The sequence below is a fragment of the Xenopus tropicalis genome, chromosome 10, assembly GCF_000004195.4.
Source record: "Xenopus tropicalis strain Nigerian chromosome 10, UCB_Xtro_10.0, whole genome shotgun sequence".
Lineage (NCBI taxonomy): Eukaryota > Metazoa > Chordata > Amphibia > Anura > Pipidae > Xenopus > Xenopus tropicalis.
The window spans coordinates 17589491-17704024 of record NC_030686.2 but is presented as its reverse complement, the minus strand read 5'-3'; the positions used below and the strand labels follow the sequence as shown (position 1 = coordinate 17704024).

The following is a 114534-nucleotide window of genomic DNA, read 5'->3' as shown; positions in this document are numbered from 1 at the left end:
GCTAGCACCAGGCTTAGGCTTGGGGTTTCCTATGGAGAAAGTGCTTTAGTTTTAGAGGGAGATTCATTTCTAGAACTGTATTTACTGCAGAAATAAATGGGCTTAACCCGTATGACCCCCTGTGACTGCCAGGCAGAAAGATGGAGCAGCTATTTATTGTCTCTCCAACTGGTTGGACCAGAGCCACACGATGCTGTGACTCTATAATGGGCTTAATAGCTGGATTGGCCAGTGTGAACATGAATGACTCCCAGGAATGAATTATAATGCATCTCAGTTTCCAGACCCTTGCTACAGGATGGGGAACCACTGGAAACCACAGGTGCCATGTAAAAGGGGTAGTTCACCTTTAAATAAACATTAAGTATAATGTAGACTTTAATATTTAGAGACCATTTGCAATTGGTATTCAATTTCTTAGGTTTTTTTTTTTTCCCGCCATTCTCCAGTTAAGGTATTTTAGCAGCTATCTAGCTGGTAGGGTCTTATATACCCTAGCAACCAGGCAGTAGTTTGAATGAGAAAGTGGAATATGAATAGGAGAGGGTCAGAAAAAGGAAGATAAGTTATAAAAATGAACAATAAAAAAAGAATAAAGACCAATTAAAACATTGCTAGGAATAGGACATACTATAATATGCTAAAAGTTTACAGAATGGTGAACCGCCCCTTTAAAGGAAAACTATACCCCCAAACAATGTAGGTCTCTAGAAAGATATATTGCATAAACAAGCTCATATGTAAAACCCTGCTTCATCTGATTAAACCATTTTCATAAAAATATACTTTTTTTAGCAGTAGGTGCCATTGGGTACTCCTAAATAGAAAATTGCCATTTTAAGAATTAAGGGCCGCCCCCTGGGATCATAGGATTCACAGTGCACACAAACAAGCCAAGGCACACATACATGCTAGGCCACATCAGCCAATAAAGGAACAGTGTTCTTCCTTTTGCTTCCACACTACTTCCTGTTACAGTTAAAGCTGCATTATTTCCTGTCAGCTGATCTCTGAGGGAGCACACAGCCCATGACTAAATGGCGGCTCAAGGGAAAGGATGTAAAAGGGAAATATTTACTGATATTTATATTCCAGTTTGCTGAGATTCTTGAATAGGTCACTTAAAATAATATAAACTGTCTGTTGGATAAGTATTCCTTCTGTGGGTATAGTTTTCCTTTAAAGGGAGCCTAAAGCTGGCCATACACGCACCGATAATATTGTAGGAAACCCCGTTTTGTACGATATTCGGTGCGTGTATAGCAAGTCGGCGAGACGGCTGATATCTCAGGAAGCTGCTGATATCGGTCGACTCGCCGATCGGCCAGGTTAAAAGATTTTGATTGGGCGCCATAGAAGGCGCCTGAGCAAAATCTGCCTTCAGGGCTGAATCAGCAGAAGGAGGTAGAAATCCGATTGTTTCTACCTCCTTATCTGCCGTTTCAGCCCTGAATGGTGTGTGGCCGATTGTACGATCGAGCGATGGTCGCACGAAAGATCGGAAATCGCCACATGTGTGGCCACCTTAACAGTGCTAGTTTGTATTAAAGCATTTTGGTGCTGATAACAGAAAAACAAAGAGGCCTAAAGATACATTCCTATTCCAAGGAAGGAAACATGATTACCTGAGGGCCACAGGGATTATCCCTTCAGATGAGGGCAACTTGCTCAGTGTTTGTGCTGAAGCAGGAATGAGCTTTAGCCTCAATTTAGCTGAACCCCCTCTGGGATGAAATGTAATGGCAACTGATCCCCAACATCATTGCCCAACCTCACTAATGCTCTTGTTGAGATGGCAAATCACACCAGCAGTGTTGTGGGTACCTTCCAAGAAAAGCAACAAAGAGAACAACTTCATTTGAATCCCCTGAGTTTGGGAATTAGATGGCAGGTGTCCCAATGCTTTTGCCCAAAGACTTGCCTACAGTAACACCTAAAGCAAATGAATCCCAAAGCCAATGCTGAGGGCACATGTGTAATTGCTTGCCCAGTTCCTGGCAGGCTGATCCATCACTGAATGAAAGGATAATAACGTGGGATGAGACAGGACATGTGTAGGTGCCCAGCTGGCTATCAGTCCCACAATGTACCAGTAGCCAGGCTAACTGCACCAACTAGATGGAATGTAGAAAGGTGAGAGGTAGGTATTTTATTGTACAAGTTCCTTCTTTTCTGCTCACTTCTAGTAAATACCCGCTGGCTATAGATTATGGCTTTCATTCAAATTATTTGTGTTTGTCTCACCTTTTTTTCTCATGTGACTTCCCTGTGGTGCCTAGAGTGGATTTTCCCAGCCCATGTGTATTCAGTACATATTTAAACAAAAATATGTTTTACAGCAGATTTCCCACACATATTACTTCCCGGTGTTCTAAAATCCAACGAGGTGAAGTCTTTAGGGAATTTCCTGATTAATGAGAACTTTCATTGAAATCTTTTGTATCAGGCTAACAATAAAAGCCAAGTTGTTTATGTAGATTTAAGCATAAGACTTGCATTACCCTGATATAACACAAAGTAATAAAGGGTAAATACTTTATACACTGTACATACAGTTGTGGGTGTTATTTCCAAAATGTCTCTATAAATGTAACTGCTGGAAAATAAGTTTAAAGCTGAAAAACAGGTTTCCACCTTGTTTTTCTATTTAAGGGGAACTTTTGCAAAAATCAACTATTGGTTCATTTAATGGAAATAAGAAACTTGCTCTTTACTATCCTCTCCCAGAAATCTGTCTCTCAACTTGCACATTTTGATTGGCAGTTAGGTCTGATATATTATTATATTATTTTTGGGAGGGGTCCCTTTGCCTAAAAGACTTATTACAGGTAACTGTTCAAAATAACAGACCCCAATGCAGATTCGGTCTCCCTACATGCAGGACTTGTGTTGGAGTTATTTTATAACAGTTACCACTAATATATTATCTATGCAAAGGGACCCCCACACACAAGCTGTTAGTTTTCTGACACTGGGCTCAGTATTGTATTCCTAAATGCCTAGGCACCTAGTTGCAGGGACAGTAAAGCAGGTCAGACTGGGCTGGCACTGGCCCACTGTGAGCTAGGACATTGGGTGCTCCTCCATCTTCCCTGATCACAGCTGCAAGTAAGAGGGTATGATGTAAACATCAGAGGGGAGGAGTAGGCAGGCAGCAAGATCTGTAACTGTGGGGGCCCCTAAGGTGACAACCCTGGTGGTCCCAACACACCCCAGTCCAACTTGTAGCAAAGCAACCCCAAAAAAATCTGCAAACCTCCTCTATGTTTAACTGTAGGGATGTTGTACTTTTCTCTGGAAGCTTAATTTCTTGTAAACAAAGATATTTTGTGCTTTACCAAAACAGCTCCAGTTTTGTCTCATCTGCCCACAGGATATTCTCCCAGAAGTATTTTGGATCATTCAGGTGTGTTTTGGCAAACTTGTGTTGGGATTTCTTGTGGTTTTCTGCCAGTAGGTGGGTCTTCCTGGGTCCCCTACCACAGAGCATCCTTTCATTGAGTTGGCAATGGATGGTGCAAGTTAAAGCTGTTCTACCCTTAGTCTGAAGAGTGACTTGACTCACCATAATTTGGTAAATCCTTCTCTACAATCACTGATCCATTTTTCCCTTGTGCCCATGCCCAGGGAGATTGGTTACAGTGCCATAGGCCTCAGACTTCTTAAGGAACATTAAGGTCTCTAAGGACTTGTAGCTTTGAGATTGTCCATGATTTCTTTCCATGTTCCATCTCACAGTCCTTTGCTTGTCCTTCTCTTCTCCATGTTGAGGGAGGAGCACAAACTGGGGGAATGGGTGCATCTTATATTGCAGGCACTCATGGCAGGTGAGTTTGCTTACAAACCAAAAGAAAATCACCTGCTTGAAACCCAACTAGAAGGTGCCACTAATTTTGCTGAAATTATTTTAGGATTTCCATGTGAAATAAGACAAGATTCAGTAGTTTTTTTCCCCACTGGACTGGTGCACATTTGAAAAAGTGCAATGGTTGCCATATTTTTGGCCATGGCTGTAAGTGATGGTTGTTTTGACTATATTTCTATAAATAATCCCTAAAACGTGATATGAGATTGCGCCAGAGAACTTCCTGTCTCACTACCTGACAAGGCTATTTACTAAACATTACATACATGCATCATCCTGCTGCAGAGAAGTCCAGCAAACACTTTCAAACCCAACCCAGAAATCAGCACTTCCCTGGGTAGGGGCTGTGTAACCCAAACGCCCTTACCGTTGAGAAGCCTCCATTATGGGTGACTTGGTGAGGCTGCTCGGTCTGCACAGCACATATAGTTATATTATTATAGTACGGTTCCTTTCCGCCCCCCAAAAACACACAGGCAGGTTGGCTGGACTGATGGGAATGATGTATAATTTCTGTACAGCGCTGTGGTATATGTCAGCACTATATATATAGCAGATAATAATTAATGCAGATCCAGAGATGAAATGTTAAAACCATTTGCTATTGACCTATTATACATGGATTGTACATGTTGTCCATGTCTATACAGGGTCGGACTGGGATATACAGAGCCCACTGGGGCTGTCACTCCAGAGGCCCCCACACCCACACAGTGACCCTACCCTTTCCTCCGAGTGTGCATATCTCATACTTAACTAGGCACGATCGGAGAATGGAGGTCACCAGGGAAGCACCAGTGGGGATCAGGTCTGGGTCAGGGGGGCCCAAGAGTGCCAGGGCTCACCGGGTGTCCCACAGGCCCAATCTGACCCTGTGTCTATATTATAAGTTGTCTCTATGTTTTGAAATGTAGTCTATTTAGTCAATTGTTATAGAGCCCTTTAATTAATTTGGCTGTATTGGGCACTTGTACCATACCTACTGGCAGAGCATATTAAAGAATCTTACCATACTAGACTATATATAGATATCAAAAAATATTGCCCTTTTACATCTTTTCCCTTGATCCACCATTTAGTGGTGGTCTGTGTGCTCCCTCAGAGATCACATGACAAGTAGTGTGGAAGCAAAATGGCAGAATATATTTGTATAGAGACCTACATGATACAGGGGTATAGTTTTCCTTTAACCCATGATTGTCTCCTCAACAATGAGCAGCAGTGCATTGTTTGGATAACAGTTTTTAGTCATTTAGGGTGTGACCCAAAAAGGGACCAATTCATGGCTGTTTTATTTTGACTGAAACACTGCCTAGGGGGCCTCAGCCTATCGACTCTGATATACATGCTATCACGTTATGAGTGCTCCTTTATCTATGAACATTTGGCACTTGTTTTATCTTCATCACGCTTGAACTTTTATTTCACAAAGACAAATCCTGTAACGCATTCATCCAGTACTTGGACAAAGGTGCGCCTGTTCCGCCTACTAGCAGTGCCAGTATTTGCAGAGATTAGGAGAAGTCATGTCGGTTACATGAAATACTCGCTTACCTAAAGTATATAGGGCAGCTAAGTTCATGTCGGCTGCCCTTGCAAAATACAAAATTGATGGTGAAATCTTAAAGGAACAGTAACACAAAAAAATGAAAGAGCTTTAAAGTAATAAAAATATAATGCACTGTTGCCCTGCACTGGTAAAACTGGTGTGTTTGCTACAGTAACACTACTATAATTTATATAATAAGCTGCTGTGTAGCCACGGGGGCAGCCATTTACGCTGGAAAAAAGGAGAAAAGGCACAGGTTACATAGCAGATAAAAGATAAGTTCTGTAGAATACACTAGTGTTTTATCTGTTATCTGCTATGTGCCTGTGCCTTTTCTCCTTAGAATGGCTGCCTCCATGGCTACATAGCAGCTTATTTATATAAATTATAGTAGACTTTCTGAAGTAAACACACAACTTTAACCAGTGCGGGGCAGCAGCACATTATATTTTAGTTACTTTTATACACTTTCATTTTTTGGTGTTACTGTTCCTTTAAACTCTTTCACTGTATACAATTGTACTGTGATTCATCAGGGGATAATGATCCACTGTTTTGAGGGAAACTGCTTTATATAAAATGGCGGCTTGGATCCTTTATCTATAAATGTTTAGAAAACATACTGATGCCCAGGCACATGGCTACATAAACAGGGAGTCTCCATGGCAGGGGTTATTTTGTCTGTTTTTAGATGCCATTTCTTATAACCTTTACAGAGAGATACCATAAAACTATGGCAGCATAGGGATTCCCCTGTACTAAGCACAATTCAGCAGGAACAGCCCCCTAGGTTTGCTCATAGCCTGTACAGAGAGATACCATAAAACTATGGTAGCATAGGTATCCCCCTGTACTAAGCACTATTCAGCAGGAACAGCCCCCTAAGTTTGCTCATAGCCTGTACAGAGAGATACCATAAAACTATGGCAGCATAGGGATTCCCCTGTACTAAGCACAATTCAGCAGGAACAGCCCCCTAAGTTTGCTCATAGCCTGTACAGAGAGATACCATAAAACTATGGCAGCATAGGGATTCCCCTGTACTAAGCACTATTCAGCAGGAACAGCCCCCTAAGTTTGCTCATAGCCTTTACAGAGAGATACCATAAAACTATGGTAGCATAGGTATCCCCCTGTACTAAGCACAATTCAGCAGGAACAGCCCCCTAAGTTTGCTCATAGCCTGTACAGAGAGATACCATAAAACTATGGTAGCATAGGTATCCCCCTGTACTAAGCACAATTCAGCAGGAACAGCCCCCTAAGTTTGCTCATAGCCTGTACAGAGAGATACCATAAAACTATGGCAGCATAGGTATTCCCCTGTACTAAGCACAATTCAGCAGGAACAGCCCCCTAAGTTTTCTCTTAGCCTGTACAGAGAGATACCATAAAACTATGGTAGCATAGGTATCCCCCTGTACTAAGCACAATTCAGCAGGAACAGCCCCCTAAGTTTGCTCATAGCCTGTACAGAGAGATACCATAAAACTATGGCAGCATAGGGATTCCCCTGTACTAAGCACAATTCAGCAGGAACAGCCCCCTAAGTTTTCTCTTAGCCCGTGAAGCACTGGTCCTTTAAGCCTCTCTTCTTGCCTCTCTTCTTTATGGTTTTGTGTGCCAAAGTCATTTTTTAGGAAATGTGCCAGTAGCTTTTGCTTTATGGAGACTTTGTGTGACTGGGTCTTTGGCTGAAAGGAGGTCTCTTGCTGCAAGCCCTGTGCTTGCCTTACTGTCACATTTAGCACAGGATATCACACACAGTACAATCGGTTGCACAGTTTAGCACATCCTCCCCTAAATACTTGTCACTTTACAGACTTTCAGTACTCAGGGTTGGTTCCCCATCCACCCCCTACTCAACTCAGCATCTATTCTCTCCGCTCCTCATATTCAGCTTAATTCTCTATCTACCCTCAATGTGCAGTAAGGTTCCAATAGCCCCACTATAAGATTACCCAGAATCCTCTAAAGGTAAAATGATCATAATACTAAACAATTATGGAACATCACAGTGCTAATGCCTGGAGCCCCCCCTCTCCGCACCACCCTAGTGCTAGTGCTTGTGCACCCCCAAATACCCATACACTTTCCTTAAGGCAAATGACAGCTTTTTTCTCCCTACAGTGCACCATAAGCCTTAAAGCAACCCCTTGCCAATTACAGAATGTGTTCTGACTTTACTGATCATTATAATAAGGGTGCCCCCATGTCTCTGGGGTGCTCCACCCTAATGCAGAGACTCAGTAACCCCAAGCCAATGTTCTGATGCTCTTAGGGTTCATCTGGTCACTGTTCAGCTTTGGGTTATGTATCAGTATGGCAGCTCACATTTGTTACTAGATGCACATTTGCAATTAATATTTATTAACCTATATTCATATATTTCACTTTTCCTTAAACTGCCAGGGCACAGCTCTAACTAAAGTACAGTCTATAAAATAAACAACTCAGTGTTTGGTGCTTCTGGTCCTTTAAAATCTCCTAGGGAGCATAGCAAGGGTTAAGGCAGAAGGTACAGTATAGCAAGTGTCTAGGGCTACTGCAGCTGTTTCCTGAAAAAAGGTAGGTGTGGCTGATGGGAGTGGGAGGAGTCAGGCTTCTGCTGAATCTGTGACATTCATTAGAGCACAGATGCTCAGCGTGCTGCCTACCCAGTTCCATGCACATCCCCGCAGAGAGAGAGAGCAGCCGGGCAGCGGGCAAGGCAAGCCCTCATTCTGGGCACTCTCTGGCATGAGGTAAATATACACAGAACTGGATCAGGCTCCCCAGGATTTGCTTGGTGTGTATTGCACCTCACAGCTTACGCCTACACTACAGACCCAAAATACTCCAGGACCAGCAACCCTGCTCCAGCTGGAATCAAGCTGCATCCCTGATGAAATCCTGTGGCCACCAGACTTGCCCTCAGGTTGGTCATCATCAGATCCATACCAGATCAGGACCAGCTGCTGGGTCAGTAGACGCTATCATCATCACAACCATTTATAACCTCCAAACCAAGACAAATAAATGATCCTTCATCACAATTTTGACTGAACGCAAGCTCAAGGCCTAGTTTTGTCATCAGAACCAGTTATCAGCCATACCTCGGAAAGGAGTTGCCAACATCACCAACCACCTATAAACTGGACTGGTTCATAGCACACACTCATCATTAGAACCAGTTTCTGTTAGAACCAGGTGTACCCCCAAAGCCAGGATACATTCATTGCCATAACTGGGTCATAATACATTTTACTTTCCAGAATCACTGCAGCTCTGAACCCAAATCTAAACTCAGTGTAGATAGAAGATACTGTCTTCATTAAATTCTATACAGACGCTTGGACCCAACAGTTGCCATATTTAGTCCAGTTGGACAGAACCAGCCTTGCTTTGAACTCATCCTGGGCAGAACTCATTGAGTTCATCTGACATTGGTGATCTGATGCGAATAAACAGAATCTGAAGGCAATAGAATAATCTGCTTTGAATAAACAGGACCGGGTCTGGGTACAATTCTGGGGCAAGAAACATAAGACATCCCCAGTACTGATTACAGACCCATATTGCAGCACCTTGGACAGGAGCGGAACACACAAAGGTAAGAGCCATAAGCAATGAAGGGGGAGGGCAATGTTGTGAATAACAGAGAGCAGCAGGGAGAGGATCTCATGCCATTGTATTGATTGGGCCAGATATCAACTCACACTTCCATACAAAGCATCCCCCCAGGCCATACAAACCCACCCCCTCCCCATATGACTGCATTATAATTGGGTTTCAGGAATCCTGACATGTCATAGGATCAGTGTTAATGGGAAGAAAGAACAATAGATTCCCTTCTTCTCTCAAGGGTAATTATCTGCCATCCTTACTGAGAAAAGCCGAGCTGCAAGGTAATCACAGCCTTATTACAATGGATCTGTGTGTCCGGGTCATGTCTGTCTGTCTGTCTGTCTGTCTGTGTCACAGTCCTTCACATCTGTACATTGTCACTGTATCCTGTTTATTTGCCTATGGCTAATTCCTTGGCTATTGGCCTTTCCTTACTATAACAGATTTATTGCTATAAATTATTTTTTAGCAGGTTTAAGGTATGGGGATTTAAATTACAGAAAGCTCCCTTATCCAGAAAGCCCAAGGTCCTGAGCAATCTGGATAATAGGTCCCATACCTGTATTTCCTGTGCAGTGAGTAAATAATAACCATGCTGATTATTATCCTCCCAGACATCACCATTCCCCACCATGCATTATGGTACAGTGCTCACATCTCTCCAGGGGTTCCATTATTATTCTAGAACCATATAAAGACTAGAATGGAACCGGCGTGATCTTTGTTTCAGCTCCCTTTTGCTGAGGCAGGAGCTTACTTAATTAATATAGGACTGAAACTGGGCCAAGCCATTGCAGGAACATGACACTTTTCTGGCTCTTTTTGGGCTTGATATTTAAGATGCATCTGCCTTTTTATGGATCTGTTTCTGGGGCCTTGTTCCAAGCTGTTCTCCAAGGTCCTAGTTCCTGTGCAGTTCTGATTTAGAGCTGTTCTGAGCTGCGGTAGGCCATTTTCTATATTCTCCTGCAGTATACAGGCACAGATTCAAAATAGGCCTGGGCATTTAAAGGATACAGGGGCCCAAACAGCCCCCCACCAGCCCAATAAATAGTGATTTTCTATGGCATCTTACAGCAGCCCCTCTAGCAGTTGCCAGAAACCACAGATTGCCAGTCCAGGCCTGGCAGTATCTTTACCATTCTAGCTGTATTCCTCATTATATACAATATTTATATTTAGTATATTTGTTTGGTTATACTGCTATATTCTACAGGAAGCATACAGCTAACCTACAGTAACTCGGTTATTTGCAGGCAATATCAGACAGAATGAGGCAATATCTGGCATGTACACATCCAAGTTGCTCTATCACCACAGTAGCACATAGTTCTAGTCCTCCAAAACACAGCTCCCCTGGTGGTAACTGACTGACAACCAACATGGCAGCTCCTACTCTGGAAATACAGGCAGGAAAATATGGGACATTCTGTGCACGCAGTTCACAGATGAATACAAATCAGCTCCCTACCATAAATCATTCCCCAACACCCCCTCTAACAATGCCCCTTCCCCCCATTAGCTAGGGTCTGTAGGACCCTTTTGCAGAGCTGACCTTATTGACAGCAGGGCCTGTTATTTCCCATCTTGCTGCCCAGCTCTTATTGATTTACAAATCCCAGCATGCATTAAAGCCTCTCTTGTTGGTGACAGCGGGAATAGCTGTATAACAACATCTGGAGGTTGCAGATTTCCTTAACAGCATCTTGCCTTACAATGCACACTCTCCCAAAGTCACAAGTTCTTCTCCTGACACCATTTTGCCTTTACACAGACATATCATAAGAACCCCATAAAACTGAGATTCCATAGGCGCAGGCTGGCAGTCGTCTTTATTAGTGATAATGATTAATGTACCACATCTATTTCCATGCTTCTAATGAGCTCTGACTCATTTACTTTCTAATTAACCCAAATGCAGGCCAGTGACAGGCTCACAAGGTAAGGCCAACCCAAACCGGAATGTTAACTGATTCATACTCCTTTGCATTCCCTTCCATTATAATGAGGCCGTTCTATATGGAGAGGCACAGACTATGCTCAGCAGGCTCACAGAATGTCACATTCTGTATCTAGGCATATTGATCTTAATATGTGGGTAGAACTATGAACATATGGACAGACAGGTTAAAGGGACATTCATCTTGGCAGGTATGAATTTAACAGAATGTTTGGGCTGAGTAAAACAAGGTTAACCACTGGGGGGCACTGTTTCTTTATTCAGCTCAAAAGGAAAGTGTAACAGTGAGAAGGAGTAGGGAAGGGAGTAAAGATATAAGGGTTAAGAAGAGACGGAGGTAAATACAGAATAGGGGAATTAGCCAAGTGTGGCTCATAGGGATTAAGCTAAAAGGGGGAGTGTGCAGAGCGTGGCACATGGAGGGACACCAAAAGTGTATGAGTATGAGTGTAGCAGGCAGAAAGGTATAGATGAAAAGAATGGCACCTTAATGTAGAAAAGACTGGAGACTAGAATGGCTCGTGGGAGGGTAAGTAATAAAGAATGGCAGGCGGTTAAGCTGTTAATGAGGGCATGGGTAGAAAATGAAGTAAATGGGGGAGAAATATACCCACAGTAAAAGTATGGGAGGGAAAAGAATGGCACCAGGGGGAAGGAATGGTGGCACAGAAAGAGAATAGAATTGGATGGTTTCCCTATGTTGCCAAAACACCTAGGTGCAGACTCCCAAATGACAGATTTTAAAGTAAAAAATGTTAGTAAATTTGGCCCAATCTGCATAGTAACATAGTAAGTTAGGTTGAAAAAAGATGTACGTCCATCACCTTCAACCATAATGCCTATATACAGTATAACCTGCCTAACCTCTAGTTAATCCAGAGGAAGGCAAAAAACCCCATATGAAGCCTCTCTAATTTGCCGCAGAGGCGAAAAAATTCCTTCCTGACTCCAAGATGGCAATCGGACCAGTCCCTGTAAGTTACAGATTGCAGATCGTTACACAATGGACTAATTACCCTTCACCTCTGCTCCAGTTTTAGCTCAGTCTGGGCCTATCTGGTTGTACTGTAGCAGGACAGGACTTGTGTAAGACCAGATGGATGCTCTCTGTAGAGGAACCAGAGCTCACTAGTCTTGTAATTGCCTCCCTTAGTTCATGTTATATGGAACAGAATAAAATACAATATAGAGCAGAGGTTTCCAAGTTTTGGCACCACTCCCAGGACCCAGCAGTGGATAGTGGGAGGCTGGCCAATTAGGGTGAGATTGTGGCATGGATGATTAGGAACTATCCCAGGATAACTGATGGGAAATGTATATATATATAAGTGGTATAGTTACCATTACTTGTCATTTGTACAATCCTGTCCAATAGGAAGAATTTAACTATAATTTTTTTCGTACCCAGGTTCATCATCGGGATTCCCAGGGTCTGGAATGACACCCAGCAGCCTTCTTACTTTGTAAGCATTTCTCAGCGCTTGAAGAGTTCAGCTCTAAAATCAGAACCCTAGCAACCATGGGGACTGTCCTTTCCCTGTCTCCTAGCTACCGCAAGGCAGGGCTATTTGATGGAGGTTCAACAAGCGTCGGCCACTACACGGCTGTCCAGAATAGCAAGAACGGAAAATCTCTAAAGAGGCACTCTATTATTTCTGTTTTGCCATGGAAGCGACTTGTTGCCGTCTCGTCCAAGAAAAGGCAACCCAAAAAGGGTCAAGCCAACGGCAGCTACCAGAACAACATTACCCACCTTAACAGTGAGAACCTTAAGAAGTCCATTTCATGCGCTAACCTATCTAGCTTTACTCAGGACACAAAAGACTCTCTTAGCAAAGGTGTTGGGGCTTCAATTACTAAGGCAGCTGGACAGCAGATCCATGCTTCTCCAAAACGTGTAGTAGTGCAAGCCTCCACCAGTGAACTGCTGAGATGTCTTGGCGAATTCCTCTGTCGAAGGTGTTACAAACTCAAACATCTGTCACCCACAGAACCTGTGCTGTGGCTTCGAAGTGTGGACAGATCTCTTCTGCTCCAAGGGTGGCAGGACCAAGGTTTCATCACCCCAGCCAATATTGTTTTCCTTTACATGCTATGCCGAGACACCATCTCTTCGGAGCTGAACACTGAGCAGGACCTACAGGCCGCATTGTTGACCTGTGTTTATCTGTCCTATTCCTACATGGGTAATGAAATATCCTACCCTTTAAAGCCCTTTCTTGTAGAGAATTCCAAGGAAGACTTTTGGGACCGTTGCCTCTCCATCATTACAATGATGAGTGCCAAAATGTTGAGAATCAATGCTGACCCCCAGTATTTCACTCAGATCTTTGCCGACCTTAAGAGCGAAGGTGCGCAAGAGGATAAAAAACGACTCTTGATAGGGCTAGACCGATGAATGGAAGCAAGCGAAGGGGCAATAGGACTCAGTGGGACACCATGTTGTGTGCTGAGATATTGAAGAGCATGCATTGCACACCATTGTTTGGAGAAAGTGATAGGGTTTGGGGATCCAGCAGGTACTGTTTTACTGACTCACATGTTTTGCAGGTCAGTGGTTTATAACACTGTTTTGCTCGGTGGGTGTGTCTGGACAGTGGTTGAACTGGATTCCCAAAATGCTTTCCTATTGGCTAAGTGTTCTGTTTTCATTTAGCGCTGTCGATTGTTTTGCACAAATAGTACTGTCCAAACAACTGAGCCAATTTCTAGGTCATTCATGCACTGCCTCGGTGCTTTAGCGATGCACTTTGAGCTCCCTGTTTAGTTGGGACTCTGGTCCCAGTCAGGGAAATGGTGGCTAACACTAATCTGTAAGAACCCAACCCCACTAAGCACCTGGCTGAAACCCACAATTAACCTTTGTAATTAGATCTGTTCTTTCATGTGCATCATTTTTAACCTTCGGGCAAGGCTGGCAGACTCCCATTTACAAGTTTCTGGGGTGTTCTACTGTAGAGTGGGTTCGATCATTTGTTGGATCAGCAAGTGGGTTGGATCATTCATCCGTTGATAAATCCTCCGTCTATAAGCAATAATGTAATAAACTGATGCCCGCTGCCCAACTGCCTGGACTACAACTACCAGCAGACAACATTCAATGGTTGTCACTGGAACTCTGGGTATTGTAGTCTAGCACCGGCCCTCCAGATGTTGCTTCACCGACATTCCACATGTAAGAAAACATACAAAATGAGTTTTTCCGTAAAGGGGAACTCCACACACAACTTTTTGAAAAGCAAACATTGCAATATAAATCAATTAAAATATATGATTGAAACAGTTACCTAAACCTAGCCCCCTGTTCCCCTGATCTGCCCGACTACTCAAAAAGAAATGTAACAGTAGTTGACTGCTCTCAGCCTGCATCCTCCAGATCCCACAATTCCCTGCACACGTGATGTCACTAAGGAAAGTAACACTGTAATCACAGTGCAATGCATTGTGGATTATGTAGTTCCTGCATGCTGCCTGTATGCAGTGGAGAAGTTGTTACAATTTGTAACATCAATGTTTTAGCCCCTCCTCCCCTGCCAGGATTTCAAATGATGCAGAAAGGGCAGAATTGTTTTGCAGCTGGATTTCAGCATATAAAAATGGTATTTATTCATACTTTTTTAAGGAACAGATTGCAGTGATAGGTATATTAGGTGTTTCTGTGTTGTGTGGGGCTCTTGAACAAATTTGGCTCAGAAGCTGGAGTTCCCCTTAAAAAAATTTAAAAGCCTCCAACCCCATTCAGTTTTCAACATTGGCCACCAATGGGTCAACAGAATTAAATGTGAATTATTTGGGGGGGCACTGTTTTTATCAAGGGCTTATTTTCACTACAGACCGGTCTCATTGCAAATGAACCATGCATCAACTGGTGCTGTTGGGTCAGAATCTGTAATGTACATGGGTTAACATGGAACTTGTATTCGACTTCAGTATTAGTCGGTTAATGGAAGTGACACTTGATCACTTCTCATGGTTTGTCCCATTGTAATTTGACCGGTGCCTGCAGTGTGTGACCCAGCCCTAGGAGAACAGCTGCCTGCAGTGTTTGAAGTGGCGCCCAGGCTTCTTGGTGCCATCTGCCTGAACTCAGGGACTAGCATGAAGTGAGGGAGAGCCGGACACCCTATGCTTAGAACAGGACAATTTCTATTGGGGAAAACATAGGTATCGGGGTTCTAGCATCCAATCCATGTGCCATTAGTTCCTGTCATTTTGTTTACCAATGCTGTTTAACCATTTGGCTGCTTGTAGGGAAAACACATGGCACAGGGAAATGTGCGGCTAAAGGGTTAATATCAGCATGCAAGAGGAAATTTCTCTTTGTTTTTATTCTATGTGCAGTATTAGAACAAATGACTGTATTATTATTAGTTATTATTATTAGTTTTTGTGTAAGTGTTTTTGGACTGAAATGTTGTGATCTGGGTGTTTGCTCGGTGTGTGCGGGGTGGAGCTCTGTGCATTCATTATGGGAGAAGGTCAGGGGATGAGGATGGTGCAGGGGTTGTTTTGCAACTAAGCAAATCTATCCCCCGACATTCCCACTTTGGGTGGGCAATATTGTGCCAATGCTGAAGGGGATAGGAAAAGTTAGAGTAAGGACCACATCAATGAGCCAAGGCGGTCCCCAATCTGATAAATAATCAAGCCTGTCCAATCTACATCTGGCCAGATATTGGTCAGGGTGGCCCCCATACACGGGCAGATAAGTCAATCTTAAGGACCCCAATCAGCAGCTGAAATCTGCCCATGTATGGCCACCTTTACACGCCAATGTAGGTGGCCCAAACATCATTACAGATTTGAAAAGGCCTCCCCACTAAGGGTGAAGACACATGGAGCTACTAGCAGCTACTTGTCACGGCTACAGGAATAGACAATGCTGATCATTTACTGATAATCGTCTCTACGTTTGTTTTACCAGAGGAAATTCTCAGTATTGTCCATGGCAGGTATTTTCTGGCATTTAGCTGTTACAAGTAGCTGCTAATAAGTAGCTCTGTGTGTCTTCACCCTAAAACCCTTGCCTGTCTATCCATCAGCCATCTTGCTCTTATCTAACATAGGGAGATAAACTTTCAGTTTTAGGTTGCTGCTATGTTTTATGTCACCAGAAATCATATCATGAACAAATCTACACACAGCAGGAAAGAATTTCATTGGATGATCCTCTTGTATTTGCTGTGCTAATAACCCTAGGGAGCCAGGCAAATTATGTATGTTGCTGTAGCTACAGTTCCCATCATGCTTTAACCCCTAATACTATGTTGTAACATGCCAAGACAGAGAATGGTAAACCATAATGTCCCCTTTTCATCTTTGCCAAGAGCCGAACCCTTTGAGGAAAATAGAGTTAAACTGACCTTCAGACTGCCAGGGTCGGACTAGCCTACCAGGGTGCCGGGGATTGTCCTGGTGGGCCACAACTCTCTTATTTCACCCATAAAGCCACATCACCTAATATCATTTAGTACATTTCATGAGTTTTTTTTTTATTATTGTAGAGGTTGGTAGGTTGTGTTATTGGAAGCATGTGTGTTAGCATATTCCAAGGAACAGGTAATATTTATTAATATATCTGCTGTTTAATAAATGCACAGAGCCAAACCCTGGGCCACAATCTGCATGCTATCTAGCAGGAACCCATGTGTTATAAGTGCCAGGTGCCTGTACTGGTAGCACCACCCAGGTCCCATGAAGACACATTAGTTAAATACATGTTGTGTGTTTATGTGTGAGCGTGTTTGAGTCACATGATAAGCAGAGAGGGTCATGGATAATAAGAAAATATCCATTCCATGTTGTATCTCTGTCCCCTTTTATTTATATTTGTACAGTGAAGATGAAAATAAAGAAACTGTGTGTGATCAGCTGTGCCTTGTGCTTGGTGTGTAGCAGTTTCAGGTAGAGTTGCCACCTTTTTGTGATGCATCATGGAGGTGGGGAAATAGGTGAAAGGAGTGGGGAAATGGGCAGGGCATAGGTGGGATGATCCTTATAAGGGCTGTGACACACGGGGAGATTACTCGCCATGCGATGTAAATAGCTGGTGGGATAGCATATGCGGCACCGCGATTTGCCGAAGTCGCAGAAGTTGCTTTGAGAGGAAACTTCTGTGTTTTTGGCAAATCGCGGTGCTGCGTATGCCATCCAGTGGGATGGCATTTCAGGGAGATTAGTCGCCTGCAACAAGGGAGATTTGTCGCACGTCGACTAATCTCCCTGAGTGCCATTGCCCTAAATGGGGAATCCGGAGGTGGGAGAGGGTCAGGGAAGGGAGGGATTTATTTATAAATTGGTGGCTGGGCAAGGAAATGGGTGGACTGGGTGGGGAAATGGGTGGGGCAATCCTTATCAGAGGGAAGGCAGGGATTTATAGGCCCTAGCTGAGGTTTTACCAGCTGGACCACTCAAATACTGGCCAGGTGGCAACCTGGGTTTCATGTGAAACTGCATTCTCTGGGCGCTGTGCAAGGAAATGGGTGGGGCAATCCTTATCAGAGGGAAGGCAGGGATTTATAGGCCCTAGCTGAGGTTTTACCAGCTGGACCACTCAAATACTGGCCAGGTGGCAACCTGGGTTTCATGTGAAACTGCATTCTCTGGGAATAGATCCCTGCAGCGCTGTGCAGCCTGCAGCTGTTGTTCTACTACATTTCTCTAAATCTCCCGGCTGACATTCATCATCTATCATCATTAAAATGATTTCTCTCAAAAGACCACAGGATTCCACGGCTACAATCTCCAATATTTTTATTACTCTGTGTGACAGTTTCTTTACTTAAAAGCTTCTAAATGAAGACAGTGGTAGGTAGGAATTTGTGTACAGTCCTTTCGAAGGCTGAAAAAAAGATTTACAGGGGAGCCAGTCCCCCGCGCCATTCAATCAAGCAAGCCTGGAAAGCATGGATTTGGCGAGCTGCTAAGCGTTGTGCTGAGATAAAGGAATGTTAATTGGCTGGAACACTGAGCGTGAAACCTGAACGGTTCTTGGTGAACTGAGGCTGAGACTGGTTGATCTTGGCTTCCACTGTAATTGAGCAGGACCGGCCATGCTGTCTGCACTGGATTGGGTGGGATACTGTCACCTGCAGGGGCCTCCTCTCACTGCAAGGACAGAAAAGGTTATACATAATGATCAGCTTATAACGACCCTGCTCCCATGTAACCCTTTTATATCAGCTCATATTCAGTGGCCTAAGTAGTGAAAGCAGACCTCCCCATGACAGCCCCCCTACGATCCCATTCCCAAAGCCCACTCCTGAACCTACATCATATACATATAACCCTCCTTATAACTACTGCTCCATATAACCCTCCCTATAAATCCTCCTATTGCTCCATATAAACATCCCTATAACTCCTCCTACTGCTCCATATAAGCCTTCCTATAACTCCTCTTATTGCTCCATATAAACATCACTATAACTCCTCTTACTGCTCCATATAACCCTCCCTATAACTCCTCCTATTGCTCCATATAAGCCTTCCTATAACTCCTCCTATTGCTCCATATAAACATCCCTATAACTCCTCCTACTGCTCCATATAACCCTCCCTATAACTCCTCCTATTGCTCCATGTAACCATCCCTATAACTCCTCCTATTGCTCTATATAACCCTCCCTATAACTCCTCCTATTGCTCTATATAAAAGTAGTTTGGCATTACATTTTATTTTGGGGTTTGCACCCCCTATACCGGTACATTCTGCTCAAAACTCCAGCTATGGCTTATTTGTGACCATATAAGTGCTATATAGAGAGAAGGGCTTTGTTACACAGAATCTGCCCATTAAAATCAACCAAGTATCCTGCACTGAAGCTTCTTCTCCATTGAAAGACTCTTGCCCCAGACTCCCACAGCAATGACTAAGGATTAGTAATAAATGTGCTGGTTCAGCCCAACTCTGTACCAGTCCTGTTGCAATGTCCCTTGTTACTGGCTAGGATATTGTACACACTGAGAGGAATGGGTAGGGTGGTGTAGCAAGTCAGTAGCAAGTCTGTACAAGACTTACTGGCTCTAATTCTATAGAATTATCCATCAGAATAAAAGGAAATGTACTAATATACATATTTATATATAGATTGCACAAGCTTTGTCTCTCCAATTGGTGCTGTACTAATAGCTCCCAGCATCCCAAGGGGATAAATATAAAGTCAGCAGGCCCAGCAATTGCTGGAGGGCCCAGGAGTTACAAAGGGACCTGGGGCACTAACTAATAGTTGGTTTCAATATGTATGAAACATCTCTGTTTAGGGGACCCTAAAATTATATTGCGAAAGAGATCAGTAGCTTTTACTTACACTGCTGCAGCATTCACTGGCAGCAATAGGCAACTGAGAATGCTGGGAACTATAGTACAACTGTTGGACAGCACTGCTTTATAATATATACTGTAAGTGTATACAGAAAGTGGCCCTGCCACCTTAGAGTCCCTATAGAAAACCAGACAACATCCTATTCACAGAATTCTGTCATCCATTAATGTGTTTGTATAATGTCATAATTTCATCATCACCCATCATTGCATTGCTGGCTACAGCACAGACAATATAAAACAGTAATGGATGGTTGGAAAGAAAGAGATCTATTAGAGATCTTCAGGCAGAGACCCAGGAGCATTTATGTGGATTTAGTAGGTTATAGAGATTCACATAAGGGGTCTCCTAGCAGTAGATTAGCACCATTATTTAGGATAGGGCTATTCAACAGGAGTGGCTCCCAAGTTTTTGTGTGACATCACCATTTTAACCAGTAACATATTGCACAATCTGCCCAAAGATGGGCATCGAATCAGTATAAAAAAACAAGACTGGTGTTTTAAAGAACGAGTGAATCATTGATGGAGTCAGAGAAAGACAAGAGTGTAAAATCAGGAATGACAGGCTAGCATTCTAGGAATTGCAGCGGGTACATGCAAGTGGGTACATGCCAGCAGAAACTGCCCCAGGCACAGTGTTACTCAGAGAGGAGCAGTGGAGTCCATGGCAAGAGGGGAAAGAGACAGATGCAGCGATGTGCTGGGAAAATTTAACAGTCCCTGTTTGTCTCAGATCCAAGAATGCTTCCATCATGGATCTATTCAGATGCTGATGATGTCGTCATAGCAACCTTCAACCCCCCTTTTGTCCCCTCTAATGAAAAGAGATGTAAATCTAATAGACTCTGGAAGAAAAGACTAGCAATGTACAAGGGTTTCTTGTGTGAATGAAAATAACGTGCGCACATGCATGTAAGGAAGGAAGGCTATGCCAAAAGCACGGGAGAGAGGGATGAAGCAGAGGGGAATGGGATTTTATGCATTAGAAGAGAGAGCAAGCGGCTGCATCAGGCGAGACGGAGAGAGGATGCACTTAGCAGACATCATTATGCTTTCTCTTTCATTTCTTCCTGTGCCCAGGGATTTGCCCTACACACCTGGGCCTGTCACTCACACTGTGAAACTGACAAGAAACAATATAAAATGATATCATTCAGAGAGATACACGTGAAAGTAAAACGTGTGGGAAAGGCCATGTAGACTGCTAGAATTGCTCATAGGAGTAATAACTATTAATGGGCAACTCCCAGCAGCCTCAAACTAGGTGCCCTTTTTTAATTTCAGAGACACAGTTTTACTCCAAGAAGAGCCTCCTGCAGGCCAGCAGTCCACATGAGGCTACCAAATAGCCAATCACGGCCCTTATTTGGCACCACCAAAGAAAATTTTTCAAGCTTGTGTGGCTCACCAATGAGTAAAAAAGGTTGGGGGTCCCTGTTCTATGGCATGCGATTACAAACTGTGGGGTTGGCCTTGCAAGGGGGCTTGAGGCAATGAATGAGGGTGGGGCAGACTATGTTTTTTGGATGTTCCTTGAAGCAAATGAGAGTATTGTGACTGTACAGGCATCCAAAGGCCTCTGATCCACCCCTACCAGATTCCACTGGTGCAGCCATTTTTTCTCTGCACGGATCTGTACCCCTGTACTCTTCAATGGGCCTATAGGGGAACTATGGAATATTGTGGCCCTTACTTGTGTGCTATATTAGTAAAAATATACATACATACACTACTACAATAGCTTTACTACAGGTTATATTATAGGATAGTTGCTGGAGGAGTGAAGTATAGACAAGTCTAATGGACACCAGGTGGTCAAAGCCATTTATGCTCCACCAACGACACTCTCACCTTTTGAAATGGTTTGCCAGGACTCCAACCAGCTCCCCTATCCGGCTTTCGCAAGGGGGTTGCCCAGAACATCCCAGGCACACAATGAGGTCTTTGTTATCTTTGGTGTGGAAGACGACCAGTTGATCCTTCCCACTGGTCACACTAATGCCAGACACCTAGAGACAGCACAGAAATAAAATGTTCAATTAACAATCCTATGGTAAGTGCTTGATTGGTGGTAACATGGTTAAAAGTCAGTCACTTGGTGACTTTAATATTTATATAGTGTACTTATTTCATATATGTTTATTATAAATTGGTTCTGGAAGGCACCTTATCAGTTCCAAATCTAGGCAGGAAGTATGAGGCAGTCAGTTCTGACATAGCAGCCTTCCTTAAGCCAATCAAATCACTTACTGTGAGCTTTCAGGTGACATAGATTAAATTAACTTTTAGCATAATGTAGACGTTGATATTCCGGGACCATTTGCAATTGGTCTTCATTTTTTATTTATGTTGTTTTAGTTATTTAGGTTTTTGTTCAGCAGCTTTCCGCCTTGGTGTTTCAGCAGCTATCTGGTTGCTAGGTTTTTCCCTAGCAACCAGACAATAGCTTAAAATAGAGTCAGGAATATAAATAGGATGGGCCTGCATAGAATGATAAGGGACAAAAAGTAACAATAACAATATTGTAGCCTCACCAAGCAACAGTCTTTTGGCAGCTGGGGTCAGTGACCCTGATTTGAAAGCTGGGAAGAGGCAGAAGACAAAGTCAAATAACTAAAAAAGTATAAAAAATAAATAATGAATATCCATTGCAAAGTTGCTAGGAATACTAAAAGTTAACTTAAAGGTGAACCACTGCTTTAAAGGGATTCCTGCTGGCAGTTAGAGGATTAAATGAGTTGTTCTGAATACAGACTGCTATCCTGCTATCCCCCTTGCACCCCCTTCCTAGCACACTGTTACATAGGCCACACTGGAGCAGCTGTGGGTGCAGGCAACTCTGCCCAAGGCAGGCATTACATACAGAGCTCTCTTGCACCCTACCCACTGCAGTGAACTCACCTAAGTGTAACAGGCATGCAAGCGTTTGTATTTTAGGGAAGATGGCTATCCAATCAATTTTTAATATGATGCAGACAACTGTGTAGTGTATGAAGTTACTAGGATCCCACTGACCCTGGCAACCAGGCAGCGGTTGGAATAGCAGACTGGAAGCAGTCTAGGAATGGTTGCCAGGGATATATGATCTTAGCAATTAGATGAAGAAAGGCAAATAATTAAATCAAGACCAACTGCTAATTGTCTCAGACCATTAGTATTAATGTCATGTCTACTTTAAGCTTGTATGGGAGGCTAAAGCATGTTGGGGATGTAGTCCAGCAATATCTACGGGCCTTAATAGTAAATAAAATAATTGTAAATGGTATCCACTTCCACTTTGCTCCTCATTACTGTATGTAGGGCAGAGAGGGCAATTTCCTCCATAATTCTTTTATTTCTGCTGTTATGTTAAGGAGAAACCGTATGGCACCCCCTGGTGCTTCTCTAGCCCACCAGCTTGGCACCCAACATATATAAAAATCATAGAATACATGCATGTGTATTTGGGTAGGGAGGGGGCGAGTTCTTTTCCATGCCCTCACAAGGTGAGAGAGTGTACAAGAGATTTTTACATGAAAATGAGAATAAATCTGCATGGAATAAGGAGAAAGGGCAAGTAAGAGGACGAGGAGGGGAAGAGAAAGTAGAACTGGGGGGGTAGAAGAAACAGAAGGTGAAGGGAACAGGGGGGAGGATAATCTCAGCAAAAAGCTGAATGAAGCCAGAGCTGGACCAAGCATCGACTGATCCTGTCTCCATGGAGATCCCCATGGAAACACCTCCCCCCCACCGACGTGGGCTCTCACAGAGATGAGATGCTCTTTCAGGCAGAGATATTGAATGCAGTTGTGCCTAACGCAACAAAACAAAGCTCTCTCTTTCTGCCGCATTCTCCACCATCTTCCCTTCCTTTGTATTTCATTTATATTTATAGCACTGATAACTGCTGGCTTGCATGGTCAGATATTCCCTATCGCTCACCTCTCTCTAACCCTATCCTATCCACCCCTATTTTCATCCTTGCGGTTGTCTCACCTTTCTTCTCCAAACCCATTTCTCTCACCCCCTTCCTTTTCCTCACTATACTGGCACTTTAACCTTGATTCTCCTTTTGTCCTTTTTTCCTTAATTAATTTCCACCTTCAGCAGCCATATTTGCTCCCATAATTCCCTGGCACTGCTCCAGTCTGTAATACTTGCCCCTCCCCTATTCATTCTTCTTTGTTTCCCTCCATGATGGATGCTCTCCCATTAATGTATATACGTCAAAAACACCCATCACCTAGAAATATTTATGCAGTTTAATTCCCTTGAGTGCTCCTCTACATGGATTAATTTGTTCTATTACAAGAGATTGCCCAGGAACACTGTGTCCATTCAGCCTGAATGTTCCATGTACGCTATTGATTATCAGCCCAGGCACTCACCCAGGGTAAGGAACTCCACATCTATATATAGTGTATTGTTAAACTGCACTCTGTCCTTACTGGGAGGATATATAGATAAAGAGCAGCAAGATGGCGGCACCCAGAATGACAATATGAAATGCTCTACCATACAAGGCAGGACTTCTGTTCCAAAGAAACTTATTTTACAGATAAGACTATCTCTATTTTTTTGGCCTATTCCTGCAGCTGTAGTGCAGACACACAAAGCTTTTTTCATTCCTTCTGCTCACTGCTCAATACCAGACCAAACCCTCCTGCAGCTGTAGGGCAGACAGACAAGTCTTTTGTGTTCCTCCTGCAGCCTTGCTAAATAAAAGTAAATAGGAAGGCAGGGCACAAAGTGCAGAAAATTTACTTTTTTATACACTGTTTTTTTTTATTTTGCTCTCTGCACCTTGGATTCCAGCCTAAATTGCCATATGGCTCACTCCATTTCACAGTACAGAGACCTGCGGCTGCCCCCATGAATACAGTCCTGCCTTTATTCAGTAGCACTGTATTCATGAAGGGTGGGAAAGGGAAGGTACAGAGGCATCCTCCCTTCCACTCTATAAGACATGGCACACACAGCCATAACACATAACACAGGTGATTGACACCCAACAGGCACTGTGAGAGATACAGTGTAATCAGACTGACAGTTTTTACACTGCTAATATCATATAAGTGTAAGAGGAACACCCAATGTTGGTCATTCTAGGCAAGGGTCAGGCAGGGCAGCAAAAGCTTATTATACAGGCAGCATCTCCTGATGTTTCTCTGCTCAGTTCCATCACTCCTGTCATATTGATCAGGATTACAAGGTGATCAGTGGGAATTAGTGAAAATATCATCAAAGTTAAATATAAATCTTCTGACACCTTCTGACTTAATTAATTAGTTTCACTTCTTCAATTAAACCCTATTTATGTTAAAAGCAAAGCCATCACTGCTAAGGTGATAGATTGCTTTAAATCAAAGCAAGGTTCCAGACATTATTGTTCAGTTCGGTTTATTCATTATAGGCACATGACAAACTGCCTTCATTTCCTGGCATCCCATCAAGGTCTTTAAAAGGACAATACCTTTGCATGTGTTTAGTGAAACATGTTAGCAGGGGATACTGTATACAGGCAGTGTAATAACTGGAAGCTGCCATGCTGCTTGCTGTTACCAGAAAATATGATCCCTGCCTGACCTTCCACAACTGGGGTTAAAGGAGGCTTTGGATGAATGGATACATGGTGGGATAAAGTGAAAGTGGCCTCCCTGAAGGGATGCCTGCTGGATGCCAGTTGTTATCATATACTGACCATCATATACTGATGGTATCCTTCCATACCTAATATATCTGGGCTACCAAGCAGAACCATTGGCATAGTTAGTTAGTAGAGTTTCCTTACATAGGTTCCCAGCAAAGTGGACAAAATGCCAGTAAACGTTTTGTGTGGCTTCACCCTACAATGGGAAGCTGAATAAGAAGGCCAGTAGATATGAAAGAAAACACAGAAACATCTGGAAAGCAGACCTTTAGTCACTTGTGTCACATTAGGAGACTTTCCCATGGCAATTATTGAAAGGATGAACATAGGTTTTGCTGTTTATGTTACACAAGTAGAGGACTGAGCATTGTGTGTTTGTGTTCCTTTTGCTGTGCTCGTTGTGCAATTTTAAGACAACAAACAAAAAGAAATATCCACATCTAAAAGGCTGTGTAAATGGCGCGTAACCACACAACCCAAAGCTTTACAGAAAGTTTACCTTGACAGACCCTCGGGGGCCATTTTGTATTACTTTCCAATCACTATTTAATCTATCTGTGCATAACTTTCCAATAGATGATCCATGGGGCCCTCCAGCCGGTCCAATGATTTTGCTGACTTCTTTCTCGGATATCATTATCTTATCATCTGCTATGATGGCATTACCTTAACTTCTGCCACCCAATCATATGGAATGTTGGACTACTGGCAGCTACACAGAAACATCTAGAATGCAGAACTTTAGTCACTTGTGTCACATAAGGAGACTTTCCCATAGCAATTAATTCCCCTCTGTAAGACATGGCACACAGCCTTAACACAGGTGATTGATACCCAACAGGCACTGTGAAAGATACAGTCTAATCAGACTGACGTGGATCCACATTGGCATAGGAAGTACCTAACTGCAACATTCTAGCAGCCTTCTTTCTGTTCTGTCCTGTTCCAACCTATATCCCACCATTCCAACGAGCAACCAATGTATTGCCCATAATATAATATTAAACTGTGCATATCTGTATTACTTACATTATAAAGTGGAGTGCTGGTCATTACTTTGTACGCCTTCCCAGGATCCATCTTGTATAAATGCCGGTCAGTGATAAAGATGGCACGATCTTCTACCTTGTTAAACCTGTTGACCTACAATTAATAAGAGATACATGTCAACACAGTAGTCTTCTCTGGACACCGGTAGCAGCACATCACCACACCTTGATGTGTATGGATAATAATGCACCCCAGGCAAGCTGCATAGAGAATATAAATTCAGTATGGAGTCTTGTACCCTGGTAAAACATGGTGGATGTTTTACCCTCTCCTACGCGTTTGTACCTTGCGCACATGGCAGGAGAACAGTGCCTGCATGAATTTGTCCTTTCTCTGGAGCTCACTCGACCGGGACACAAACAGGTCAGAATCACGTCCATTCTCTTGATTCTGTAAGGAGAACAGACTTGTAAGGGTGATGTAGGTAAGATATCATGCCTCATGTACAAATGAGTCTGGTCATTACAGAACAATATAAACCTGATGGTCTGCATTTTGTACTTGCTAAATATAGAAGAGAAAAGGTAAGGGGTGAGTTTCATACCCCTTAGTGATTATGGATAAAGCATACAATAGTCAAGAAGGGAAAGGCTAAGGTCAAGCTGAAATGGGACATTAATCATGTGACTTTACATTTCTGACTAATGCAGAAAAATAATTCTGTCTGTATTCTAGTGACAGATCCACCCTGATGCCACTCTTACTCACAAAACAAAAAATGTAATAAAACAACACAAATACAAAAGTATTGTGGAAATGATACCTATATTGACTAACTGCAAGCTTAACTCAGGCTGTATTTTGCCTGATGAAGGGGCCTTAGAGCTCTGAAAGTTTGCAGTGAATTTCTATTGTTAGCCAATATAGGTATCATATCTACAATACTTTTGTATTTGTGTTTTTTTATCACTCTTACTCACCAAAGCCAAGTAGCTTCCTTCCCAGCATCTCTGAAGACCCATATCCACTCTGTGTCCTTTAAGGTTCTCAAAGGCAGCGACTTTAGCCCGGACCTTAGGGATTTCAGCAGGAGGCAAGCTTCTGATTATCTGGTATCCTCTCCACCTGAAAAGAAATAGCACTATCAGACCCAGCATATGCTATCTTGGTGCCTTCTAAAACCTACTCTCATACTGTCCAGCTGCAAGCCACTCTGTACCTGTTGTAAATGTGCTGTAGAGCCTCCTGGAAGCGCCGCAGCACTTTGGGTGGAGTGGGCCATTTTACGTGTTTCCCATAGTCTCGGCTGTTCTTTACTCCATTGAACCTGTGCATGACCTCACGGAGGTAGGATTTCACCTTGTAGCGTCTGTAGTAGCGTAGGATTGTGAGACCTGCCCGAATTCTCTTACACCGGCGGCGTGCAAGAGTCCCCCTCCATAGCTAGTAACATTAAGGAAACATTAAATGCTGCTACTGACAGGACCAAATTATTCATATTAATACATGTGTGTTTTTATTCAAACATGGAAGCTGCCATGTTGCTTGCTTAGCGGTAGAATAGATGCAGAGCTCAAATAGTTCCTACTTTTTTTTTTTAGAAACATAAATACAAAGCTATCTCCCATTTTTAGTGAAAATTATGCCATTACAGCAGCAACACTGACCACTTGGGCTTACAATAAACAACCTACTATACTAAAAGGATGTATATATGAATAAAGCTCCTTAACCTTCACCGCTGCCCTGGTGTCCGATTGAGTGCGTGCCACATGGTGCTTTGATCACAATAAACAACACCCACATTTTTGCTTTTTTTAAACCAACGAGCTGAAACCCTTCCATGTAACTGAGCATTTATTTGTGACATTTAGCCTCCATTCACTCCTTTGTAATGATGTATAATTACAGGTTACAGGAATTGCCTGAGTTTCGTCCTTACCAACCTGCGTCAGTGTGAGGCTCCGGATGCACTTATAAGTGGGTAGGGGATGCGGGTGATTTGAAAGTGAAACCAACCAAATATAATTCATTATTTTTTGTTTTCTTTATTGAATACACAAATATTGTATCTTGGTATAATTCATGTTCTGAATTCTAATATTTGGCCACTAGAAGTCAGTATAAGTACATGTCCATATATCGATGGGCACAAGGTGCTAACATTTGTCTGAAGAAGGGGCTAATAGAAGCCCCAACATTGCTGCTCTCTGTCAGTTACAGAGTTTAAATGCAAGGCTTTACAGGCATTGTAACTGATCTAGGTGTTATCTATTGCTACAAGTGATCCTTGTTCAGTGCAGCCACAGGAGACAGAGATAATGGATTCAAATGTAAGAAGGGACTTATTATGAGGAATATAAAGAATGTTCAGCCTTTTCGTCAACTGTCTCACCTTTTGCAGAAAAAGGATGATTCTAATAAGCATCTCACTGCGCCTCTCCTCTAGGAAAAATAATGTACGCGGTGTGCGGATGAAGATCTTGGTTTTCCCATATGCTGCATCATGGTTTAGGCCGCAGTCTACCATGAACCTCTCCACGGCTATACGGTCTGAAGGCAGGCTGTGGTTAGGCCAGGTCAGTGATGATATTAACTTGTACCTGGGTAAAGTGGGAACAACATCTCGATGAACACAATTTGCTCGTCCCTTAGCTAGACATTACCTTGTACAAAAGGGCTTTGCATATTGTGGATAGTGATGCTGAGAGCAATGTTAGGCACAAGAAAAACAAAATAGCTTTCTCACCTGTGGAGGAACTTCTCGTACACTTGGCGATATGCAAATCCAGCTCTTCGGACCCTGACGTTCTCTAGCAAACCCAGGTATTCCACTTGGTGCTTACACCTCACCTCATCAAATAGAGCAGGAGACTTTTTTTCATTGGGTTTAATACAGCGAACGTAGTATGGTTCCTGAAACAGCAAAACATGGCAGTAAGGTGCATTTCCCTCCAGTGTTATCTGGATGATGTCAACACACACACAAACTTTTCATGATGATGTCAGAAGTCGTACCTTGGATGCAAGGTTATCTACCAGAGCAATCATGGAGTTTTTGAAGAGCGTGGCTGCCGTAAGTGGTCGCTTTGTGACCTCCGTAATGCTAAGTTTTCCTTCTGGCCACATGGCCTTTAGAACTGCATTGGAGCTGAGGAATGAAAAATAATAAAAGGAAAGAGGTGTTTAGTTTTCTGCTAATGTTTTACATTTTTGAGGACCTCTAAGCTTAGCAACGCAACAGCAGCCCAGAGCCCACTGAGCTTGTGCAGAGTTACTGACACTCAAAAAATGACCTAACAAGATGGGAAGCTGCTGTGCACAACACTACACGCCTGGATCATACCTACTATAGGGCTGCTGAATATCCAGGCTGCTACAGTAAGTTCATATGTTAGGGTTGGCCATTGGCCTTATTAATTCAACAGGTTTCATTTATTTACTACCATTCCTTCTTACCTGTTAAACATCAGTCTCTTGAAATCCTGGAAGAGTGTGTCCTTGTTCTTATCAATAAATCCCACCACAGAGTAACTGTTACAAAAGAGGGGGAAGAGAGGTACTGACTGTCATAATGGGTCCAACCTTAATACGCCCAGTTAAAAAAAAACCCTTTAGCAGCGGGATTCGAGCATTGAAAAAACAACATCTATCATAATGCCCCGACAGACTGCCTCAACAGAGTGACAGAAGCTCCCATTCTTACGTATTAATGAAAATAAGGATTGTTCCAGGCTTACTGTACGTTATGTGCTCATACTTGAAAGCATAAAACATAAACCTTACTTTTATGTACAGTACATTTTCTCTAACCTTATACTATAGATTTAGGATAATACCTAGAATATAGATTTAGGATAAAGCTTTAAAGGGCACAGCACACATAACTTACACCACATCTCCAGCATAATGACGGATCCGGAAGTCTCGGTTATACTCCAGCGCTTTATCTGTGGCACAGACCTGCAAGATGCAAACACAGAGGAATGAGACTGTTAGGAGGGGGCAGTGTGCATGATCCAATAACAGTATACAGGCATAGGATCTATTATGCAGAAAGTTTGCGACCTGGGTGTTTCTGTAATTTGGATCCCCATCCCTTAAGTCTGCTAAAAATTATATTAAATAAATCCAATAGGATTGTTTTACCACCAATATGGATTCATGCAGCTTAGATAGGATCAATTACAACTAACTGCTTTACTATTACAGAGAAAAAGGAAATATTTTTTAAGAAACAGAATTATATGTGTAAAATGGACTCTATGGGAGATGGCCTTCCTGTAATTCAGAGCTTTCCGGATAAAGGATTTTCGAATAAGTGATGATCATATACCTGTACAATACAATACCATCAGAGCACAGGAATCTATTCTCCCAGTGGTATTGTACATGTACCATGTGGAGCCACACAAATAGACATATACACGACCCAGCAATGCTTAGGCCAAAACCTTTTTACACTTAGTAATTTTTAAAAAAAGTCAGACTTCTGTGCTGTATCCTAACTACAACAAGAATGGTTGCTTAAGCAACCTGGCAGCCATTTTGTTTCTATAAACCATATCGATTACCCTATCCCCTTTCTGCACCAAATGAATCTTAAATTGTATACTATTAGCTGCTTTCACTTTGCCTGAAGAGAAATCACCTGAAATAAAAAATACAGTAAATTTGAGTCTTCACAAGACCACTGTCTATGAACAGTTGTCATGTCTTTGTGTGGAGACTATAAAATTACAATTATTTTACATGAATGGCTTTCACTGGGGGCTTTTATCAGGCACTTTACTTAAAAATTCATGTTTTTTGAAGTCCTGGGCCCACTTCGGATAACGGACAAATAGACAGAGCAGCCACATAGATCAGACACAGTGCAGCGAGCGTTTCCAGGCGACATGAAGCCTTGAGTGGTTGGTAACAGGCCAACAATGTTCAGACAGCCTAGATCAGGTGACACCCCAAACCTGCTTCTATTGGCTAGACATGACATCACTTACTGAACAAGGGTTTGCCTCATCCATGGGCACACAAAGAGGCCAAAGGTATGAAAAGGCAATTAGACACACACGCTCGTGCTGTTCACGTTTACCTCTCCTCTATGCCATCTAAGAAGCCAAACTAAAATTCACTTAGTAAAGAGGCCAACTAGGAAGCATTAAAAAAAAAAAATACACAATACTGTGTTTAGTAAGTAACTATGCCTCTCTGAAAGGACCATTTTAATTAACTTGTAAATGGAAAATTATTGGCAATGTGCACAGTCTAGGCTGGCTTTGGTGCCCTCTGCTGGAAACAGCCACACTAGACAAAACACTAGCATGTGTGGCATCATCATTTAGTTATATAGAGCCAGCGAGTTACGCAGCTTGTCACATTTATTTATAACAAACAGGGGTCTTACGATAAGTTAATGACAGGGTAAAAATAGGATCAGAAGTCCCAGCTCACAAGAGCTTACAACCTAAAGAACTCTCATACCTTCCTGCTTGAGTAATGCGCGTGTTTTCCAAGTTGTTTGTCCAGAGCTTCAAGGAACATGTTGTCCGTCACCTTCCCAACGTTCATACAAGCATCATCCAGCAAAGCAATAATCCCTCGGTGCTGCTGTTCCACCAAGTCCACAATGATCTGGTTATCAAAATAGTCTATCTATGGAGACAAGGGGATGCAGAGTAAAGGCCAGGGCAGTTAAGCAGTTTTGAATTAGTTACTGTATTAGTGTTCCTATCACTAAGGTTTCAAAATATTTTCTCATCCTATAATCATAATTCCGTAAATATTTCACCCAAATTTAAAAGTAGCCCTTTAAAGTTGTCTGAATGGACATGCTAGTGAATAATCTAGCAGAAACTGGGCACCATATTTGAATGTATGCCCCCCTGCCCATGTACATTCAGCGTTTTTAAAATATTGTACATCATTCACTCTCTGCCCTTATAATCTAACATCCCTATGACACTCACATTATACACTGAACAACCACCCACAAAGCCCAACTGTATATCTGTTTATAGGTAGTGGTAGTTGCCATATTGCTTGCTAACAGACTTAGCAAAATCATTATGTTGATGAACACTGATGAAGTACTGCTGATACTGCAGTTTATGAAAAATGAACCACCTGAAATGATCATCATAGCAGCTCTAACCCATGCACAGAAATAGAAATATGGAGAGAAGAAATGTTGTGTGCACTCAGTTGGCCTAGTGTCAGACTGGGAATGACCATAAAATAAGCCAAATGTTTAGGAGTTTTCCTGGTATCCTGGTGGACCAGTCTGGCATTGAGTAGGACTCATACTACCCCATTAGTTTCTGGTTATTATTAATAATTAAACAGGTTATACAGGGGGAATTATAAGATGGCTACTAATGAACCAGCCATTCCACTGGGCAAGGTAACCCTATAACCAAGATACACCATTCATGCCATCATTACTCACATGTTTCCAGGGAATCCCTTCTCTCTGATATTCCGCCTGTTCCTGGGTAAGTACAAGTTGGATGAACAGCTGCTGAAGCTTCTCATTGCAATAATTTATGCAAAATTGCTCAAAGCTGCTCAAAACAAGAGAAGAAAGGACATTATAACAGTGGTTTTCAGACTTTTTTACACCCTTAGCTTATTACAAAAAAGCATTGCTATTTTATAAATTCAACCACAATATGTAGGGTCACTATGACAGAAAAAAATGTCCACCCCCAAATCCCATCCAAATGAACCTGCAGGCTGGGGTTCTAGGAGTATCTTGGAGAGAGAATAGGCTTTTTACCCAAATCTTACTCTGCCTGGCTTTCAGGCTCAGCCACCTTGGAGTCAGGAAGGAATTTTTTCCCCTCTGCGGCAAATTAGAGAGGCTTCAGATGGGGTTTTTTTCCTTCCTCTGGATCAACTAGCAGTTAGGCAGGTTATATATAGGCATTATGGTTGAACGTGATGGACATATGTCTTTTTTCAACCCAACTACCCCATGGGTGGCCATGCCAACAGTTTGGGAACCACTGAGTTATAACAAGGAGTAGAGCCTCAGCAGTTATTTCTTCAAAACTGACTTGTTGGTTACAGACATGCACTGAGCCGGGCAACTGGCCAAGTCTAGTCTGTGAGCCAAACAATTAGGCCGATGTACTTGTGGCCACCTATCTGTGGACTGAGGTCTTAAAGAATGGATAACCAAAATTTGGCATGAGTTTGGTCTCTAACATGTTTAACCAGAACTAAAATGCAGCAAGTCTACTATGTGGAAAATTGGTAACCTACTTGCTACCATAACTCCCATTCATCTTATTCAACCATTTATTACTTATCACACCAGACAATATTTACATATTTAGCTCAATGACATTTCACTGTCAAGGCCTCTTCTCACTGCACCTCACCTGTTGTTGTCGAAAATTTCAAAGCCATATATATCCAGTACGCCAATAACTGTGTTTTTTCCATGCAAAGCGGCATCCTGCTGTTTCACATCAATAACATCATTTATCCGATTCACTATCCAGCAAAAGAGGCGTTCATAGATGGCCTAAAAATATGAGGAGATGATTGTATAAAGGGTTTCCTGTTGACAATAAACTTCATGGCGCCCATGTAGTGAGAGGACCATGTGCTTTACCTTAGCAAATGCATCTCTACCGTAATTGGCTTCCTTTTCAGTATGCTGCTTGTCTATAACATCCCTGCCCGTGGCCACCGTTCGGAAGAGCAGGGCTTTCTCTACTTGCTCTGACCGGGTGCCCAGAAGGTCCGCCACTACCGAAATGACTTTACCATTCTCTATTAGGGTGGTGTCCCCATCCAGGACAAACTTGAGATTCCCCTGAAATAGCAAATGTAAGAGAAATTATTAAGCAAAAAGAGGAGGAGAGGAGGATACAGCCACTTTGGGGTTATGGACCTACACCATACTCCATAGCTCCCTCTATCTATGTATTCCTGCAAATGAAGAGACATGCTCTGTACTCAACAATATTCTAGGGGAAGGGAAAGGGACCAATACCTCATCCTATCTGTGTAGGCCTAGGCTTGCGTGGTGTAACCATAACTTCTCCTGGTTTGTGCCACCATAGAGGTCATTGGGGAGACTCTGCCTCCTAAAGGTAGCCATTAGTTATAGCCACACCCAATAAACCGGTATCTCTTACTCACCAGGTGCAGAATAGCGGCCAGAATTTTGTACACTGTCTGAATCTCCTCTGGTTTGAACCCAATCACTTTCATGGCCTCAGCGACATCTTTAAAGTCACCTGTGTCATTATTAGAAGACTAGGAGAAAGACAAGGAGAGAAGGTGGTGTAATATTCAGCAAACTTAGGTATGAAGCAAAATAATTTACCATACACCATTCTGATAACTAAAACCCCAACACAATTCGAGGTTATTTGTATATGTAAGTGCTAAACGCATGCAACACACATACAAAGAATACAATAACCTAGAATATGGCAAAAGGAGATTTTGTGACTACTCACCGTTAAATCCTTTTCTCTTAGGACGTCTGTGGGACACAGGGACCATGGGTATAGTATCTACCAGCAGGAGGCAGGACACTAGAGAGGAAGAAGAGGAAGAAGCCCCTCCTCCCTGGTACTATACCCCCTTTCACTTCCTTAGTGAGCCAGTTTTGTCAAGCATATAACAGATTAACAGAATAACTGAATAACTTTAAACTTTAAACTTTAGCAGAATAACCCTTCCAGAAGGACCGCTTCCGGGGGGGAAGCCCTGTGTCCCACAGACGTCCTAAGAGAAAAGGATTTAACGGTGAGTAGTCACAAAATCTCCTTTTCTCTTACAGGTGTCTGTGGGACACAGGGACCATGGGGACATACCAAAGCTGTCCCATTAAAAGAGGGTGGGAGAAGCGAATTCAGGCAACTGCAGCTTGCAGTACCTTTCTCCCGAAGTGGACGTCAGATGCCGCAAATACCTCAAATCTGTAAAATTTGGTAAAGGAATGAATGGATGACCATGTAGCAGCCCTGCAGACTTGTTCGGCTGAGGCCCTGTTCCTAAAGGCCCAGGAGGTGCTGATTCCCCGAGTAGAGTGAGCTCTGATGTGGAGAGGTGGCGACTTTCCCCTGGCAATGTATGCTCTGCGAATGGCTTCTCTAATCCAACGGGACAAGGTGGCCTTAGAGGCCGGGGAGCCCTTCTGGGGGCCGGAGGGCAAGATGAAGAGGGACGAGGACTGACGAATGTCCTTAGTCCGGTTCAGATAGAATTTTAGCGCCCTGACCGGATCCAACGCATGTAAGGCCACTTCCCTGGGGGAAGATGGCTGAGGGCAAAAGGACGGGATGGTGATGTCCTGGTTGATGTGGAAGGAGGTACCAACCTTAGGAACGAAGGAGGGCACAGTTCTGAGCACTGCTCGATCGGAGTGGAAAACGAGGTAGGGCTGAAGGTGTGATAGGGCCGAGATCTCAGACACTCTGCGTGCCGAGGAAATAGCCAGCAGAAAAACAGTTTTCCAGGTGAGCCACATTAGGGGAATAGTGGCCAGGGGCTCGAAGGGCGGGCCCTGCAGGACGGTGAGGACCAGGTTGAGGTCCCAAGGGGGAATGGGGTCACGGAAGGGAGGGTGAAGCCTCAGGACTCCCTGAAGGAAGGTGGCTACGTCTGGTATGATGGCTAGGCGGCGTTGAAAAAGGACCGAAAGGGCCGATATCTGGGACTTAAGAGATCCCAGTGAGAGACCCTTGGAGAGCCCCGACTGCAGGAAGGACAACAGTCGGGGAAGGGAAAAGACCTGAAAGGGGTGACCCCCAACGTCACACCAGGCCTTGAAGGTCCTCCAGACACGGTGGTAGGTCTTGGAGGAGATAGGCCTCCGGGCAGCCACCATGGTGCGAATGACGTCTGGAGAGAACCCTTTGCGCTGAAGCACTAGGGTCTCAATAGCCAGGCCGTCAAACTCAGGAAGGTCGGGTCTGGGTGGCGAATGGGGCCCTGAGTCAGAAGGTCGGGATCCTGTGGGAGACGCCAGGGATCTGCCCTGCTGAGGATGACCAGATCGGAGAACCAGGCTCTTTTTGGCCAGAAGGGAGCCACTAGAATCACTGGCCCGGAACCGGCCTTGATCTTCCTGATGACTCTGGGTAGAAGAGGGAGAGGAGGGAAGATGTAGGCGAGGGGGAAGTCCCAGTCGGCCGTGAGGGCGTCCGCTGCTAAGGCTAGGGGATCTCTGCACCTGGCCATGAATTGGGGAACCTTCCTGTTCAGGCGGGAGGCCATGAGGTCCACGGTTGGGAGACCCCATCGTGCGACGATGCCCTGAAAGATTCTTGGGCTTAGGGCCCATTCTCCTGGGTCGAGTTGTTGACGGCTGAGGTAGTCGGCCTGCCAGTTGTCGAGGCCGGGGATGTAAACCGCTGTCAAACGGGACTCGTGGGTCTCGGCCCAGGTCAAGATAAGGCTGACCTCCTTGAGGGCCTGACGACTTCGAGTTCCGCCCTGGTGATTCAGATAGGCGACTGTAGTCGCGTTGTCGGATTGTACCTTGATGGCCTGGCCCTTTAGGAGATGCTGCCAATGTAGCAGCGCTAGGCGGACTGCCCTGATCTCCAGGATGTTGATGGGGAGAAGGGCTTCGGTTCTCGACCAGGTCCCCTGGGCCGAAAGGCGGTCCAGAACTGCTCCCCAGCCCGTGAGGCTGGCGTCCGTAGTCAGGAGGCGCCAGTGTGGTTCCAGAAGAGGGCGTCCCTTGGCCAGATGGGATGAGATGAGCCACCATGTCAGGGAGGCCTGTGTCTTGGGAAGAATCCGGAACCGTTGGGACAGGCTGGAGCGGGTCCACTGATCCAGGATGTTCCACTGTAGGTCGCGCAGGTGAAACTGCGCGAAGGGCACGGCCTCTATGGAGGACACCATGGATCCTAGCACCTGCATCGCAAATCGGATGGAAGGAGATGGGGATTGGATCAACCGGCGCGTCAAGTCCTGGATTCTGGAGATCTTCTCCGGAGGAAGGAACACTCGCTGTTGTGCTGTATCGAAGATCATGCCCAGGAAGGGCATTCGACGGGAGGGAGTGAGTCGCGACTTCTCCAGGTTGATCTTCCAGCCCAGAGAGGTCAGGGTTGAAGTGACCAGATTCAGCTGAGATGTTGCTGTAGAGGGGGATGGCGCCTTGAGGAGGAGGTCGTCCAGGTAAGGGGTGATGGAAACCCCCTGCGACCTGAGGGAGGCCGCCGCCGCCGCCATGATCTTGGTGAATATGCGAGGTGCTGAAGTGAGCCCGAATGGGAGAGCTGTGAACTGATAGTGGAGATTCTTGACGGCAAATCTTAAGTATCTCCAATGGGGAGGGAAAATGGGGACGTGAAGGTAGGCGTCCTTTATGTCCAAAGCCACTAGGTACTCGTTGTGGCCCATGGCTGCAATTACCGACCTGAGCGATTCCATCTTGAAACGGGAGAAGCGAAGGTGGGTATTGAGTTGCTTGAGGTCTAAGATTGGCCGAAAGGAACCGTCTCGTTTTGGAACGAGAAAGAGGTTGGAGTAAAAACCCCGGAACCTCTCTCCCGGAGGGACTGGCGTGATCACTTCTTCGTCCAAAAGGCCTTGGACAATGGAGAGGAAGGCGGACTGTCTGAGAGAGTCCTGGGAGAGTCGGGACATGAAAAACCTGCTGGGTGGCGCGGAGAAAAACTCGAGGCGATAGCCTGAAGACACTACCCTGTGCACCCACGGGTCGGAAGTGAGTCGGAGCCAGGCCTCGTGAAAGAAACGAAGTCTGCCTCCTACGGGCGGCGGACTTACCCTGTGGGGGTAGTCATGCGGAAGGCTTGTCGGCAGGCTTGGCTTGGGGGCGCCTGCCCTGCCAGGAGTACCTGGAACGAGGCGGAAACTTAGGTTTTCCTGAGGGATTCTGGAATCTTTCTCCTGAGGCCGTAGAATCTCTGGAGGAGGTGAACTTGGAGCCCCTGGAACGAAAAAAGCGGCCTCTCCGAAAGGAAGGGCGATTTTTTGACTGTGGGAGGAATGTGCTCTTCCCTCCCGTAGCCTGGCTGATGATTTTGTCGAGCTCCGGCCCGAAAAGGAGTTTGCCTTTAAAGGGAAGAGTTGTGAGCGATTTCTTGGAGGACATATCGGCTGACCAAAGTTTGAGCCAAAGCGAGCGGCGAGCCGCTACCGCAAGAGCCGAAGTACGGCTGATGGCCTGAACAGAGTCTAGAGAGGCTTCGCAGAGAAATTCGTTAGCATCGCGAATCTTAGATGCTAAGAGGGAGAGTTCCTGTCTGGAGGCGCCGGAGGCGAGGCCCTCCATAAGGGAATCAGACCAGGTCTGGACGGCCCGGGAAACCCAGGCGGAGGCCAGAACCGGCCGGAGGCTCTCCCCTGCGGAAGAGAATGTGGCCCTGAGGAACCCCTCCATCTTCTTGTCCATCGGATCCTTAAAGGAGGAGGAGTCCGGGACGGGAAGGGCCGTGTTTTTGGATAGACGGGATACCGGGGCGTCCACCGACGGAGGAGTCGCCCATTTCTCCAGAGCATCCTGTGGAAATGGATAAGAGCGTTGAAAACGCCGAGAGGTCTGAAAACGTCTTTCAGGGTGGTCCCACTCTGACTGGATGATGGAATCCAGTTGGTCGTGGGAAGGAAAAACGGAAGAGGTCTTCTTCTGGCGCTTGAAAAGGGAGGAGGAAGCCTCTAGAGTAGATTCCGGAGTCTTGAGGTCAAGACAGGATATAACTGAGGAAATAAGGGAATCAATGGCCTCAGTCGAGGATTTAGCTATGTCGTCCGGCTCGTCCGGGCCGTCAGAGGAGATTTCTCCCTCACTTAGGGAATGATCTTCCCAAGTGGCTGAGGCATGCAGGGACTCAGAGTCACTGTAGTCTTCCAGACGGAGTGCTGCTTGCCGCTTGAGAGATCTGGAGGGTTGTGGATCCTCCCTATCCAGTCTGTCTAGTAGCTTATCGAGACAGGCCGCCAATTTGGGGATGCCTGAGGAGAGCTGAGCCGCCCAGAGGGGAGGGTCCTGGTTGGAAGAGGAGGCCTGCGCCTGAGCATCCAGTGCCGGAGTGGAAGTAGGGTCCCCCCCTGCTATATCTGTGGAGGGGGGAGGAGGCACGACCGGAGCCTGGGAAGAAGTCTCAGCCGGAAGCTTGGAGCATGAGGAACAAAGAGGTTCCTTTCTGCCAGATGGGAGACGTTTGCAGCATCTGGCGCATGCTAGATATTTTACTTTTGAGGAGCTAGACGCCCCCCTGGAAAAGGGGCCTTCTGGAATGCCCTCTGCCATGACAGAAAAAACAACAGCAGTGCAGTTTCTAACAAACAATAGCAGGTATTAAGCAAAAAAGACAGAGGACTTTAATGCAATAGGCAATGCAATGGAGTAAGGATTTTCACTTTTTTTTTTTTAAAATAAACAAGTGCTCTTAAATATCAGAAGGGGAGAATGAGTATATAATCCCGGTTGAGAAATAACTCTCACAGTGCCCAACAAGTTTTTAATACAAAAAACATGTAAAGGTAGTCCTGTCACAAACACCCTCCCAGCCACAGTTCCAGCCCTGCTCTGCCCATTCCTAATGTCCCCCTAGTAGTGCCCCTGCCTGCTAGAAATACCGTCCCTGTGTCCAGGAAGAAGAGGCTCCTGTGGGGAAGCGCTGAAGACCCGACCGATCAGGATGGAGAGCGGAGAGGAATGGCGCGAAACTCTGAGAGGCGCGAGTAGAAGGCGCGCACAAGATGGCGCCGAATGGTGACGTCACTGGAACGCATGGGCGCAATGGAACGCAAGGAGGAAAAAATGATGGTAGCGTTCAGGTAAGGGAAGCGCCGGCTACAGGAGCAGACAGGGCAGGCTGTAGAGGGAACTGAAGGCAGACAGGCGGGCTGGAGAGAGCGCTGGCTGGGAGCAGACAGGGACTAACCTGAGCACATGGAGGGGAGCACCGGACAGCTTCTGCACTGAAGGTATAGGCAGGAAACTCTGTGTGGCCCGCTCCATAGGAGTCTTATTGGCCCCGGTACTTGGGTCCCACGTAGGGGGAAGCCTGTGGAGGGAGCTCCGAAGAGGCCCTATAGGACAACCCCTGGTGCCAGAGTCTCTGGCTGTAGATTTCAGAGGGAGCTGTAGATCCTGTCTCCTGAGGACACTAGAAAAAACTGGCTCACTAAGGAAGTGAAAGGGGGTATAGTACCAGGGAGGAGGGGCTTCTTCCTCTTCTTCCTCTCTAGTGTCCTGCCTCCTGCTGGTAGATACTATACCCATGGTCCCTGTGTCCCACAGACACCTGTAAGAGAAAGAGTATGTTTCTGGTGCCCACTGCGACCACCCCCTCAATACACTGCCCGTTGGGTCTCATTTGATTATTGCTGGACTTTCATTGATGATAGATACTTACCTTGAGCTGTGCGAGAGAGCGGGTGTAGGCATACAAAGAAATATCTTTCTGGAGGTGGAGGGAGCGAAGGGTCTGTTCGGGGGCACCTAGAATCATCTGAAGGAGAATCATAACATCATTATCCTAAGTGAATATTATCCAATATCCTAAGTGAATATCATGGGAAGCTGTAATAGTAACCCTTAAGTGCAAATGGTGGAATTTACTTGGCAAAATGAACAAAAGCTTCCATAGCTCTATACCTAAAGGGACAGTTGCAAATATTGTGCCACTGCCACTAAATGGTGTGCCTATCCTAGCAGGTAGCTTAGCTAGGAAAGCTATCTAAATGCTGTCATCCCTCCAGCTAACCCCAGCCCTCCCTCCACCCTGTCAGGACAGGATATGCTGCCATTATCTCACCTGATTTTACATGCACACCCTATTACTATTTTTATTTCTGTGGCATGATGTATGGTAGAGAACTAATGCCATCCACCCACACATGCAGTGACTTGCTGCAAGATGACATGCACAGATGCTCAAGGCTATTTCCTGTACACGTGGTATCAGTGGATTTGTCACTTTCTATTTATCCTTCTCCAAATAAACAAGAGCCAAAGGCTGAGCTGCAGACCAATTCCTTCTTCTTTCATACTCTTCATCCTTAATCTCATGTCTCTGCTGCACCAATGGCATGTGTACAATCCTTACTGACACCTCCATGTCCACTAAGTATTCTTCATATCTGCCTGCTAGCTGACCCAGAGAGGCGAGGTAAAAAGGGAAACAGAGAAGAAGAGACAGAAGAATGATTTTAGTAGGCAGACAGGGGATACAGGGCAAAGTAGTCAGATGGTGACTGATAGCACTGTTCTGGCATGAAGAAAGAGAGCAGCAGGTGAGAGAAGGTAGGCAAAGTGAGAGCTAGAGGTGTAACAGGCCAAAAAAGAAAGCAGAGGGTGATTGAGAGTTGGCAAAATTGGGTAGAGGAAGAGACAAAGAAAGCTAGAGCAAAGAAGGAAGTCAGGGAGGAAAAGAGTGCAGGTGGGAGAATAAGGCTAATGTCCCACGAAGTGAGCTAGTTGCCTGTAGTAGATCACAGGCTAACTACTCCGAAATGCCTTTCCACCAGCAACAATAGGAGTCACCGGTGGAAAGGTCTACGCATCACTATGGCTTTCTAAAGTCACACAAAGTTGCCGGCAGGAGGAAAATTCACGCAACTTCTGAAAGCTGAAATAATGCGTAGGCCTTTCCACCGGTGATTTCTATAGTTGCCAGTGGAAGCCCATTTTGGAGCGGTTAGTTGTCTGTGGAAGCAGAGATCTATTGCGGGCGGCTAATTTGCTACGTGGGACATTAGCCTAATGTTGGCAGAAAACTAAATAGAGTTGTCCAGGATGGGAGTGACAGTAGGCATGGAGAGAAGAAAGGCCAAGAATAAGGAAGAGGGATGTAAGATATATAAAAGCAGCACTAATATAACTATTCTGTGCACGGCTGTGTAGGCCAGATGTGATACTTGACCCAAAGCAACAAGGCTTGCATACAGTACTATCACATTCTGCTGTAATGCATGTGGCTATTATGCGCCAGGGTTATATCACCAGCTCCATTATACCATGGAAGAAAAGTATTCTAAACCCCAAAATCTCATGACTAACCTGATAAAAGGAGTGGAAGTTCCTCTCGCCCAGTTGCTGTACAATAACACGAGACTAAAGCAGGAAGAAAAGAACAGAAAATGAAATAGGCATGGCCAACCAGCAGCCCCCCTAAAAGAACTACAGTTAGACATAAATAAGAGCTCAAGAAAGCATCTAGGAAGGTTACAGTGTAACATGCATTGTCCTGATTTAGCAGCAACCAATCAGCACTTCACTTTTACTAGTGTCATGCATTAAACCTTTGCCAGAGTTAAGTGTGTTTGCACAAGATGATTGGCAGAACCTATTCTAATATGTCAGCCAATCAAAAGTATTTCTGGTAAGTGCTCTTATCCTGCTAAGCCTGATGGAATGTTGTCTGCAAAAATTATACTGTTTAATAGGTGGGGACCTGCAGTCAAACTAGTCAGTCAATGGGCTCATCCACTGACATGCAGAGAAAATGCTGTGTGTGACTTCAAGCAATTGCAATTAGTCAGATGCTAGTTGGACATTACTGTCAGAGTTCAGAATAAGATTCCATTCTCCCTCATCACCTTCTCCAGTAAATAGTTACTGATGTGGCCACCGATGGGGTCTCCCTTGAAGTCAAAGTTTATATCCATATATTTCCCAAAGCGACTGGAGTTGTCGTTTCGATTTGTCTTGGCATTTCCAAAAGCCTCCAGGACGCAGTTGGATTTCAGCAGCATGTTTTTCACCCTGCAATAGAGGAAATGGTTAATGCGCCTCAGAAAATGCTAAATAGGGCAGTGCAAATACCTTATGGTGGAATGAGCTCCAGGTCTATTAACCTGTAGCAACCACATAAAGCCCCGTTTACATGAGGCCTGCAGGGGGTACTATGGAGGTATTTGAAGGAAATGACCCTTACCTCTCCACCTCTGCTCTCTGGCTGGGGTTAGTGATTGCAGCAATGTATTGCATGATGTACTTGCTGGCTTCTGTCTTGCCAGCTCCGCTCTCCCCTAGAATATACAGTACAAAAATAAAAAGAGAGAATGGGACAACATGGATGGATGGCAAGCTGCTTATTGCCAGACCCTTGACTGGCTAGTAACCTGTGTCAAACCCATGTGGAACCTTAAGCGCCTACATATCTGTGTATATATAAATCTATTAACGATTCCACACATACACACCATCCCTCTGTTATATGCCCCTCCTTGGGCCACTGGCCAAACTGACAGATACCATGTAAGCAGCAATACACAGTATGTCCAACAGCCTAAGTGCTATGTAACTAGTAAGGGACCAAGGCTCCAGGAAGGAGGCCCACAGGTTACATACGCACCTGATATTACTATACACGTGTCCTTGCACCGTCTTTTCATAGCTTTGTAGGCTGCATCTGCAATGGAAAAAAGATGGGGTGGCCTCTCATACAGCTCCCTCCCTTTATACTGCTCGATGGTATCTCTCCCATAGATAGGCAGGTTCTTGTATGGATTTACTGACACCACCACCTCCCCAATAAATGTGTATATTCGGCCCTTCTCAAACCTGAAAGAAATGGGTAAAACAGAAATCAGGGGGTCACAAGACAAAACGAGGCGACTTCTCACTATGCATTGCTTGTCATTAGCGGGGGTGCAACTCTGAAATCCCACCTGAGGGGAGCTTTTGAATGATTTTCCAGTCTGAATTATTTAAAGTAGAAGCTATTAAACAGCCACTAAAATATCTTCGCTTTAGAATGTATAAGGGCAATACATTTTTAAAACAATATAAAGGCATCAAAGTTATTCTAGCTCTCTCCCAGTTTAAGAAACAATATGCTCCTGGTCTTATCAGATATCAGGCATCATAACAGAGTGGAGGCTGATTACAAGTTATGTCCTTATATTCAAGATGTCACAGTGATTTTGAGAAATGGAGAAATATTGCAGCTCGTACTTAAATTTTTATGTTTTACTATTTACCCTCCTATTCTGGCTTTTTTTCCAATATCAAATTTAAAACGCTTTCTGGTCACTAGGGTCATTGACCTGGGTGACCAAAAACCAGAGTTTAATTATTGACACATACCTGAAATAATACAATCTACCACAAGAGGGAGCTCTCACAACAAGGTTTACCCAAGCTTAGTTTCTTAATCAATTGATCATTTTTCTGCTTTCCTCCAAGGTTTATGCTGGACACACACAAGGAGATCTGGCCATTCCAACCAATCACAAAACTACAAGATCGGTGGTCAATTTTCCAACACCTACAAGAGGCTGGTGTACTGTAATTGGCAACACTTGTGAGACATGGGGTTCCAGAGCTGTCAACCAGCGCCATGAGGGAGATAATGATCCACTCCAGACGTTTTGGAGACCTTATTTTATGTTATCATTTAGTTCAAAGAGGAATTCAGGCCTAAAAATCCTGGACTGGATCATCATCTCCTACATGACATGGGGTTGATGACAGCTCTGTAACCTGCCTGTATTTCCCAGTACACTGTGGGTAGCTGAACAGACACTAGAGGTAGTGGTTGCTCATTTAAAAAGCACTTTCATCCAGGGTCTGGCTGTGCTGGGTGCACATACGTGTAGAAGGCAGCACCAGTGGGCGCAATAAGATAAAAAGGGGGCCTCCAGGCACTCTAGGAGTCCACAGGGCCACAAAAATAAACGTAAAAATCCTCTTTATTAAATTTAAATTAAAAAAAAATTCCCTACGCGTTTTGTACCCAAAAGGCATTTAGTCATCATGGGCACCAGTGGGTGCAAGGCAGCCCTGTTGTAACTACTACTACGGCTGTGATTCAGAAGCAGCTGGAATGGGGCAGGGTGTTCTTGCTTGAGTTAAATGGCCTGTAGAGTGAAAGTAAATATTATTGCATATAATGTAGGCTGCCCTGACTCGCTCAGTTAGAAAAAAAGGGCATATTTCAGCCCTGCAGCCCTCCATGGCCTAGAGCTGCACTATATAAACTCCCACATGGAGGATCAGATTGCAAGCTGCCAGGAGACGGTTATATAAACGGCACAGCCCCACGTTCATGGCTGGAATGTGAGTGGCAATCCTCCCGCTTACTCAGTGGTTAGTCACAGTGCAAGCGGGCAGGAAGCACAGCTATATATAGGTCCCTCGCCCCCTCACTTCCCCACCATGGGATAATGCCTCTTTATTCAGCAAACGCCCCGTACGCACAGGGGCCCACAGAAGGCACCAGCGCTTGCCACCTCACCCCTTTGAACCAGACATCCACATCCTGAAAGGCTTATAAACAATCCAAAGGGAACTTTGTCTCAACATTCATTTATAGCACAACACTCATTTTCTAAGAAAATTTGCAATTGGTCTTTTTCTATTTTGAATTGCTGAGTGAGCAACTTCTGGCAACTAGAGCAGGTTCATTCTGAGATTACTTGTTACTATTTTGTACATATACAAAATATTGTAGATATACCAGAGCCATGAATAACCAGTAAAATATATTCATATATATGGTGCATAGTAATGTCAATTGTGTCACATGACATGTGTATGTATTTTAAAAATGTACCCTCTACTAAAAAATATGAAGAAGTTAGAAGTCACCTTGAATGTCCAAGACCTGTATTCAAGCAGTTGGCCTGCGACTTTGTGCCATTATATGGTCGCCTTGGGGTTGTTGTCTTTAGAACAGTGGTCTCCAACCTTTTTTGCACCACGGACCGGTTTCAAGCAAGACAATTTTTCTGAGGACCAGGGTTGGTGGGTAAAATACAGCTCATCCTAATACAAAATCAGCAACTAGATGCACCCAGCCCCTCTGCTCTTGTTACTCCCACCTAAGTGGTGACATCCCCCGACATTTAATATGTAGCTTTAAGTACTTTGGTCCTTTTTGCGATCACTAGAAAGCTTCCTGGGCTTCGCATGGCTGTTGTCATGGAGTTGGGATCACAGGTAATTGGGACCAGAGGTGGCCCAGTTCAGCACAGCCCACGGCCCAGCACTGGTCCCCAGCCCGGTGGTTGGGGACCCCCGCTTTGAAAACTGCTGCTGTCTTTTAGCCCATCATTCAAGCCAATGCCTGGTTGCTAGGGTAAATGGATCCCTAGCAATCAGATTACAATCTGACTCATGTATGTGTGGTATGAAAAATAGTTGACCCACTACATCCACCCCCAGTGATTTTGCCTATAGTTCTACTTTAAATTTGTACCTATTATATTTATAATAATTGTCTAAACAGTACTTTGCATCTTTTTCCAGGCGGTGAGTCCAGAGGCTGGATTATATCAAACTGACAATATCATACCCCAGAATCATTGGGTGCTGTAAATATATCCTGGAGGGCCACATCTGCCCAGGGATTAGAGTTGGACAACCCTTGTCTACGGCTAGAAGTATATTCAGTACATTAAAGGGCCACCATAAACAGCAACAGAGGAAGGGTTGTAGGATTCACATTCCTTGGTTAGATCACATTTTTTTATTGTCTTTTGTAGGATAAAAAGTAACATTGTTAGAGGGGATATGTGGAGGGGGGATCTATGTAACAATATGCATTTCTATATTTAAGTTATAAAAATTGGATGAGGACTAAATTGGTGCGCCCAGTGCATGGGTGGATGCCCAGCTATTCCTCCATTAACAGCATACAAGGGCCCATTGTCTGCAGCCGAAACTTTAAGGGAGAAACACACAGGTGTCTATAAATTAATATATATATATAATTATCCCAGGCCACCACAGTGCCACCAAGCTGGAGGAGAGGTAGAATGCGCTGCATATGTATCAACTGGGTAGGAGAAGGGGCGGGCAAGCGTGCCTAGGGCAGTATCAAGTTCTGTATATTGTAGGATATTAGGAACACTGAGATTCTAGGGACAGACTTGCGAGGCAGTGAGTGGGGAGTTACAATGAGAGCAATTTCATCAGATTGCCACATAGGGTGTAGGAAATGCAGAGCCGTGGAGTGTTTGGAGACTCTCCCATCCTGTACTGGGGTGTGCCACGTACGAAAGCAAATTGGAAGAAAAGAAAAAATCACTCCTTTGCTATGCTCATTCTTAGGTGCCTCCCATTCCTGTGGTATGAGTCTGTAAGGTGAGGGCAGGAACCATGTGTAACAGTAGCTATAGATTCTATGGAAAGCACAATACTAACCTGCATGCCTGTAGTGATACGTTGACACCCACTGGATAAGGTGCACATCAACCGCCTGCAGAGCTGTCAACCAACCCCATGTCAAGAGGGAGATAATGATAAATTCTTTTTTTGAGACTTTAATTCATGTTATCATTTAGTGCAAAGAGGAATTTAGGCCTAACAAAAACCTGGAGCATTATCTCCATCATGACAGAGTAGGTCTTAACTGGGATTCAAATTACACCCTGGCATTTTAATGACACCAAGGCCCAAACAGCACCCCACCAGTCTAATAAATAGTGACAGTCTGAGCCTGATTCTAATCCAGCTAATAGGGCTGTGTCCTTGGCTACTGATTGGTCGAGAATGCTTCAGGCTGTAAGGAAAGATGTACGAAATCCCTGTTGTTCAGTAATGAATTTGTTTCTTAGAAACCTTTTCCGTTCCTATCTGCCCTCGCCCCAGGCGCTGCTAATTCTCAGAATCCATCCCCAAGGGAAGATGCTGCGCTGTTGGGCAGGTGCACGGAATTCTTACGCAAGTCTTACCTGGGGAAAAGCTTATAGTATTTTATACATATTGCAGACCAAAAAACAATAACATGCACACAAAAGTACATTTAAAAAATGAAGGTAGTTTGCAAAGCGCAATAACTGGGAACTAAGTGATTAGCAGTGCTACATACAGAAGTGGGTGGTACATGGGTATCCCCTGGCAAGACCCTGCCCAGGCCCAGACTGGCAGTCTGTAGATTCTGGCAAATGCCAGATGGGCTGCTGTAAGGTGGCATAGACAGCAAGTATGTATTGGGCTGGTGGGGGGCTAAGGGAGTGGATTAATAGACTGGAAATTAATGGATTAATAGTTGGCTGGGCATTACCCTCCCAGACAAACAGGACTTTACATTTTAACCGGATGTACAAAAAGTTGCACAGAAAACAGTCATTGTTTGTGCCATACAATTTCAAAAGTATGCAACTGGTAAAAGTAAACTGCCCCTTTAAATTGCAGAATCCTACTGTTGTGCAGCTACCCCTCCTGGTTGCTAGGGTCCCAATTATCTTAGTAACTATGGGACCTGTTCTCCAGAATGCTCGGGACCTGGGGTTTTCCAGTTAAGGGATCTTTCTGTAATTTGGATCTCCATAACTTACATCTGCTAAAAATAATTTAAATATTGAATAAACACAGTAAGATTGTTTTTTTTTTCAATAAGGATTAATTATATCTTAGTTGGGATCAAGTACAGGTACTGTTTTATTATTACAGAGAAAAGGGAATCATTTAACCATGAAATAAACCCAATAGGGCTGTTCTGCCCCAATAAGGATTAATTATATCTTAGTTGGGATCAAGTACAGGTACTGTTTTATTATTACAGAGAAAAGGGAATCATTTAACCATGAAATAAACCCAATAGGGCTGTTCTGCCCCAATAAGGGGTAATTATATCTTAGTTGGGATCAAGTACAGGTACTGTTTTATTATTACAGAGAAAAGGGAATCATTTAACCATTAAATAAACCCAATAGGGCTGTTCTGCCCCAATAAGGGGTAATTATATCTTAGTTGGGATCAAGTACAAGGTACTGTTTTATTATTACTGAGAAATAGGAAATCATTTTTAAGAATTAGAATTATTTACTTATAATGGAGTCTATGGAGATGGCTATTCCGTAATTTGGAATTTTCTGGACAACGGATTTCCGCATAAGGGATCCCATACCTGTATATGCAGAAGATTTCATGAGTCATGGCTTAAGAGCAGATAAAGGAAAATAACCCTAACGTGTTTGCCTTTTAAATGTAGAAGGGAAACGAGGGATAATTGGGCGGCCCGTGACCCTATAGCCAAATATTAAGCCTGGAAACACCTGCAAGAACAGCTGCCTCCAGCCAAGTGAGACGCTTCCATGGAACGTTCCTCTCTACTGTAATTAAACAGAAGCCTTGTCATAATAAATAAGTCTCATCCTCTTCCTTGCCACGCATGGTCACCACTGGGAGCTGGAAGCATAGCAACCTCTTGGTCCTTTATAGGCAAAGGGTGATTTTTCTGTTTGGAGCTAATTCAAAGAAAAACATACACAAATAAATGCATTGCTCCCTGAAGAATGGGCAGAATACAATGCCCTGTGGTGCTTGCAGAGAAGACCCCTGAGCCAGGGCAGGTACCGGCCTGGGGTATCAGGTTAGTAAATCCAATCACTGGGGATGTGACTAACTGGCCTCCCGAGCAATTTCACCTATCCTTCTCCTTTAATGCCCCTCAGATCACATAAAGAATAAATGCATTGTCTATTTCAGGGATCCCCAACCTTCTATATCCGTGAGCCACATTTAAAGGGAAAAAGTGTTAGGGAGCAACACAAGCATGAAAAAGGTTCCTGGGGGTGCCAATAAGAGCTATAATTGGCTACTTTATAGCCTTTATGTGGACTGGCAGCCTACAGAAGGCTCTGTTTGGCATTATACTATGCAACCAAAAACTTGCCTCCTTACCAGAAATTCAAAAATAAGCACCTGCTTTGAGGCTACGGAAACCAACATCCAAGGGGTTGAGGAGCAACATGTTGCTCACGAGTCACTGGTTGGGGAACACTGGTTTATTTTATGTATAATACTCTAGAATGCAGGGCAGTGCCAAGCATTATACCCACCTACCAGAGTGGTCAAAATGGCTGTGGTCGCTGACACCCATTCCTATAGGAAAGCAAGGGAAGTGCTGTGCCTACGTGTTTATTGCAAACACTGACAGTGACTAGGCCCACCACACACATATGCTGTTCACCTTTGAGTTAAACTTTAATATGGTGCAGAGAGTAATATTCTGAAACAATTTGCAATTGGTCTTCATTTTTTATTATTTGTGGTTTTGTAATTATTTCACTTTTTGTTCAGCAACGCTCCAGTTTGGAATTTCAGCAGTTATCTGGTTGCTAGGGTCCAAATTACCTTAGCAACCAGGCCTTGGTTTGAATGAGAGACTGATATATTTATAAGAGAGGACCTAAACAGAACATAAAGTAATAAAAAGTAACACTAACAATAAAACTGTAGCCTTAAGGACCGTGACAGACGGGGACTAATCTCCCCGCAATGCCATCCCACCGGCTACAATGTAAATCGCGGCGCAGCGATTTGCCGAAATCGCCAAAGTTGCCTTGAGAGGAAACTTTGGCGATTGCGGCGCCACATATGCCATCCCACCGGCGATTTACATTCTAGCCAGTGGGATGGCATATCGGGGAAATTAGTCGCCCGCGACAAGGGAGATTTGTTTCCCCGTCTGCCACGGCCCTAAAGGAACAGTAACACCAAAAGATGCAAGTGTATAAAAGTAATTACAATATAATGTACTGTTGCCCTGCACTGGAATAACTGGTACAACACTACTATAGTTTATGTAAACAAAGCCGCTGTCTAGCCAATGGGGCAGCCATTTACGGGTTACATTGCAGATAACAGTTAAACACCATTGTGATCTACAGAACTTATCTGTTATCTGCTATGTAACCTGTGCCCTTTCTCCTTTTTTCCAGCTTAAATGGCTGCCCCCATGGCTACAAAGCAACTTATTTATATAAACTATAGTAGTGTTACTGTAGCAAACACACAACTTTTATGTCTATGAACAACTTTTACCAGAACAGGGTAACAGTACATTCTATGACATACCAAAAGTTAACTGAAAGGTAAACCACCCCTTTAAAGTGGCCCTACACAACCCAAAAACTACTTTTGTACAGTGTAGTGAAAGAAAATATTGTTCTAAGCACCTTTCCAATATACACTAATAAATTATTTCCATTGGTTTTAAAGTTATTTGCAAATGCAATTGCTATCAAAAGCAGTATCTGTCCAAAACAGTCTTTGGGTGGTGTCCCCTTTAACTTCACTACAATGATTCTTGTTCCAAAGAAATAATGTGTAAAGGTGAGATAGATAATGACAAAGGGTTAGTCTAGAAATGATGTCGCCCAAAGCTCTATAATATACAAAAGCCATGAATAGCCAGGAAACCATATACTTTAATGGCACTTAGTGACATCATCAGTTATAATCTCCGCTTTGTGATGTCCCTTGTATCACATGGCTCATTAAAAACGAATTTTCCTTGACCTGTATATGTAGCCTGCAGTCTTGTACCTTCATACAGTCACAATACTCCTCAGTGTTTCTTCTCATATCCTTATAATTTACAGTAGGGGGTACATTATCCCTTATAATACATGAGTGATACTGGGAGTTCCCTGTGTAAGTTAGCAAGACATGGCCTATATACATATATATATATATGCCCATAACAAGTCTTACTTCCCCTTTAAGTACAACTAGCATGGCCAGCTTATATTTATAACAGTATTCCTACATTCCCTTTATTAACTTTATTGCCCTTTCTCTACTTTAGCAATGTCCTTTTGTGAACTGGTGACCAACAGAGCATATTCCGCATGCATTGAAACGAGGCCTTTAAAAAGAGGCAAAATAAGGTAAAGTGAATACTAAGTACAGGTAGTACCATTTGCATTTGGATTCTTCCATAGATCACAAGCTGTTGACAAAGATTTAGGAAGCACGCGCACTGGGCACATCTACACCCCAGGCCTCTGATCTCGCAATGTGTTTCCATTTACTAGGGACATTTTTGTGGTGTAATTGACTTATTCCACAGGGAAAAAAAATCGTACAGTCTAGAAATTCCTGCTCACAGATCTTGGCAGAGAGAGTTTAACCCCTTCAGAGCAATGTACGGTGCTGCGTAACTGAATGTAGGGGCCCACTTAAAAAAAATGATGCTGTTGCCTGGAACACTGTTGTAGAAAATGTGTGGTGTGGGTCTGTGTGTAAGTAAATGTGATATATTGGTACAATAAGTGAGCAGTGCGAGGGCCGAGGCCAGTAGCCAATCAGGCACAGAATTACAACAGGGTCATATACACAACCAGTAAGGTGTTTATAGGAGCACTCAGCATACTGTAAGTATGGGGAGGTTAATAGAATCCATTGCAGAAGGGGTTAATAAGCAGCATTTAAAGGACCAGAGGCAGGGCAGAGAGAGTAAAAGCAGTTAGTGCAATTGCTAAGGGATAGATAATTAGATCAGAAAATAACTGACCCATGACATGCTATGCACATTGCTAATCAGCCATTAGCAATGTTAGTAAAATCTTATTTTATAGAGCTGCTGCATTATTTGCTCGCCAGCCCCCTGATTCAATGGCTGGGTTGTCTGTGGCCCTATATATATTACCTCACCCACGTGACATATATATCAAATGTGTTATTTTGGATTAAAGTCCCTTTTTTCTACCTATATTGATTCATGTTCAGATATTGGTGGGCTGCACAGAAGTAACTGACGCTGTACTATCAAGTGCCCTCCTTTACCAGCTTGGTACACAAGGCGTTACGCTAACACACCAGGAAACCCTTTCTATTTGAGGAATAAGCAAATTGTAGGATAAGTGTGCGGTCACAGTTCTAGCTGTTCTGCCACAAGCAACGCCCTTCATGCTAGGAGGGGGTGCCTGTGCAAAATATGGCACCATCTTCTGAGGTGGGATTGTCCCAGGCCACTTTAGGGATCACTTTAGACCCACATTATGTCTCCTGCTCTTTAGGTAGCTGTGATGACCTCTGTATTCTAAAAGAAATGCCTTATGCTGATGTTTGACTAAAACTACAAGTAGGTACTGCATGAGGGCAACTAAAGTCTCAGGGCATTAGCCAAGATATTCTGTATCTTGTGTACAGGGCAACTATACAGGTATGGCACCTGTTATCCAGAATGCTTGGGACCTAGGGTTTTCTGAATAAGGGATCTTTCTGTAATTAGGATCTCCATACCTTAAGTCTACTAAAAATCATTTAAACATTAAATAAACCCAATAGGATTGTTTGCCTACAATAAGGATTAATTATATCTTAGTTGGGATCAAGTACAAGGTACTGTTTTATTATTACAAAGAAAAATAAATAATTTTTAAAAATCTGAATTATTTAATTAACATGGAGTCTATGGGAGATGACCTTCCCATAATTCCCGGAACTTTCTGGATAATGGGTCCCATACCTGTACTGGCTTGGAAATACAGAAGGCCTGGCCTCCAGAGATATGTATCCTCAAGCAGTGTCTGTCTAGCCCCAATCTTATGGCTTTGATACACATATAAGTACTTATGGCAGCTAAAAGCACACTGAGCATGTGCAATGTCACTGACAGCAGGAAGAGGGGTAGCCAAGATCTGAAAGATACAGAACTACATGGGTCTAACTAGTAAAACTGCACCTTACAACCCCACATCCTGCCACTACCATCAAAAAGCCATAAACTACCATTCAGAGGTATGGGATCAAAGGCGGAAAAAGCCTGTTTTGGGACCAGTGACCCTTACTACCAGCCGTCACCCCTATCTTTGTCTACCCGTTACTGCTGCATTACCTATGGGCACTGCAGCCTTTACTAGTTAAGGTGCCTTGGACAAGCAACCCAATGTAGGGTCTCCATATAGCAGGATATCACTCCCAAATCACCATCAGTACAGGGCCCCCTTCTAGTATGGGGCCAGCTATTTGCCACCCCCTAAGCCCTCCAACTGTAATAAGGCACATTAATCCTAACCTAATGTACTACCAGGCTTTAGCCAGCCTTTCAATGCTACTTTTTCTGTGCCAGTATCAGAATTTCTATCTTATCGCATGAAAGTGATGTTTCACTCTCTGGGCATGTAGGAATCTGGTTCTGCTACAAATGCAGGAAATGGATGTTTTATGTTTTTTTATGTTTATGATTTATGTGCAGTAAGGTATGCAAACTGGGTGCAGCAAGTACAGTTATAAGGGCATTTAGAGTATGTCTATAAAGTACATTTGGCGCCTTTGGTTTTTTGTGGCCCAAACACACTAGGCCTAATTGGCAAAGATCATACAGTATGCCTATAAAGTACATTTGAGGCCCTGGGTTTTTCATGGCCCAAACACACTGGGCCTAACTGGCCAAGAACACTCCCCCAGTGACTACTGCCATCTCAGTCCTATATACAACCAAGAGTACTGCTCTTATTTATCATCATTTATAAATTATCAAGACATTTTAGACCATAAACCAGATCCTCTTACAGCAACACCCTCATCCACTGCTGTTCCCCTATCGTCTCGTCTGTAGGTTCTGCATCTTTTAAGTCCTTGACTTGGGGGCTACCCCACCAAATAAAGAAAGAGAAGAGTAGGATCCTTCCAAAGTTATTTATATTCTCTGTTCCCCTGGCTCTGACTCCTGAAAGAAGCCAGCAGCATGCCAGCAGACACAGAAGAGAACTGACTTCTGCTACATAATTTCAAGAGTCAGAACATACCTTTTTGGAGATCGCTTTTTGACCATGTTCTGATGACATTCAGTAGGATTCACACTGTCAATAATGGGGAGCTGACGGAAGGCATTCCTTGCATTATTTTTACAAGGAATATTATGACAGTGCTTGATTAGACAATAGGATTAGCCACCGACCTTCAGAATTCTGACTCTGTAGTTTGCACATTATTTCTTTGTTCTAGAGCCAAGAGGATAAAATTACCACTGATGTAAGGTGAATGAGTTGAACTGCAAGGAGGGTTATTATTGCTGTAAAAAAGGCTTGGCATTTACACTGCTTCTATAATAGACACGACTGGGAGCTGCCATATTGCTTAAGCATTCTCTATATAGGCTAGAGCAGTGCTGTCCAACTTCTGTGGTACCGAGGGCCGGAATTTTTGAAGGGCCGATAATGGAAGTTAGTTTTGGCCACTCCCCTTTTTAAAACCACACCCACTTTAAACCACACCCATGTTATTGCAAGACCATAGCCATATTAATGGTGGTAGTACAGCAAAAACCTGCCATAATCTGCCTTCCCTACCCTGCCTATGTTTGCCATACTCTGCCTGCCCTACCCTGCCGGTGTGTGCCATACTCTGCCTTCCCTACCCTGCCTGTGTGTGCCATACTCTGCCTTCCCTACCCTGTGTGTGCCATACTCTGCCTTGCCTTCCCTTCCCTGCCTGTGTGTGCCATACTCTGCCTGCCTTATGCATGCGGCCCGCGGGTGGCCAGTTGGACAGCACTGGGCTAGAGGGATTTTTCTATGCAGATTGATACCTTTGCCTTCATTTGAATCACTGCAGGTAAAACACATTACATGTGGTGATTCCTGGTAACTGGCCGAAAATGTGTAAGGAGGTATATTTTAGTGATTACCCTGGGCCGCCGCATGTTTTTTCCATACGGCGATACAATATAAGTGAAGGAAAATGTATTGTTGGGTGCTTCATCAAGTGGAGATTTGCCGTCAGGCAATGGAGCGTCCCACGTGCCAGCGGCCTTAATGGTACAAGGGGCATTTCAGAATGAAAATAAACATGCCCCTGCCTTCCACTAATAGTTGCCTGTGTCTCGAGTTTAGTGATAAGGAGTAGTTACTAATATTGGAGGTAAACTCGGAATGGATATTTGATTAACTGTCATCTCCTCCTCCCACTATTGATGTAAAGAAGCAAGGGGGTGGGACCAAGAGCAAAATTAAAATTCTTTCAGTGTCACTGTTCTGTATTGATTATTGCAACAAACACTATTAAAAGGCAAAAAGGATTTTCTATACAGGCTCAATGTGTTTATAATAAAGTACTATTTACTTTAATACAGTAATGTAGCCTAACAGTACATTTGCCCTACCCCATCCAATAAGGAAAATCGTCAGTTAAGTCCTTTTTTGTGCAACTGCAATTGCCGCTGCTTTTGAAACTTAGCCCCCTAGCTTCTATCTTTCTGCCCTGTGAGCCCTGGGTATCTAGCAAACAAACTCTGCAACAAAGAAGGGGTTAAAGGCACACAGATAGGGAGAGAGAGGTGCAATTCTTTTATTGCTGCTATAAACAAACTATTCACATGAGATACATGCCAGATGGCAGATAGGGAGGAGAACTTTGTACTCCAACAAAACCATAAAAATATCCTGTTTCTTTATAATTTTCTCATTAAATTGGCATTAGGAGCCATATACCATAGGGCAGTAAACACTCCAGAGAAAGGAAAAATCTAAAAGAAGAATAGAAAAAGAAGACCAACTGAAAATTGTCTGTCTACACTGCTTCCATTACTGATTTCAACTTAACCTTTTTAAGTATAGACCACATAGCCTAAGACTCCCTGCTAAGATTATAAAAGGGGAAGGCTATGGCTGCAACCAATGTGCTACCTGCTCATTAGGGGGGTTAGGAGGCTGCTGCTACACTGTGGTATTCTCTATGCATTTATATGGAGTTCCATGACTACAGGTAGAGGAATGATGTGGGTAATTAGAGTGTAATTCACCATTGCTTGCTCCTCACAGGTCCCAGAGAACCTGCCCCTTCACTCTTATAAACATCTGCGCACCAAGTGTCTTCAATTGCGTGTGACAAAAACTTTGTCTGCTCAATGCACATACCTTGCTTGAAGTCGGACTCCCACGCCTCAACCATGTGCTGAGTTTATGGGGGTTTGCACAGAAGGCAGAACAAACTTGATGGGCAAGCAAAACATGAACATTACCAGGCCAGTGGGACACCATGATAACTATAGGCAGGGCTTAATGTCCATATTGGCGCCATCAGTCTGTACTATACACACCCCCTTCCATGATCAGGCTTAGGGTTTTTATCCTATTTGATGGATTTTTCTCCTAAGGGATGGTGGCACATGGGGATATTAGTTGCCTCACAAGGAAACTTCCAACGATTTCAGAAAACCAAACCAACTCTATGCCATCCCACCGCTGATTCACATTCTTGCTGGTGGGAAGGCATTTTGTGGAGATTAGTTGCCTGCAGTGGTGAAGATTTATCACAGGCGACTAATCTTCTGCGTGCCACCAGGCTTAAACAGGATTCAGGCATATTTCAATCAATCTCAGGACTTCTGAAGCCAACATGATTCACAAACTTACAACATACTGACACATTACTATATATACACACTGGGCTTGGGCACTGTCATGCAGATCTGGGATAGGAAAAATATTCTGCAAGGCTGCAGTACAAATGTAAACAGCACTCCATTCTCCAATAGACTGGGCTTGTATAAAAATTCTGCATTTTAATAATGTTTGTTGCAAAACACAATACAGAACAGTGACATTGAAAGAATTTTTTGGCACTTATTCTCCTTGCTTCTATCGAGGAAATGTGGGAAAAGGAGATGAGAGTTAATCAAATGGCCATATTTACAGTTTAACCCTCTATATTAGGAACTCATTACAGAACTCAAGACACAGGCAAGACAAGGGGCACCTTTATTTTCTGCCAGAAATGCCCCTTGCATAAAGGTGGCCATACACACGCAGATTTAAGCTGTCAATTCGAGACCTTCAGACCAATTCAGCAGCTTATCTGCCCGTGTATGGGGACCTCCCACAGGCCTTGTCTAATCAAGCGCTGTCACTAATAAAATTTTATTTTTATTACTTCAAAAGTAATGGAAGGAATGCTTTCCGGCAGCTCCCCATTGGTGACAGTGCAAAGTTACTGCAATAGTCACAAAAGTATGTTGTGACTCTTGAAACAATGTAGCAGAAGTCAGTTCTCCTCCAGGTCTGTTAATTAGCTGGCTTCTGCTACAAAGCATTAAATATACTGAACTCTAAAAAAAGGCTCACATAGATAAACTTCCACTACAGAATTCTACCACATTGACATTGCCCCTTTAAATGATAGTTCTGTTTAACTAAAGAGTAAACAAAACCTTTGGATCTATCCTGGCACTCTGTGTGTTTTGTGGGTGGGGGGGCATGTGTGGGTGTAACAAGGAGATAATTTAAAATAAAGCTTTTTCTGTACAGGGAAAATGTACTCTTATTGATGAGTTCATCCCGTTTGGAGTACAGGTATGGGATCCCTTATCCGGAAACCCGTTATCCAGAAAGTTCCGAATTACGGAAAGACCATCTCCTATAGACTACATTATAAGCAAGTAATTTAAATTTTTAAAAATGATTTCCTTTTTCTCTGTAATAATAAAACAGAATCTTGAACTTGATCCCAACTAAGATATAATTAATCCTTATTGGAGGCAAAACTAGCCTTATGTGTTTATTCAATATATAAATGATTTTTAGCAGACTTAAGTTATGGAGATACAAATTACAGGTAGATCCCTTATCCTGAAAACCCCAGGTCCCGAGCATTCTGGATAATAGGTCCCATACCTGTATAAACAAATCATTTCCCCACCCCCTTAGGCTGGCAGAGTCATGCTGAAATCCCCAGCCTTTTATACCTGTAAGGCACATTTCAAATGTTCAAAAGTTTTGGAGAGCAACACAAGCATGAAAAATGTTCCTGGAGGTGCCAATGAGAGCTATATTTGGCTATTTGGTAGCCCCTGTGTTGACTGGCAGCCTACAGAAGGCTCTGTTTGGCAAATACACTGTGTTTTTATGCCTCCTAACCAGAAATTCAAAAATAAGCACCTGTTTGAAGGCACTGGGAGCAACATACAAAGGGTTAGTAAGCAACATGTTGCTCCTGAGCCACTGGTTGGGGATCACTGGCTTAATGTCTCTCTGCTTCTCATAGTGTGTGTCGCACAGGCTCCCTTCAAAGATCCAGAACCCATCAGTTCACAATGGAAAAAGGTGAGGGATGGGTTGGGGTGGTAGGTTAACGTTCCCTGCAAGCAGCAAGACAGATTATTACGGTTTCCTTAATCTGTGGAATTAGGTATGTCTGTTAAAAAAAATACATGTGTATTATTTCTGGAAGTTCTACTGTACATGAACCCAACTGAAAACCAAATCAATAAGTCCTCCTGATAATATTTTTATGGCGTGTTGAAATATAAGCAAAGCCTAGCAAGCACTGTACTGGATTGGACATCAATTTGACCACCAGTGTTTTGCTGGAGTTGATAGAAATAATTTAACTAGCTGCTCAGATGAGGAATGGTATGGCATCTCCCACTCACACAAGTTAAAAAAAATATTTTAAAGTTGCTCTTTTTTTTTGTACTTAAAATAAATAGAAAGATGTGGCAAACCCTACCTTTAATGCACCCACGTAACCATGTCAGTTCAGGTTTGGGACATTTCACAAATCATATGGAAGGGGCCCTGGAAGACATAAAGTTTAGGGCCCCCCAGTCTGAATCTCTTGCATTTGTTCACATACCACTACATATTTTATAATCCTCTACTTTTATGTGGGTCAGTTGCAGTCTGTGGTGGGCTTCATTCTAACTGGGGGTGGCCATGGCAGATTAGGGACATGGCCTAAAAAAAGCTCAACTTTTAAAAAATCGAAGCAAACAAGTGGCAGTCAAACTAGTGCAACTACAATCAACATAGTAATGTAAAAAAAAAACAAAAAAACACATTAAGTTAAACCTTCTTGTCTAAATAAAAACCTGCCACACTGCATGGGAATAAAACGTATGGCACTCAGGGGGAAGCTCTGTAGGATAAAGCGGATATGATCATCTAGTGATATACCCCCCATGTGCCAATGGCACCATTACTTTCCATTTACTATTACAGATGGCAACCTGCAATCATATCTGCAGCAGGATTTCTTGTGCTATACTGTGAAGCAGCAGCAGCCATAATTTCCATTTAGTTTAATAACAGAGTCATTCTGCTAAGCAGCAGTATTACCATTGCTATACCTCCCTGTTCTATGATAAATTTGAGAGGAACCCAGAGGGTTGGGGCTCTGCCATGTACTGTTATAGACTTCCAAGTCTACCTATAATTGCACTACTCTGATACTTTGGTACCAGTCATGTTATTGCTTATTCCCACAGTCTACAATCTATCCTTCATGTTTGTTTGACCTTTATTCCTGCTGATGTAGCATCTCTCATTATCTCTTTATTACCCTGCAATAATGATGACTGGGGTTAAGGTCCTTGAGCAATCCACATTTCTTATGGAATGCTGTTAAGTCAGTCCAGCACAGGACTGACTTAGCCGCATTCCATAAGGAATCTCAACTAAAGGTATGGATGGGCATGTTTTGTCATCAGTTTTGGTGCCATCTATACAGAACCTACCTTTATACATCCAGAGCCTCCTAAATGCTGCTATACTGCTATAGTTTAGTCCCTAAATAGAGCCAGCTACAGGTGATAGATAACTGCATCTTATCCGTTCCGCCGCCAAATGACTGCATTCTTCACTGCTGATCTGCACCAACAGGAATGGGCATCAGGGCTCAATCAAGTGACCTAATTGTACTTCATTCAGCATTGGTGCCCACTGCTGCAGCTACAGCCTTGCGGAAAAGAAATGTGATTATTCTCTGCACTGCTTTCGTAAACAGAGTATTAGTAATAAGCTCCCCTCCAGCCAACACTCTATTTCCCACAATACCTTGCACCATCTGTGATTAGGAGACCTGCAAAGAAGAAGAACAGAAGTGTGCAAGGCATTATGGGAACTGGAATCATGGCCAAAGGGGAAATTATTTCTGATACATTGTTTTTATATTCAGGCAGGCAGTGCAGACAAAGGACAAACAGACACTGACGTCAGTAGCAATTACATTTACACGTAACTATAAAATCAATAAAAATGAATGTATATAGGGAACCTGGTTACAATGAAAAGATCCGGGCTGGTACAGTAAGTACAGTTTGGAAAATAGAGCATTTCTAGCCGTATTCATTCTTAGGCTTTAGCTCTTCTTTAAAAGGAGAAGCTGACCAAATAGAGTTAATTCTAACACAATACAGAGTATGTTGCTACTTTTGTTAACAAGCCTGTTTGTAAATACTGGCTAAACTGCTGGCTTATGTCACCACACCACAGCTACTTGTAGCTGTCTGCCAAGCCCGGACTGGCAATCTGTGAGTTCTGGCAAATGCCAGAGGGGCTGCTGTAAAATACCATAGACCAGTGCTGTCTAACTGGCGGCCCCTCTGTGTGGCCCCCCACCTGTCTGGCTGCTTTGATGGCTTAACTTTGTGTAAGCTTTAAATGGTATCAGTACTGAGATTAACTGGCCCCCTGCATGGTTATCACCTCAGATTCAGGCTGTAATCCCTCTGTATTGTTTAAAAATGTAATCCCCTGTGTTGTTCACACCTTTTAATCTCTGCATTGTTCACCCCCTGCAGTGTTCACACCTCAGGCTCAGGCTATAATCACCCACATTGTTCACCTCTTCACACCTCAGACATTGTATGTACTGCCTGGTCTATGCTGCCTGTGTATAGGCAGCATAGGGTAGGCAGATTATAGCACACAGGCAGCATAGGGCAGGGAGGGTATGGCACCCACAAGCAGCATAGGACAGGCAGAGTGCTGCCTGCGTGTGCCGTACTCTGCTTGCCCTATGCTGCCTGTGGGAGGTGAACCTGGCAGGGGTTTGTTCTGGGAGTTTGTTAGCAGTTGGAAATAGCCATTAAATGGTCCTTAAGGTGTGTAATTATATGCTGGGGGTTGCTGTGCTATCCACAGGGGAGGAGGAGGTAAATGGATTTAAGGGTGTGTCTTAATATGACATAATATAATTCTTTAACATATGAATGATGGTTGATATCCCTGCAGCGACCATTGTGATAAAATGGGTGTGGTTTAAAATGGGGGAGTGGCCAACACTGGCTTCCATTAGCGGCCCTCCACCATGTATGCGAGAGAAATTCCGGCCCTCGGCACCGCAGAAGTTGGACAGCACTGCCATAGACAGTCACTATTTATTGTCCTAGTGGGGGCTATTTGGGTCTCTTTGTTCTTGAAATGCCAGGGCCTATTTTGAATCCCAGTCTGGGCCTGCTGTCTGCAGGCAAGTCTCATTGTTTCCTAAAATCACATAGTGTACAATGCCCCATAGGAAACAAGGCAACCTATTTCTAGCCACGACAAGCATATGTAAGCTTTTACTTACTGAACAACCTTCGCAGCTAAAATAATATCCACCCCCTCTCCTTCAAAACATGACAAGAATGTCATTTCTTGCATCAAACCAAACACAAAAGTAAAAGCTACACATGACCCACCCTTCTGCCCACAGTTCCCACTAATCATGAGTACAACCAGCAGCCAAACAAAGGTGTGACCTAGAATGTTAGAAAATGTGGGATTCTTTAAAAGGGGAAGCAAACCCACACTAATCATAAGGTCCCTGCACAGGCCCACAACTATCCCCTAACTGATACAGTCTATGTTATATACATAGAAAATGATACCATAACAGAGTAAGGCATTTGGCACAAGTAGAACTCTGCACCGGCCGTAGCACCATAAAGTAAGGTACAGGTATAGCTGGCCAACCTGTGCATTAGGCCAAATTATCTGATTCAGTTGTGTGTCCCCAGGTCATACTGCAGGCCTACAAAGATATATCGGATGAGAATCACTTCAATGCGCTCAACATCATTTTCACCCAACAGAACTTTTAAACATGCCCATCAGGCACCATACATGGGCCAATAAGCTGCCAACTTAGTCCAGAGGGGCCAGGGCAGCAGCTTTCATGAGCCCATGTATGTCCCTTTATGCTCAAGGCATATTCAGCGACAGGCCACTTCCATTAAACCAAAGCACTGTTGGAGAATACAACAAGGAGGCATTTTTATTATAGTGTGTAAGCCAATATCACCAGTGATGTTGCCCATAGCAACAAATCAGATCTTTGTTTTTGTTTTCTCACTTGTAGATGACCATTTAAATTAATTGCTGATTAGTTGCCCGTGATCACACGTGATATTGGCTTACACACTATAATAAATATGCCCCCAAGTGTTCCATGAGCCTTCATCATATCAGCCTTCATATGTGCCAATTAGCGATGTGCGGGCAAACCCGTGGGTCGGACGGGTCTGGGCCAACCTCAGTGCATCATTTGTGGGTCGTGGGCTACATTGCCAGCTTGCGCACTCCCACCCTTTTTGTGACGTCATCGGCGGGACAGGGCAGGCGAGGGTCTATAAATAGAGGGGAGAAGCCAGGTTACATAGAGTTTGGGTTGGGAGTGGGAAGGTTAGGGTCGAATTTTTCTCACCCCTCCCTTACAAATCCACAGTGTTTGTGCAAGAGATGCACTAGTAACAGCAAAGCAATGCTGAAGCACACAGGGACTGTTATTAGGAGTGGGTGCTTATACACTGGAAGGAAAGCACACCCTTCTGTAAACATCCACCATAGTGGCAGTCACTATGTTTAAAACTGATAGATATTTGCACTCTTCAACCTTATCTGATAGGCGAGATAATGAACCCCAGTGTGCAGACAAAGCCCTATACATACCTACTATATACTGTGCTCTAACTCCATGGGAACCTACTCCGCTTTATCTCATAGTGACAAGTACAGAGCAACGAGGCCTATTGTAAGCTACTACTAATACTAAAAATACTCATATACCTATATTGCTTGGCTTGGCTGAGCCATTCTGCACGGGTAAGTAAACAGGGTGCTTATGAGTGCTTGTAAGACATTAAAGGGCAAGTTTGCCATTAACTTTTAATTTTCAATGGTACAGTGCTGAAGTGCTGAATATATAAGGTGCTAAGTTTGCCCAGGAGCAGTAACCCATAGCAACAAATAAGATATTTGCATTTAAACAGATGCCCAGTAAATGCTACCTGCTCATTGGTTGCTACAGGCTACTGCTCCTGGGCAAACTTTTGTTACCTAACCCCATAAAAGAGAGTTAGAAATCGGGCAAAAAGCAGTTCACACAGGCACAAGGGAGCCTTGTAATTAATGCCTGCCATTAGAACAAGCAGGACTTCCCAGCACCTGTGTGGTGACACCCATTCATCACCATCTGGTTTGCGGTGCCTATAAGCACCAGAGCATTGCCTCCTTGAACAGCAAGTACCCCCAAAGAAATGCTTCCTGCTGGTTTTAGGGGCAAATATACAGGCGGACACTCCTTTGTGTTGGGTCCTAAACTCAGTGGAAAGTGGCCTTAGCCTGCCAGGAGGACTCCGGCAGGAGATAAGGATATCATTATAAGCAAGACAGGATGAGCGAATATACAGAAATACCTTTACAGAAGCAAGGGAACACCCTGCACCAGGAATAGCATATGTTAATCTGTTAGGCAAATACTAAGGAAAATAATGGTGGTGCAGTGGTTAGCATTACTGCCTTGCAGCGCTGGCATCCATTCTTCAGCTCCAGCGATGAAACTACCCACAAGGAATTTGTATATTGCTCCCCCCATGCATAAAAAATAGTATGTCTTTAATCTGCACCTGTTGGGTTTAGTCCCTTCTGATAAGCTGCACACCAAAAGCATCAGTAGAAAGGAGACTAATCAGGGTATCATTCATGGGACTACTGCAAAAGGGACATAGTACAGCAGCTGCCAATTTTAACCAACAGTTTAAGTTGCCCTTTAAATGAAGGCTAACACAGGGTATATTTTGCCCTGGTTTCCAGTGGGATGTAATTCCCAGAAGTGTCCCCCTGCTAAAACAGTTACAGCGGCCATGCTAAGGCAGAAGAATAACAGCTTGCTGTGCCAGGGTTAAATTTGTGTTCCAGAATCATCATTTCCTCCCCAGATTGTGCGCTCCCAGACGTGAAATCACAAGGAGAAGCCACTTGGCACACCTCTGAGACGGATCCGAAGGGGGGCAACAGGGAATGAATAGAGGGGAGGAAGTGGGCAGGGCTCTGTCTCACCATAACGCAGAACCAAAACACACAGAAATGGCACAGATAAAGGCTGCCCTGTGTCTGCTTACTGAGATTATAGCAGGAACTGGGCCAGATCTGTTCAACCAGATGTTGTTGCACTATAACTCTGAGCACCTATGGCTGCTGGGAGTTGTAGTGCAGTAACGTACAAATTGGCCAGCCTGCATTATATGGACACAAAATGTATACAGGTATATATATTATTCCTTGCAAGCATAAAAAGGGTGTTTCCTTGGAGCAGGCCACTTGGTCAATGGTAAAGGGAAAGTTAACCCTTAAATAAACTTTCAGAACGTTGTAGTGACATCCAGAAAGTTTCAACTGATCTCCATTTATTAGATTTGTGCAGGTTTCTTGTTCAGCAGGGCTAGATTCAGTTCTCTCTTATTTTCATTCGAGTCTGCCAACTTCCTAGTTGCTAAAGCAAGTGAACCTAGCAATAGCAAACATCCCCTATAAGAGAACAAAGTTGCATATATATACTACACGGTGATTGTTTCCCTTCTCATTTGTTAACAAATGGCTAAACTGCACAACCACAGTTGTCAAACACAACCAATCAGCACTTAGCTTTGAACAGTCTTATGTAAAAAAATTAAAGCAAATACCTAAATTGGTTGCAATCGGTAACTGACCTGAGGTTCATAAATCAGCTCCAAGGTGTCGTACATTCAAACAAACCGAGCATGTCTTGCAGCAGCCTAAAATAGATTCCAGGTGTGTGCTACAGCTGTAGTCCATGTGTCTTACCCCACAAAGAACAATAAGTCTCATTTAACATAAGCTTTAGCATAAGCTTAGCTGGGCATCCACAGAGCAAACCTAGAAGTGGCAGACAATATATCACTGATATTTTAACTCAAACGTGGATATGGTTGCTTTTGCATCTGAGGACTATGGAAAAGCCTTGTCAGGGACCTGATATAGACAACCTGTTGGGCAGTGCGATGGAATCCTGCACATGTACATGTCAACATGTACTATTAATCCTTGGCATGCTTTTAGGGAATCTAGCAGTAAAAAAAAGGGGGGGGGGGAACATTCCCACAATAAAATAAACAGTCCAAGGACCACACATTCTACAAAGCACTGCTTTATACTGAGACCCCTCCTGCGGCCAAAGAGTATCAATGACATATCAGAGGTATGAACTCAGACCCTCATTGTACTGCCCTGTATGTATATTATGTAAGGTATGTATATTTGGTACACACCCTACAGCATCTCAAAGTAATTGCATCAAAAAGCAGTTAAGTCGCTAGTGAGTCAGGGGTTCTAATTCAAGTGTCAGACTGTGGGGCTGACTATTAGCTGCTCCACTCGCTGAACATCCTTAGAGCCCATGGATTCCCACCACTGGCTTATTGGCACATCATAATCACACTATGCGTTAAGCATCTTATTTAGATTGTAAGCTCAGTGTATCAGGGACTCCCTGCTCCTGATTAACCCTGTCTCACACATGGCAGGATTAGTGGACCACTAAATGATGAGTATGGTAACTGCCCAATAACAACACAGGAATACTCACCTGAGCTTTAGGTTTTCCATGAATTCCGGTAAGGTGACCGAGTCCATAAGAACAAAATCCGCCTTCCCAAACTGTAGCCCCTCTTGTTCCGCCATGTTGGATGCTTAGATGTCAGGTACCACACAAGTACACGGCAATCACTACACAAAGCGACTACGTTCCCACCTGTAGCACAGTCCCACACAGCGGCAGCACAATGCCCAAGGGAAAATGAGGTGTGACGGGATCACCTACCTATTTGCCCTGCACCCCAACTATAGAGTGGCACTGGGCACACAAGAAGCAGCACTCTCAAACAGTCACACACCAACCGCAGTGCAAGTGCTCAGTGTTACACCCTGCCAGCAGGGATAGGGGTGTCTCCCTCTCGCACAGGCTCACTCTCCTTTCCCAGGGTGTTGCTGTCATTCCCAGGAGCCCTGTGATGCTCCCCTAGGCAGTCTCATTCATTCAGTAGCTCTCTCTCACAGTGCAGGTGTCCAGCCCAGGCTTAGGCAGCTTTCCCTTTCTGTGCCTGGGAGGGGGGATTTCCTGGGAGAAGTTTGGAGATGAGACCCCTGTGAGAGTGCAGACTCCCTGGCCTGACTGAGAGGGGATTCCGGGTGGGGGGCTTGGATGCTTCCAGGGCTGTTCTCCTCTCCCTGTGTCCCAGACCGGACTCCAGTAAATCCATAGAGAAAGCAGGAAGATTGGGTGGAGGGAGGTAAGAGGAGGAGAGAGGGGAGGAGTGAGGGAGGGGGAAAGGTGAGGAGAGTTATACCAGGGGAGGCAGGAAAGGTGAGGGGTGAAAGAAAGAGAAAGGAGATGGAGGAAAGGAGCAGAAGGGAGGGACTGAAGGGGCAAAGGGAGTAAATGAGAAGATAAGCACTTGCGCACTTCAGAACTCTCAGCATCCGCACCAGCGCCGGCTATGGGGCCCATGCAGGGAGTCTGTAGGAGCCACCTACCCACCATATATTAGCCATTATCCCTGCACCCCTGTGTGAGCAATCAGGGCAATACCATCAGACAAGTGGGGAGGGGAAGGGGGAAACATTTGATAGCATGCCCGCCCTTATACTGTGTTTGGTAAAATACATAATCTCCTCCTTTATAAGTTCATTTAACCATTACAAAATTATGAATAATAAGCCAAGTAACTGGAGCCAGGCTATACTCTGATTTGCACATTTCTGTTAGCTTGAACGGGAGCTGCCGCACTACCGGCCGCTCGGATGTGGGAAATGTTCAGATGATTTATAGGCTCCAATCAATCAGGGCCCTCTAGTGGCCGGGAAATGTTAGCACGTTGCTCCTTTATGAAAATGATCATTTATTTATATAGTGCTGACAAGTTACATGGTACATTCATTAGCCTTACAGTAATTTAACAAACATGGGATAAAGAAAATGAATGGGATCCCAGATTACAAGAGAGTAACAAGGAAGTCTCACATGTTTTAAGGGAAAACTCCACCCAAACAAAATGTAGGCTTTTTGAAAAGTAACGTTGCAATATACATCAATTCAAAAATTATGCAGCCTTTTCATGATTTTATTACATGTAATAATATGGTTTGGAACAGTTACCTAACTCTGGCCCCCTGTTCTCCCGCATCTGGCGGACTACTTTGAAACTCAAACAATATGTAACTGTAGTCAACAGGGGTGTATTTAGGTCCGGTGCTGCTCTAGGCACCAAGCTCTATATACACCCCTACATTATACACGTGATATCATACACATGCTGCACATGACGTCCCACACCCTTACATAGTGCACACCATACATGTGATATTACACCAACGTCATCATGTGCCATCACTTCAGAGCCTGTGACCCCCCCCCCCAGCTCCGTTGTCAGATTTCCTATAGAAATATGTGGCGGATTTTTTTTTTAGATAAAAAAAAGAAAATCTAGGCACCTGAGGGCCACCCCCCAAAATGTGCCTTATTATAAATATGCCCCTGGTAGTAAACTCTCCTCAGCCTGCCTTCAGTCTGCATCCTCCAACTGCCACAATTCCCTGCACATGTATATACCTCCCAACATTTGAAAAATGAAAAGAGACGCCCACTTTGTGTGGCCACGCCCCAATTGCCACTCCCCATTTTTTTTAAAAATACTCCTTTTATATAGATGTAATGGCGGGATCAGACGCAAATGTGCTATACCCTCATACTGTACTACCTAAGGAAAGCAAAATAGCAACTCCTACATATAAAATACAAATATAGAGAGAAGGCAGTCAGTTATAAGTGAGTTATAACTATGTACCAGTTTTGCCCCCCCCATACACAGTGCCCCCATACACAGTAGCCCCCCATACACAGTAGCCCCCCCCATACACAGATGCCCCCCCATACAGAGTAGCCCCTCCCACAGTGTCCCCCATACACAGTAGCCCCCCCCACACAGTGTCCCCCATACACATTAGCCCCCCCATACACATTAGCCCCCCATACACAGTAGCCCCCCCCATACACAGGTGCCCCCCCCATACACAGTAGCCCCCCAATACACAGTAGCCCTACCCCACACAGTGTCCCCCATACACAGGTGCCCCCCCCATACACAGTAGCCCCCCCATACACAGTAGCCCCCCCCACACAGTGTCCCCCATACACATTAGCCCCCCCATACACATTAGCCCCCCATACACAGTAGCCCCCCCATACACAGGTGCCCCCCATACAGAGTAGCCCCCCCATACACAGTGTCCCCCATACACATTAGCCCCCATACACATTAGCCCCTATACACAGGTGCCCCCCCATACACAGGTGCCCCCCCATACAGAGCAGCCCCCCCCACAGTGTCCCCCATACACATTAGCCCCCCATACACAGGTGCCCCCCATACAGTGCCTCCATACATGCTGCAGCTTCTTCTTCAGCGTCTCCTCTATATGCGGCTCCTTGTTCTGTGGAGCCAGGCCCTTTTATAAGGTTGCGCCCGTGTGTGTGACGTCAATATGCACGGGCGCAACCTTATAAAAGGACCTGGCTCCACAGAACAAGGAGCCGCTTATAGAGAGGAGCCACTGGGGAACACCTGACTACAGCCAGCGCGTCCCGCTGTCGGGATAGTTACATGAATGTCCCGCATTACGGAAATGCGGGACATTCATGGAACTATCCGGGACAGCGGGACGCGCTACCAAAACCGGGACTGTCCTGCGGGAAGCGGGACAGTTGGGCGGTATGCACATGTGTTGTCAATAAGGAAAGGAATATCATAGTGCACTGCATTGTGGGTTTTGTAGTTCTTGCATGCTGTCTGTAAGCTTGGAGGAGTTGTTACAATTTGTAACATCCCCTGCCAGGATTTCAAATGATGGAGAAGAAAAAGAACTGTTTTGCAACTGGATTTCAGAAAATAAAAAAGGTATTTATTCATACTTTTTTAAAGAACAGCTCATAGTGATAGGTATATTAGGGCAGGGGTCTGGAACCTTTTTGGCTGAGAGAGCCATAAACACCACATATTTTAAAATGTAATTCCGTGAGAGCCATACAATATGTTTGGCCGCGGATGCTGCGGGGCAAGGTAGGGTGGGTCCCAAGGATGCCGGAAGCGATGCAGAGGAGGGCGTGGCCTGCGCTCGTCGGATAGAAGACGTGTTCTAAACCTTGCCCCTGTGCTCGGCGGATAGAGGATAAAGCCTTAGAACACGTATTCTAACCACCGAGCGCCTCTGCATCTCAGGTGAAGGTCCACTGAGCCTGGGAGCAGAACATAGGCCCCAGTAAAGCCATTTGCCCCAGAGTGTCACCATCCACTCTGGTGAAGTCGGGGACAGGGCCCTGTGAACAAGAATAAGTAAGCATAGCAGACTTTTTAATAGCACTCTCTAGGAGAAGTGAGAGAGTGAGCCTTAGCAAGCAAGGGCATGTTAATAGCCCCACCAAGGAGAATTTGTTTTTGGAAGTACCCTTCCATCCAGCAATGTTGCCTCAGTTTAGGGCCACGGAGTACAGATAAGAAACAGGCTAGAATAAACCCTGATCCCTACTTACACGGAGGACTCTTAAGTTAGGGTTATCAACCTGAGAAATAAGGTATCTATCCAGACTATCTCCAAAGGGGTATCAAGCTGACAGATGCATTTACCCTGCCCAGACTCTACCAAGAGGTGAGATAAAACGGTGTGTACCCTCCTTTGTTTGTCCTCAAGGGGTATTATCATCTAACCTCTATATCTGCTTGTATCGTGAGTATAACACTGCATTCCATTTGTCTTGGACAATAAACTGTACTATAGTTCAATTGCAGGAACCTTCTAAGAATCTTCTGGCATCCATCTTTACTAAATCTGCACTACACAGCTACGGTGAGTGGTAGTTTCACTACACCCTTGCTCTGCCTGGTATCTTCCACCTAGCAAAGGCCCATCCTGTTTAAGGGAGTTGCAATGTAGCCCATGCTCTAAACCTAACACTAGCCTGGGTTTTGCCTATATATAGCCAAACAAGCGTTACATTAGGAAGAAAGGCTATATAATATCTATATAAAAGATTTTCCAGATAGTTAGAGTATAGGCCCAATTCTATAATGCTGGGTGGTACAACAGGGGGCACTCTGGTTACACTTCCCGACATTAGCAGTGTAAGAACTGTAGGAACTGTTAATATCATGAAAGTATATATATATATTTGCTATTTTTGATGTCAGTGCTCATTAAGTTTTATGTGTCCCCTTTAATGGGCTCTTATCCACAATATCGGTTTCACTCTTCTTCTGTCCTGCTGAATTGCTTCCAATACATTTCCCTTTTAGCCTTTTCCACGCTTTTCCACAATATTTTATTTGTGATTCATAGAGTTTATATAGTAATGTAACACACACCCTAGTTATTTACAGTGAAAAGTAATACCATTGACTCTGGAATTTGCACAACTATTTTGTCATTTATTATGACTTTACTTGCTCTTTAAGCACACCTACCAATCTTTTAATATTGAAAATAGGGGCATTTTAGGTCACACCCTTGACAGCTATGGAATTTCCTTACATTGTAATGCAATTTAAAGCAATTTTTGTTATTGTGATTTACTTGCCCTTTAAGCACACCCAATGTTTTAATATTGAAAACTAGGACATTATAGGCCACACCTCCAACCTATAATCAACAAAGTTACCTATTTTGTGTGAGGAGTGCTTGAGTATGAGTAATGCTTGCATTCTGTGATTTTGCCACCAGAGACTGTGGTTTCAGCTCTGCTTTCTACATGATAGTAAAAGTTCATTTCAAGGTGATCTAACCCTTTAATTGCTTTTAGTACTGTTATATATATGAGAAACATTGGGGTCACAGTCACCTTGCTATAATTTAAAGGGGTACCCAGGGCACAAATAAGCACTTACCCTAAATCTCACTCTAACTGGCCTTCAGGCTGGGCCCCTTTAGCCCATAACAAGGTTACAGATATATAGAAAAATTGGGGTAACAGTCACCCTGCTATAGTATCAGGGGTACCCAGGGCACAAATAAGCACTCACCCCAAATTCCCCCCTAACTGGCCTTCAGGCTGGGCCCCCTTAGCTCATAACAAGGTTACAGATATATAGAAACATTGGGGGTAACAGTCACCCTGCTATAGTATCAGGGGTACCCAGGGCACAAATAAGCACTCACCCCAAATTCCCCCCTTACTGGCCTTCAGGCTGGGCCCCCTTAGCTCATAACAAGGATACAGATATATAGAAACATTGGGGTAACAGTCACCCTGGAGCATTCTGGCTAACGAGTCCCATACCTGTACTGCATAGTTCATTGCTCTCTTTCTGCTATTACCATCTTACATGAGCTTATTTTGAGCCAATCACAAGTTACAGTGCAGTTAGGTGATATCATGAAACGTTTGTGCCAAACTATAACGCAACTGGTGTACAGGCACAGGGGTCTGGGGGGATGCTGGAAAAGCAAATAGGATAAGCCTTTCCAGAAGGAAAGGTAAAAACTAAGTAAGCTTTATCAGAAAGGTCAATGTAAATAGAAAATCTGCACTGAGTCCTCTATCAAAAGAAACACAGTTTTTTTGTCTCCTTTTTTTCTAAACATGATGTTCTAGGTGTCTGACTTCCTCTGTTGGAAAACTCCATAAAGGAGAAGGAAGGGCTAATAAAGAGTTAATCTCAAGCTGCAGGCATACCTTCAGTTCTCTCAATAGTGCCCTTAAGTCTCCTCATATTTCACCTGTTCAGATGATCAAAAGCCAAACAGGAAGAAAAAACGCAGAGCTGTGTAAAGAAAGTTCCCATAATGCCTCTCTCCTGCACCGAGACCCAGACCAGTGTACATGCTCAGTTTGTAAGACTATGAAGAAGCTTCCTGCTGATTGGCTCAGATCTAAATTCCTAAGGGGGGGGAGGGAGGTCTTATCATTCTTGAGGGAGGGGGGAGCAGAAGAGGGGAGAGAGCTGCGTGTCTCTGGCAGAGCAAAACAGACACAACAAATCTTTTGACAGATAACTCAGCGCAGGGTTTCTGTGAGTGCTTGTAGCTGTATGTACATGGACCTTTCTGATAAAACTTTCCCTGAGCCAGAGTTTTCACAGTTCTCTCCTCTCTCCTTCTCCCCCCTCCCACAAGAATGCTAAGAACTCACTCCCCCTCCCTTAGGAATGTGTGATCTAAGCTATAATAGCTAGAGCTGCAGCAGGAAGCTACTTAAAATGCCAGCTGCTGTCTTAAGCAAATGGGGAAAGCTTCTAAAGCTGTTTACTCATGTATGGTAATGCTTTCTGCAGAATAAATATATTGCTCTAGGTGGCACTAATGTGGCAAATTTGTTGGCAGTAAAATGTCAAAATGACTTTTCTTTCTTCTGTGAATTGAGGTTCCTAAAAATATATTTTGGTTTTATTAGTGGTGCAGCTCAGCTGCTGCTTTACATTATTGTACAGACCTGATTTTATTTAAAATTGTAATTGTTTGCTTTGTTTTTACTTAGAATAATCATGTACAAGCATCATTTGTATTTAGTTCCTCTATACCTCCACTAAATGGCGCCATCAGGCCACAAAATTTTGGTGGCTTGAGGGTTATAAATGGATGCCACATAGACACTTTGGGGTTATTTACACTCGAACACGGATCAGGGAAATAGATGCATTACCATTTACTGTATATCAGACATTGTAGAAACTGCCCTACTTGGCATGCAATATTTTTTCATGGAAAACAATGGGATTCTGGGTAAGAAAGCCAGTTTTGCTCTAGAAAGTGGAATTTTCATACCCTATATCAGTGACTGTCAAAACTTTGGCAAACACTACATTGAAAGGCCATCCTTTGGCCAGGATTCAGTTCATGAACTGGGTACTGATGTAAAAAAAAGTATTGGTGTATCAGTCATTCAGTCGTTGTTTCCAGAATATCTAGGACAGCAAATAATCACCTCAAATCTCACCCTAACTCACCTCCTGCAAGTTGAGCCCTAGCTGCCACCTCTCCAAACTGTCCCAGGGGGTCAGCCCCAACAGTTTAGAAACCACTGACCCATAGGAGAAATGTTTTCAGGGGTGTCCCTGATTCTCTCTGATGCTCACCATGATGATCTCCTCACCATGTTACACACCTGCTATATCTGCCAGTCAGTGCAACCCATAGCCTTAAGCTGGCCACAAACGTGGCGATTTTTGATATTTTGTGCGACCATCAGTCGCACGAAAGATCATTCTAACCCTCCACTGACATTCAGGGCTGAATAGTCAGATATGGTGGTAGAAACAATAGGATTTCTACCTCCTTCTGTCGATTCAGCACTGAAGGGAGATTTTGCTCAGGCGTCTTCAATGGCGCCCGATCAAAATCTTTTAACCCGCACAATTGGCGAGTTGACCAATATCAGCAGCCCTCTGAATATTGTACGAAACGAGATTTGCGTGTATGGCCAGCTTTATAGTGATCAATTGATATAACCTTTTATGAACAAACAGAGTAGACCACCGTATGCTGAGACCAACTGGGCAGTTTCACATCTTAAGGAATTCTTATATGGTTAGCTTCCTGCATTGTATCTCTCTGGATAAACATTCTAGAAATATGTTGAGGTATAAAGTAACAGTAAGGGCAGTGACACACGGGGAGATTAGTCGGCGCACGACAAATCTTTGTTGTCGCAAGCGACTAATCTCCCCACAATGCCATCCCACCGGCTAGAAGTGGGATGGCATCCGAGGTGCTGCGGATTTGCCTAAGTCGCCCAAAGTTTCCTCTCAAGGCAACTTCGGCAAATCGCCCCCATGGCTGCACAGCAGCTTTGTTTACATTAACTATAATAAGGATTTGAAGCAAACACTACCAGTGCAGGGCAACAGAACATAATATATTAATTACTCTTAAACTTTTTTATTTTTTGGTGTTACTGTTCCATGAAGAGGTGAGAGGCCGGGTGTGACTGAGTTCTATAGTTAGCAACAGGGAAGTTGCTATGTAAATCAGGGATGTGTGTGGTAGATGAGTATATTTTATGTGAGTAGTTGTATTGTTATTTCAGTCACTAGATGACGCTATTATGTAGATAATCTTCTTGAGGATGTTCTAAAGCAGGTTCATCTTTGTAACTTAGACAGTTATGGGCCACTTTCTCTTTTGCTGATGTAAAGAGTGGATAACACCAGATAAGCAGGTTAGCTTGTGGTAGGCCAGATTTGTGGAGCTTACTGTATGTTGCGAGAGAAAGGGGAAGGCCAGCTAGTTAAGCAATGCACTGCTGAGGCTCCAACAAGGAGTAAGGAAGGGGTCAGCAGCCTACCTTGCCCATCAGGGAGTCAGTGTATTTTGTGATCTTCATCTTGTGGTCTCTCCACTGCATATATGTCTCAGAGCAAACATCTGAGTCACATGTGTATTAAGCTTTCATTAAAGTAACTTTTCCATTCTGGCTGCAACAAATCAAACAAGCCGACTGACAGCTGTCATATTGTGTATCACTGCAAACCAAACCAAAAGGCCAAAAATTGTTTGAGCAGTTTTTATTTCCGTTTCCTTGCCCTTAGTGCTCATTCAGGCTGGTCCCTTTAAATTCTCATCCTCAGAAAGTCTCTTTGCTTTACTTGTCAATAACTTTGGAATTAGTCATCCTGGAGGCAGAGGCTCGGTTTACTTGGTAAGAAAATCCAAGCACAGCCACATAATTGCTAAGTCAGTGTCATGTTCCTTTAACATTCCCACTTGTGGAACACAGAGTGCATTTTCACTGTCTGATTACAAACGGCAGGGTCGTTGCATTGCAGACACTGAGAAAGCACATTCCAGCTTCAGTATAGATTTCCTACTGTGGCACACAATGTTAGATAATACAGACGTTCAATTGCATAGCTACAGGGGAGCACCAAGCCTCTATTCCCTTTGTCTCAGTTGTTTGTGGCCTCCTGGCCCACTGGGGATTCTGGTACTACCTCCTTGTCTGGATATCAGTTCCACATTTTGTTTTAATAAGCAGATAGAAGGCATATAACACACAGAACCATATGGGGGTGACTCATAGATCCCACTGTGACAGCAGCCAGACAGATGGGGGCCACATAAGAGGGGGCGGATGTAGGCCACTAGTTGGACTGCATGGGCCTAAATAACCTATAACATTTACCCAGTAATCCCCAACCAGTGGCTCATGAGCAACATGTTGCTCACCACCCCTTGGTGGCAAGTTTTGGTTAAATAAAAACTACAAAAATAAAGCCTCCTGGAAGCTGATAGTGTGCATAGAGGCTACCTTATAGAAAATCTTAGCCCTTATTTGGCACCTCCATGAACTTTTATGATGCTTGTGTTGCTCTCCAAGTCTTTTTACATTTGACACAAGGTTGGGAATCCCTGCATTTAGCACTACCTACAGCCAATATCAGACAGAGTATCAGGCAGAGTATGCAAAAGGAAGGAGACATATTCAGCCTGCTGTATGCTCCCTGTGGGAGGTACACATTGCAGGGGGTTGTTCTGGGAATTTGTTAGCATTTGGAAATAGTTGTTAGGGGGTCCCTAAGGTGTGTAATTATGTGCTGGGGTTGCTGTGCTATCCACAGGGGAGGAGGAGGCATACGGATTTAAGGGTGTGGTTTAATATGACATAATGAACTTTTTAGACATATGAGTGATATCTTTGCAGAGCACCAATTATTTGGGTTTTTTTGCTGCTCTACCAACATTTATGTGGGCATGGTCTTAAAAGGTCTATTAAAACCTTGGTCCACAGGGAAATCTTCTGGTAACTTGGCAGGCCTGCCGCACTAGGCCGGGGCCTTTGTGGCCTTGCCAGAAATTCGGGCCTGTTGGCAGGGCTTTAGGGACAGCATTCCACCCAGCTGCTGCTTCTAAAGTGGGTTCGAAGCACTGGAGAAGTGCTGGAGACCTAATATTTTTTGATGCCCCCAGTGCCCCCCAGTGACCCTACAGAAGTATGCACACAGCTGCACGTGCATAAACAGGAGGGGCAACAGTGACCGAGGAGATGGAAACCTGCATTGCAAATTTGCGCCTGCATGCCAACCAGCAAAATCTATTGGAAACAGGCCTCTGCAAAAGGTTACAAGAAGCAGAATTTTAGGCACCTACAATACCAAATCATACTATATATTATACTGGCAGCTAAGTGGTGCGCCTCTGCAGCAAAACACAAAAGATTGCAAAGCATAGCTTTAAACAAATGGAACACCAGTAGCGGATGTGCAAATAATGTGCTATAGTTACATAATACGTATATTTTTACCTGAGCACAATACAGAGCCCCTAGGGCAAGGATGCTCAAACTGGCATGCTAACTGTTGTCAAGCTACAATTCCCAGCATCCCCGGGGGGCCACAAGTTGGATATCCCTGCTCTGGAACTAATACACATCATTTTACTTTCCATATGTGAACGTCTGTGTGTCACCGCTGTAGCAGCCAATCAAGGCTTTAGAACTTTCATAATTCAAATGTAAACAAGACCAACTGCAATAGGAACCTCACAGATCATTCCTGGTTTTCTATACTATATAAAAGAAAGGTGACATATGGGATAAATGAAAAACCTCTAGGCATCAGCTTGTAGGCAATTATGAATAATATATGGTGCTGGTTTTACTTTTCTCTAAGAATGAATAGTAATCTGTAATAATGGCCCCTTTAGTGGAGCTCCCTATAGATCCTATCAGGTCTCTGTCCATGTTTTAAATGAAGGGTGGACGTGTAATAACGATCCCTGCCAGAAGCACAGTAGGAGGGGGAGTAGCCAATCACAGTTTCGATATTCGGCTGAATCCCTTGGGATTTGGCCGAACCCAAAAAACTGGGTTTGGTGCATCCCTAGTTTAAATAATCCAAGATGCTCTGCTTGTCTTCAGTTTTTCTCAGCTCTGTGCTTCTAGAGAAAAAAATCCAAGATGGCTGTATGTTTCACTGTGGAACCATTTTAGATTTTTTTATATGAGCCAGGGAGGCAGAGAATGAGAGAGACAAGCTGCGTGGGAGCAGCAGGAAAAAATAATTTTGGTGTTGGTATTTCAATCTATCCATTTCTGCATTCTTCTTACTGGCATGTCTGGAGTTAATGGAGTGCTCATTGGCCATTTCTACAGTCATACTGGCATAATATGCATTTTATCTATTTTATTTTGTCATTATACTGGCATATCTCGGGATGCATAATATGCATTTTATCTATTTTATTTTGTCATTATACTGGCATATCTCGGGTGCTGATTATCCATTTTCCGTTGCAATTATACTGACACATCTCAGGTTAATATGCTGATCCATTTTCTGTAGCAATTATACTGGCACATCTCAGGTTAATATGCTGATCTATTTTCTGTAGCAATTATATTGGCATATCTCAGGTTAATATGCAGATTATAATAATACTGGAACATCTGGGGAAAAAAGCCTGTTAGCTATTTTATTTAGTGATTATATTGGCATGTCTCGGGTTATTATGTTCATTATCCATTTTCTGTACTAATTATACCGGCATGTCTGGGGTATTTAGGGGTGTGTTCACAAAGTGCACACTGCAGCAGATTTTCAGGATTTATACTCTCTACTTAAACAGCCCCCATAGTTATACAACTCTGTAAGTTGTGAGTGACTTTATGGGCTTTGCCAATAATTTTGATTTCCTGCAAACTTGTAATCTTTATATTGTATTCAGGCTTGTATACAGGTTGTTTTTGCTTGATGACTTTGACCACCAGCTGTCCTAGTCACTGTTAATGATACCAAAGAGACTTGGCATCTGTGTCAAGTTAGCAAGAGGACTATCATGTGAAGAGCAGCCAGCCTGGATTGTGAGTACCCTGCATATTTTACTGAGAAGGAAATACAGAATACAGTGAACTAATGGACAGGTTTTATCGTGTCCTCTGAAACCTTACATTTAATATAACATTCAGCATTCCCCACATGGACAGGTGCAGTATTACATGGTATTTTACTATGGTATTATTATAGCATGTATGTTATATAGCTTAATCTGTATCCAGGCACCTCCTGTATCCTCAGCTGGAACATTCACTACCAAGTCCCAAACTCTCTCTGCAAGTAACATCTGCCCAAGATCTATTCATTGGGTGCATGTGGTTCGTATGTATTAAGTAGTGTAACATTACCATGCCCTATGCTAAGGGGCACATTTACTAATCCACGAACGTCCGAAAAGCGTCCGAATGCGTTTTTTCCGTAATGATCGGTATTTTGCGACTTTTTCGAGCGCTCAATACGAAAGTCGCGACAATTTGCGAAAGTCGTACTGGCTATGAAAAAGTTGCGACAATTCACGAAATTTGTAATGGCAATGAAAAAGTTGCGACAATTCACAAAAGTCATAATGGCTATGAAAAAGCCGCAACAATTCACGAAATTTGTAATGGCAATGAAAAAGTCGCGACAATTCGCGCAAGTCGTAAAAAATACGAAAAAGTTGCAAAATGTTCGTTTTCCAATCCGAATTTTTCCCATTCGGATTCGTGGATTAGTAAATCAGCCCCTAAGTGTTGGTGTAACATTCGCCACCTTTAGACTGTGGAGCAGTGAAAATATTCTCTGTAGTGATGAATCGTACTGCCATCTGGCAGTCTGGATTTGTATCTGGGTTTGGTGGATGCCAGGAGACTCCTACCTGCATGAATGCATAATGGAAATGGCAACTGAAGGCCTGGGCCTGTTCTTCATCCACTAGAGCTCCTGGTTCCATTAAAAATATAAAAGCTACAGAGAACAATTCTGTGCTTCCCACTTTGTTTGGGGAAGGCTTGTTCCTGTTCCAGCAAAATATTGTCTCCATGCTCAAAGCAAAGTCCCTACAGAATGGGTTTGCTGAGATGGTAATGGAACCTGACTATTTTGTAACAGAGGCCTGACCTCCCCCATGTGGGATGAACTAGTGCCCCATCTGAGCCAGACCTGATCCCCAACATCAGTGCCCAATTTCACTAATGCTCTTGTGGCTGGAAGGCAGCAAATCCTACCAAGTAGTGGAGTGAAGAAGTAGTAGTGGGGAAGGGTATGTAGGGACTGGTATAGCAGCAAAGGGAAGAGAAACTTTACTTTAATCGCCTTTGGTTCGGGAATGAGATGTTGGGCAGGCAGGTACATGGATACTTTTGGCCAATATAGTGTTTGTTCCAATTACACTGAGGTACAGCAGATAGAACCCATTCCAGGTTTCACCAGGGCAGTGTACATCAGCCAAGGGCGGCTTGCCCACAAGGAAATGCAAATGAATAGGCCTGGAGCCAAACCTGTAAGCAGGTACCTGTGTATTTAGTGCCTGGCTCTGGCTCTGTTTTTATTGCAGCCTTCATGGACACCAATTAACTTGTAAACTAGAAATATATAACTTTATAACACTGAATGTCAGTTCTGTAGATTTTACATTCAATTTTGTGCAACGGGTTAAAGGAAAACTAAGTGTTTCTTGTATTGTATTTATAATTTGAAAAGCTTGCTTTTGCATTATTGGACTTCTTTTATTAAAAAGAAAAAATTACTCTGGTCTCTGCCCTCTGTTTTGGAGCACAGAGATCCATGTGTTTAACACTGCCTGCATTCGGCAGCAACAGCACTGTATTCATCAGGGACAGTAAGAGACACGGGGAGTCAACTCTCCTGGCCCCCTATTGTACTTCATTCAGATGCTCAAGTATTGGAGCATCAGACAAAAGCCCTTACTGCCTGATCTGCATGGGGTGCACAGCACGGCCATTCCCCCAGGCATAGGTGCTCCATGGATGAGCACTAAGGGGTTTCTGCACTTCTGCCTGGGGGAATTGTAAATTACCCCAATTCTTTCGGATAACTTTAACACCATGTTTTTAATTTATATTGAAAAGTTGCTAAGAATGGCACTTTCCATGTTAAAAAGAAACAGTTTTTGAGTGAGGGATCAGATTAATGAGCAACTGAAAGAAAGCGGACTTGGCACAGTACAAAAACATCAGGCTGATATTCTCAATAATCTCATTACTTCCTTATTAAAAGATTAACCTTTTTCTCTGTGTCTCCCTCCCTTCAGCTGCTGAACTCTTTACACCCACTCTTGCACACACTTCCTCTATTTCATTCCACTTCCTCTACAGCTACCGAGCTCTTCTAACAGCAGTGCTGCAGCTTGGGCACCTCTCAGCCACTTAGGTTCCTTAGTGACCCATTCCCACATTGCTGCCCTGGCTGTATGTTCATTTTAGTTTATGGGTTCCTCCCTGCGGCTCAGTTAGTAAGAAGCCCAGCTGGGAGCAGGAGGGGCCCGACAATGCCTTTATCCCACACCCACGCACAAATGATAATCAAAACCAGTAACCCTTCCGCACCCAATCGGAAAATATACTCTGTAAGCATTTGTCAGAGACTCCTTTATATTCCATTAAATAATAAAATACAAAGGGCTAGTAGAAACTTTCTTCCTTCCTGCTAATTTGTAGGAGGTGCCATGTTGCTTGCCCCTGCTGTGACATAAGCTGCTAATGTATACATTATTCTTATTCTTTTATTTATATAGCTCCAACATTTACTGCTGTGAAAATACATTATGCCATCAGTGAAGCTTACAATCTAAGGTCCCTATCACATTCCCATCAGTCCCTGCCCCAGTGGAGCTTACAATCTAAGGTCCCTATCACATTTCCATCAGCCCCTGCCCCAGTGGAGCTTACAATCTAAGGTCCCTATCACATTTCCATCAGTCCCTGCCCCAGTGGAGCTTACAATCTAAGGTCCCTATCACATTTCCATCAGTCCCTGCCCCAGTGGAGCTTACAATCTAAGGTCCCTATCACATTTCCATCAGTCCCTGCCCCAGTGGAGCTTACACTCTATTATTATTTTATATCTCTTCCAATAGACCACTCTTCTGTTTTGGCACATGCAGAAAACTTCTGCTAAAGGAAGAAATATGACAGCTCCCAGGGGAGTAACTACAGAGGAAGCAGACCCTGCTGTTACAGGGGGGCCAGGAGTGTTGAGGGCCCAGAAAGGGTAAGGGCAAAGTCACACTGAGCTACTAAAGGTCCCCATACACGGGCCGATAGTAGCTGCCGATATCTGTCCCTTGGAGCAATTCAGCAGCTAATTGGCCTGTGTATGGGCACTTCCGATGAGCCTGCCCGACCGATATCTGGCCTGAAATCAGCCAGATCTCAATCGGGCAGGTTAGAAAATCTAGTTGGATCGGGAGCTGATGCGGTCCCCGGACGGACTTTACCTATGCCCATCATTATAATTTGATCGTTTGGCCCCAGGGGATTCTCCCGATATCGCCCACTCGTAGGAGACATGTCGACATTGCAAAGCGAGCGGATCTGCCAGTGTATGGGGACCTTTAGTACCAGCTACTAAAATACCCTGCCATAGACAATACTGAGACATGTAGAGACAATTATCAGTAAATGATCAGCATTGTCTATTATTGTAGCCATGACAAGTAAGCTACTTTTTCACGGCTACTAAATGCTAGAAAATATCCTGCCATAGAGAATACTGAGAATTGGCTCTGCTAAAACACACATAGAGACAATTATCAGTAAATGATCAGCATTGTCTATTTTAGTAGCCACGACAAGTAGCTTTGTGTGTCTTCACCCTAAGGGCAGTGGCACAAGGGGAGATTAGTCGCCCCGCGACAAATCTCAGTTACTGTGGGCGACTAATCTCCCTGCAATGCCATCCCACTGGAAAGAATGTAAATCGCCGGTAGGATGGCATATGGGTCGCTTTGTTTTCTCGAAGTCGCCCAAAGTTTCCTTGAGAGGCAACTTCAGACAACTTCGCCAAACGAAGAGTCAAGGGAGCACGGACTAGGGGTAGGCAGGAGAGGTACCTGCCTAGAACCCCCCTATCGTTGCGCCCTAGGCAGGTGCCTTTTCTGCCTATCCCTAGTTTTGGCCCTGTATAAATGTGTTTTTAAAGGGTAGCAGGAGTGTGAAATGGTGTAGGCTTCTGATTGCACCCCATGTGTCCGTAATGCAAATATTATCTCCACTTCCGTCTGCATTAAATACTAACCTAACCAGAAGCTCCTGGCCCCTGGCCAGCGAGTGTGTAGAACCGGTTCTTTGTAAGCATGTGATGCAACGTATGCTTAGGCACAACTACGTGCAGGCTGCAGAAGCACAGGGTGACTATTAACAGTAAATTAAGATGAAATTTAAACATTTTACATTTTATGTGCATGTATATGTAACAACATAAACGTTACCCTAATGTATCTAGTGGATAACTAATTTTGTGCAATTACCTGCATCAAGACAAAATGCATCTACACAGGGTGCCTTTTATTTGACTCGTTTGTCTATTTACACAGTGATTCCCTATGCCACCCAGTGCATATGCTCTATAGTGATTTTCCTCAGAGGTGGCCAGGCGGCGGGCGTCCCCAACGCTCCCCTCCTGTGCACGCACAAAAACCGTGTGCGCGCTCAGACGTCGTAAAGGGGGGGTGCTATGAAATGAGCAGTGGGGGCAGGAGATCCCACACTAGGGTTTGGCAAAAAAGGTACCTGCCTAGCACCCCCTCAATGTTGCACCCTAGGAAAGTGCCTCTTCTGCCTACCCCTAGATCCGGCCCTAATTTGTCTGTCTTTACTATACAGGTCATGTGCTGGCCAGGGTGGCGCTAGAAATCACTAACAAAATAGACAAAGATGGTGGCACAGCTCTCTAATGGACATTATATGTTTTGAGATTCTGCACCAATGCAACCAGAGCCCTTTAGCAGGGAAGATCTGTGCCTCTGAAGATGCCCCAGTAGCTCCCCATATTCTTTGGGCTGCTGTCACTTACCTGAGTTTAGGGACTGACTCACAATATACAGTATATATAGAATATAAAAGTCACCAGACTAATTCGTTATTAATTCAGATATTCATTACATAGCAGCTCGGAAATCAGTGCGATTTGCATTAGAATTATTTAATAATATCAACATCTGTGACAGATGAACCTTGTATTCTGCTTGATGGTTTGCAACAATTCCCAAAGCTCAGCTTTATAACAGCTGCCTAGAACACACTGAGCATGTGCAGTGCCACCGTCACTCCTTGCAAAATCCAGGATAGGGAGCTCCTGTGTGCAGCTTTGAAAACCTGAATCATTTCTGCTGGACCTATAGGCTGGTGCATTAAGTCAGTATATAAAATATAAATATAGATAAATATACAAATATAGTTTTGAGAGTTTAGTTCTACTTTAAAGCTGTCAATGCTGCAAATGATATGGGGATTGAGCATTTATGAAAACAGGATATTCTATTTTTTAATTTCTTTAAAGAATTTTTTAAAATATAAAATAAGTTTGAGTTTCAGTGCTTTGAAATAAAAATATGAGAGCACAATTAAGGGCAGATTTATTAACATTCTGATTTTCATGGTTTTCGAGTTTTTTGAAACCACAACTAAACTCATTTTCTCTAAAACTATGAATGTCAAGTGATTTATTAAAGCAGCCTTTTAAAAAAAAAAGCACAAAAAAAAATAGGAAAAACACATAGGGGCTGATTCACTAAAGTCCGAAAAAACGAGTGCTATTTACAGCATGCGTTAAAAATATTATCTCTTCTTATTTTTTGCAAGTTAACGATCGATTTACTAAAAGGACACTTATCATAATTAAGAAGCGATGTTCTTGTTATTATTTATCTGGTGATGAGCGATTTTTAAGCAATATTTTAATGCATGCAATATATTTATGCGCTATTTCGTATCACATGATATTAGCGCACGCTATTACATACGTAACCATTACTTTCTGAAAACTACTGTTCTGAAAATTACCATTTCCCTGAAAACACAAGCATGCATCACTCTAGGAAGATCACATACTGCAAACTCCGACTGCAAACTCCATCTTGTCACCACAGCAATTTTGTTCAATAACGCCTACTCCTGGGAGGCGCTAAGTTTCACAGTTTTACGCATTTAACGCTTCATATGTTTGTAAATCATGGGTTAGTATTATTTCTATGCGATAATTACCGCAATGCGATAAAAATAATGCTTTGCGATAATGCGTTTTTTTGCACATGTGATATGAGTGTTAACCCATACGAAATTACTTTGATGAATCGGTACTTATTTATCGCATGCTTTTTAACGCAAAAAAATATGCAATAAGTGTTAACGACCTTTAGTGAATCGGCCCCATATTGTCACACAAACAAAAAGCATCAAAATAATCCAAAAACCTCTAAAATCACGAAGCAAAGAAAGATCTTCCAGCGGCAAAAAGGAGACCTGCCATGGACTTCTACATGACCTGGGCAGCTTTTAAGTGGAGGGTTTTTCTTTTTATATTTGTCGCAGGTTTGTTGCATAATAAATGGTAAAAAAAATCATATATATTTTCCTTGACAAAATTGTATTTTTGCACAAAAAAAACAACCTTTAGTAAATGCTCCCCTTAGAATTTGCTGTTGAGTCTAACCGAGTTTCTGACAGCTGTGTGCATTCTACTTTGCCTTTTCTAATACTGTTTTTTAATACTGTCTACTATTTATTTTTTTTACGAGCCTTCATGTTCAAGTGTTCAATTTAGAGATTGCTTGCTTGCATGTGAAAAAAATCTCACCCCCGCACCAGTTTAGAGCATTCTCTAAACCAATGGCTGTTGTCTTCCTGTAAATATGTGCTCTTGCCTGGAAATCCCATGAGCTGAGGAACCAATCAGAATGTGCCAATGAGCTCACCAAAAGAAGGGGGGGGTAAGAGACGAAGGGGAGGGTTATGGAAGAAGGAGGTGCAGTTGCTGCTGTACAGGCAGTTGAAGTTAGAGGCAAGTGCCTGGGAGAGAAGTGAACAGTCTGGGAAAAAGTAGGGAAAAAATCAGTGAAAACTGGAGGGTGGGAGGAAGGAGAGTGGGGAAGAGAGCGTGGACTTTCTGTGGATACAGAGGAAGAAGACAGTGTGGAAAACTGTAAGGAAAATAAGAACAGGAGCTGGTAAGCAGTGCCGGGCTGAGTCTGAATGGGAGGGTTGTGCTTTTAAGGCAGAATCATGGCGCCTAATAATGTACAGTATATACTGTAGGTGTCACTTGACTTGGGCGCTAAAGTTGGCTTCCACCAACAGCGTAGTAGGTGTGTCTACATGCAAGAGTGGTCAACAGTTTGTGTGCAAAGCACTCTGGGAATATATGCACACTGAGGGGGGTCTTAAGGGGTCAAAAGGGTTGATTGTAGGTTCCGCAGAATATTTCTATGCAACGCAACAATAATAGATCTGAGATGTAATGTACAGTACTTACTGTATGTATCAGTTGTCTTGGGTGCTTAAGTGGGTGGGAGTATTAAGGGATCAATAGAATTGACTGGATTTGTCAACCACCTTAGCTTTGGCACAGAGTTGCAGATACATGAAAACTTTGTGCCGTCACCCTGCTGTAGTTCTACGAGTATGTAAATAAGTGGAGTACAATGGGCGGTGATAATAAAAGAACAGTTGATTTTGTGCACATTTCGCCACACTTACATGTGAGCAGAGGCTGCCATACCGATTGCCTTGTCTAAGGTAGCCTGGAAATACAAGTTTATGACCAGCTGGAATAGGATTCCTCCGCTCTTGCAATATGGCAGCTTCCACTTTTGTGTAAATGTAAGGAATATTCCTTGCACATCCACTACCTATACATAGTTTAACAAGAAAAGTTGTATAAGAGAAACACAACTGGTATAAGGATGATAAAGATATAAGGATGATTTCACTTTTACATGAGATGAAGGGTTTGCCTGTAGCCGTGGTGTATGAGACGGGACCCAAACTTGCCCCAACTGTAACCTTGGTTGATTCCAGGAGGCCTTATTATGGGGTTAAAATGACTATTATTGCTTAAACTCAATGTATTCTTTTGCATAAAGGTTTACAGTGAGTATTTAATTATTAATCCACTTTAAGCCAATGAATAGCATCTTATTTTTTTGGAGATAATGTCCTTTTAAATGCTTGGTGTGGGGTGAGTGTGTGTTATTTTGGCATGGTCTGTTACATGAGTGAATTTACATGAGAGATCCTGTGCACAAGTTCTGAGTGGGAGGCCAATGCTGTGACTCATTCGTCAATACTCTAACTTGGATTCCAATCCAATCAGACAGCCCTCCCACATGTCCCAGCCTGATGGCAGCTGGTGTGTGTCTTAGTATTACTTGAAGTACAGAAGTACTGCTTGGGTACTTACTCCAGGTGGAACTTACTGCGGGTGCAAGTAGGGCAGTTGCACTTTATGGGTAGGTGGGCCTCATTACTGATATCAAGAAGGAAACTTCTTACTCCAATGTATGCCACTTCTGCACATGTTGGAGTCCAGCAACATCTGTAGGGTGGCAAATTGGGCAACAGTGGCATGAAATATTACTCCCACTATCTTGGCCTGGTAAACCAACTACCCCTTAACTGCTGTTTTTCAGGGTGTTGGACACGGGCAGTTACTTTTGTTTGTGTTCCCAGTAGATATATCCACCTGGAAGCTGTTGGTATAGGAGCAAAATTGCATGGTGCAACTTTTCTACTAGGGTATGAAGCTGTAGATCTTATGGTATTAGAACTTTGGCACATATTGCAGCAAAAATAGCATCTTCCAGATGAAAACTTGCGGATCAGTAAAATCCATGATTGTCACCTAGAAAACATGGATGGCTGCATATTAGGCAAGAATCACAGACCATAATCTACAAACAGCTCCTACTGCTGGTGTCAATAAGAAGTGACCAGTGGTTATTGGTATCATTGATATCATTGTTATCATTGTTATATTGTTATCGCTAATTTGACCTGCAGTGATTGCCATTGTTTTATCACTAATTTGACCTGCAGTGATTGCCATTGTTTTATCACTAATTTGACCTGCAGTGATTGCCATTGTTTTATCACTAATCTGAACTGCAGTGACTGCCATTGTTGTATCACTAATTCAGACTGCAGCAATTTCCACAATTTCCGTCTTATCACAACTTTGATCTGGATTAATAGCAACACTTATACGCATGCCATGAGCCTAAAACTAGATAACAAAGTGTACCAGTCTGCATTTTTACTTTTAAGTTAGAGATACACCCACAATCCACCTTGTCAGACCTTTCTATAGAAAAGGTCTTCCGTGTCACATTGCCTTTAGCCTGGATTTATCATTGAGGAATGCATATAGAGGTATTCTTTTTATAACCCCACAAGAAAACATCAGATTGGCAGACCCCTAGGTTGCACCTTCTATTTAAAATATAAACTCAATGCACTAACAGTGGTCATTGGTACTTACATGCTATAGTGCCCATTTTTTGGGGCAATCTTGGGATCAGTGATGGTGAAGAGGTAGCACAAAACAAAAGCAGTGAGTGGTGAATTTGGGGTGAATTTGAAAATGATTCTGCGTTCAGTGTTGGTGAAGGTGCAGTAAATGAAATAAAGCCATACATTAGAGTGTATCTGCACATGGCCCTGAGAGCAGTGATGATGAAAGAGTAGGACTTGACAAAGGGAGCAAGTCAGGGCAGATTTGGTCATGGTTCTATTGGCCAAAAATGTCCCGAATTTTGGATCCTCTCTCTGGCCTGTTGACTTGGGCTACTGTCAACGATTAAAGCAAATCTGGATTGTTTATTGGATCTCTTATAATAAGGAAATAAAGGTGGACAATGGTCAGATGACTATGTGCATCTATGTAAAAACTTAGAGATGGATTGAACCCATGATTCAGTTTGGGATTTGGACATCATGTGACTTTAAAAGACTTAAATACAGAGCAATATTTTGTTCACAGATAATATAATTTTTTATTTGTTTCAAATTTGAATATACAAGTAGGGTTTTGATTTGGTTCAGCATTTGACCAAATGTTGTATGGAGGATTCAGTATTCAGGCTAAATCGATAATTTATGGATTAGGTTCAAAATGTCCTGTTGATGCCCATTGCATCCAAGTTTTACTTGCAACACGGACATCATCAATAGCATATGCGTCATAGAGGCCAGTCATTTCTAGGACAGACTGCCCAGGTGTGCCCGAAGAACTACATAGGGGGTATGGTTGAAATTTGGGGTAATTCTTCATTTATTTTTGTGGTTTAAGCTGGAACCAAAAGAAAGTGCCTATTTTAGCCATATTTCCATCAGTATGTTACCTTGTTACAAACTTGTTCTGCGCTGCGCAAACTAAATGTTGGGCAGAAAAGGGGTTCTTCAACCTAAAAAAAAATTTGAAAAGTTTTGCTAGGGCAAGGATGGAAGGGGTTAACCAAATACCAGCAGTTATTGTTGTTGCCACTCCCTGTGTCTTTGAGATAAGGATTAGAGAGTTTTTGTTTGTATATGGTTGTAGTCCTAAGAGCTGTGGAATCTGTGTTACTCACCAAAGTATGTTTTGGTGTATATGAACAGTTATTAGCATGGACTTTGATACCAGGATCACTGATTATACACCACTATACTAGATCCAGAGAAAAGCAATTGCACTCTCTGCACTAGTGCCCCAGAATTGCCACTGTTTTAATAAGTGGTGTTTTGTCAATAGTTCTTTGTTACTACACTTGGTATGCAAAAGAGCATCTACCCTCATTCAGGGTAGAGTGAAAAGCAGTAGAGGTATGGGACCCATTATCTAGAATGCTTGGGACCTGGGGTTTTCCAGATAAGGGGTCTTTCTGTAATTTGGATCTCCTACCTTAAGTCTGCTAAAAACGTTATTTAAACAGTAATTAAACCCAGTAGGATTATATTGCCTCCAATAAGGATTAATTATATCTTAGTTGGGATCAAGTACAAGGTACTGTTTTATTATTACAGAGAAAAACTAAATCATTTTTAAAAATGTGAATTATTTTATTAAAATGGAGTCTATGGGAGATGGCCTTTCCGTAATTTGGAACTTTCTGGATAATGGGTTTCCGGATAAGGGGTCCGATACCTGTATCTTTTTTAACTCTATGGGATATGGCATTAAACTGAGTTTTCTGCCACCTGTGTGATGGCTTGGCAGGTGGGCAGGCAAGCAAACACTCAAATTTGGCTCATCATTGAGTATATGGTAATAATAATAAAGTGGGTCAGGGAAATATGGCTTTACTGTTTGTAATTTACAATGTCAAGTGTTTCTGACCAGTGATGCACCAGTAAGGTCAGAGTTATTACTATGTAACTCTAGGGGGCAAATTTGAGTGTTTTACTGCCTGCTGATCTGCTGGCAAAATGCTTGAATTCGTACTATGTGCCATAGTCTCTAAATGGGCAGAATACTCCTTTTCAATGTGAATGCAGTAAACAGGGCCTGTGTAGTAAATGCTTTTCACCTATTGTTTCAATCATGACAAATCTGTGTTTCTTGTTACTAGCAGCTCTGTGTGTCGTCACTCTTAGATGGCTATACGCACAGGGTTGGACTGGGGGTGCAGGTCCACCGGGGCTGCCACCGCAGGGGCCCCACACACACCCAGGGGCTCCCTTTAGGGGCCCCTGCTACACGTACATGCCCCCTGCAGGGGCCCCATCCCTCCCTTCGAGCATGCATAAGTCTTCACCCTTAGATGGCTATACACACAGGGTGAGACTGGGGGTGCGGGCCCACCGGGGCTGCCACCGCAGGGGCCCCACACCCCCCCAGGAGCTCCCTGCAGGGGCCCCTGCTGCACGCACACGCCCCCCCCGCAGGGGCCCTCCCTCCCTCCAAGCGTGCATAAGTAGATGCAATCAGGGGAGGGAGGCCAGCTGGGATTATATCTGGCCCAGTCTGACCCTGTATACACATACATACTACATGAAATATAGTTTTGTAGAGTGTGCGGTTACCATGGCAATAGGTAATTTAGCCGATTGGACAGGTTATAAAATTTTGGTCGTATTACAAAAATATCTGTGCATTTAATGTGTATCTGATGAAATCTTGGGGTGACCTACAACATATTTTCAGGACTTAACTTTTGTAAAATATTAATGCTCAGAACATTGTCCAATTTGTTATTTTTAGTACAGATATGGAACTCATTATCCAGAATACTTGGAACCTGGGGTTTTCTGGATAAGGGATCTTTCCATAACAGTAATTAAACCCAATAGGATTGTTTTGCCTCCAAAAAGGATTAATTATATCTTAGTCTTATCTGTAGTGGTCTCAGATGAGGTCTGCGACTACTCTGGTAATAAATATATAGAATATAGACCGTACTTGGAAACACTATATATTGTTTTTGGGCTCAGAAACAAACTTCTTTTCCTAAAAGAGAGGCCAGAGCCACATCAGCAGAAAATAAAGTAGGCCATCTTGCCTGATACAAGGTCCTCTGCAATCACTTCCTGGTTGGTTTCTCTGGTGATGGAACGGCAGATTAGGGAACAGAGAATGGTTACAGTGTTTGTTTGTTTTTTTTGTTTTTGTGATTGAGTCATCTACATACTTGTTTAGTTGCCATTCAGTGCTGCTAGTTTGATATAAAAGTATAATTACAGTAGTTAGATACATACCAATCAGTGATATAATGAGATACAACTTCCCTGTAATGGAAGCTATAATTAATATACTAGTTTGTAGTGATCTTGTCCAAATGGCTTCACTGCAGTAAGGGCTGTGTCGTGGGCGACGCATATCCCCGATATGCCATCCCACTGGCTAGAATGTAAATCGCCACTGGGATGGCATACGCGGTGCCGAAATTGTAAAAGTTTTCTCTCAAGGCAACTTCAGTGATTTCGGCAAATCGCCCCGCCGTGTATGCCATCCCACCGGCGATTTACATTCTAGCTGGTGGGATGGCATATCGGGGAGATTAGTCGCCCACAACAAGGGAGATTTGTCGAGCGGTAACTAATCTCCCCATCTGTCACAGCCCTAAGAAGAGGTCAGTGAAGATCTATATATCTATATAGCAGAGGCAAAATACCGAGCATTATTGGTAGGCGATAGTTTCATATGGGGGTTAGGGGTATCTGCTCTCCCTAATTTTAATAGCCATATTTACTCTAAAGGTCCCCATACACGGGCCGATTATAGCTGCCGATATCGGTCCCTTGGACCGATTCGGCAGCTTATCGGCCCGTGTAGGGGCAGAACCGAGGGGCCTGGCCGACCGATATCTGGCCTGAAATTGGCCAGATATCGATCGGCCAGGTTAGAAAATTCAGTTGGATCGGGGACCGCATTGGCTCGTTGATGCGGTCCCCGAACCGACTGCCCCATTGCTGTGTGCAGAATTCGCCTACATGCCTCCCCGATATCGCCACCCATAGGTGGGGATATCGGGTGAAGATCCGCTCGCTTGGCGACATCGCCAAGCAAGCGGATCTGCCCGTGTATGGCCAGCTTTACTTACACTTTTGGGTACAAGGTATTAGGACAATAGTACATAGGCTCTCTCTCAGGGACAACCCTAGTCAGACATATACCCTTCCCCCATCGGCAGCTGTTTCTTTGTTTGTGGAGTTGAAAATACCCACCTTGTGGTAGAACAAAGTACCATTAAGTGGGTATCCGTATACCCGAGATGATGGCTGTTAAGAGTTTCACAAACTTAACATGGCTGACCCATATCATATAAGTTTTAGAATCTGACCACATATAAAGCCAGCGCTCCTCCACTGTGGTAAAGCTTAGGCAAGAATACCCCACTGCGTTTTTAGTATATTGTCATCCAGATTTCTGTATAAAAGCATATTGTGTGTATGTGGGGGGGTATTTATGGCACAATCTAATCTATTTGGGGGGGGGGGGGATGTAACGGTTCATCTCAAGTTACAGAACCGCAGCACGGCAGACTTATTTCGAGAATTTCTTTCTTTTTCCTGTTTGTCTCACTGAGGCAGTTTTCAGAATCACAATAACAGTTCTCGAGAAGTGAAGATTCAGGAGAGGGGGGCGGAGGAAACAGAACTACTATTTAACCCACTCAGTTAACACCGACATTTAGTGATTCCTCCATCTCAGGTCTCTGAGGTTTAATCCCGGAGACCCAGGTTCAAGTGCCAAGGTAACAGCTTGTGACCTTGAGCAGTGGCTTTCATTTCAATACAAGGGTCCGTGTCTAACAAGAGAAAGTGGCAAGGGTGTAGGGAAGGGAAAAGACAGGAAGACTAGAAAAGGGAGGATCATGGTTAGAAGAGGAGAGCGGGAAACAGTATAAGGGGCGGGAGGCCAGTTACCAGCAGGGTTTGGAAGACATCCGAAAAAACCTCAAGCGATTTTGATTCATTAGCATTTCCCAAACAGTGGCAGGCAGTACAATGTGCAGAAATCATTGTATCTAATAAAGACACATGGCATGTTGTAGCAAGTACAGCTATATTCCTCTTCATGTTTCAGAAGAATAAATGGTACATTGCATGTGCCTCCGGGATGGGCATAAGAATTCTATTAGCACATGGCACTTCCCGCTCACGAATATACAAATGCAGAAGAATAGGGACCAGAAGAAGGGCATTTGAGTGTAGCACATGCCTGAAAGGGTTAATGCTACTAGAGGGACACTATGACACTATAAAAAAAATGTATTTGTGTCTGAAGAAAATTATGTAAAAAAGTTTTAAATTGGTTATTTAAGACTGCTGGGGCTATGGGACTGCAAATGTTTCTGAAGTTAGTTGCGCAAAAAAATACTAAAAAAATCCATTGGTTAAAGGTATTTGTGTCAGAAGACACTGCTTGAACTTCCATATAATTGCGCTTGGCACTGCTAATTTCTTATAGCCTTATATTATTATTAATAACATGTCATTATAAAATGCCAGCATATTCCATTGCACTGTACAATAAATAGGTGAATACATTAAACATACAAGAAAACTTAGAAAACAACCAATAACCAATGCAAGCAGTACAAATATGTAATTATCCCTTATAATAATAAAAGTGGAAGTTCCTTGTATAATTCAGCCTTAGGCCTTTATATAGTCACAGTGACTTCTAATATCCTTTAATTTAATTAATCCTTAATTTATAGTAGGGGTACATTATCCCTTATAATACATGAGTGATACTCAGAGTTCCCTGTATAACTCAGCCTGCAGCCTTGTGCCTTTATATGGGCACAGAACCCCTCAGTGACTTCTAATATCCTTATAATTTACAGTAGGGGGTACATTATCCCTTATAATACATGAGTGATACTCAGAGTTCCCTGTATAACTCAGCCTGCATCCTTGTTCCTTTATATGGTCACAGAACCCCTCAGTGACTTCTAATATCCTTATAATTTACAGTAGGGGGTACATTATCCCTTATAATACATGAGTGATACTCAGAGTTCCCTGTATAACTCAGCCTGCATCCTTGTGCCTTTATATGGTCACAGAACCCCTTAGTGACTTCTGAAATCCTTATTATTTACAGTAGGGGGTACATTATCCCTTATAATACATGAGTGATTCTCCGAATTCCCTGTATAACTCAGCCTGCAACCTTGTGCCTTTATATGGTCACAAACCTTGTAGTGACTTGTAATATCCTTATAAATTACAGTAGTAGTTTCCTGACCTTTAGAAATCCTTGGTGACCTTTAATATCCTTATATTTTACAACAGGGATCAACCATACTCTCTGCTACTACCTCTTCTGTAAGAATGGTTCATAGAAAGAGAGACTTAAAAAATTAAAAGAATGAACCTTAATGTTTTTTTCTTCCCCTTAAAAACAAAATGATCTCCTTACAGAGCCCTATAAGTAATTGTGCCTCATGTAAAGTTTCATGTGTATTCATGCATAACTGTGCAGCAACGCCTTGACAATGTTTGCGTATAGTTATGGGATATATATAATCAGTACAGCTCTGTTATGGCATGCTGTCTGCCTGTGGAAAAATACATTGCACATTTGTACTTTCCATTTTGTATACCAAAGAATTCATACAGTATTAGAAAGGTATGCACAAATGCTTTTAAAGGGGCAATATACCCCATTTATTCAACATGAGTTCAAGGAATACAGCTTGTGCTGAACATACTCTTTGCCTTTTGTTTTAATCATGAAAAATGTATGGTTTTTGCAATTTCCTATGATAAACAGGGCTAAAGGTGAAACTGAAGTGCACAGATAATTCCCCTGCATAATGAACTTGGATGGATGTATATCTGTAAGGCAAAACAGTCACATCAAAGGGGAATGGGGGGGATTGTATACTTGTAATATAATTATCTGCCTTGTAAGGACCAATCATAGAGTAGCTTCCCTGTTTGCCTTGTTCAGCTCAAGAAATAACACAAACCATATATTTTTAATGATTAAAAATATCAGCAAAATGCATGATCAACCCAAGCTGAATTCATTGCTCTCATGTTCAACAAGGGGAATTTTTGCTCCTTAAAGCAACCACATTTTCGTAATTTACTGTTAATTATATTAACTTGCAATTAGATCTGTTCATAAAGATTACAAATCCACCGAGGTCTGATGTCAGTTATGTTAACAATCATATGAACATTTATTATGCTATAGACATTGGCCCTCCAGCACAGCATCTAATCCTTTCTTGCTTATGTTTTAGTAGACACTAAATTAACTTCTCTTACCCTAGAATCCCAGGAATATAGACAAGAAGAGGTATAGGAAAGGGTCTCAACTGCAATAGAAAACAAAACAAAAGATAAGAATAAAAATTGAAGCTCATAAGCTTTAATTTTGAAAGTAAGTTTGCAGGAAGAACGGAGAGAAGCCCATGGGTTAAGCTCTCAGTTTAGCTGCACCGCATAGTGAAATGGAAACTGCTCTCTTTAGGGAACTGGATTAACCAGCTTTGCCACCACATTCAAATAGTAATATGCAACTTTTTCTATGTGTACCTTTTTTTTTTTTTTTCAAACCACCAATGTTTTGGAATCGCAACTGCGAGTAGAATCACAACTGCCAAGTATTCTCATAGACAATATACTGTAGAAAGATTATGGCATAATAATATGGGGGTATTAAAAGCTATTTGCCAGCACTGTCTTTGTTCTTGAACTCATATTACAAGCAGATGGTTCAGCCACAACATTTACAACTAGAAATCAGCAGGTGGCAGAGCCAGGTAACAAGAAATCTTTGACTATTTAGGAATGTCATCTTGTAAATGATAATTATATTAAGAATCAGATGAAATCAGTGCCAGTCCCAATAGTTAGGACCTTTATTTTATAGTGACCTATACAGACCTGTCAGTGGGCCAGTTTGGTCATTGCCCATCAGGATTTTCAAACCTGCCTTATAGATATCTGGCCAATCCTTGGATATATATTAGGATGTGAGGTTGGCCTCATACATGGGTCAGTAAGATGCCAGGTTGGTTAGGTGTGGCTGATTACACTGGCCAGCTAAGGCAGAGATGCAATTGAATCTACTATAAACTCTGCATTTGTGTAACCCTTTTGGAAACCTGCACAATTTTAAATGGATGTTTTACCTTCAGGTTAAGTTTTAGGATGTTATAGAATGGCCCAATTTTAGCAACTTTTCAGTTGGCCTTCATTTTTTTATTTTGTATATTTTTTTTAATTATTTGCCTTATTCTTCTGACTCTTTCTAGTTTTCATATGGGAGCCAAAAACACTATAGCTCTGTCAGGCTACAATTGTATGTTTATTACTACTTTTTAATTCTTATCTTTCTATCCAGGCCCTCTACTATTCATATTCATTCAAACCACTGCAGCTTGCTAGGTTAAATTGGACCCTAGCAACCAGACAGCTGTAATTCCAAACTAGAAAGCTGCTGAATAAAGATCAAAATAGTTAAAAAAAAAATATCTCAGAAAAGCATTTTCTACATTATACTAAAGGTTAATGTAAAGGTTCACAACCCCTTTAAAGAGAGCCCTGGTCTGACCCACCTGAAACACAGATTACTGCTCACTTGACTGCTAGTTTGTATTAGTCAAGTTCCGTTTATCTATAGATAAGAATATCTTCCATCGCATATTTGCTATAAGCAGCATGCAATAATGGTGGATATAATGGTGTAATTCTATTTTCACTTGTTCAATGAAGCCACCAATCAGACAACTGTAAGATAATAAAGAATCCAATAAAAACTGCTAACAGCGAATAAAGCCTTTTGTGTGCAATGAGGTTATGGTACAATGATATTCTGTAGAGCAGGTGACATGGTTGGGCCCATTGCACCAGTGTTAGTCGGAACAAAGGCATCAATTCTTTTTTTAACTTTTTATTTCCTGGTTGTGGCTTTGGTGTATTACAGGTTGAGAATGGAGATTAAATTGTTTCTCACTTCACCTCATGGCTTCACTGAGCAGTGTGTGCAAGACAATATATCTAACACTGCATTAGTTTATGGAAGCAATTTCTCAGATATGTCTAACTGTTGCATCATAGCAGTATGTGTAGGTATGGGGCCCTGTGTGCAGAATGAGATAAGAACAGGCAGGAGAAAGAAAGCAGAAGGGATTAGGGTTATGAAATGGTTCATAGAGGAGGAATGAGGAAAATACTTTTCATTTTTCTAGATGGGGTGTGGTAACACAAAAAAGTCACATGCACATTTTTACGGCTTTTGCTGATCAAGAAAAGCCACATTTAGAATGTTTTAACTGTAACTTTTATATTCATTTGGAGACAAACAGAGCTGCTTTTAGTAGTGTTGGAGCAACATATATGCAAAGTAGGGATCTATCAGACTAATAGTCCTTTACTGAACTATGTACCATTCATGGTTTGGGTCCATTTACATGGAGGGCAGTGGGGGCAATCTGGGTTGTTTTGGTTCTGTCTTTCAGACTACTAAAACAAAGCAAAGTGTCTAAAATGGTCGTGTTCCAAAGTTATAATTCCTTGCTGATCATAGTAAGTGTTGAACTGTGTCTCCTAGGAGCAACAAGTTAACCCAACACCTTGGGCCCACTCTCACAGCAATCAGATACAGTGTCAGTGCTATAGGTTTTTATAAAAATATAGGATAGGCTGATCAGAAAAGAGCCTGGGGCCCACTAGGGCCTGAATGCACCAAGGGATCCTCTAGAACTCTGGTAGGCCAGTCTGACACTGGTCACAGTAGTTATAGAAACATTACTGGGAAAAACTCACAATATACAGTTACATGGTGCCACCAGTCAAATCTGCAACAAAAACACTGACATTAGTAATCGTAGGTGTGCCTCTACTGGTGTATGACCAAGTGGCTTACTGAGTAATTGGCTTACTGTATTCTTTGCTTTTAGGATAACTTTCATTTGGAAGCATGGCTGTTGGGCGTCAGCAGTCCTCTCAACTTGACCCAGAAATACCCAAAAAGTTATACAAATGTGAAGGCATGGTGGGAAAAGAGACGGTGGCCATGGAGTGGCCATGGAGTGAAGTGATACAGAAAGGAACAGCCAAGGAGGGAAAACAATGTCCATCTGTGTACATCTCAATCATCGCACAACCTGAATGTAAGACTACAATATATCTTTCCCCATATGTACATCCAGAAGTATCTTCTGTTTCCTGCAAGATTCCCTATAATCTCCCATATTGTCTATGTTGCTTATAGTCTTTTCTTTGTACTCCATATAACCTATGCCTATTACTTGCTCCATATAACCCCTCACTATAACTCCTTTCTTTATGGTTTATACCCTTCCCTATATCTCCTGCTATTGCTCCATATAACCCTCCTTATTACTCATGATATTGCTCCATATAACGCTCCCTATAGCTCCTCCTATTGCTCCATATAACCATCCCTATAATTCCTCTTATTGCTTCATATAACCCCTCCCTAAAACTCCTCCTATTGCTCCATATAACCATCCCTATAATTCCTCTTATTGCTTCATATAACCCCTACCTATAACTCCTCCTATTGCTCCATATACCCCTTCCTATAACTCCTCCTATTGCTCCATATAACCATCCCTATAATTCCTCTTATTGCTTCATATAACACCTCATGTATAACCCTGCTACTGCTGCCACATTTAACCACTTATTCTAATTCTTCTTGTTGCTCCAATAATCATGTAATTCTCCTGCTGTTCCAAATAACCCCTCCCTATAAACTAGGTAGAATGGTCTTCTGCCTTAGGACCCAGTATTCAGTAGGGAATAATACAATGAATTCACTGTATTAAAGGGGCTTGTGTGGACCCTCTATAAACAGCTTGGGGACCCAGTTTTCATATAGTAAAACCCCTCCTTTTGTTCCATATATCCCTCCCTATAACTCCTCCTATTGCTCCATAAACCACACTTTGTAACACTACCTATGCATTTTGTGTTTTAGGTGAGAATAATCACGAGATCTGCCCAAGTTCCAAGCAACATCAGATTTACAACACTGACTCCAAACAATACAGGTAATAAGACAAACTATACTAGTACTAATGTGCCTTCCAGACTCATTATCCTCTCCTCTGCATCTTTTAATGGCATGTTTATTTTAGTGGTTTAGGTTTTTGTCTTACTGTTCAGTAATAATTTGTCATTCTGTATACTTTGTTCTAGTCACTTGGACACTGAGCACATAGCCAATAATGTGGTGAACTCAACAGAGGGTAAGCCAGCCCGTCAGTCAAAGCCTCCATGTGTCAAAGGGAAGAAAGCAAAGCGAAAGAGAAGACAGAAAAATAGTCCTCAGAATACAGAACAAAGAGGGCAAAGGATTCCTGAGCAGGAGTGTCGGGCCCCTATCCCTGTCCAGGTATGAAACAAAAAGAACAAATCCTGCTGAGACAATTTAGATGAAAACATTACACACCTCCTTCTCTGCAGGGTAGACAAATCAAACCTGATCAATAATAATTTTCCTAATGTAATGTTTAAAAGGGATTGTTGGACTTGGATTGTTTTTCTTATGCTCTAAAAACCTAAATAATCTAAATTTAAATTGAGTTTTTAATGAAATGGAAATATTGTTGGTGCAGCTTTCTTTTATACCATACAATAGACAGTCCTTTGTGTGTCAGTGTCCTGTTGAGTCAGTAAACATCAGGATAACAAACTTAGCAGACATAACTGCCCAATAAGAGCAGGGGTACACGGGGAGATTAGTCGCCCAGAGACAAATCTTCATTGTCGTGGGCGACTAATCTCCCCGCAATGCCACCCCACTGGCTAGAATGTAAATCGCCAGAGGGATGGCATACGCGTCGCGCAAGGCAACTTCGGGCGACTGTGGGACATTGCAGCGACGCATATGCCCGCTAGGCGACTAATCTCCCCGTGTACCCCTGCCCTAAAAGTGTGTAGTTTAGACAAGTTAAGACATCATCTTGCTAATACACTATTTTTGTTTTCTTCCTGATCTTAAGGATGAAGAGTCACAGCAAAGCCTGGAACATCTAAACGTTTGGAGGACAGATAGGAAGGAAAAGACTTCTGGTTTAAGAGGACAACAAAACACAATATCTAATGAACATCCCCCTCAAGGCCTCTATCTACTTAAAGATGATGGACTGAAAGAACATCACAAGCTCATAGACCTTAAACAGTGCATATACCACATAGGAGGCGGTAAACTGCCACCGTCCAAACTCCAAGTCCCACCTCTAGATAGCTTAAGCATTTCTGAATTCCTTAAAACCTTGGGGACAAAAAGATCTTGCGATTTAGACTATGGAAAGACCACGAGCCCAGAGTATGGCTCCTCCAAGCTCACTAGACCTTATGAAGACTCAAAGACTGATTCTGTGGAAGAATGTATGTTTGCAGCTCTGAGAGGCAGTGTGAGCATGGGGGAGCCAAAAAGCCTGTGCACCTTCGCCAAGGCCTGGAACCAAGAAGCAGATGATGAGGATAGAGAAATGGATACTGAAGGGGTCATTCTAACAGAGGTACAGTATTTTACTTGGTGACTTTTTATTTGACAGGTTTTTTTTATCTGTTTGGCCAAAGGGGACATTTTTGAGCCTTTTTTTTTTTTTACTCTTCTTTAGAAGCTAAAGGCAGAGGATTATGAGTACAAGGAAGGTATTCACTGGACACAAGATGGAAAAGCTCTGGGATCTGGATCCTTTGGAGATGTACTTCCTGCAAAGGATGAGCAAACTGGATTAAGATTTGCGATCAAAAAGGTGAGTAGATATATTAGTGGCCCTCAGCTACTGGTTATAGTAGATATCTTAGAAATCTAGAACTATCTATCTATCTAGAACTTATGGAGGATATAAAGTCTCCCATGCCAGCTTTGTATGTTTAGTTGCTCTTCTACATCTTGTGAAATTGTTGTTTAGTCCACTTTCGTGTCTAAAATGAGTCAATTACTTGGCAGATACATCAGAGCAGATTCCGGTCCCAAGAGCTGACTTCATGCCTTTTGGTCTCATCCCCAAAACTTGTCCCAGTGTATGGAGCAGTCCGGGAGGGACCCTGGATCAATGTATTTCTTAAGCTCATGACAGGTAAAAAAATGACACCTTTAGCGATAGGTCAGCTTTAACCTTTATTAGCAACTATAGTAAAACCTCCACAGAAATTGATGATTAGACTTTAGCATTTTCTGCTATGGATATGCTTGTGTGGTTCATTTTTCCAGATATTTTCAAACAATCATGCACCCCAGTCTCAACAGACCATACACAATTTTGTCAATAAACTTGTAAGATGATTACAACACTACAGAACAACGGCTTACACAAAGGTAAACACCTTCACATGCTAGGAGAACATAGCAATCAGGAAATCACTGTATTTTACCTCTCATATGTCATTATACAAGCACAATAGAAACATTAAGAAGGAAGGCATTGTGGCCCTTTAACTGGCTATGGTCATTTTAGCGCCAGGTGACAATCGAGTCTTACTAATTTCTGTTTTGCAGGAGGTTCCTTGGGACAACTCATCAAGATAAATGGGTACCTACCAGAAGATCGGGCCCTTTACTACCTTGGACAGGTACTGGAGGGCCTTACACACCTTCATGCAAAAAGCCTTGTGCATGGGGATATTAAAGGTTAGTACCTGCACAGAAATTTTCTATATCTTTCTCATTGCCTATATTAACTGCCACAGGGAAGTGGATTCCATAACCCTACTCCTGTTTTTCATTGATATCTACCCTTATTCCATTCTTCCCTCTCTCTATGTAGTTTAGAACCTAACTTACCTTTTCTTCTTTTTTACTGCACAGCTGACAATATTCTCCTATCAGAAGATGGTAATGATGCCTACCTTTGTGATTTGGGGCACTCTGCTTATCTGCCCACAGATGGTTGCAAGAAACAGCTACTGACAGGTATGTGACATCCTATTCTCACACCAATTTAATTTACAATTATAGAAATGTATTTCTACCGCTCCAGCAGGGGTTATCCTCTCTCTCCACTATACCGTTACCTTATCCAGCAGAATTGTTCTTGCGCAAGGGAATTACAGTATTATAAATAATTGTGTACATTGTGTAATTTGTGTACATTGTGTTTGCTCCAGTGGCATAATTTCATACCCAGCTATCTTAAGATGCGCTGGCAGCTTAGTCACGGCTAAAATTTGCCAATTAATCCACTTGCAGACACTGGAAAATGCAAAGTTTCCACAGGCCAAAGAGGAAATAAATAATGGAGATATAAATTAGGAGAGTAAACTATAATGCAAAGTAATTTTTTTCTGTTTTTTACTGTGCTTGCGTTGCAAATGTAAGATAACATGCAATGTGATGTAACTTCTTTTGGTTGTTTCACTGTAGCGGACTATGTTCCTGGGACAGAGACACACATGGCCCCTGAAATAGTGCGGGGGGACACCTGTGACACAAAGCTGGACGTGTGGAGCTCCTGCTGTATGATGCTACATATGCTTAACGGCTGGCACCCATGGAGCCGAACTCACACACCGCCTCTGTGCCTGAAAGTGAGTATGAAGTGCTGTCAGATGCCAACCTTCCTATCTGCAGCTCTTGTTGCACTGTAATCTCTAGCATTTCTCACTAGCCCTTAACAAATGACTTAGTTCCCATGCACTTAAGATTTTGGAGCTTTCTTAAAGCAAAGACCAAAAAGGATGGGTTATGGACAAAAGTTCTTAGTACAAGTTGATCCAGGGACTGGTCTGATTGCCATCTTGGAGTCAGGAAGGAATTTCAACCCCCTGCAGCAAATTAAAGAAGCTTCAGATGGGTTTTTTGCCTTCCTCTGGATCAACTAGCATTTGGGAAGGTTATATATAGGCATTATAGTTGAACTTGATGGACGTGTGTCTTTTTTTCAACCTAACTTACTATGTTACTATGAAATGGCCCACATATGGACAGTGGCATGGTAGCTCTATCTCCACAAGATTAATTAAATAAGGCCATATCTTTTTAGACTGCTTTGGTTAAGCACCATGACCCTATATACTAAAACTCTCAGCATACTTCAGCTGGCTGCATTGTATTCAATGTGCTTCTGCAACTCCTGCACCCCATGCTTAGTATTTATTTATTTGTTTTGCCCTTACTTCAGTTTCCTGCACTGCGCCACTAACATCAAATTGTCAAATTGTGAGAATTTGTGTTATTATTACACAAGGAACACTCATTATACCCAGGGGCACAAGTGCAAAAGCAAAAGGGATGCAAGAGTGCCCTTCTTAATGCTCACTTACAGAGCACCCAGATTTGCCGCTATCCACACTGAACGCCGGATCAAACATCTGGTGCTTGATAGAAACAACTGTTCAGCCCAGCCCTGTCTTTACCACTTGCCTACCATTTTTAAGGCACATTTTTGCGTGTAATAGACTCTGTGGGGAGGGTGGTAAAGGAAAGGAGGGGCAATGGAGGCCATTTGAGAGGTGCTGGGATTTGCAGGGGGTCAAGTCCTCCTTCAGTGATGATAATGTGGTTAGATGATGATTTCTCTTTGAGTTCAGATAAACATCTTTTTCTCCTCTACCATCTGTATAGATTGCCACTGAGCCACCCCCCGTGCAGGAGATACCCCCCACCTGTGATCCTCGAACACGTGAGGTCATTGTAGCGGGTCTGGAAAAAGATCCAACCAGTAGAGTGACGGCAGCAAAGTTACAGGAGAAAGTGAATTTGGCTTTGCATAAAAGTAAGAATACCTAATAAGATATGTATATTTTTATTTATAGGAAAGCTGCAAATTGTGGTAAGGTTTAGATATCTCAAGTTTCATTTAAATCATCATTTAAATTGTCATTATTCAATATGAATTTGCAATTATATTTCTGTTGGAGGTTTCCCCTAGCCCCTGTATATAAGTTAAACTGTCAACATTTATTACTGAATTGTCATTTGGCTTAAAACTGATATTAAGGTGCATGGGATACACAGTGAGAATCATGATTGGTTGACATAAAGAAGAGCTATGGGATATAATCATATTCCTCCCCCTGGACAAAAGCATGTGGCTGTTTTATTATAAGTAAACTACAGTTCCACAGGAACCATCAGTAATATTCTGTCATTGACATTTCTTTGTATTTTGTCTTCTAGTCGGTGGTCTGAAATCTCCATGGAAATCTGAATACAAAATGCTCAGGAGCTTTCCAGATACCACATCACCCCCCAGCCTTGCTGTAGCATCTGAAACCCCTCTTTCCAAACATGAACCTGCCATGCCTGATACCAAGCCTAATCCTAACAAAACTAAGCCAGAACCTAGCAAGGAGAAGATGGTCAGTGGCCTGACTGACAACAGGGCAGTGCAGCCAAACATCTTGTGTGGGAAGGAAATTCAGCAGAAGGAAAGAGGTGAGCCACCAGAGGAGCGTTTGTCACCATAACATGTACCCACTAAAAGTCTCTCCAATCACAGTAAGAGGATCTGGAACCCCAAAAAACATTATACAATGAGAGGCAGTTTAATATATGTTGTTATTCCCACAGCTCTGCCACATTGGGGTGCCAGCACCCATGGCCTCTCATTGTATTTAATATTGTATATAATATTCTTTGGTCTGCCAATGCCAACTACTTCTTAATCAGTTTAATGAACTTGGGGAGCTAGTACCCACTGCTTTATATTCCACTCCTCTGACTGCATACAATGTACTTTTGTGCTGCAAGAATCCCCCACCTCACACTCTGTATAATGCCTCTTATTGTATATACTATACTTTAAGTACCAGAACCTACTGCCCTTCACTCTATATTATTTGCTGAGCTAATAAAACCCTGGAAGTAACACTATGTCAAGGTGGGCATTATTTCCAGGGTTCTCTTGCATCTGCATTTTCATGCAATTCATTAATGGAGGCTGAATGGGCACAATGGCACTATGTGCAAGTTTTAAAAAGTACCTTTCTGAATAGGATCCCAGTGTGCATAATTTTACACTAGTCTAAGTACTTGCACTTGTGATTATAAATGAGCCCTCTGTTTTGCATCTTCTGTAGAATATCTTCTCACTGATCTGTTCCTGGCAAGTTCCCTGGAAGAACAGGAGCAAATGTTGTCCTGTCTGAGTGAGGACAACCGGGATCAGCATCGCAGTCACAAGGTGAGACAGAAGATTTTCTGATGAAGAAACTTCTATATTACATCCTTTCCACCACTACATCTACTTCTTTCCTGCATCCCATCTTCTATTTTTTCTGGCATTCCCTCCTTTCTTGTATCCCTGCCACCCTAACCTCAGCTTTTTATCATCCTCAACCCACATCCCACTGACAGTATATATATTGTTTATCTTTCTCTCACTTGATTCTCTTTAGTTTTCTTATTCCTTTCTTTAGTACATATTCTCTCCACTCCATGTTGTGAACTTCCTCTCCTTCTCCACTCTGTAGGACTCAGTACATACTTTTGACACAGCGAGTTCTGGAATTTATTCTTGGGACAGCGAGATGGATCCACTGAGCCTCAAAAGTGACTCCCTTATTAATGTTGGGGTCACAACCACTCCCAGCTGGTTCAACGGTATGTGTTGCCTTTGTATGCTCCCTCAGTGTAAGTCAATGTTTATGGTAAGCGGTAAAATATTGTTCTCCTATAAAAATACCGAAAAGGTGCACTCAAAAAACCAAAACTGTAACCCTCCATTCATACTTTTCCTGCCCTTCACTTAGTGATGTCTGTTTAATAAGTCAGCCATTTGTCCTTATGTGAGGGTTTTCTATTTCATCCTACAAATGATTAAAATCCTAAATAGTTAGATTAATATATTAATATTACCAAGGCCCTTTTAAAAAAGAAAGTAGATATGTACTGTATGTAAGGCAGTTCGTACTATAGGGCGTATGATGGACTGTCTTTCAGAAACAGGAGGAGTCTGTATTGACTATAGGGAGTTAAATGGAAGGAACCAAAACAGCCAAGGAAAGGGGATACTGCAGTATGAGCGAAAAAGGAGGAATTTTAGCACAGGATATTGATGTAGAAAATGAGTAGGTGGGAGGAAAAATATAACTGGCAACCTCTGATCTCTCACTCTTGTCTCTCCACTTGGCACAGGTTGCAAGGTTCAGCTGCAAACACTGAGTGGGGAAAAGCTGCACATCTGGGAATCTGGAAGGACTAAGCTTGGAGAGCTGGCAGTGGGGATCAGCAGTCAGGTGAGAATACATGCTTCCACTCAGTCTGTACTGTGCCAAGCCACTGTACCAAGTGTATGGCTCTACCATTCCCAGGCTTTGTGTGAGAATAAATCTACTTGCACAGTACATACCCTGTGCATATACATTATGTGCCCCTACCTCACCCTTCAACCTCTCCAAGGCTCTGATGGACCCATGAAACTCACGTTAGTCAACTTTGCGCGTCTTTGAGAAACAAAGCGACATGTATACCATTCCACTGGCCTCACCCTCTCTTTTTTCCTCTTCTCCCAATATGCGCACAGATCCCGCTGCAGTCCTTCACAATACTGACCCCGGAAGGAAAGCCTATTCCATCTACAACAGATATTTCTGACTGCGGGATATACCTGCAGTGTGCCTTAGCCCCGGACCACGGTGGGGGCTGGGACTGGAGAGTGATGAGAGGAAAGCTGGAGCAGGGACCCACGGGAGAGGTGTATACAGGTGGAGGCAGTGCTGGTAGTTCCTGAGAGAGAAAAGGCCTTTCCAAACACAGAACATCCAAACTTATATTGCCTTTCCCACCTTGTACCTTAATTGCTATAAAACATGTGCACCCTGAATAAAATCAAGACCACTAAGGGACACATTAACGGTTTGCAGAACTTTGGGTATTTATAAAACTGGAGTAAATTTGACATTTTGCATTTAACAATCAAGGGGAATTCCCGATTGGTTGCCAAGCTTTACTCCAGAATAACTTACTTAACTTTTTGAAACCCCCCTTTGTGATTTCATAGCTTACACAGCTCCTGATTGTTATGTGCATGTGTGTGACTGGACATGGCCAATGATCATTGCCCTTTAAATGGACATTATACTGATCTAATATTAGTTCTCATCACCTTAAAAATAATATTTAGGTTTTTCCTATATGGTTTTAGGTGATTCTTAGTTCAAAGGTGATTGTTCAGTAAAACATAGCAAGCACCGCCAGTTCAAACCTGATCCCTTTAATTCCAATGCTCATATGTTAGGTCTCTATCTAAGGCTAGATTACTTTCAATATGAGCGTTAGCATTACTATCACTTAGACCTAAACAAGCCTATGAGGCAACTGTGCATTAATATATTTTCCTGATGCATTATGGGTAGTGCGCCTGTCCTCTAAAGAAGAGTTCAAGTGGCTTTGCCATGGGGTAAGGAGTATGCTCTTGGATCAATATATAAAATAAACAAGGGTATGCATTTCCCCAGCTGTATACCCACTTACTGAAGTGATTTTGAAATGTAATCAAATCAATGTATTGTTATTTGAATGTTTTATGGTTCTTCACAGTAAAATTGTTTAAAAAGAAACTTGTTTTTGGTGTCTCCCATATAATGAAGTGCAACTCAGGTGCACCTCTAGGAGCTTTTCCTCCTTCTGACTCGGCTGCATTGGAACCCACTCAACCGTGGCTAGTTGGGCAGAAGATTCAAACAAAATCTCACTAGCAGTTCCCTGTGCAGATCCAGCCAGCAAGTTTCATGCCCCCTAGGCCTCAGCCTTTGTGACATAGAGAAACAAATCAGCCATTTATTTACATTAGTCTAATTACATTGGACGGATCAAAGCTAAACGATTATTGGTTATTATGGTATACTGCACTGAGGTAAGATTCCACTAGTCAAAGTAGATTTAAAAGCAACCTTTTCCAACCTAAGTGATTACATCTCTTTCACCCTATAGCTGGTTTTTGGGTGCCATGACACCTATTAGGCACAACATACACTTATGGTACCAAAGCACCACCAAGTTAACTTACCACCCATTATCGGTGCTGGCATTTTTAACAATACACCAATGTTGGATACTCTATAAATTTTAGGGATGCACCAAATCCAGAATTTGGTTTGGGATTTGACCAAGATTTGGCTTTTTTCAGCAGGATTCAAATTCGGCCAAATCCACGTGCCTGGCCGAACCAAATCCTTAAAATGATGTGACTTTTTATCACATAAACACAGAAGCTGAAATTTTTTAGCCGTGCAGAGAGCATGATTCTTGTTAACCCTTCCACAGCCTAATCTGTATATGCAAATTAGAATTTGCCCGAATCTTTCACAAAGTATTGAGGATTCGGCAGAATCCCAAAATAGTGGATTTGGCGCAAACCTAATGTATATGATAGGGACTTGCCCCTGATCTGCCAATCTGTGATCCAGACCACCATTTTCCCTGCTACTGAACCGAAACTGCTAAACTCACTAATGATACCTGAAGGCCGGCAATAGGTGGGAACGCAAGTGACACTTTTTTGTCCAATATGTTGTACCACACTGATAGCTTACCAACAGCTATATTTTATGCATGCATCTACTGGAGAACTTTAATACAAAATCTTTTTACCACTTGCAAATATTTTCACTAATTGCCACTCTAGGATAGCCATGCCTCTAAATTATTACCTGGCTTCCTGTAGTGATATAGGAGCCAAACCTTAGCTATAGAAGGTGAGTATGGCACACACAGGCAGCATAGGGCAGGCAGAGTATGGCACATACTGGCAGCATAGGGCAGGTAGATTATGGCACACACAGGCAGGGTAGGGCAGGTAGAGTATGGCACACATAGGCAGTACTTTCCCTGCCCTATGCTGCCTGTGTGTGCCATACTCTGCCTGCCCTATGCTGCTTGTGTGCGCCATACTCTGCCTGCCCTATGCTACCTGTATGAACCTCACTCTACCTACCCTTAGCTGCCTGTGTGTGCCATACACAGTACATACAGTGACACTATGCTGGCACTGTTTCTACAGTCTGTGGTGTGAAGAAATGAACAATGTGGGTGATTACAGCCTGAGCCTAAAGTGTGAAAACAATGCAGTGGGTAAACAATGCAGGGATTAAAAAGTTTGCACACTACAGGGTTTTACATGTTTAAACAATACAGGGGGATTACAGCCTGAATCTGAGGTGTGAACCATGCAGGGGGCCATTTAATCTCAATACTGATACCAGTACACAAAGTTAAGCCATCAAAGCAGCCAGACAGGTGGGGGGGGGGCGCGAGCCGCCAGTTGGACAGCACTGCTTTAGAGCATGGGACTTATAAGACATAATGACTGCATATGACTATGCAGGTCCATTGGTTGCTAAATAGGATGGAAATCATTCTAAAGAAAAGCAAAGTAAAAAAATCTTTGCCTTGCCAATACAAGCTGAACATTCTTGCCTTGCCTTGTAGGAGGAGTGGCACTTCTGAGTGTCCTTGTGTATGCTACAGCTTTAATTGTGTGCAAGCATGATGTATGTTGTAATATTTTCTGTCTATTGGTTTTGTCTTTGACATAACCAATGGCAAATCAATGGCACAGTGGTTAGCACTGGGGCCTTACAGTGCTGAAGTTCAAGGTTTGATTCCAGCAAGGGCACTGTCTGTGGCAAGTGTGTATGTTCTCCCTGTGCTTCTGTGGTTTCCTCCTAAACATACAAGGAGGTTAATTGGCTCCTATGTGGATGGATTGTAAGCTCCACTGGGGCAGGGGCTGATGTGAACGATCTCTATCAGGGGCGGGCTAAGCCGACCGGGCGCCCTAGGCAACCCGGTCGGCCACCTCGCTCCTGCACCTTTCCCCCCCTCGCGTTTCAGCGTGCATGTGCAGTTCCGGGGGACGGCGGCTACGCGATACTTCATTGCCCCCACCGCATAATGACAAGCGGCGGGGGCAATGAAAAAGGAGCTAGAGGTAGGCAGGCGAGGCTCCTGTCTGGCACCCCCCAGTCGTTGCGCCCTAGGCAGCTGCCTCTTCTGCCTACCCTTGTAATGAGCTGTGGATATTTTGGTGTAATATAAAGGATGATCATAAGATAATGTCGTCTGGGCATTCTAATGCTATAGTGCTCTCTGCTGGTCAGTTTTGTGAAACATAACTAAAAGGGTGGTTCTTTTCTTGTTTAAAAGAACACACCAACTCAGGGTATAAAGGAGTTCCTAACAAACTGGCAGCCCCCAGTGATCTTGGGTCCTTTCTAAATGAATATCTTGGCCTAGGATATCAAATATCCGGCCAACTATGGCAGTCTTAGTTTTAAACTATTTATGGACTACTTATGGAATACCATAGACAGAGATACAGAAACAGTTATTCTTCAATTCAAATATCTAGCCCAACCCCACACCTCTTCGTTTTAAAAAGCTACAGTCAATATACAAAGAAAACATTTATTGAACTAGTTAAAATGTTAAAACTAGAAAATAATAATTTATGCTTTAAAGGGCTACATTTTTCTTCTTTATCCACAGCCAACGCACCTGCTACGCTCCCATAAAGTCTTTAAACTTCAGTTTCTGGATCAAATTTAAGCAGACATCAGCTGCAGCAGTACCAACAGCATTTCATTGAATAAATGATGAAAACATATTATTGAGCAGACTAGAAAACATAAACCCATGACCCTCTAAGGCTGATGCCACACGTGGCCCCAAGCCTGCTACTTGTGCCTGCACCCGAATGAATGAGATACGCTCGGGTGCAGGCACATGTAGCCGATATACACATGAAAACGCGTGAGAATGCAAAGTCTCGTGTTTTCATGCGTATATCGGCTACATGTGCCTGCACCTGAGCATATTCCATTCATTCGGGTGCAGGCACAAGTAGCAGGCATAGGGCTGAATTTTCGCCAAGCGTTTTTCCGCTTGCCGAAAATATCAGCCCTACGCCACGTGTGGTATCAGCCTTAGCAAAAAACAGTCTCTGAGTTTGTGAGTTTGCTGCGTGCAGTTGCTTTTTCGCTCACATCCAACAAGAAAGAAACTTCCATTAAGGTAGAAGTCGATGACATCAAACCTTGCATATAAATCAGCTTCCTTCTTAGCACTTGCAGTGTCCACCATCACTTTATCCTTGCTGTCCTTCCTTAATGTGACATCCTTGCTGCTAAGATGCCTTTTGTAAAACCATATCACTGCCGTGATGTTTTCAGGCTTGCAGCGGCAAGGCAGCTCGACACTTGCAAAAATGCAGTTTGCTCAAACATCAAGATACCAGGGCAGTCCTGCTTGCATAAGTCTTTCTGAAGCAGTTGTTTTTAAAGCAATCATTATGAAAATAAACATAATATAAAATATTTTCATTTTGAAGGTGTAGTTTCTGAAACAAGAACAAAGCACAGTACGTTATTGTAATGAAACTGACAATGACATACAAACCAATGTTTCCCCCAACTGCCCCTGAATCCCACGTAATACAGATAAACACAATTTGATTCCCTTCTAACATCCATTTATAAGAATCAGCTTACATATGTTACCTTCTTATTACATATTATATTTATATATATTTGAAGAAATTAGTTGCCCCAGTCCATCTAATGAATATAATAAATTTCTATAACTTAAACTTATGTTTTTAGGTGATTTGAAAGGTCTAATCAAGAGTGTTGTTAATTACAGGTTGAATTTTTTAATTGCCTGACATTTTGTAGAATTACATGGTAGTACAGGTATAGGACCTGTTATCCAGAATGCTCGGGACCCGGGGCTTTCCGGATAAGGGATCTTTCCATAATTTGGATCTACATGCCTTAAGTCTACTAAAAAATCATTTAAACATAATTTAAACCCAATAAGATTGTTTTGCCTTCAATAAGGAGTCATTGGGGCCGATTCACTAAAGGTCAATAACACTTATTGCATGCTTTTTTTGCGTTAAAAAGCATGCGATAATCAAGTTCCGATTCATTAAAGTGATTTTGCATGCGTTAAGACGCATATCGCATGCGCAAAAAAACGCAATGCGTTATTTACCTTGCATTGCGTTAATTCTCACATAGAATAATACTAACGCATGATTCACAAACAGATATGAAAAGTTAAACGCACTAAATATCGCATTAGTCTGTGCAAGTATTAACACCTACTTGGGGCAGGCGGTACTTAAAGGATATTGTGGTTCGTGAGCTTTTGGCAACACAACATGGAGTTTGCAGTGGGATTTTTTCAAGTATGTGTTGGCCCTAGAGTCATGCAGCCTCCAGTTTTCAGGGAAATGGTCATTCTCAAAACAACAATTAAACTACAGTGATCATAACTAAAAGATGTGAAATGTAGAATTAGGTTATGTACATCTGGTTCTATTTTCATTAGTTATGAGCATTGCACTTAAGATGGTGGGAAGGTGCAGAACAGATCTCTTTACTATTTCTGTTTTTAATTACAGTATGAATCCTGTGCAAATCCCAATGAATTTCCTGCAACATCAGTCAGCAAATATTAGGGGGGAAGTTCTAGCTTCCAGTTAATAAACTGTTTTCTTTGCTGTCTCCATTTTGCTCTCTTCATAAATCTGCCCTTTAGCTCTGTTATCCTTATTTCTGCTCCCCCCAAAATATATCACTCCCTTTATTTAAAACCTGTTGTTTTCTTTCTATAACCTTCTATATGCTTCCGGGTGCTGGCACAACACGAAAAGTTATGGGCGGATTGTCAGCCTAGCAGACTGACAATCAGCCCTGTGAGACCTTGCCCTAAAGGCATTAGTAGTTCAGCGGGCTGAAATTCTGATTCTTCTTTCACTGCATCCTTGCATCCCTCTAGTTCTAAGGTGAGAGAGTGTGGCTTGCACTTCTAAATGAAATTCTCAACCGAGAAGCACAGTATGCAAACTTGCTCCAAGCTCTTTCTTGTAAGCCTGCACAATTGTGGCAGCTAGTTAAAGAAGAATTAGAGTTTCAGACCACTGAACAAAAGATTCCCTTTACCTTTTTTCCCCATGTCTGCGATATGCCAATGGGGGTAGGGGGGCAGAAAAAAGGGAGAGTGGTAGGGAGCTGCCGATTCTGTTGTCACCCTACTCGAGCACGGCTTCCTACAGAGTGCACACAAAGAACTGCGCTTTAAGTCTGCTAATTTCCATTGGAGACCCTCTCACCAGACTGACCAACAACTCCCTTACTTCCACCCCATTTTGCCAAATAAAAACATTATTTCTGACAAGTTGCCCTGAATGATAGAAATATTATAACTGCCAAATGCTAAAAATAGTATCCCTGGCATCTGTCATTTTGTGTGCACTATTTTAGTTTTATGTTGCACAGTGGGGCATTTATACTATTGTGAGGGCATTTTGTAATTTGTTTCTGTTACCATACTATGGGGCTGATTTACTTACCCACGAACGGGTCGAATGGAGTCCGATTGCGTTTTTTTCGTAATGATCGGTACTTTGCGATTTTTTCGTATGTTTTGCGATTTTTTCGGATTCTTTACGAATTTTTCGGATCCAATACGATTTTTGCGTAAAAACGCGAGTTTTCCTATCCATTACGAAAGTTGCGTAAAAAGTTGCGCATTTTGCGTAGCGTTAAAACTTACGCGAAAAGTTGCGCATTTTTCGCGTAAGTTTTAACGCTACGCAAAATGCGCAACTTTTTACGCAACTTTCGTAATGGATACGAAAAACTCGCGTTTTTACGCAAAAATCGTATTGGTAACGAAAAATTCGTACAGAATCCGAAAAAATCGCAAAATGTTCGTTTTCAAGTCGGAACTTTTCCAATTCGGGTCGGATTCGTGGGTTAGTAAATCAGCCCCTATGTGTTAAGGTGATCCTTTTCCTCAAAAATGTTCCCAGTGTTTTTTACTTTTAAGGTCTTGCAGTAGGGAATATATCTGAGAAAAGGTGTGAGTTGGAACAGCTGTTGATAGATATAAATCCTCAGAGAGCTGGTAGGTTTGAAATAACTGACAGCTATATAAATCTTTGAGGAAAAGCGGTTTCACTGACCCTGGGGCAATTCTCACTCGGAGGTGCCCTAAGGCAGTTCTTGTGATGCTGCCCCCCAAAGTGCTTACCTTTCCTGCGCCAGAAGGGGGCTGGGGGGGCCATATCGATAGTTTAGAGAGCGCAATTGCACTCTCTGCACTAGTTTAAAGAGGTGGTTCCCATTTAAGTTAACTTTTAGTATGTTACAGAATTTGTCTTCATGTTTTATTTGTTATAGTTTTTGAATCATTAGCTTCTTCTGCTGAATCATTAGCTTTCAAACAGGTGTCACTGCCCCCAGCAAACAAAAACTACTGTTCCACCTGTGAGGTTACAATTTTATTGTCACTGTTACTTTTTATTCTGTTTAGGCCTCTTCTATTCATCTTCCAGTATCTCAATCACACCACTGCTGGCATTGCTAGGCTAACTTGGACCATAGCAACCAGATTGCTGCTGAAAGTCAAAACTGGAGAGCTGCTGAGCAAAAAAAGCTAAATAAAAAAAAATAAAAAAAGACTAATTGCAAATTAGTCACAAACAACTTCATTTCACTCTCTACATCATACTAAAAGGCCGTTTTAAGATGAACAACCCCTTTAAAGTTACCAGGAGCAGCTTTTTGCCACCCCTGGTAACTTTGGGGGTGCTGCTGTCTGAGGCGAGTTTTCCTACTTGCTTCATGGCAGCAGCGCCCCTGCCCAGACCAAACGGCACAAGTGTGAAGCCCCAGCTCACCTGGCCAAATGCCTTCTCAGAACTAGTGGACAGAGGTAAATATGGTGAGGCT

General features: G+C 43.0%; 3 protein-coding genes across 6 annotated transcripts; 2 read left to right on the top strand and 1 right to left on the bottom strand.

Moving 5' to 3' along the window:
* Window positions 1-8032: 8032 nt before the first annotated feature.
* On the top strand, window positions 8033-14390 carry cdk5r1 (cyclin-dependent kinase 5, regulatory subunit 1 (p35)). Of its 2 annotated transcripts, none has more exons than XM_002935515.5 (2): window positions 8033-9006; window positions 12389-14390. In XM_002935515.5, the coding sequence occupies exon 2, from the start codon at window positions 12500-12502 to the stop codon at window positions 13376-13378; it is 879 nt and encodes a 292-aa protein (XP_002935561.1). In that variant the 5' UTR covers window positions 8033-9006; window positions 12389-12499; the 3' UTR covers window positions 13379-14390. The 2 variants fall into 2 exon arrangements, with proteins under 2 accessions (XP_002935561.1, XP_012808349.1); XM_012952895.3 differs by lacking the exon at window positions 8033-9006 and adding an exon at window positions 9046-9301.
* Window positions 14391-17716: 3326 nt separating this feature from the next.
* myo1d (myosin ID) lies at window positions 17717-110997 on the bottom strand. 3 transcript variants are annotated; one of them, XM_031894864.1, is made up of 22 exons: window positions 110829-110997; window positions 43232-43440; window positions 42812-42905; window positions 42474-42639; window positions 41935-41988; window positions 40289-40384; window positions 34077-34193; window positions 33544-33747; window positions 33308-33453; window positions 32371-32485; window positions 31407-31577; window positions 29818-29888; window positions 29385-29459; window positions 28944-29076; window positions 28675-28841; window positions 28321-28528; window positions 27145-27368; window positions 26906-27050; window positions 26271-26375; window positions 25965-26078; window positions 21158-21315; window positions 17717-18087 (listed from the first exon to the last, which is right to left on the bottom strand). In XM_031894864.1, exons 1-22 carry the CDS (start codon window positions 110873-110875, stop codon window positions 17931-17933), a joined length of 2976 nt encoding a protein of 991 aa, XP_031750724.1. In that variant the 5' UTR covers window positions 110876-110997; the 3' UTR covers window positions 17717-17930. The 3 variants fall into 3 exon arrangements, with proteins under 3 accessions (XP_031750724.1, XP_002935562.1, XP_004918653.1); XM_002935516.5 differs by lacking the exon at window positions 110829-110997 and adding an exon at window positions 66202-67209; XM_004918596.4 differs by lacking the exon at window positions 110829-110997 and adding an exon at window positions 65306-65455.
* Window positions 85392-107352, top strand: map3k14 (mitogen-activated protein kinase kinase kinase 14). Its single transcript, XM_002935549.4, has 16 exons — window positions 85392-85595; window positions 97770-97982; window positions 98816-98888; window positions 99037-99232; window positions 99843-100364; window positions 100467-100604; window positions 100802-100931; window positions 101351-101482; window positions 101660-101764; window positions 102215-102378; window positions 103415-103565; window positions 103970-104227; window positions 104872-104975; window positions 105265-105394; window positions 105929-106029; window positions 106317-107352. Exons 2-16 carry the CDS (start codon window positions 97790-97792, stop codon window positions 106521-106523), a joined length of 2604 nt encoding a protein of 867 aa, XP_002935595.3. The 5' UTR covers window positions 85392-85595; window positions 97770-97789; the 3' UTR covers window positions 106524-107352.
* Window positions 110998-114534: the final 3537 nt, after the last annotated feature.

Excerpts from the sequence above, each read along its gene's own strand:
- cdk5r1 (XM_002935515.5), top strand. The coding sequence starts at position 12,500 with ATGGGGACTGTCCTTTCCCTGTCTCCTAGCTACCGCAAGGCAGGGCTA.
- myo1d (XM_002935516.5), bottom strand. The coding sequence starts at position 66,296 with ATGGCGGAACAAGAGGGGCTACAGTTTGGGAAGGCGGATTTTGTTCTT. Across the intron at positions 34,194-40,288 it reads GCTCTCTCGCACAGCTCAAG|TCTTCTAATAATGACACAGG; the intron begins GTAAGTATCTAT and ends TCTTTCTCCTAG. Across the intron at positions 27,051-27,144 it reads CTACAGCACATTTACAACAG|GTGGAGAGGATACCAGATAA; the intron begins GTACAGAGTGGC and ends ATTTCTTTTCAG.
- map3k14 (XM_002935549.4), top strand. The coding sequence starts at position 97,790 with ATGGCTGTTGGGCGTCAGCAGTCCTCTCAACTTGACCCAGAAATACCC. Across the intron at positions 97,983-98,815 it reads AATCATCGCACAACCTGAAT|GTGAGAATAATCACGAGATC; the intron begins GTAAGACTACAA and ends TTTGTGTTTTAG. Across the intron at positions 105,395-105,928 it reads CACTCCCAGCTGGTTCAACG|GTTGCAAGGTTCAGCTGCAA; the intron begins GTATGTGTTGCC and ends CACTTGGCACAG.